Source organism: Ixodes scapularis, unplaced genomic scaffold, assembly GCF_016920785.2.
Source record: "Ixodes scapularis isolate PalLabHiFi unplaced genomic scaffold, ASM1692078v2 PGA_scaffold12__126_contigs__length_90152505, whole genome shotgun sequence".
Lineage (NCBI taxonomy): Eukaryota > Metazoa > Arthropoda > Arachnida > Ixodida > Ixodidae > Ixodes > Ixodes scapularis.
The window spans coordinates 44,459,309-44,603,487 of NW_024609838.1; the positions used below are offsets into that span (position 1 = coordinate 44,459,309).

At 46.8% G+C, this 144,179-nt stretch overlaps 3 protein-coding genes across 4 annotated transcripts in view; 2 read left to right on the forward strand and 1 right to left on the reverse strand.

The window, feature by feature from the left end:
- Positions 1 to 7,737: 7,737 nt before the first annotated feature.
- LOC8034745 (probable RNA-dependent RNA polymerase SHL2) lies at positions 7,738 to 53,754 on the forward strand. Its single transcript, XM_029968705.4, has 10 exons — positions 7,738 to 8,092; positions 14,562 to 16,113; positions 17,660 to 17,911; positions 21,263 to 21,446; positions 24,716 to 24,973; positions 31,380 to 31,556; positions 35,862 to 36,008; positions 39,756 to 39,880; positions 41,094 to 42,440; positions 51,769 to 53,754. The coding sequence occupies exons 1-10, from the start codon at positions 8,064 to 8,066 to the stop codon at positions 52,015 to 52,017; spliced, it is 4,320 nt and encodes a 1,439-aa protein (XP_029824565.2). The 5' UTR covers positions 7,738 to 8,063; the 3' UTR covers positions 52,018 to 53,754.
- A 2,377-nt stretch (positions 53,755 to 56,131) lies between these two features.
- On the forward strand, positions 56,132 to 104,696 carry LOC8034846 (probable RNA-dependent RNA polymerase SHL2). 2 transcript variants are annotated; one of them, XM_040217889.2, is made up of 10 exons: positions 56,132 to 56,405; positions 58,149 to 59,714; positions 64,879 to 65,130; positions 68,754 to 68,937; positions 73,507 to 73,764; positions 80,207 to 80,389; positions 85,607 to 85,753; positions 92,609 to 92,733; positions 93,403 to 94,740; positions 103,841 to 104,696. In XM_040217889.2, exons 2-10 carry the CDS (start codon positions 58,179 to 58,181, stop codon positions 104,090 to 104,092), a joined length of 4,275 nt encoding a protein of 1,424 aa, XP_040073823.1. In that variant the 5' UTR covers positions 56,132 to 56,405; positions 58,149 to 58,178; the 3' UTR covers positions 104,093 to 104,696. The 2 variants fall into 2 exon arrangements, with proteins under 2 accessions (XP_040073823.1, XP_040073824.1); XM_040217890.3 differs by lacking the exon at positions 73,507 to 73,764 and having other exon boundaries at positions 56,294 to 56,405.
- Positions 104,697 to 130,378: 25,682 nt separating this feature from the next.
- LOC115328488 (glucoside xylosyltransferase 1-like) overlaps positions 130,379 to 144,179 on the reverse strand; it is a 21,629-nt gene continuing 7,828 nt past the window's right edge. Inside the window, exons 4-6 of the mRNA XM_029989692.2 lie at positions 142,150 to 142,342; positions 140,178 to 140,494; positions 130,379 to 130,564 (exon numbers count right to left, since the gene is read on the reverse strand). Coding sequence (XP_029845552.2) covers positions 130,379 to 130,564; positions 140,178 to 140,494; positions 142,150 to 142,342 — 696 coding nt within the window. The remainder of the gene's footprint in view (positions 130,565 to 140,177; positions 140,495 to 142,149; positions 142,343 to 144,179) is intronic.

Consider the following 144,179-nt stretch of genomic DNA (forward strand, 5'->3'; position numbering starts at 1 on the left):
GCTTACTATAAGAAAGGTCGAATCCAAGCCCACTCTTCTCTAGTCTATCCTCCAATCCTCTCAGATACAACATAAACAACAAAGGCGATAACGGGCACCCCTGCCTAAGGCCTCGTCTTATCTCTATTTTCCCTGTCGCCTTTCCTTCTTTTCAGAGCTCAGTGCGCCTCCTGGGAGCGGCGTCGCGAACCAGATTGCAGACGGCAAACGGGCATGGCCCATAGAAAATGCAGCAATGGTGAGGGTGCAGGCTAGCTGGTGTAAATTGAGCATAGTTGTAACCCGAGACTGGATATACGGACAAGGGACAAAACAAAAGACTTCGTCCCTGTCGTTCTGTGTTTTGTCCCTTGTCCGTATCCCCAGTCTCGGGTTACAACTATGCTCAAGGAAATGCACGTCTGCCATTTTTGTAATCTTTCTAATAATTCGCTACTCACGAGTTGACGTCTGAAAAAATAAGCAAAAAACTTTGGAATAAACGAAGGTCGTGTACCCAATTTCAGGTATGTACGTTTGAAATTCGATTTTTGCTAGGCGTGCCAAATCTGAAAGTTTTTACGACCGCACCCTGTAGGTTCAGGGGTCTCTGGCATCGTGCAAGAGATCGCGATTCAGGAAATCCGTTAGAACAAACTTTTCGACAATTTCCAGCCACATCCGGCTGCGGAAATGAGCCTTCAACGATGTGCTGCAGATGATAAAATCGAGTCACTGTCACAACTTCAAAATATAAATATTAAGATAAATTCAGTTACGAAAAGTTCAAGCTGAAACAGCAATTATCGTGAGAAAATTTGCACGCACCTTGCGAGCGTACCCCATGTTCATTGGCTGTACTGCGTTCGGTGCGCGCTCCATTCACAAAATATTCCGAGCACAATCGAGACGATATGGCGTTGGAGAAAAGTATTTTCGGTTTACGGACGCAACCCACTGCCGCCGGAGATCGGGGTCGTGTGGAAAGCCAGATTCCATGTAAGCTACATAGGTCGTCGGGCAGTATTCGACGTTTTCTGTTGTTATTCGTGTACGATGCACCCTTTAACCGAGCAATGGTGTCATGATGACCGGGGAATTTTCGCCATCCAAGCCCGTGGCTCTAATGAAGTTTGGGAGTCTAAAACAGAGAATAAAGCACGAACGAAGTTCGGGCAATGCATAAGCCCAACACCGGCGAAGCCTCTCATCGGCTTTCACTCTTTCTACCGCTGCAGCAAGGGGGAAAGCGCCGGTAGCCCTTTCCCCTTTTTTCTCTCGCACACAAAATGGTGCTACTATCTTGGAGCGATCCAGGCGGCGTTACTGTCGGCGCCCGGAGCATGGTGGCACGAAATGAGTTCTGGGTACAAGGCACCCTACTGGGTACCAGTTGGCCACTTAGTTTTGGTTTCAGTTTCAGATTTTGTCATTTTGTCAGAAAAGACGAAGAAGCACACGGGACAAGCGCTAACTATCAACTGAAGTTTATTGAATGCTTCCACTTTGTTATCGCCGTGCACGAGCGTAATCTCGTCTCAACAAAAACGTGGCGTACCGCCAAATCAGTAGATATAGCCCGCCCATCGCCTGTTCAGAAAGTTAGCAAAACAGCTACGTCACCCCGGCGCACAAACCGAACGAGAAAAGGAAAAAGCGCCGTGTTAATATTTACAAGCTAGATAGTGTTAATCAAGCTGTGCTGTTTCGCTTGCATATACACCGATGCGACACTGATGCTAATGTCTTTGTCGCAAGCGTGTATATTCGCCGCCTCTAGCAACTCTCTTTGTAACCTTCCTTTGCAGCTTCATCAACACTATCTAGCTTGTAAATATTATCACGGCGCTTTTCCCTTTCTTCGTTTCGTTCGCGTGGCGGGGGGATGTAGCTGTTTTGCTAACTTTTTGAGCAGAGGAGATGGGCGGGCTGTATCTACTGATTTGGTGGTACGCCGTGTTTTTGTTAAGTCGAGATTACGCGTGCACGGCGATAGCAAAGTTGGAAGCATTCAATAAACTTTAGTTGCCAGTTAGCGTTTGTCCTGTGTGCTTCTTCGTCTTTTTGTCCCGTCTTTTTTGCGCTATTTATAATATGAATGTCAATTACCAACTTGGCCAGCTAACCAAGCTTTTACAATGGAAAGACATTTACAGATCGTGTAACGCGAAACTAGAGCGCAGCTCTTGAAAAGGAGGAGGGGAAGGTACGGAGGGGAGGGCATGCCCTTTTCCTCCTTACCCTCCGTTCCCAACACCACCGAGGCCCCTCCTCTTCTACTCTTCCTCCTTCCTTCCTCCTTTCCTCTCCTCCTCCCGCTGAATTTGTTCATGGGTAACGTGGCACAAAGTCACGTGAAGGTCATTTTTCCCGCTAAACTTAACGGGAAAATTGACGTCACATGACTTCGTGTCACGTCACCCATGAACAAATTCAGTTCCTCCGCTATATCTAGCGGGAAAATTGACGTCACGTGACCTCAACACCAATTCAGTTTCCTGCTAAATTTAGCCGGGCGGTTACGTCGATGGCGACGGTGACGCCACGAAACGCGGAAACGGGCGCCTAAAGGCGCATTCACACTGAGCAAAAAACGCGAGTTGCGGTCGACGTCGACGCCGGCGTCGTAAAATACGAAGCAGTCACACAGGTCCACCCGACGGCGGCGTCGTCTCGCCCGGGGAATCTCACGTTTGTCGAGAGAACACGGAATTTTTTATTCGTCTGCTTCGCACGATTGTTGTTGCCTTGCCTTCGCGATTGCATATGCGGTGGGAGACAACCGTCTTCACTGAATGGACAACGGTGATGATTATATATACGTTTACACTCCGGTTATATGCAGCATTGGCGAAAAGCACGGACTCGAACGGGCAGCTTCAGGTGCTCTTTTGCCGCGTTTTTGTGCAAACAAAGCACGGTGCTACGCCGGCGCGTCCCAGAGCCTTCGCGTCCCAGCCCGTGCGAAAGTGTTTCCGATGGAGGACTGTTGTATTCCGTAGTGATGGGTGTACACAAAATTACACAACACATTGGGAGTGATCGCTCCCGCACAGTCGGAGGTCGGAACACACTGCGAACTTCGGTGGCAGCTTTCGCGGCAGCTTTGCGCAAACGATGAAGAGTAGCTTCACAGCGTCGTACGCGCACATAAAACACTGCTCACAGTCAGATGTTCCAATCGGCTTGCTTCTTTCCACGCTGGAATACTTCCAGCCACGTTTGGCGAGTGCAGGAATCCCCCGAGCTCTCTGCCTTTTTGCCTTCGTTGTGAGTCGAAAATTAAAAAAAAAAAACAGCGAAAACATGTCCTAACCGGAAAAGGGCGATACGTCACGTCCGGAAGCTCGCTGATTGGCTCAAGCGCGTGCGTCGAGGGAGAAATTGGGTTCCGAGGCGTCGTCTCCCTGCGTCGTCCTCCTTGGCGCGCGACTTTTTTCAATACAAAAATAAGCAAAAAATTCCCCCCACGACGCGCGTCTTTCCGCTGTGTGAATGCGCCTTAAAGGGGCCCTGCAGTCATATTTAAGCGTCTACCTTTTTTGCGGTTTCCACGTCTCTTGGGGTTGGGGCAAGCCAGCGGGCACGGAGAGAGTAACTAAATATCAGCGCGTCATATTTTAACCGGACGACGCGGAAACCTCCTCCACCGACGAGGGCGACCCGCGGTACCGAAAGCGCGCAAAATGTGACGTCTTTGGTCCTGGGCTTGCCACTGGTCAAAGCCGCTAAGAGCTTTTTCTTAGTCGAGATACAAAATATAAGTGTCGCGAACTGTTTCAATTTTTATGAAAGTAGTTTTTGTTCACTATTTTAGATCAGAAAAGAAACAAATGCAGTTTAGAAAGTACGGAAACGAGAAATGACCCGTCGACATACCCGCCACCAAGCGACGGGAAAAAACGGCGCATACTAGAAAAGGCTAGTGGGATGAGGCTACGGCAAACGAGGAGCGTAGAAAGGTCCCGGATGTGCGCGGCGGCGCTGTGGTCGTATACCGGCTCAAGAATCCGACCGGTTCCGAGCGTTCCGAAGGCCTTCGGCGCGGGCCCTGCTGGCGATTTGGCCATTTGGCGGTGCGTCAGCGCGAAGTGGCTCCCGTTCTGAACTGATCTTTACCCCGTGTTTGCTGTCGTTTGTGGCCAATGAAATGTTATGCCAAATTAGTGTTTACTCGCGCTGCAAATGCAATGCGAGCTGCCCTGGCCGCCCGATTCGTATAGCCTATCCAACACGTGCTTTAGTGGCGCCCTCTCGAGCCGTCGACACGGGGTGCGGCAGCCGTGTGCGCTCGATGAGCTCACTACTCCTCCTCTAGTTCAAGGCCACTCAAACCAGGACCTACGACGTCATGAAGGAGGTTATTTTTTGCTTGTTTTTGTAATTCTAATTTGCCTATAACTTTTAAAATAAAGCGAAATTTGAGAAAAGAAAAGTTGGATTAGGTTACTACGTTCAGTATGCTCAGGTTCAGTGCAAATTAAAAACCAGTCAAAAAGTCATTGCAGGGCCCCTTTTAAAGGGGTAGGGAAACGAAATTTCAGCGCTCATTTTTTAGCTTTAAAGGAATCATGAAACGCTTTTTTATCTTTTTTCTGTTTAGCTTTCCTCCTCAACTCATAAATCGCGCATTGTACCAAACAGTTCAAGAAGTCAGAAAGGGGGGAGTCCCCTCTTGCTCGGAATCTCGCTTGTGTAGCCCGGACACAGCCATTGTCCCCCTAGAAGATTAGCCCGCCGCTCAAAATTCCGACTAGTTGCTTTCCCCACCCTGTTCACCCCGGAGCTGACAGTGCTGTGGAAGCTACGTGCTCGTTGGGCCAGCCACACATTTTCCACGTGATCACGCTCTCCCGCGCATACCGACCCGCAGATAATGAGGCCAGGTGATGAAAGGGAGGCGGCTGATTGGTCCGGCAAGCGCGTAGCTTCCACCGCAATGTCAGCTTAGGGGTAAAGGGATTGAGTGAGGTTCGGTGTCGTGTGACGTGCGCTTGGGCCCTGGTGACGCGCTGCGGGGGCCCGGTTATGGTGGCTAGTAGCCCGGTGACGCGCTGCGGGGTCCGCGGATGTATCACAGTGAAAATGCGGAGAGTTTACGAAGGGAAGGAGGTACGAAATAGTCCGCTATGTTTTGCAAATTTTTGTAGCGAAAGTCAGGCTTCTGACTTTCTACCTTTGTTCTTTTGGCCCACTGAACGATGTGCTATTAGTAAAATCCCAATATAAATTGATTTACTCCAGCCCAAAATTCGTTTCATGGGTCCTTTAATGTGTTGCATGCTGCACCCTAACCTCAAAAACACCAGTCTTCCGTTGAAAAGCAAAAGAAAACTAAATTTAAAGCTAAATAAACGATCTCTCAATGTGCACCTGGTGGATGCATGCAAAGCCTATTTGGGAGCTAGTCTAGCAACGTGGAATCTGCTACGTAGTCGTGACGTAGCAGATTCCTTCGGAGCAGCGCCACCCTTTGGCATTTCAACGTTTTCCTTCTTAGCTTTCCTCCTAGCTCAACTCACAAATCGCGCATTGTACCAAACGGTTCAAGAAGACGGAAAGAAAGGACTCTCCTCTTTCTCGGACCCTCGTTCGTGCAACCGGAAACAGCCATTCTCCCCCTAGAAGATTATCCCGTCGCTCAAAACTCGAACAAAAGTTGCTTTCCCCACCCCGTTCAGCCCTAAGTTGACGGTGTTGTGGAAGCTACGTGCTCCCTGGGCCAGCCGCACGCTCGTCACCCCACGGGTACTTCGAACGGCTCGGTTGTAACGCGCGCGCTGACGTTATTCGCTGACAACGCCACCAAGTGCAAAGCTCATAAGCACGCCTGCCTTGCTACTTCACGAACGCGGGGAATCTTCTCTTTCTGTTTTTGTTTGCGCCGGACATCCCATGACGCATCGCGCTCTCCGCTCGCTTCCAAACGGTGCGAGTGCACCGTTTGGAACGAAAAATATAGCCAACCGTTCAAAATACAAACGTGCGATTATCATTTACGGTTATTATCCGTCATGCTTGACTCATTTCCGAAAGAAATTTGAATATTTCAATTTTTGTTTCCGTACCCCTTTAAGAACTGCGTTCTAAAAACACTATGCATTGTTTTTGTGGTTCCCGAAGTGGCCGGATTTTAGGCAAGGGTAGGCAAATGTAGAATGATGGATTGCAACGTCCGTGCTGGTGCCCATGTCGTGGAAGTACATTCTCATGCGCTTGAAGAAAGATTATGCTGGCTTGGAAGTTCACGTGCTTGGCTGCAGGAGTACGGACAGCAGCTCTGTCATCGAAACCGAAACCATGCCGCTCCGCTCCGTGGTCAACTGGTTCCCAGCATGCAATGCGCGAAGTGTTGCATGGACTGGAGTGGTGATTTGTGCTAGTTGGTCATTCAACATGATAAAACTAGGGGTGTCGCGAACTTTTTTCGAACCAGATTTTTAGGTAGAACTTTCGGGGTTCGACTGGGTCGAACCGGTTCGACGAAGCTTCGACCTTTTCTTTCACCAGATTCGAACGGTTCGACTTTGTGGACATTGTGGCCAGACCTTGATACAAGCATGTCTAGGTTTGGAGAACTTTTTTTGTTTGCAATGGGTTATTTTATTTTATGAACAGTTGCAATTAAAAGAAATCAATTTTTATCACTGAAGAAGTTAATAACTTAATTTTTGTACTGAATTAACTGAAAGAACCAATCAAAGCTGCCCTTGATTCATCATGTAGCCATCACCATCCAATCCGAAGCCAACTGGTCAGCCTATCGCGCATGCGCACACGAGTCGAACCTCAATGCAAGGTTCGCCGAACTTTTCACTAAAAGTTCGAAAAAGTCGAACCTGGTCGAACTCGAACCGCGGCCGGTTCGGGACACCCCTAGATAAAACAGCGCACATAACTCGGACGAAGAGAAGAGGACAGTGCTCTTTCGTTCTACCTGTCCTTTTCTCTTCCTCTGTGTTCTGTGCTCTGTTTTATCATGTTGCATGTATGGATTTCTGAAAGTATCCTATTTGCCTCCCGGAAATTGCATAGACTCTAGCGCCAGTTGGACCTCTAGCGTACATAACTAAGTTCTCGTAGCAAAGCGCTTTGGATAAACAATAGTTCACACAGAAATAATAAAAGCACCGAAATAATCGAGGGACAGACACTCACAGTTCTTTCAACGAGCAACGACTTGTAAATAAATATAAATGTGTCGTTAATCGTTGAAAGAATTGCGGGTGTCTGTCGCTCGTTCATATCAGTATTTTTATTCGTCCTGTGTGAACTGAAGTACATCAGAAAAAAACGACATGTTGCGTCTTTTATACGAAGTAATTCTGTATTATTTAACGTATTCGCATAAAAGCATGTTTTCTAATAACAATCTAAACAAGAGTAACGCTGAAAACTGTAAACGAAAACATCAGGATCGCCATACTGCCCAACGTAACGTTCGTATCGCACTTCGCCCCCATGTGTAATAGAACCATTGAGATCAGTCAGATTAAGTCAGATCAGTGAATAAACCTATTTAAATTCCGTCCCTTCGTGACCTCTGGTGTCAAGCAACGCTGGCGCGCGCGATAGAGTCATCCTGGTGATATCCCACACTGCCTGGTGATAGTTAGGGGGAGAAAAATTGGTCTTAAAAGGGGCGGGAGGAATCACTTTTTTGTCTTTTTAGACTTAGGCTAGGTGGCGCAAGCTACCACCCATTACGAAGGGAATAGCCATTAACATCCATCCATTCATTTATCGTTGATACGCCGCGCGAAGTAGTTTTTTACGAGATTTGGTTGTCGGACTCAGAAACGATGCTCTTGGCGTTTAAAACGTATGCGTCTTGACGAGCTAACATATATATAATTAAAGAAAGAAATTAGTAATGCTCCGCGTGAAGCCGTACTTGTTTTACTGCGGTTCTTGAGATGAAAACGAGGAGGCGGGCCGGGGGTGGCCGGCTACGGCCGGCTTGCCGCGCATAGTTTCGTTTTTCGTGATGAACCCGGCCACAACGGTGTGCTGTTGCCAAAGCAGCCAAAGTCTGACAGCGTTGTCGGGTCCTCGGAAAGTGGCGCCTGCTGCATACTTCTCCGATGGAATCGGGACAACAGAGTTTTCGAACGTAAGTACGATTAGTTTTCGGTGACACCACGAAAGCACATGAAGGCGCTCGCTTTCGTGGGGGCGGTCACTGCGCCGCGTGACACAATGTTTTGCTTAGCGCTGTCGAAGCGCTTGGCATTCGGGAATATTAGCACGATTTACACGGTCGGGTATCGCTAGTGTCTCGTATCTGGTTGTGTGCGCTGGAGTCGTTGCCGTGCCGTTCGATATAAGCGAGAACAGACTTGTAATAACTGGGGCTCTTTCGAGCCTGCTGTGTTTTACAGCTCATGACTGGTCGCCAACTTGCTAGCTAGAGGGGGTACACTGGTTTTGGAAGAGCGAAAATTGAAGAAAGCATTGAAATAATTCGAAGTCAGAACGCAAGCGAGCTGGTGAAGCACACCACCATCTCAAGACCAGCAAAGCACTGCACTGGCTACATTGCTCATCTACAGGAAGTGACTCGTCGCAGCTTTGAAATGGCTGACCAACTACACGCTGTATATATATCCACACAACCCCAATTAACCAGCGCAGCATACAGCTGTCAGTTACTTCCACAGCAGTCTTCTTCATCTTCCATTCATTTTTTTTAAAATTCTTTTTCCTCTTGTCGTATTTTAATGAATACATGCCCTAATGGCAGGCACACACAGGCCAATACATGCGACTCAAGTCAGCTACAAATTACCATTAGATCCAATTGGAATTCCAACTGGTTTAAATTGGAATCGATTGGGTTCCAATAGACCGATCTCATCAGGAGTTGCACGAGGCAACCGCTGTCGCGGTGCATGAAACCCGAAGTTTTCCCTAGTTTTCCGGCCGCATCGTTTGAAAGTTTTCGGGTTAGCACGAGACTTTTAGCCGGGTGTTTACTCGTGGTTTTCAATCGGTGGCTTCACCTGTTGTATGCCACGGAGCTATAGCAATAGCGTGAGGCAAAAAGGCCTCGGATCAGGCACGAAGCCAGGGGGGGGGGGGCTGGCCCATGGGGCTTGGGCTCCCCCCCCCCCCCCCCCCCCCTCGAAATCTTTCATTTTTGCTGGGACATCCTCTCCCCCCTCCCCCTCATACAGCATTTCGTCATGGGCGGGCCCCCCTGAAACAAAATCCTGGCTACGTGCCTGCCTCGTATATTATATCTTCCCAAAAGAAAGAAGCATGGCAAAGACTGTTAAACAGAGCCGGACAGAGCTGCAGAAAAAATAGTGTTTCGCGATTTGCTTCATAATTTATACCCATCCTATGGCATGTCAGCTGAAATGTGTAAGATTACAGGGGACGAGACATAGAGTGCTCCGAAGTGTTCCATATGTTGGAATCTCCCTGATCATACGCTCCGTAGCAAGCTATCCCTTAGTTTATCTCAAATAGGACCTCCGCACTTCTTTGCGCGGTGGCCGTTTTTAATACACTTTTTGCTCAATGTATTTTGGTGGTTATAACTGTTATTGCGACGACATGTTTCAAGCACAGCTGTGCTTCAAAAGAGGACAACCACTTAAACAAAGAGCAGCGATTCGCAATGTGCATCACTTGAAATAAATAAACTTTTTTGAGAAGCAGCCTTCGCTTTTTTTTTCATACAGACGTGAAAACGCTATATAATGCAATTTAGAAGTGCAAAACTTGCCGCCAAAAATGTAGCAAACGAACCTCTACCATTTTGTAGTGGTCTATTGGGCTGGCGTTACTGGTCCAATCAAGACCGCAGAGGTCTGCAGAAAAGAGCTTTCCCCCTCAGGCAACTGTTACATTCGGAACTTGCGCAAACAAAATAAAACCAAATACGCTGGCTGTCAACCAGAATGAAACAACTTTTAGAAAACTATAGCTCACGGAGAAAGTCTATTTAGCTCCTCTTACTTCATTGTTGATTAACTTGACAAGTTCGAGCACTACCCAACTCAGTTTTTCACAAACACATTTGATGCTGTTCCGCGGTGCTACACCGAGCCGATGGTCCCTCGAATTTTCTTGTTCTTTGCCATTGCACTAGATGTTCACTTGTTTCCAAGTTAATTGAGACGTCCTAGCAGCTGGAATGCTAGAGTAGTGGCGGCGGCGTTCTTTCCCTGCGGCCACAGTGGGACCACTGCGTGAATGGCAGTGGGCTCACGCATTGACGAAGGAGCAGACAAAGAGATTCTAAAGCGGTAAGACAACTGGAACTGCTTTTCTGCGCTTGCTGACAAACTAAGGCATCATAAACAACACAATCTTGTGAAGTACAGACATGCAGAGGAATCAAGCTGATACCGGGGCGTCTTAAACGGTAATCTACGATGATGTACGCGCAGCCCTATGTAGCCGGGCAGCTGTAAAGGGATGACAAGTAGGTGGCAGCAACACCTCTTCCGGAATGCACGCGCCTGCGCAGTTTGCTTGGTAACATCGGTCTATTGGAAACACTGGCCAATGGGTCTCGCCAATTGGGATTTTCTTTAGTTGAAACCTGAATGGCTTTCAAATAGGTTTCATTGGTTCCCATTGGCAGTGACCAATTGGTTGTCCGAAAACCGAACTGGTACCAATGGGAAATTCCACTTGGAATCCAGTGCAAATTTTCAACTGGGAAAGTTTTTTTTTTTTAATTGTGACTGGCAAAAAAAATTTTGTTCTTTTTTTTTTTTGTGTGTGGAAAGCTTTGTGTCTAGATGAAACTGTGCCCTGGGCAATATTTTCCAGGCATTGCAAAGAGCTTAAATTGGTTTCAGATAGCATTGACCTCAAGCACAGTTGACGAATGTTGCAATATTAATGAAGATTTGTTGAACCCTGGCAGAATGACTGCATTGACTTTCTCAAAACTACCGCCACTTCTTAGCACTAAACAAAATTTTTAGCTCGGCTGCGACAATAAAAAAAAAAAAAGGAGTTTGTGAACGAAGTTGGCACTGCCCGTGTTGCTCCACTCGACGTCCGCAACATAAGTTTTTGCCGCCGCCAACATCGAAGTTTTAGCTACTGCGATGAACCTAAGTCGAAAGCCACGTTCGATTAAATAGAACGTGGCATTCTACAAAAAAAGACTAGGGATGTCGCGAACCACCCGAGGTTCGATTTTGAAAGGTTTCGATATTTGCGAAGCGAACGGAGCTTCGATTTCGAAAAATTTCTATATTTTTGTACCAACCGAGGTTCGAATTAGAAAAATTCGCACCTTTCGATCACAGTGGAGTTTCGAATTCGAAGAGTTCGAAGCTTTCACGGTTTCTAAAATTTCGGATTCGAATATTTCAAATATTTTTTTACTTCAGGTTTGATAAATTCGAAGATTTCGAAATTCTTTGGAAATGAAATTCGAAAACTTCGAACGCTTCGAATTTTCATAGACATGAAGTTCGAAGATTTTGAATTTCTTTCTGCATAAAGTTTGAAAAGTTCAAAGGTTTCGATTCTCTTTTAACGCTAAATTCGGAAAAAAAAACAAAAAAACTTTGAAGATTTTGAATTTCTTTTTAGTCCAAGTTTTCAAAGTTCGAAATCCGGTTTTCAAGTTCCTCCACAGTTTGTTTCAAATAACGTTTTCACGACTCACTGGTTTTTACAAAATCAAGTTTAGAAAAGTTAGGGTGTGCTATCTAGATTCTGCGAAGTTGGTCAGGCAATTAAATGAGACGACGAGTGTCCCGGATGTGCTGGAATATTTGCCAGTGCAGATTGACGTGTGACCATAGATGCATCACGCAGTAGTGATCACACGAACGCACTGTTTTACGAGGCTCATCCAATTCGAAACGGCCACGGGCGAGCAGGAAGTTGAGGCTCAGGAAAACCTTGAAGAGACCTGGCAAACTACCTGGCCACCCCTTGCACGCTGGTAGTAATCTGATTGAATGCCGCCCGGGTGACGCTGGCATATAGTAAGTTAAGTTTGTAATTGTCCTAGAGGTTTATTTTCTGGGACGGAGGAATCGTCGCGCAAAAAGCCGACACAACTCGAGGTCGAGGAGCGTTCTACCATACAAGTGGCTTCGGAAGAGGAAAAACGGGGGGGAAAGAGGGTAGCGGGGGTGGGGGGGGGCTTCAGTTCCCTTCCCCCCCTTCCAGGTATTTCGGACTGTTAAAGAAAAAAATACGGGGAAAGAGGGCGTGGTCGAGCTTATTTTAATCTGAAATTATTTATCCATATGTATAGCTACTGTCGCTCTTCACTTCATAAAAGATTGCGTAGATGGTCATTGTTAGAAACTCGTTGTCAGAAAGCACTACTCGTCACATGCTTAGTGGTTCGGAAGTTCAAAGCTATGTCTTTTCAACTTAAATACCTGCGTCAAAAGTAAAAAATAAAAAAATAAATGCGAGGATAAAAAGCTGGAGAAAAAAAACTATCAAGAATGCGCCGGAAGTGTTGTATTCTTGCATATTCAGAGGTTCAGAACTTCGAAACAAGTTTCTTTTACCAAAATGTGTACAGGCTAAAAGAAACACGTCCCAGGAACGTGAAGCGAAAAAAAAATGTCTTAATGACGTGCTGAACTTGAACACAATTAGAAATCTTCTCCAATGAGTTAATTTATTCCTTAACGTGAAAAAGCAATAAATACATTATTTTGTATTCTTCACATGGCAATGATATGTACTGTCTGTGGTGATAATTTAAATGCGATACCTCAAACAACTTAGACGAAAATAAATATCAAGTTTAGGGCGTAATTGCATGTAGATACATGTTTAAACATTTTTTCGACACTCACGTCGAATAACAATAATCACTTCCTAAGACTGCACTTACCTAGGATATACATAGGTCATTCTTAAAAAAGTATAACATCTCTACCATAAATAGCTTTGGCTACAGCGTGCTTCAAATCTAACACAAACGATAATCGTCAAAAACTAGTCGTCCTTCCTCGCCCCTTCGGGAATTAATTTCTTTAAAACTAAGCATGCCAGAACATTTAAACAAACGGCATTGTCTTTTGTAAGGAACGCAGCACTGCGTGTAAAAGTTCGAAAAAAAGAAATTATGAATTTATCTCACTACTTGAATTCAAATGAAATCGTCCGCCGGTCTTTCGAAGTTCGACGAACATAGAACTTTCACCCTAAAAGTTTGAAGTTCGTCGACCTCCTGACTTTTCAGGATTCGAAAGTTCCAAACTTTTCGAATTCTCTTGATAAATAAGTTCGAAATTCATCGAATTTTTTGGTCAGTTAAGTTTGGAAGTTCGACAAGCATCGAACTTCGCAGCACAATAAGTTCGAAAAGGATCAAATTTTTTAGCGTAATAAGTTTGACGGTTCGAAAAGCGTCGAACTTCTTAGCTTAACAAGTTCGAAAATTCGACTTCTGTCGAATTTTTACGATCTAGACAATTCGAAAAATCGAAATCTTTTCGAACCTTTTGAACCGCTTGATTCGATCATCGAAACTTCGATTCGAAAAAAGTTTGTGGCATCCCTTAAGAAAGACAGCAAAATCCACTCACTGTGAGTGTGTCTGTTTACTCAACACATTTGAGACGGTGGTGTGTATGACCCTCTTGTTTCCTTCTCTCAAGGTTTTAGTTCTTAATTATGAAAGAAAGCATGCTTGGCAATGCTACACATGCAGTTAGATTTGCCACATCTAGGACCGGGCTTTTATTTTTGCTGTTTCCAAATGTGCTTCACTTAGTTGTTGTTTTTTTTTTTGTATTTTTAAGATACATTTTTTTTATCAACATAGCTTTTCCAAGAGTACATGGATGGATCTGAACTAGCTCTCAATTATTCTTACAGATTGATAGCTCGCAAAACTCAGACTGCATCAAGAGCTTGCATATATGCCATTTATCAGGTTTTCTAATTGGCATGAACTAGAATGACTTGTATAACCTGTAAAAGAAGTACATATTAACACAACATGGTGCTAAAATTTTAAATGCACTTGCACATCATGTCATGATCACACAATGGCCATTCCTAATTGTTCTTTGCCAAGAAAAACAAATTAGGTGGTACAAAATATATATTTTGCAGAATGGCAGAAGTGCACAGCAGAAAGGTCTTTCACAATGGCTCCTGGATGTCAGTGCAAGCTATATAACAAACAGTTTTGTTGGACTCTACCTTGATTGCTCGTAAAATATACTTTTTGCCATGCTTTTCTTAGGGGTGCTGCAATTCTTTTAGATCGCAAAGTAGCTAGGAGACAACGAGCTTACAATTGTATGCACAGAAAAGACTGGTTGCAGAAAATGGGTCACTTTTGTGGTTGATGAGTGGTACACTAATTGGGATAGAGCACTCTCAAAAAGTTGCACATATGTTTAGCATTAGGTTTTCTGAAGTACTTTCCTCAAAATCAGGCTCTGTTTTTTTTTTAAATGCAATTTCGATGGTGTGAAAGAAAAATTTTTCTTTAGATGCTTAGAGGTTTCTACGTCCTTCCTTTTGCATCATTACTTCATGCCTACATTTTTCATAAGTGTGTCCCGGTAATATGGACTGGATATGTAAATTTCATTGATCTGGAACAAAACACATTTCTGCAGGATGAGCTCCAAGAACACCTTATCCTTCGTCTTCCTTTGGATCCAAGACCCGCGCAACACCAACGGCACCTACACATCTGCGTGTCGCCAGTTCTTTGAGTCGCTCGAATGCACGTCCGCCGCCCGAATACACGTTTCGGAACCTTCCCCAAAACTCAGCAATGACGCCTACGAAGACCCAGTGTACCAAGCCGTCTGCACAGTCAGCTTCGGCGACGGTCCCCTGCCCGCCAAACTAGAAGACCTTTACGGAGTTATTGCACTTCGATGGTGCTTGGAAGCCAGGAAGGACACATTCCGCGGTCGCCTCCAGTGGCTTGCACCAGACCGCGTGTCGTGTCGCAGCTGGGTGTCCTACGAAAACAACATACAGCTTGCGTCGGTGTCGTTTGGCACCTTCGTTGGTCTGGACGTCTTCGCCGAGACGAGCCTGATCAGCTCACAGTCGAACGCTCCAGGCTACTCCACGAGCTGCATCTTCAAGCATGACGAGAAGACGCTTCACGTCGTGCTGCGTTTGCGGCATACTCCCTCCTGCACACGGCTGGAAGACACGTACCGACTCGAGGTCCCCTACAGCAGCGTTGTTCGCGTCGTCGTGAATGACAGCGAGGGGCTTGCAACCACGACCGACGTCTTTCTACACGTGCGGACCCTACCATTGCTCTATGTGAGGGTGGAGCCAACGAAGTCGGCTGTGGCTCAGCCGACCAACCCGGACCACTTCATCTTCAACAGGGCTCTCGAGCTGGGCTGCCGCTGCCTGCCTCTCTTTGCGTGCTACGACTTCAGGGGCAGCTCCGTCGTCAAACTGAGTGTGCGCAACAAGTTCAAGGCGAGGCAGATCGTGAGACGGCTACGTCAGCGATGCGACAAGGGCACCGAGTTCTTCTTCTCGCCGATGGAGACGTGCGACGTTCACTGCAAGTTGGATGCGGTCCGACGCTACTTCCATGCGAAGTTCGCCCCCCAGCTTCGCTACTCGTGCTGCTATGCCCTGAACGCGCTCCTCTACCCGAGCAACGACGTCTTTGCTCAGATGGCGCTGCTAAAGGGAGGTGCGTTGACGCAGCTTCAGAACAACCTGATCGAGTTTGCGCTCGACAACGAGGCGGCGCTCGAGCAGGCGTTCTTTCGCCTTCGCTCTGCCATCGAGGAACGCAATGTTGTCACCGTGGTGACCGCCATACCGGAGCTGTTCCACAAGTTTCGCGGAGGCTTCGTCGTGCCGAGGGTTCCGCCGGGGTCCTGCATGGTGCGGCGGATCTTTGTGATGCCTTCGGGCCTCGTCTTCCTCCCGCCCATCGTGCACCGCGACAACAGGGTGCTCCGCCGGTTCGACTCCGAGTACGCGCTCCGCGTGGCGTTCCGAGACGATAACATGCAGCACCTCTCGCACTCCCTCGCGTTCCATCAGCAGAAGGATGAGATGTTGGAGAGGATCGTTGCAAAGTTTCTCCGGGACGGAATCCAGTTGGGTGACCGCAAGTTCATGTTCCTGGCAACGTCTTGCAGCCAGCTTCGGGACCATGGTGTCTGGCTCTATGCTAGGGTAAGTTGTTTCCTCATGCTTTTTTTTAAAATTTTTTTATCATCGTTTGTCTTCTACTAAATCGAACCTCCCGAGGAGTTATTTGCATGCATTCGTTGTGGTAAATTTCACAGTATCCTGAAAGATGGCCCGGCCCACCCCTGCAAGATAGTTCACCCCAATCTTTTGTGCGAGTTTCTATTAATGCAAGAGCACAAAAGTCAATCAATCAATCAGTGTTTATTTCAGCTTAAAACACAAACTGAGCGTGGCGAGAAAGAAGCAGTGTCGTCCACTGCTTGACGAGCCTCTCCACCCTTACAAGTCAGCAGTGTAAATGCGGTAAAAATAAAATGTAAAGAAAATGAAAAGTACAGACAAAATGAGAAGTACAAATTATAGAAAAACATTCCTAAGGATAGAACAAGACATATCACTCAAGTGATCACATAGAGGCATATTCAAAAACTTGGCTAAGATATACCGTAACATTGTAAAGCCATAGATCGTTTTACATCTAGGTAAAACAAAGGTGTATTTTTCCCTGGTTACATAAGGTGTATTGTGGGGCACAGTAGAAACAATACGTGAAAGAAAATTATGGTTTTTTGCTATTATAGTTTTGTAATATTGCCAATTTATATTCAAATAAATTATATACAGGCACAATTTTAAACTGCAAGTAGGCCTGCCTGGTTGGCAAACTATATGGAGCTTTTGTAATAGTATGTAACACTTCCTTTTGCAAGATCAGAAGCTTCTGAATATTGGATACTGTGGTATTACCCCAGACAAGGAAACAGTAGCTTAAATACGAATAAAAAAAGCGTAATACAAAGTAAGTTTAGTTTTTTCAGGTTGAACATGCTTATTACGTGGGGTAATTCCAACAACCTTAGAAAGGGCAAGACAAACCTTGTTTATGTGGGCGTCCCATGCCATTGTTGCAGTAAAACTTATATTCAGAGATCTAAGCATATCTACGTACTTGATGGCGGTATCACTCAAAACAAAAGGTGGTGGGTGCATTACAAGTTTTTCTTTAGGACGAAATATTACAGCTTTAGTTTTCTCTTTGTTAATTTTCAATGAGTTAACTAATGACCACCGTGCTAATAATGTCAATACTTAGTTAGCAGTGCCATTTAGTTGTTCAGCATCGGAGGAGGAAAAGAAAAAGCTTGTATCGTCAGTGTAAATAACACTGACGATAGCCCATTTGTAGAAATTGCACTACTTTTTATGCCGCAGCCTCCCTTATTGAAACCAGAAAACAGTTATATGTTATTTCGAGACTTTCCTTGTAACTTTTCCTCAAAGTGAAGTACCCATTCTGTTTGCGCTGAGTTTGGGGTATTCGGCCCGAAATTCCCGGGCAAGCCCTGCAAAAGTAAAAGAACTCCGGTAGGTTTCAGTCGTGGCAGAGACATCTACAATGTTGGATGCTGTTCAGGAGACTTGTAAATGCAAAAAGTGCATTTACAGTTTCCTGAGCATCGTGCACCAACTAGGTCAGCAACAAGTTTTGCTAAACATTGTTGCGTGCGCACATGTGTCATTTTCTAAGGACACTCACGGATGCTCGGCGGAGTCGATCCGCCGCTGGATGGGGGACTTCAGCAACATTCCCAGCGTTGCCAAGAAGATGGCCCGGATGGGACAGTGCTTCTCCTCGACGGAGGAGTCTGTCAAGGTGCCCCTGGACGGAAAGGCAGTGGAGGACAGACCGGACATTGTTGGAGGGAAGCACCCCCGTTCTGGCAGGCCATTTATCTTCTCGGATGGCATCGGGATGATCTCCCAGCCGCTCTTGGAGAAGGTGATTTGATTCACAGTGTCTTTAGTAAGCCTTAGGCCGCGGTCGCACTTCTAATACATCGTCCGAAAGCGAGTCTGCAGAGTCAGAGGTGTGTCTGTTACTTGTATGACTGCCCTGTCGCATTGATCGTACAAAACCACTGTTTGAAGCGTACGTATGTAAACAGCATGCGTGTTTCGATCATGCCCGAGACATGTCCACAGGTGGTTCTGTCATTGTGTCCGTGGCGAACACTGTCTTTTGTATAATTTATGGTCTGTGTGACTGCGGCTTTAGGATACGACCTCATACCTGGGACTTCCGCTGTGGTACGAGGTACTTGCATTGTGGTACCACTTGTGCTATGCTCCAGACTTGCACCGCTCCAGACTTACAACCTTAAAGCAGTAATAACTTCATTATTACTGCTTTATGGTTGGTCAGATGCAGGGCCAGTGGTTTTTCTAGCGGATCAGCTTGAATCCGCTAGAAGCCTCGGGAACGCATCTCCTTAGCTTAAGTCAACGGTCCATGTCTCAAAGAGAATGTGTGGTATGGAACGTGGTTATATATGCATTTGAGCATTTAACCGCAGCGCCCTCTCGTCTATAAATGTTGAGCCAATGCATGCAAAGTTCAACGCAATTATATATGCATTTGACCACAGCGCCCCCTCCTGTATAGACGTTGAGCGGCTACATGCAACGTCTCATCCATGACAGAAACCCCAGCTCATGAGTTACTACAACATCTGGGAGACCCCTACTCGTCCCGCAGTCGTGGCCGAGTGGTTAAAGCGATGGACTAGAAATCCAATGGGGTGTCCCCGCACAAGTTTGAATCCTGTCGACTGTGCAAACATTTTTTCTTTTTATGTGAGCCCGAACGCCGGCCGGACGGACGGACGGACGGACGGGCAAGGCTAGACCCTAAGGAGCTTCTCCCCTAAAAGTGACGAAATTATAATTTTTATACATCAAATAAATCAGTTTTATTTATTAAGTATATCCAATATAAATCAGATGTATATATTATTTTAGTCGCTTTACCAAAAAAGGTAATTTGTTTTTTGCTAGTCTTTATGAACACTGGAAACAGGTTCTTCAATCCCCGCAATCACTGAAAACAGTAAAAGGAGGATTCACTATACATTTAATTATACCGTAAGGTGCAGATTAATTCCAAACTGTTCTCTTGATATAAACCACGCCATACATACTAAAACAAAAAGAGCTAGATTTATTTGATGTCGTATTCCAGCAAAACTAAATAAGAATATCTAGTATATATGAAAAGGCAGAGGAAACAGCTCCTTCCCAACAAATTGTTTTCTATCAGCTTCGTGCACACCGTGCCGCTGTTGCCTTTGTTTCCGAGTCCAGTTCTAAACAAAGTATTAACGCTCTCTCAGCCGCATTAAAAGTGAAAAGCAAAAACACAATATTCAACAATGTAAATGGAGGGTCATTGAACACGAGCACAGTTCGAGGGTTGTTTAACGACCACGACTGTCTTTCGGTTTTAAATTGCGCAAGGTGACTGCATAATTTCATGAAGTGGCAGGCTCGTGTAGGACAGAACGTATATACTCATACTGACCGATGTAAGATCAACCTTACATGTACAATTAGATCTCTCTGTGCCTGTCGCTCTCAGTCAATCCCTTTGTCGGTCTGTGTGTGTGTGCACATGCATACAGATGTTCGTTTGTTTCCCTCGCATTCTGACATGCCTGTATAAGATGCCACGTAACTAAAGAAAGGAGTGGAAGATAGAAACAAAGCTCACCTCTCCGATTAGCACAGAAGGACACTGCATTTTGCTCATGTTCAGTCATGTAGTTCTTATTTGCCCGATTTTTTTTAAATTAAAGACAAAATAAATTAAATGGATGGCATCAAATTACAGGCAAGCAATGATAACATATTTATAGTATTAGCTTTGCAGGAAATTATTTTAGTGTAAAAGCTGTTCTTGTGGAAAGTCATCACGGTGAAATGAATGTTCTTGAAATCACGATTTAAAACATCTTGATTTTAATTTTCCATTCTGAACGGATTCATCTCGTGGTAGATTAACTTCAAGATAACAATGACTCATTGAGTTTGCAAAAAAGTACAGTGGTTGCGCCCTCTAGAAGTCTGGAATGTTTCGTCGGATGCCAGCCTGCAGTGTGATTGATACAAGGTGTTAAATTTATTTCCTGGGGCATATAAGAAGTGGAGAACAGCTAAATGACCTTCTTAGGTCTACCCCAGCCTTCATATAACGTCACCTTCAATGTATCGGCTCGAAGAACCAAAGTTCTGTTCGTGCTCACTTCCGCTGCCATAGCTTCGCATGCGAAAAGGTGCCGCGGGCTGCTAAATTCGTCTCACTGTCGAACACCAGCTCCTCCGCTAGTGGTGCTATTCGCGTTTTTCAAAGCGCCCCCTATAGTTCCCGCACGGAGTGTGTAGTGATAGTGATCTTTACTTTAGATCAGGAGATAGCCTCTTGAGCTAAAGAAAACGAAGCTAACTAGTCTGATGACTGACGAAGAGCCTACCAGACTTCATATTTTTCAACAAGTTGTTTTAACTCTGTTTTTGTCTGTTGAAGACTTAAAGGCCAGTATTGTTTTGGGCCTTGCACAGTACTACATCAAGAAAAAAAACAAAAAAACGCTGAGGCGGTTTTTGAATGGGAGTCTCGTTGAAGTCTCAAGAGTGGCAGGTGACCTTTTGCAAAGAGATTGATGAAGCTAGTTGTCTTAGGAAAGCATTGGCTGCTACAGTCTTCCAGGAGACATTTTTTCGTGTTCCACAGCACGCAGTTGCAAATAGATGAACTTGCTTGTATTTCAGCACATATACTTTCATTCTGAAAGTCTGGTTCTGTTAATTTGTCATCATTATTATTATGTAAAGGTGGGAAGAGGCTATCATATATTCTCATAGGATGTTTGTTTTGTATACGAACAAGGCCTGGCACCTGCATTTCCTCAAACCATACATATATCTGAAGCTCTGTGTTTGTGAAGTTGTGTTTCTATTGGAAGATTCGGAGGGTGTTCCTCGGAACCCATTATTTGCTGAAGATTTTGGAGATTTAGAGCTCTTGCTTGCGTCGACCCAAACTTCTGAGCTGGCATTTTGATGTTTTGTTCTCTAAGCTGGCAAATGTAGCTCACAGCTATTCGACCCCGAGGTAGGCCACATAGTTTTCCAGGTTGCAGCCTCCGGAACCACTGGAACTACAATTTCGTAAGCCACTCTGTTAAGTGGCACCCTCCTGTCTAGTGTATCCCTGCTTCGTTCAGTGGGTAATGGGCTCCCTGGACTTGACAGCTTTTGCACCAACACCTGATTCAATCCCATACGATTCAATCAGGTCTGCAAAAAGCTGGAGATGGCACAGATTCCATCAGCGATCCAGATCCGCTACGCGGGCTACAAGGGCATGCTGTGCGTGAACCCACTGTTGCCAGGAGACAAGCTGGTCCTGCGGGAGAGCATGCGCAAGTTCACCTGTTCCAGCTCAGACAGCCTGGAAGTCATCAAGGTCTCCGCACCACGTAAGGTCTTGGGCGGGGAGATCCATGTCCCCTTCATAGACCGTTTCATCCTCCGTCGCATGGGCACTAGTACCATCTTGGAATCACATGTCGCAACTGCCATAAGGTGGCTTCAACTCGTTGCTCCGTTCGTCCCTCGGCGCCTTGGCAAATGCGTTGTTTCCATGCATTTTGGTCGTGTTTTGCCGTGTTTGTTGCCTTACCCTGTAAAGCTTTGTCTGATGCTCGTCTTTACTATCTAATTACATTATCTGCCCAACTTCTGCAGTTAATTTTGTAACATGTTTTGACTATTTTTCTTGTCGGCGTACCAGGTACATGTGTGGAGGCTAGAGGAAGTCATCGTTATAACTTATGCACATTGATTATGTAGGGGTTGAGAGGTCAGTCATGTATGACAACTCATGTAAGCTCAGGGATAGTGGCGGAATCCTTAAAGGAGCGGTGCAACGATATTCAGTTGGAATGTTTTTCACTTTACACAAGCTTACTGGCACAAGTGGGACTCAAATATACTCGCACGCAATGCCCCACTGGCCAAGAAACTCCTTTGCTCCGGTGTAATTTCAAGGATAAGAGCGATCATCTTCATTCAATCTCTCTGTTGCAAATTTGATGACGTAATGTAAGGATCGCAGTTCACCCCAATGACGATATTTGAATGCGGGTCATAGATTGGACCCGAGCATTGCGTGAGCACTCGGTTTAGGCTCGTGATAGTTACTAGCTCGAGAAGCATTCGGGTAGTGGCCCATGTCCAATCACTGCAACGACGACAATAGCCAAGCCATAACAATGTCTGGAACTCAGCGCGTGTCCTGTGCTTTGCCAACACCAGCGCGTGGCTTTGATCAACATTGGCGGCATATAATCGGCTCCAGATCAAGTGGCCGCTTGTTCTGGCTGCGAGTTGAGGGGGTGAACGCTGCTCGTTTTTCTTTTCTTTTTTTCTAGGACTTCTATCGCGTGGGGTGAAAAACGAACGCGTGTTTCTTAGGTCATTAACGTCAGGGATCCGTTCTAAGCGGTATTTGCGCAAGGTACAAAAATTGTTGCATCGCCCCTTTAAACAAGTATTGCAAGGTATATTTATGGTCATGCATTTAGGATCTAAGGAAATTGACAAAAATTAGTTGCGTGTTTTCTGAAAGTATCATGCTTTGCTTTATAATAAATTGAAAACAGTTTCTTTTGATCGTATGTGGGATCTTGTGGAGGTAGGTGATGAATGTTTAACTTGCATTTTATCTGATCCTGGGAATGATGATGACGTCAACACCAGGCAGATTGTTCATGATACTAATCCTAAACTTGTTAGACATTCTTAATCGATTCTACAATAAAAACATTCGCTTGATCGTTCAAGTACTTCATTGACTATTTTTTATTTAAAATCCAGTTAATTATTCTCAATTATTTCACAACAACAGTTTTGACTTCGTGGCTGAAAAAAACTGTCCCAGACAGCTTTAGGGTGCCTGAGGCCATCAATATGTGTGCCAAAAGGCAGCCATTTGAATGGAAATCACCCAAGTGCAGCATTGTTGATGCTGGATAGGGATTTACTTGCTTGGATTTACTTAAGCGGCTGGCGACAACAAAATGTACAATGCACATTTGTTTTAACAAATAAAGGTCTGTCTACACACGTTCATGAAGTGGTACCTGACCTTCGACTTGAGCCAAACTTGCTATAGATCACTTTTCTGGTACTCCTCGATTTAATTCATTTGCAAATTTTGTGGAACTAAGATGTCAGAATTCACTTGATGGACCTGTCACTTACCTTTTATTCCGAGTATTTCAGAAGCAAATGTCTGTATAACAAGTGGTTTATTTCGTAAGGCCACCATTGTGAAATGTTGTCGACGAGAACTTTAGCGGGGCTAATAGCTAAACAGTTTTCCTACCCAGCATAGGGTGAACTATCAAAATATTTCACAAGTAATTAATTTCTTTAAAGGGAAACTCCGCTTCATTTTTGTTTTTGATATTTAGAAAATTATGCAGCCCTCTTCAGTATCATATTTGAAGACCCCATGTCAAATATTACAATCTAATTCCGTCTATATATTTAATAAACCGGCCAGCAAACTTTTATGAGCCAAGTTGTTGAAATCCGCCAACTCTAGCGTGCGATGTGAGGCGCAATCGTCAGCGCAGTCAATGCGACGGAGTTGGAGCGGCCAACATTGAGCCACTACGTCGGAGGCACGTCTACGTCATTCTGACGTTTTGTTTGTTTTTACTTCTCAGAGTGAAATTGAACAATGACGTCATGAGTTTCTCCTCTTGGTGTTGGCTGAACAGCGTCCACGTGATCACCGTAACACGGATGCGCTATTTCGCGCTGCACTGCGCGCTTATCGGTCTGTTTCTCCGCTCCCCCTCTCCTCTTTCGTGTTCTCCCCTTCCCCCTCTTCCCCGGGCCATTACCGTCCATGCCATGCGAAGCGACCTGCCCACGTCACGTGTCTTGTACCTCGCCCCCACGAATGTCACAAGACCACGTGGTTCGACGTGACGTGGCCATGAGTCTGACGACACGAGGCCAATGTTGCCTGACGCAACCAAAGTTTTGGTTTTGGTATCAGCTGATGTTTAAATTAAGATTACACAAATAATATTCCACATTTCGCGAATCCGAAGACGTAGAGCTGTTTATTGGTGCTTTGTGAAGTGGAATCACATGTAAGCCTAAATTTTTCGGAATTGAGCGGAGTTGCCCTTTAAAAAAAGTAGTCCCAAAACAAAATTACTCTAAAGTCCCGTATGAACGCCCGCCCCCGAGAGATCGCCCATCCCATTTCTTGCGCTGATTCTTCATAACGAAAATTCAGAAACATAGATCACTCCCCGATTCCCACAATGTTTCGATCATGGATTTCGGACGGGAGTTGCATCAACAGCGTGATATGAGGTATCGGTACACAGAAGGGGTCCCGAAGCATCGGTGTTTGTGAGCCACTGCCATAGTCGATGCATGCATTGATAGTTCTAGGTTAGCCTGCTCGCATTGCCATGCCTGCCTGGCATCTCTAGAATAACCCCAGTGCAGTAAATAGGAGGCATCATGACAAACTGCTTTCAGTACAGCTAGTGGCCAAGAAGGGCAACTTTGGCTAAGTACTACTACCATTAGTGTGTTTTTTTTTTTAGAAAGTAACCCCTATTATTGGTGAAACACCCTGTATGTGGACACTACCACTGCTAGGTTTGCATCTGAAAACGGAAAAAAGAACCCCAAACGGCGCCTGTCTTTTCACCAGGCCCGGTGTGCCTGAATCGGCCGCTGATCACCATCCTGGAGCAGCTGGGAGTGCCCAGCCGCGTCTTCCTGTGCCTGCAGCAGAAGATGGTGCTCATGTTTGCTGACGCGCTCGTGTGCGAGAGCACGGCACTGCAGGTGCTCTGCACCTACCTGAGTGGTGCCCTGCCCTTCCGTCGCCTGCGCATGCATGGCCTCTGCCTCACCCGCAACCCGTTTGTGCGTTCCCTGCTCTACACGGTCTACAAGAGCACCATGGGTGAGTGGCACTGACGGGCAAAGTCTGGATCCTCGTGCCCCAAGACCGGGCTGCAAGGGGGATCAATTTTCATTCTTTCTTCATTTTTTTCTTGGTGCCCTAGCAAAAATTCCCATAGAGAAAGCCAATAGCCTATCGGTGTATTGACACCTATGGGTGTATCGGCCTATAGGTGTATCGTCCTATAGGTGTATCGGCTTATAGGTGTATGAACCTATTGGTGTATCTGCTTATAGGTGTATCACACGGTGTGGTGGTGCCTTTATACATTTTGTTATCCAAAAAAGGGTCTTGGGGGTACACTTGCTTACTATGTTATGAAGGCATCTGGATGCTGAACACTAGCTGTCTTTTTTGTGTGCTGTTCCCAATTTCTTAAAACACTGTCACAAACTGAGTCTTGACTGTGCCACGGCATAATGGTATACTTCTTGCTTGAAATCCTGAAATGAGCAACAGAACAAACAAAAAGAGTTAATCGGTGGCATGGCAAAGGTGGAAGATGATGTCACCACAGAAAGTGATTAAGGCTAAAACCATTTGGTAGATGACTGGAGCATGCTGGAAATTTCAGACTGAAGAAAATAAAATTAAGAGGCTGGACTTCCTTTGTTTTCTGTCTTCATCATGAGCCTAACTGCCTTAAAAACTTATCAAGCATCAACCTCTCGAAGAGCCTTGAAATTAAATATTGTCAAATTAATATCAGCTTTATGTTTGTGGGATTGCTAACAATGCTTCATTTAGTTCGGTCAACTAATACATAAGTATGTAAACCCAAATCAATTCAGGAAGGTCAGGCGATCGAAGTTTGCCCTGTTTGCCTTAACAGTACCATCCAGTCCTCTTCCACAACTTCAAAACTAGTCGCATGCTGTCACGCACTTCAAAAGATGGCTATCCTTTTGAACCATTTTGACTGCAAAGGCATAGTATAGTGGCTCTGCATGAACCGAATACTATGGAAGTGTAACTTCTCCAATGAAATTAAGTATGATCAATGTAATCAATTTATAGTGGGACCACCTCAGTCCACTGCTCGACTGGTAAGACATTTTCTAAAGAAACTGATTTAAGGTAGCATTAAGGAGTTCAATAAGTGTGCTCTGTTAACATAAGCTACAGATTCTCAGACCAGACCCGGAATGAGTGGCAACTTTTCTCTGTGCTACGCACAGTTCCAAACATACAAACAAAACAAACACAACTAGATACAAAAAAAAAAGTGTAACAAGCAAAAGTGTGTTGAGAAAATGGGGAGTTTTAGAATAACGGCCGCTACTTCATTTCGCGTTATGGATGGCAAAAGCGTTTCTCTACCGGGGACCCAAAATGCAAGCATCTCGCACTTAAGGTGCCACCAAGATGTTGCGATAGCTTTCATTTTGAACTTAGAATGTTATATCTTCAAAACAAGCTTTTCGTCTGGAATAACATTTGTATAGTTGTTTTATACTCAATGCTGCATGTTTCTGTCACTGCCAAGCTGCTCTGTTGTACTTCCAAGGTCACGTTTCACTACCCCGGCATGTTTACATTTCTGCCACGATCGTAAGTACACGCGTTTGGATAGCTTTGAGCTCTGAATTCAGCGGTATCTGACATTTTCAATACGGTCTGACATTTCCAACCGCGGTCGCCAAGTGTGACTCGCGCAGTCCCGAGCGGGTGGTGGGCGTCGAAGACGCGATCAACGGGGACGTCGTGGGCGCTGCCATTTGCAGTACCCACACTATTTCCGAGAAATAACGGGCCCCAAAGCCCAAGCCTCGATGCTCGTTTTGGGTCTGCGCATTCGCAGTAGCGACGTTATTTATTTGAGGTTGCGGGTGTTATTTCAAATAACTTCTACGCATCTACAGTGCAAACAAAGATCAAAAGAAGCATGCTTACCAACTGTGTTGAGCTACTCGTTAGACTGTCGCGTCGTGGTTCTTCCACACTCTTCTTGAACATAATCAACATAAGAGGAAACTTCACAGATAGATAAACTTGAATAAATTAGCACATTTCCATGCCTAAAAGCATTTCTGTCCTGCGACAGAAACGCACCCGACGCACGACAGAACAATGTCGGGGAAAAAAATGTATGGTGTCACTAACGATTAGGATCTGTAACTGGTATGAGCTCGATAGGGATAGATAACTGGGCAAGTTCGTCTTTTTTTCCTCGTCCCAGCTGTGCTGTTTTTCAAGAATATGAGCTCCTTACAAAAACCAAACCGAAACTGACGGAATCGCGGTAGAGGGGTGCCGTAAAAATGTCTTTACAAACTTAGGAATGAAAGTGGGTGAATACAACTATTGTTATAAGCTCAGGAAATAAATGTGTAAATCATGAATAGTACCGACTTGCCTTTTGTTTTGGGTGAAATGGAGTAGGAAGTAGATTTCTTGTTTCAACCCATCAAGATATTTTCTTTATTTTTTATGCAGATTCCCTTTATTACACTTTCCTTATAGTATTTTATTAGTAAATTATTTGAAGGCATGAGGCTCCTAAGTTTTATTTAGTGTATTGCCCTAAAATTTAATCGGAAAAGCAAGCATTTCAGTATGCTATTTTCCTCTAAATTGTGACTGTATGTGAGTCTCTTATTCTAGCATTAATTTCGAGCTACAAAACTATATGAATTCTTATAACCCATTGATGTACTCCGACGGTGTGTTATGTAACCTGGGCTTAAACCATTTTTACCATTCAAAAATACTGAGAAAAGAAAAGTGTAACATTATCGCATAATTAACTTGGCTAATGTATACTATACATGCTGTTCTAGTGTGGACACATCCTTTGGACGTGGAATAGATATTTGCATGACACAGCCCAGGTTACATAACACATGCATCAGATGGGCCGGTGTATTTCTGACACAGACTATTCTGACAGACATAGGTATGTCTAATTGATTCCTATTGCTCAAATAGACATGCACAATTGGTTTAGACATTGAATGATTCGAGGTTTCCACTAGTCAAGGAGGCATTCCTATTTGGCCAACAAAACTTTTTGTTTGACTGATAAAGATTCCTAATGGTCCAATAGAGTCCCAATGGGACCAGTCTAAGTTCCTATGGGACCAATTAGAAATTCCTATAGGCCCAATAGGCAATCCTATGGCACCGGTACACGCTCCTATGGGACCTATACACGCTCCTATGAGACCGATACACGCTCCTATGGGACCGATACACGCTCCTATGGGACCGATACACACTCCTATGGAACTGGTACACATTCCTATGGGACTAATAGAACTTCCTATGGGACCGATACAGATTCCTATGGGATTAATAGAAATTCCTATCGGACCTATAGAAATCTCTATTGGTTTGATACAAATCACTATTGATCTGGTACAAATCTCTATCGGAATTTTTTCTAGGGGCCTGTGCTGATATCGAGAGGCCTCTCAGGGAATCTCACCACTCTCTGCCTTTAATCTAGAAAAGGGTTTCTCAAATCTTTCGATCTCAAGGATCCCATATCTGCGTCGAACGGGAGCCAAGGAACCTTGCTCTGTCTAGGCATTGGTACACCGAAGCTTTGCAGATGCCTGCAGACCTTGTAAACAGTAATGTACAAACTAGGGAGTCATTGGCTTTTAATTATTATTAAGGGGGGGCTCAGATTTGTTGAGATGGTGCTTGAACTGGAAAGACACTTGGTGGCAGGTGTGCTTGAGGTAATTAAGGAGCTTGGGAAACCCATAAATGTACTTTAGGGCAGGGGTTCTCAAACGTTTTCATCTTAGGGAACCCCAGCAAGCCTCATAAAGTCCCAAGGACCCCCCCCTGCCCCCTTGTTGTTGACCGATAATACTGGGCAATAAAGGCATTTAGATAGTGAACAAGAGTTATTGCACTGACAAAACAAGACAAAATGAAGGACCTGGGGGACACAGATTTTATGGCAGCTGGATTGAGACACACAGATCGATAACAAACTTCACATTATTAAGCCCGCCAACTTCGAAGTATGGGAGAGTTGCCCCCATAAAGACCACCGTTAGGGAGTTCTTTTGTGCCGCTTGAGATTTGGTCTTTCTCGATTGACTCACCTACACTTGCTTTGCGGTGAAGATGTAAAGCTCTGTGAAAAGTGTGGGAAAAGGTTAACTGTCCTTCACATCCTGTGGAATTGTAGATTTTTTGATCATCAACGTCGAAGATATTTTCCTGAACTTTTCAGAAACCACCTCCCATTTCATCCTTATTTCTTGCTTGGCGATAGACTTTTGGTACCATTTGCTCGCGTTTTAAGTTTCCCACATGCAATTGGCTTTTTGCACCTGATATAGATAGATAAGTAAGTTTAGACGTAACTGCATGCTAGGCTCTTTAAATTAACTTTCTTGGCACAATATGGCCATAGTCGCTCTTGCGGCATTAAACCCCAATCATCATCAACCTGGTGGACAATGTGAAATGTATAGAATGTATACATACTGTCGAGACCGGTTATAATGAAGTCAACGGGAATCGGAAATCACTTCGCTATATCCGCTATTTTGTTATAACCGACTTCGGTTAACAAGGTGCAAAAGGGAATGGGAAATTGTGATCGCTTCGCTGTAGCCGCTTTTTCGTTATAACTGGCTTCGACAGTATTGGTACGAAGGGTGAGGTTGCTTTGCCCGCAACACCAACTCAATCCATGGCTGAGTCCGTGGAAGGTTTAACTAAGGAGAGGGGGACTGAAATTTGGGTGCTCACGGAACCCATGAGACCACTTGCAGAACCCCTGTGTTTCGCAGAACCTAGTTTAAGAACTTCTGCCCTGGGGAACCCTTAGTTATCCAGAGTACACTATCTGTAGTTATGGTACTTATATGTCTGTACACTTTGGTACTCGAGTACCCGTGGGTACTTAAGGTACTGAGTACAGTGCTCAACAAAACGAAATGGACCAGTCTCTAGCGAGACCACGTGCTGAGTTGGTTCATTCTGTTTCGCTGAGCAGTGTACCTTGGGTACCAAGGTACAGTGCTAATCACACTTGTATATAACGCCCGAGCGTGCGGCTTTCTCTGGGGAGCGCTAGACTGGTGGCATTCGTGGAAACTAAGCTAGTCACGTGGTGCAACATGGAACGGCCCGCTCGAGGGGTGTCCTGCCCACTCTATCAGCTGGCGGCGAACGCGGAAGGCTGCTCGCAGCACGCTTCGTGCTCGCCTCTGACCGCTTATCTGACCGTTCATTGCTTGCGCGCTGTTGTGAGCATATCAACAGTGTTCTTTTTTCCGCATGTGGTATTTTTTTTTCAATTCCAATTTTTCCCATTTTTGATGACGACATCGTTGATACGCCTTTATCGTTTGTTTATTGTTCGAGCAATGATGTTTGTAAAAAGCGTGCGAGCAGCCTTCCGCATTCGCCGCCAGCTGATAGATTGGGCAGGACACCCCTCGAGCGGGCCGTTCCAAGTTGCGCCACGTGACTAGCTTAGTTTCCGCGAATACCACCAGTCTAGCGCTCCCCAGAGAAAGCCATACGCTCGCGCGTTATAGACAAGTGTGATTAGCACTGTACCCTTGGGTTCCTAGGAACTCAGTTTTAGGACCCATGATCTAGAACAAAGTTTTTTGGATTACTGTGCTTTGTTTGGGTTAAAGATTGCTGCGCAGCAAAAGCTACAAGAGAGCTCCGGGTTTTTAGCATCCCTGCAGAGCATGTGTGCTCGTGCAGCACATGCGTCGTTCGGGACAATGTGTTTGGGACAACATCGAGCAATCGTGGCGAGCAGAGAGTGTGTGGAAGAGCCTTGTCCTGCTTCCTGCAACGAATTGTAGGCAACAAAATGGCGGCACCCTCAAGACTCGGGTTGGGGAGTGTCAATATACTCTTCACTGGCTCTTGTCGCCCCAAGGATCGAGAGGTCACTCCAGTTTCGTTTCTAGCCTCGACATGATTTTTAACAGTAAAGGATTATCGCCAAAATTTTTTCCTTTCCAGAACAGATCAATGTTGCTGTATTTCTGGGCCACGAAACAATGTGATCTTTGCCTGTGCTTTGTGCAAACCAGTTTTTTTTTTTTTTTTTTTGTTTTAACATAGAGGAGTCAGCATTGTTTTATAATGGCGGAAAATTTGAATGGAGGCTGTGTTCTGTCAAGTGGAGACAGCCACAAAAATACTTATTACCTGCTCATTCACTGCACTTGAATGCATTATGATATGCTGTAACCTACTTTGGGCAGAGAAAATTCCTGCTGACTTAGACTTGCATAATGCAACATAAATATTTTGCTAAAAAGGATTTTTGGGGAACGTTCATGTTGCAATTCTACTCATGCACATAAAAAAAGAAAAAAAAAGATTTGTTTTTGGAGTTGAGCGTTTTTTTTTTAACTGCCCGTGGCCATTGCGGCATTGCCAGAGGTCTGTCTCTCGCCCCGTTTTGCAGACGGCCTGCACACCAAGAGCCGCATTGCTGTGCCACTGAACAAGGGCCGCAACATGCTGGGCGTTCTGGACGAGACCGACACCCTGAAGTACGGGCAGGTGTTTGTGCAGTACACCGCACTGGGGCCGGACACCGAGGGGCAGGACGACGGGCTTCCCAAGACCCGCATTGTCAGAGGTGCGTCGCCCAAATGGCCGACCTGCTCGCTTTACTACGCGGTGTTCCCCTACAATCTTTACGAGGCCTTTGTTGCCACAAAAATAAACTATGAGTCCCAAACACTCATTCTCGGCCCAAACATAGCGCTAGTGGTCCAAACCAAATGCCAAAGTTTCAGGACTAACTCTTATCTTAATAAAAAATCTTAATCAAAAGTTACAAGTGATTTTCTGAAATTTTCAATGGGAAAATTATCAACATTGTAAAACCCGAGACGTAGGGCAAAAGGAGAAGAAAAAAGGGGACAACATAGACACAGGTCTCAAACTCAGCTGAACATTTATTCCCCCAGCCTCGCTTATAAGGACAACAAACCATCATTCCTCGGCGCATAAAAACTCTACTTTTTAGCAATAAGAGCTTTATTTAAATTGAAAAATAAATATCTAGCCCCATTCCTCATTAAATTTCAGTTCAGAAGCATCCACAGCAAAGAATACATTCAGTGATTCATTGAAATGATAGATTTCCTAAAACAAAAGTTGCTGCAAAAAAGTGAAACTGAGAAAAACCTGTTCGCAGTTTCCACACCACTACATTTGCTTTTACTGGTGGTGGTGGCAACCAAAAGCCACCAGTAGCATAGATGGTGCCTTCTGCTTACACCCGGTCTCCAACATGGCTTTGCTAAGAGAGTCCGAGCTTAAGATGCTTTCTTTGAGTGTTATTTTGTTGTCGGCATGTGAACATTGATTGTGGATTGTGTAAGGAATTGGGTATGCTTGCAGTACACGAACCAACATCAGCTAGCATAGGCGGGGCAAGCATTATCGAAATACGAAGCAGACAAACCTACGTGACTTTGTATAAGCGAATGCTGGTTTTAGTCAGTTTTGTGTTCAATCAGGGTGGGCTTTTCAATTCTTGGCCGTATGCATGGCCTCTTCTGCGTGAAAGCTGGACTTCTATGGTGTTCTTGCCCGAATAGAGTTTACTCTCGAACAAAGATATTTAATGTACTGAAACTGTGAAGAAATGCTCTTTCTAACGAGAGTATGATCATCATTCTAGGGCGTACCGGTGCAAAGCTACAGCAGTTTGAAACTAGGAAGCAGAAGTTTCACATTTCCAAAACGTGGTTTTGCATCGTTGGCTTACTGAAAATGTTTGATTTCTCTGTAAATACTTCAGATATCGTAATAATAATTTGCAGGAGTGTACAGCATTAGTGCATGTGGAACCACAATACTTAAAAATAGGAAAATTGTTTTTTTTCTCAAAAGTTTGGACTTTAACGTGCCTAAATTAAGCATTCAAACGTCGCAAAATGAGTATAAAGTGGCGGAATAAAAAAACTTAGTATACTTGCATTATTTATTTATCTAGTTTAACCCTAAAGGCCCTTTTGGGCATTATATAAGGACGATATGATACAAAGACTGCTATAACTACTGGCTTGTCCAAGTATGCATGTTGTTACGATTAAAACGTGCTTGCAAAAGAAAGGATTGGACAAACTTTCCTTTTTTGCACATGCTTCATGTAAAGTTGGCTCCTGTCGATCAATAAATACTCCGAAAACACCGTTAAAGGAAGTAAAACAAAGTCCCGGCCTATCTTTTGTGTTAAATATGCTTGTCTGACTACAACGAATTCCTGGTTAGCAAACATTTCTGTTTAACAAAGCAATTTTGTGGCCCTAAAAAGCAGAAATGGCTGGTATTACGATTTTTCTAGGTGAAAAATAATTGATTTTATGTAAATTCGTCACTCTCGGGTGAAGTACTGTAGAGAAGAAAAATACCGTGGCAACGGCGATGGTTGAAACTGCTGCCTCCTTTGGAGGCATTAGATGAATTCTCAGTTTTAAGTTTAAATAATTTCTCAGTGTGCAACCTTATATCCAGATGGCGCTACATGACTGTGTTTGTGCGTAGGAAACCTTTACGCAGCAGCGTAGTCGCGTAGTGCCATCTAGACGTGGGGTACGCTCACTACCAAATTATTTGGACCCAAAATCGAGAACATGCCGCATGGAGGCAATGGAAGCAGCGTGACGGAGACTGCACTGTGTCTTTATCATACTTTTGTGTAGTTTTGTTTTGTTCACGTCATTATATATGCACCACTCCGCTCCAAGGTGAGTTCTTATCTTTGCTCCGTCCAGGCCATACTCCCTTGTTTTGTTATTTTGCATGTACGTCGGCAGATCTGAAAGGACCTGCGGAAACAGTACATTATAGTCGGTTGCAAGCTAAAAAAAAAAACCGGAAATGCCTCTCAGAAGAAAATGTAATCCTACGCCGAGAAACGCCAGCCAATCGTTTTCATGACGTCGTGGACCAATCGCGATCCTTTTGAAAAAAAAAAGCTCAACATGGCTGCTGGCCTTAGCAACGCGACGCTAGTTTCTCGTGACAATTATTCTGCTTTTTTGCACAGTGTTTTACGTGCCCGAGGTTACGCCACGAAATCTTAATGGTATCGGCTTGCGTTTGCAGCAGTTTTTGCGCGACAACGTGAGAATCCAGCGACGCCATAGCCAACGAAAATTTTGAAGCGGGCGTGAGGCTTAGCACAGCTGAGAGGTGAGAAGCTACGCCGGACGTCGTCTGCTTCGTTGGATTTCCGTCGACACCAAGCAACCGGCTGACAGTTTTACAGACCTCGTTGACTGTGAAGTCTGGCTCGGTATGTCGCGTCTGAACGTAAGCGTTCAGGATCAGCTCCCGCTGGGCGCTGTTCAAAACCCGACCTCACTTGTGCTTCTTGAAGAACCGCTTTGGTGTCGCCGGTAAGGCTGCACCAGGCTGTTTCGTCCAAAAAGAATCGGGGGAATCGCTTTCCGATGTCACCTCAGTGGGATCCATGACGGAAGACAAAGAGAGCGGGGCGCGGTGGTGGTGTCGATGACTTGGGAGGGTGCCGATTTGTCAAAACCCGAAAAGTATAATTATTCTTGTTTTCTATTTATCCAACAAAATAAAGGCACACATTTCGTGCGCAAAGCCCACAAAACTAAGTAAATCACTAAATATTTATTATTTGAAGGAACAACAAGTGCTTCGCTTTCCCTCAATCGAAGGCGCTGGAAGACGGTATGTTAGACAGTATCTTGGACAGAAAATGAATTGGGAAGAAAATGAATTGGACATGACTTTCTTTCTTTACTAAACAGCTATTTCGTTGACAAAAACTTATTCCAACTTATTTAAATGTCCTGAATGAAATAAATAAATATTGTAGTAGTTTAAGACACGTTTCCTGGAGGAAGAAAAAGCAACGTTGCTAGCGAACTACTTTCTTGACGGCGGAGGCACTTCAGATGGGCGCAATGTGCTTGTGAGCTAAAAGATTGTTTTTAGGTTGCATCCGACTATAGTATATAAAAAAGTGTTTTCGTCGGCAGTTGCAACTTTTTTATGCTGTCTTGGCATTTGTTCGACCGACACCCCCATCTTCACCAGGATCCAAGATTCCCAATCTTGTTCGATCGAGGGGAGGGAGGGGGGTCCCTTATGAGGGATCCGCGAGCCGCACTTGGACCAGCAAAGAGCCGCATGCGGCTCGCGAGCCGCGGTTTGGCCACCCCTAGTATATGGTAACTTATCACAAAATTTTTCTTTGCTATATTCGTGGGAGCCGCTCAATTTCTTTCACTAAAAACACAGAAATACATTGAAGAAGTGCAAACGGGAATGGGAAATCACGATTGCTTCGCTATAGCCGCTATTTCGTTACGACGGACTTTGTTATAGGCGGATGCGACGGTATACTTTGTTTCATTATCACTCGGCAAAGATCAAGTGCTACAGCTCCTTTGATCCAGTCAAGGAGGTGGAGCAAAGCACATAACGGTTCTCGACGGGAGTGCACTCCATTGATACATTTTCGGGGGCTTCACTCTGACGTTCTGATTGGCCCACTGGGACCAGAGGCTCCATTTTTTACGGTACGGTGAACTGGGGTATATATAGTTACTTCAAATTCAACGGTTGACTTCTTAAATATTCGTCTTAGCCGGCAGATTGCACTCGTATTTGTAGCCCGTCGTCCAAATGGGCCATAGCATCATGGTGCTGGTGCGCATCTCTGGACTGATGCTAAAGCGCATCCTTGCAAGCCGTCGTTCGACTTCCACCCGAGAACGTCGTAAAAGTGTCACGCCGTTGCCTGCTGCGACCTCGGCGGTGGCACAGGAACACAGGTGGATACCTGATCCTGCGACGTCATTTGTTGTCACTTTGGGATTGCTCTTGATGCATGGGCGGGACGGGACGCTAAAACGCTCCGCCCAGACGTCACGTGAGATTTTCTGCGCAGGTGCCGTCCTGGTGACCAAGTGTCCCTGCCTGCATCCCGGCGACGTGCGCAAGTTCACGGCGGTGGACGTTCCGGCGCTGCACCACGTCAAGGACTGCGTCGTGTTCCCTGCCAGGGGTCCCAGGCCGCACCCAAACGAGATGGCCGGTGAGTCAGATGCATCGGGAGAAGCAGCGGGTCGAGCCAACTGCCGCGTAAGTCCAGCGAATGTGGGGCCCTGCGTTGGTCGGCGCTTGCCTCCAAGGTTGACGTCGGTCGCTCTTAAGTCTTTGAACTGGTGGGGTTGTTTTTGCCTGTGGGACGTGGGATGAAACCCCGTGCCGGGGCTTCGTCCCACATGCCAAATACAAACTTCGGTCCGAGTAATGCGGTAGCCCGCTTTATAAAATATATGGTGCGACATCGTCTGCATCTATGGGCACATCATTAATAATGCCTACCGTAAAGTTCTGAAAGAATGCCCACCCCATATGAAGAGAAAAATTGTGATGCCAACCAAAACTTTATAAAATATTAATGATAAACACCCTGGTGTTGCATACAAATCACGTGACGCTGGAACTGATACCGCAGATCGCGGATACTGCAAATTCGCGTTTCACAGTGCGATAAACACACGGAAATTCGCTACAAATTACTGTGTTACGGGAAAGGATACCGCAGGTTGCGGACGTAGCAGATTTCACGGTGTGAAAGATCTGCGGAAACCCTGCCGAGAACTTGCATCTCACGGGGACGAATATTGCAGATGCAGCAGATTCAACTTTTATGGTGCAATAAACACGCGGGAACCCGCTACACACTTGCCAGTCATGGGAACAGATATTGCGCGTGCAGATCATAGACAAAAATGTGGGAATCCGCTACAAACTTGTACCGTATATACACGATTGTAAGTCGACTTAATTGTAAGTAGACCCCCCCCCCCCCCCCCCTTACATAAAAAAAAAAAAAAAAAAAAAACTTTAGATGCGCATTTTATTGCGAACATGTGAGAACGGTAAAGTATCTCGTTTCGAAAACCCAGCCTCCAACACGCGATCAATGCCTTTTGGCATACTTTGGCTGCGCATGCGCGCGTGAGGTGCATGAGATGGCCAGGCGGTATCGAAACTAGGAAGTTCATGCTGGAGGCGGGACAGCTGAAACTGCTCCGTGTCATTCTCACTCTGTCCATGATTAGACCACGATTGGTCTGCACTGGTGATGTCAGTCCCGTTGTCATCACTGCTACATTCTCAAAGCACGTCGTCGGTGTCGTCCAACGAAATCTCCCACTTTGCAAATCCGCGCTTGCTCGGTGATCGCGTTGCACGCCCCGGGTAGAGATTGATTGCGCGCTTTTGTGGCGTACGTTGCAAGTCTGACCTCCAACTCCAATAGGCATCCCCACCTATTCAGACTTTGGCCTGTGGAAGCCTCTTAGTTTGCCGTCACGATTTAAGATCCTGCGCCATTGCAGACTCCACTGGACATCACCCGCTCTGACGGGTCGAACTTGGACCCAACAGCGCAGTTGTTGGTTGCTTCTGGATGAAAAATGGCCATAAACGAGCACGAAAAACCTGAACTGCCCTGATCACGAATGACAATACAAAAAAACATAGTTAGCGCTCCAGCATGATCTCGACACTCGATCAAACGAAATGCGATCGTGAATCGTGCGAGAAACAGCGAAAAGAAGCCGCTGGGAGTGAGGTGAGCCGGTTCCAGTGGCTTTTGGAGTGGCTTAGACAAACAGAGATGTCCAGCTATTTACAATTCTTGCTGTATGCAGATAATCTTTCTTTATTCCGAAAAAGAAAAAAAATTGTGAATGATGAGTGCAGGTTGTCAGGGCATCTCTGCCTAACCTGTTCTCTTGCATAACAGCCACAGTTTAATTTTTAAAATTTTACTGAAATGTAGATATCAGCATTCACAGTTACCTTTGTTTTAAATACAGCGGGCGCATGCATGCACCATCCTGCTTTGAAAGCGTGCTTTTCTCCTAAGCATGCGATTGCGACGTTCGCGCTTTGTCAAGTGTTGATCGCCGCGGGTTACCCCGTTGAGTGCACTTTTTATCGAGCATTGGTGCACTGCGGAAAAGCAACACCCACGGAGCTCGCTTCCGCGGGTGTTGCTTCCTTGCAGTGCACCCATGCTCGGTAAGAAGTGCGCTCAACAAGGCTAATCTTCCGCAATCAACACTTGGAAGAATATGAATATCGAACTTCATCGGAAGCTAATATCAAATGGTGTATTATTAGAGTGCAGCTCTTAGGCGCCCTTCTCCGGGTTTCGCGGCGTCGCTGTCGGCGTAACTTCGCTAAATTTAGCGGGGAAAAATGACGTCGCACGACTTGGTGTCATGTCACCTATGAACAAATTCAACTTCTCCGCTAGATTTAGTGAGAAAATTGACGTCACGTGACCTCAAGAGCATTTCAATTCCCCGCTAAATTTAGCAGGGAACATGACATCACATTACTTGGTGTCATGTCACCTAGGAACAAGTTCGTTTCTCCGCTAGATTTAGCGAGAAAATTGACGTTACGTGACCTCAACAGCAACTCAATTCCCCGCTAAATTTTGCGTGGAACTGAATTGCTGTTGAGGTCATGTGGCATCAGTTTTTCAGCTAAATTTAGTAGAGAAACTGGGGGAGGAGGGAGGGTATGGAGGAAGAGGAGGGGAGGGTATAGAGGAAGAGGAGGGGAGGAATGGAGGGGGAGGATGGGAGGGTATGCAGGAGAAGGGGAGGGTATAGAGGAGGAGGAGGAGGTATGGAGGAGGAGGAAAAGCATACCCTCCCCTCCTCCTCAAGAGCTGCGCTCTAATTTTGCATTGGAATATTTGCACAAAACTAGTGAATTTGTTTTGCTGAAATCGAAGAATTGTCTAGCAAGAAAGATTTATATCAGGTTGAACATGAGCAGAAAGCAGCTTTCTTTCTCCCTTCCACTTCGTTGGCCAGTTATGCAAGGTGACAGGTCTTAATGCAAGCATAAGAGAAAAAGAACTAGAAAATTAATCTTTTATTGCAAGCGAATCTGAACAGAAAAGGAAATCGAATGAACCTTTTTAGCTAATTAAAAGATGAAGCTGTTTTCGTTCTATTATGGTCAGGGTTACATCAATAAACAGTTTTTAATTAAATTGTACTTTAAATCTACAGTAATTCTTTTGTCCGCATAGTTTTCGGTGATTAGACAGATTGATTGATTTACCATGTTCAAAAATACATGTAGTAATGTTTTTTTCTAACTACAGTGACTTCAATCAAAATTTAAATCAAAATAATCTGATTTAGTGAATGTAAAAAAAAAAAAAAAAATTTGATTTTTTTTCTGGCATGCTGATTTCCTTGACTGTCCCTGACCCTAATCAGTGTTTCCCCAGTAAATTAATTATATTTTGCAAGCTCTGTGTGCACCTCAACTGCTTTACTGTATCAATGTCGAGACCGCGGGATTAGTTTCTCGCGCATAATTCAGAGAATGCAAGCATTCCTCGATATTCACACGTTTATGAACCCCTGTACATTCTGAGTGAGGAGCATGCTATGAATTTTCACTAGATGAAACTGACCACTGAAATGCAGATTCTACAAAAAGTGCACCTAAATGGCGATTTTTCTGGCTGTATTAATGCCACCATATACGTGGCTTGCGTTGATGTTACATCGGCAACCACTCTGCTGGCCTTGCTGCCAAGCATGTGGTGTTTTCTGCAGCACACATTTCGCACCACTTCATTTGTTTCTCTCCGCAGTAACCAGCAGGAATGACCACCAGCGTGGTGCGACGATGTTGCCTGCAAGCCACATGTAGAATTGTTCACGACACTTCGTGCCTTGTTTGCCATAGGTGGGAACTAGCGGTGTGCTCGTCTTGGCAAACCTCTGTGCAGGCTCCGACCTTGACGGCGACGAGTATGTGGTCATCTGGAAGAAGGACCTCCTTTTCCCGGGGCCAAACAGGAAAGCGATGGTCTTCAGCGACCACTCTGCAACGTGTGATGCCAACAAGTCCCTGGTGCGTTCTCACTTACCTTGCACCAGATTTTCCAGAGAATCTAAAATTTTCTAGAAAAACCTGTGAAAGCTACGTTCATGCGGCCCGTGCAGGCGAGTTATATGGCCAGGGAGGCATAACAACAGGAGGCTAATCATCGCAATAAGTAGGATAATTGACCAGAATTTGTTAATTAACTTTTTATTTATTGAAAATAAACATATAGGTATGGTTCCAATTAGAAGCTTGCTTGGCATCATTGAAAATCACTAAATCGGTAAAAGTTACAAGGACTCGAAGAGTATGTGGGAGGCGCAGGGGTACGCTTAAGTCACCGCTCGTGGAGCAGGCTATGAATTTGGCGGTGCAAAAACGTGGAACATAATCCTCTACTAAAGAAGAAAGAGTGGAGGGCTTTGGATGGTTACAGATGGTCACCGATTTTTCGGACGCCGATAATTTGGAATTGTTCAATATTTCGGACCTAAAGGAGGAGCCATGAACTACCCAAAAGAAATAGTGCATATTCGCGACCAATGTTTCGGACAGCTTGAGGTCGGAAAGTTTGATTTTTCGGACAAAGTTGTCACGAGCGATCAGCAAGAAACACTACCGAGAAGCCGCCATTTTAGATTCTATGTTGGCTGCACATGGATTGGCTTGGTTCGGCAGCGCTACTTGAGTACTGCAAAGTCCTACCGCTAGGCGACGCTATGCTACAGCTTCTTTTTCTCTAGCTGTGCCTCATTATTATCGTCATTGTTACCGTTTTGCTTTGTTCGTTCGCCATTCTGCACTTGTGGACTTGCGCCTCTCATCTTGTCTCGGTGAATCGTGTTTTCAGACTATGCTGGCTTGGGGACGTCATGACCCCATCTGATCTTCCATTGCTGCAAAGAGTCGCTAAGAGGCGCGGAAAGTACTTGACCATAACGCTAGAAAAGAAAGCAGCGATTCCTGAGCTAATAGAAAGTGGCCGAACGCAAGCAGAGGCGTAACCTGAAGCAACGCACTATTGACAGCTTTTTTAAGCCCGCTTAGACATAATAGAGGCAAGTTTTTTAGCTTGCAGATTTTTTCGACTGCTCTATTACTAAGACTTTTTTTCGGTCGCTGCGAAGTTCGAAAAATCGGTCGGCGAATGTATAGTTTATTAACAAGCTTATTAATCACTTTGCTTGCCACTATATTTACGTTCGTCGGGATTGACTACTCGACCATTCATTAACTGCAGCTGGAAGGCATGATCCAGTTCGTCTGCAACTACATCAAGAACGACAATGTCGGCATCATGTCCAACGCCCATCTGGCATGGGCAGACAGCCTGGAGGATGGCATCTTCTCGAAACAGTGCCTGCAGATTGCCCGGAAGATCTCGACCTGCCTGGACTTCGCCAAGACCGGCGAGACCTCGTACCTCAACAAGGATGAGAAGCCCATTCAGTACCCGGACTTCATGGAGAAGGGAAGCTCTAAGGACACGTACCGCTCGAAGCGTGTCCTTGGCCACCTGTACCGTCTACATCGGTCGCTTGAAGCCGTCGTGGGCACCGACTTTCAGACGTGCGTCAAGGACGGAGACGCCGACTGCTCGCTGTTTGCACTCCCTGGCTGGGAGGAGTACGCTGCAGCTGCTGAGAGCGTCCGTGCAAACTATGCGTCGCAGATGGCGCGAATACGACGCCAGTACGGCATCAAGAGCGAGGGCGAAGTGGTCGCGGGACTCATCAACAGCACGTCCAGGTACAACACGAGCAATAAGGACAAGACAAACGTCGAGATCTGCGTGGAGAAGCAGTACCGCGCCCTGGTGAGAGCGACGCAAGAACGCTTCTACAGGGACGTCAGCGCCGCCTGCTACTGCAGGAACGGACACTCCGGCGGCGTTGCCGTGGACGTTGGGAACACCGTGGCCCTGCGGATGGCGTCCGCCTGGTACATGGTGACGTTTTCCGGAGCGCGCCTGGACAAGAACTGCCAGAGCTTTCCGTGGGCCATCGCGGATGTGCTCGTGCTGGTTTTGAAGGAACGGAGCGCGTCGGGTGCTGATGAAAAGATAGTGCCGCGGAACCTTCTGATCACGAAACTGAATCGCGTGATTGCTGGGGAGGGACGAGAGGGCGAGCTTGCCCTCAACGTCATCAGGAAATGGGCGACCAAGGAGGAACTGACGAAGCGGACGGCAACGAGGGGACCGGGCATCTGCGAACCTTGTCTCGTCGCGCTGTTTGAGAGTTTCATCTCTCGCGCTTTGTATCCGGCGACGCCGGTGGACGAAGAGAGCCCGGGGAGCGCGGCTCTTCAGCACACGGCGCAAGACTGGTTCTTTGGGGGTCAGCTGCCGACCGTCGGCGGCTACGTGGTCGGATTTCTCCGGTACCTGAGCAGCGCGATGGTGAGGTTCCCGGAGTGCGACGTCTGCAACTTGTCCGCGTCGCACACGCACACGGCGACGATGGCGGCACTGAGGACTTACAGCATGCTTGCGCTCTCACGGGACCCCTGCCACTTGGGACTGCCCTGCGTCCAGAGCCACGAGCCGTTGCAAGAAATCCTCGAGGGAAACCCGGTTCGGATACAGGTGAGACTTGAACACTCATCTCGCTGCAAGGGTGAGACCGGAGCACATGTCAGGCTGTGTTCCATCTCACCCAAATGGATCCGAGTTACTCTGGCGGGTTGTGTCACGTGACAACACGAAAAAAAAAACGCTGGACGCGGGTAGGTTCTTGAATGCCAAGGCGCAAAACCTTTGCCCTGGAGTAAGATTGAGTAAATTTTGGAAGACCGTTTTAGAGAATAAGTGCTACCACATTTGTTTTGTGTGGTGCCCCAAATGAGACTATGTCCAGTGTCATCTAGGTTTTAGCTAGTGCTTTCTATATTGCGGGGGTTCTCAAACTGGGTTCCCCGGAACACCGGGGTTCTGCAAGCTGGCCTCCTGGGTTCCGCGAGCACCCGAATTGCAGTGCCCCCCCCCCCCCCCCCCCCCCTTCCATAGACTGAGATTGAGTTGGTGTTGTCAGTGATGTGATTGCTGCGCCAATTGCGCCAAACTGCGCCAAGGGGCTAACCCTGCTACATCTTGCTACATTTTGTCAATATATGGCTAATCTGCGCCAAGCCTGCGCCAAAGGTCCAATTTCGGTCGCCTTTCAAAACCGAAACTAAACTGAGAACCGTAATTGAGCATGCGTGAGCTATAGGTGGCGCAAGCGGCCGTCCGACACAAAGTACCCGGCATCAATCCTCCATCCGGTCTTGCATGGTTTTTGCCGCCGTCTCGCGTTTCGCGCCCTCGCCGCCATCGCCGTCACGGGAATCTTATCTCGCGTCTTCTTTTTACATTTTTTTTCGCGGGAATGTGCGGACTCTCCGTCGCTAGTGTGCCGGGTGCCAGCTATGCCATCATGCTGTGAAACAAAACCACGTTTTTGCACGGCGAGAGTTACTTTGTGAGCTGAAACGCTCGCGCGACCACTGGGTCACCGTGGTCGTGCGACGTCGGGTGTTGCCGTCCCCACGTCGCTACAGATATGGCGCTTTCTAAACTTGTTCATCGACATTCCTCTTCTTCTAAAAAATCCATCTTTGACTCAAAGACTGCTCGTCAAAATATTTATTACCTAGATTTCTCTCGGCGGGCTATCTTTCGAGAGGGACCCCGCTACGTGAAAAATCTGCCGCCAAAAAAACGTTGGCGAGGAGAAGTAAGCTGAAGCAAAGAAGGCAATGTCTCCTCGCTGAAACCACACAGCGCGCTTGTTTGTCTCGAGTTCAGTCCTTGCTCAGAGCGCTCCAAAACACTTTTGGCCCTGGCTCACGATGTCATGCATCGATGCGCTTAGGTTCTGTTTTTCTTTCTATTTAGCTTGTACCTCGTTTGCCGGCCTGGCAAGCACGCGCCGCTGGACTGTTTTATTTTTTTTTTTTTTTGTTGAATGCTGGACAGTTGTATTTTGCATACTATCTTGGGATTCAGTTGGCGACGGAGCGGAGTGGCATTGTTTCGGTTTCGAATGAACAGCCGTTGTCTCTGCTCGCGCCACAAAGCACGTGCCACTGCAAGCTTGCTGAAGTTGCCCTCAAGTGCATGTGAACATGACGGCACGACAGAGCACCAGCCGGGGCGCTTGCGATCCATTGTTTTGTGTTCGCTTACTTTTAACGAAAATCTGGCACGTCGGGAACCAGGAACCAGTAAAACGGTGGCGAGCGTTCTTTCGAAATTTCTCGGCAACGCCTACAACACTGTACACTTGTGGGATGTCTCGGCAGTAAAAACAGAAACAGCGAGTTCCGTCATAACACAGCACAAAGTGCCCTTCGTTTGTCCAGCACTTAAAACAAATATTTTTATTTTTGTAAGAATATTTCCTCCAAAAGCCACTTTTTCTGCTCCGAAACACTGTTTTGGCTGCTCCAAAAGCCACTTTTGCTGCTCCAAAACACTATTCTGGCTGCTCCAAAGGCCACTTTTGCTGCTCCAAAACACTGTTTTGGCTGCTCCAAAAGGTGCTCCAAAATGGCTTAGGCCAATCACATCACTGTGTTGTGGAAAAAGCAACCGCACCCTTCGCACTAATATGTATATACAGTGTAGACCGCATATAACGTATGTCGGGGGAGTCGCGAAAATCCGCACTATAAGCGGTAGTGCGCTATAACCAAAACATCAATTTTTCAGGCCAAAATGCATGCCATCAGACAACTTACCTTTGTAAAAGAATTTATTTTATGTTAGATGCAAAATAAAGCTTAGTTTGAGGAAAAGTCTTTATTTCACATGACTAGTACACTTCTCTCTCAAGTGTGTCACACATTTTGAAAAAAATGAGCGACTTGTGCCTGGCGCAGCCTTTTAACGGCGTCGCGGGTTGCGGACGGACGTCGCGAGCGTTCAGGATTGCTAACTCTAATCACTTTTCTCCGGCGATGAAAACGCGTGAAAATTCGCATCCTTTATACGGTGCGCGCCAGTAATACCTTCAACTTGAGCACAGGCATGAAATGCTCCAAATAAGAAATCCGGGCGATGTTCGAAAACACAAATGCTTAGAAAGCACCACTGTAGTCGAAGTAAACAAACACAACGACACGGGCGTTTCTGCTGTCTTGAGAGTGCCACCACAACATCGCCGCACGAGTAGGTGGATCTTCCCTTCTAGTACGTGCTGGGTTATCATAGCGACACATAACGAAAATTCACAGTCAAGGATAGCGCTTTTACGCGGAACGATGAACTTCCACCACGCCGCCTACGTCGACGATCAAAACCGATGCCATGTTTGCGGATAGAAGCAGCTGGCCGGCCGGCCCGCGACCGGAAAGCAACGCGCGCGAACACTTTTCCTCAACCTGCGATTGGTCTGTCGTTGCGGAGAAACGCAGCGGAGGCATGCACGCGCGTGAACGACACGTGCGTGCGTCCCTCTGTCGCTATGGCAACTGAAGCCTCTCTCTTCGCTTCTCCCCGCTCCTTCGAGCAACCTCCTTGCCCCGCGAGTGCCGCTTGCGACTAGCGCCGTTATCTAGTGTCGCACAGGGAAGCGTGCTCGCTGCGCCGGTCGGTCGGCGCGGTCGGCGGGCTGTTCCAGAAATCGCACTATAACCGGTATTTCCCTTCGCGCACCTGCATTTTAAGTGGTATATAATTACATGGAGCTCTTTGGGAGGCGAACCGGTGGTTTAAAAAAGCCGCGTTATACCCGGTCCTGCACTATAAGCGGTTATGTTGTAAGTGGTCTATACTGTATACACTGTATTTGCACGAATATAACGCAACCACGAATATAACACGAGGGAAAATTTTGATGCCCTCAAAAAATAAAAGACTATTATAACGCGAGCCGAGGCCGCATCAATTTCTCGCACTCGGAGGCATAGCAGAAGTGAAAGGTCAATGGAAATAGAAGAAATATCAGTTTATGTTTTGACTGCACTCATCCTGACTGCTCAGGTCCGTCCTATTACAATCCACTTGGCCACTACACAGATAAGCAGCAGCACGGCACCACTTGTCTGGTAGTTCCATTTTCTTCCGTGTGAGCTCCTTGGCAGCCTACAATCCAAGCAAGGCAGGAAGCAGAAGCACCAACACACAAACACCAGAGCACTCTGGAGCGTTAACTAAAAAATGCGCAGGCAGAAAATATACTGCTGAACCCGATACACGACCACACTTCTTGTTCTGGTCCCGCTGCATAAACAAACACGTCGTGTTGCACGATTGCGGAAACGCGGTCGGTGGTCTTGGCTTGGCTTGTGTTGACTTGACTTGGCCTGGCTTGGCTCCGATTGGCCAGTGCCCGCATGGCGCATGCGCCGAGTTTCTGTGGCATGCCCGCGTTGTACAAACACAAAAGCAATAAAAAATTTTTTTTTTAATGTTTTCTATTCGCCCCTTTACGTGGCCCAGTAGCTAATAAATTCCCTTCCACATCCCCACTTCTTTTCCCACCAGATCTCCTGCATTAAGCAGGAGGGATGGCCACCGATCTCTATTGTAGTAGGCTCGATCGCGAATTGAGAGCCCGTTGGTGTCGCCACCGGCGGCCATCACTCGACACCAGGCAATACACTCAAATCTATGGGAGAAACGCATAAAAGTAAGAATATTGAATCATGTTCGCTGTGCTCGCAGGCGAGTATTTTACGGTGTGCTGCGATCCTTATGTCGGGTGTTTGGAGATCGAATCGGTATTTGTCAAACGTTCGAACGCTGATTAAAAAATTCTAACGTACCGGAGCGCCTACACCCGAGCTGGCAAGCTTGCTCTCGTGGTGGAGTAAACGAAGGAACTTGCTGTCTATGAGACCGTCCTCGGGGTAGCCCAGAAGTTGATGAATGACGAAGAAATTCCATCTCGACAGAGGCTTTCCGCGAGTGAGCAAATTCTGCGTAGCAAAGCCTTCGAGCTTGTCGTCTGCTAAACCCAACTCAACAAAACTGCCACCGACTCTGCGGTAACTCTACGTAAGTCTTGCCTCACTGAGCTGCACTACAGTGGAGTCACTCTCGACCACAAAATATTTATTTATAAGAGCTGCGAGGGCTGTCACTTTTAATGTTTGTATGCAAGCTATTTGACGGGCTTATCGAAAAGCAGTCAAAACGTTTCACTGCCGACAACACCTTAGGAACGGGGGAAACGGCACTTTTTCTCGTTTTTCCCATGGAGTCTCATTCATTGGTTGGTTTCAATCAATCGGGGGTAGAACGGCTGCGCCATTTGCGCCATTTTGCGCCAGACGCATGTGTCTGCGCCATCCTGCACCATGTTGCAGAAACTGTGCCACAGCCAATACCTCGCGCCATTATGCGCCAAATAGCAAAACATAAGCCAAAAAACTTTACTTTGTCTTGGTTTTGGTTTTATTGACTCAATTGGCAACAATGAGCGCGTTTAGCCTGGTCGGCCTTGCAATCCTTTGTTCTGTATATTCTCCCTGTGTATCCCAAGTCGTAAGTGCCCGAAAAAACTCTGATTCTAAGCGCCACACCACCTGCGACTGAATTGTTATTCTTCAACCATAAGCGGTTAAGCAAGTCGGCTGAGGTGAGGTCGAGTCGTTAAGCGTCAGATTGCCTGAGGCTCTGCGGCCTGGGATTCGGACGTCAGCCAGTTGAAAACATGAGAAAAATATTCCTTTTAGTGCTTCATCATTAGATGTTGGAACCGCATTCTCGCAAGATAAATCGCGATTTAATAGAACAGAAACGCGGTCCGATTTGAAACCTTGCCGGCCAGCAGCTCTTACGCGAGTGGTAGATCTACTTGGCGTACATTAACCTTGCTCCTGCTTATCGCTTCAAATACGATAACTTCGTTAATCATAGTCTGCTGCTTCAATATTGAGTTGCACAATAGGATAAACTCGAAATTCGTTGCCCTGTTCCTCCGTGCAACTGCACTTCCGTTGCTTATGCACGACACGTGGTTCGCACATATAATTACTATGTCGAGCACGTGTGGGTTGTGCGATAAGCAGTGCTGGTTTGCATTTTGAGCAGCTGGAAGCCACTCGGAAGATATCAAGGACGCTATCTTCAGAAACATAGGGTACTTGCTTTTTAATTCTCATTAAGGCTCTCAAAGTTTCAAGTTTTTGCATCTTTTACACTGTTATCCCATCTACCTAGGTCCCTAACCACTCATGTTCATCTGTGCTGCTAAGCACGATTGAAATTGCTCCCGTGCTTGTCTAAGACACAGGCTGAAGTGCAATGAAAACTGATCTGAGCTGCTTCTAGCCTGCTCCAGAACGTAGTTTTAGCTGCTCCCAACCTGCTCCACAACAGCTGTTTCAGCTGCTCCCGTGGCTGCTCCCAAGTGCATTTCATGAGTTCCACCCCTGATCAATGGCGACCGGTGGCGACACTCGGCCCCAGCTGCCGAGGACGCGGTCCGCGATCCAACCTACTACAATAGAGATCAGTGGGGATGGCTTTCTCCAGACTTGCGCGCCTCGTGGCTGAACTCGATTTGAAATATAACGCGAGGTGCGTTTTGGAGCACATAGTCTCTGCCTTATTCTGTCTGTCCCTCTGCCTTCTTATTGTCTGTAGCCCTCCATTTTGTCTTATTCTGTCAGTGCAATTAACTCTTGTTCACTATATAGACGCCTTAAAGGGCAACTAGGCTCAATTCCGAAAAATTTAGGCTTCCATGTGATTCACATTCACAAAGCACTACTAAACAACTCTACGTCTTCGGATTCGCGAAATGTGGAATATTATTTGTGTAATCCTAATTTAAACATCAGCAGATACCGAAACCGAAACTTCGGTTGCGTCAGGCAACATTGGTCTCGGGTCGTCAGAGTCATGGCACGTCACGTCGAACCACGTGGTCTTGTGACGTTCGGGAGGGAGCAAGAAACCAAGCAAGGTCTTTATTTTTTTTATTTTTTTTATTGGACGCGGGCAGGTTAGTTTGCATGGCGTGGACGGTGATGGCCCGGGGGCGAGGGGGAAGGGGAGAAGACGAAAGAGGAGAAAAGGAGCGGAGAAACAGACCGATAAGCGCGCAGGGCAGCGCATCCCAGGCGCATCCGCGTTACGGTGATCACGTGAACGCCCGGTCAGCCAACACCGGGAGGAGAAACTCATGACGTCATCATTCAATTTCGCTCTGAGAAGTAAAAACAAACAAAACGTGAGAATGACGTGTGCATGCCTCTGACGTAGTGGCTCAACGTTGGCCGCTCCATCTCCGTGGCATTGACTGCGCTGGTGATTGCACCTCGCGCCGCACGCTAGAGTTGGCAGATTTCGGCGACTTGGCTCGCTTGAAGGTTTGCTGGCCAGTTTATTCAATATATAAACGGAATTAGATCGTAATATTTGACATGGGGTCTTCCTATATGATACTGAAGAGGGCTACATACGGTAGTTTTCTAAATATCAAAAATGAAGCGGAGTTGCCCTTTAATTGCCCAGTATTATCAGTTGGCAACAAAGCAGAGCTGGGGAGGCTCCTTAAAGGTACACTGACAGGGTATTTATGCTCGCCGAGGTTTTTAGTTGTACGTGACATATGAGAGCTCAACTACCCAGAACAGAATTTGCGGCTCGAAATTCGGTTTCTTTCCGCCCGAAAACCGCCGATCAAGAACTGGCCGGTTCGAGTCTCGCTCACTCTCTTTTCCGCGGTCACGGGCCGTTTTGTAAGGTATCGATGCGACCACCAAATTTAATCGAAGTCGTGGGTCACTGAAGACACACACTCAATATTAAAAATAGAAAAAAATATGAAACCCATTTTTGGTGGCTTCTAAAAAGCTGTAGATACGTTGATTGAAAAAAAAAAAAAAATGTTCCACAAACAACCGGAAGCATTCTGTGCGTGCGTCGCTTCGCGTATCGTGGGACTCGCGGGGACGGCGATGGCAGCGGACGACGGGCGTGGGACCTCTATTTCAGAACTGTCGTTCGCGGTACCGGAGAATTTTGTCTGCCTTTAAAAGAGAAATTTGGGACTGATCAAAAGAATTGGTCTTCATCCCGTACGACACGCCCGACCACCAAGCCGATTTGCACGAAGACGTCGCCGAGCCGTCGCTCCCTTCTCGTGGCTGAAGACATCGCTCGCGCAAACGTCAAGCACGACGTGTCTACTTCGAGTTGAATATGCACGCGTACGATTTCTTTACAAGGTGAGAATGTCGCCAATGCGGGGTGCATCCCGACTTCGACCCGGGGGCCGGGAGTGCTTTTGCTAAAGGAAGATCGGTAGCAAACTTTCCAACCTACAGTTTATCGGCTGAATTGTTACTAAGGAAAGAGATCCCCTAGTTTTGATATGCTCCAGTAGCTTAGTGGGAAAGACGTCCGCTTTACATGCCGTAGGATCGAGTTCGATCCCCCGTGAAACTTTTTTTTTTTTTTTCATATGTTTTTCTATGTCTACATTTCTTCTTTTTTTACAATTATCACTGAAGAAACAAAAAAAAAAAATAAGAAACAAATGTTGTGGACGACACGTCACTCAATTAAATGGTATGGGATTTCCTTTTTGACACCTGCGAACTCAATGTAATCACTTTCCACAAAATGCAAGGAGCATATAAATCAGGTAGCGTCCGCTTTCCGAGGTGCCCGTAAATGGTCTACAGGAATTGCAGCCAGCCATTGGTCCCGATCCCGTTGATCTTTCGGAAACTCTGTCGCACAATGCCACTTCTGTTTCGGACGCAGGACATGTGAGCCAGCTCTTCACGCAACATCTTGGGTGTATTCTTTTCGGAGCCGATCAAAATTCACCACGGGCACTCACTACTCATCTCCAACTCTTCAATATACAAAACAACTCATCTTGGAGTACAGAACAACGAGCGGAACATACATAACTGCAAAAGAATCCCACGGCGAACAGTTCCCGTACGTCGCATGTCGTCTGCTACCGGGAAGGAGAAAAAAAAAAAAAAAAACACGGTCGGGTGTAGCCACGTGACTTCCGCCACTCGCTCTCTTCTCTCCACTTCTCCGACCTCCGTCGGGTTTCGGTTTCGAGCAGTTGCGTCTTTTGGCTTTATTAAAAAAATACGCTACTCTGTTGCAAAATATTAATTGGGTAGTCCTCCGACATCATAATGAAGCGCCTAGCAAAAAATTTTAAAAAAATTTGGGGGGTGTCAGTGTCCCTTTAGAACTTTTTGAGGCTTGCTGGGAATCCCTGGGACAAAAAAGTTTGAGAACCCCTTAGTGTATTGAATAGTCAAAAATAAATTTGTCTGCAACAGGACAATGCTGGCCTATTTTCCTGCTGGTCATACCTCGGTGAAGCGCGATCATGAATAGGCTTGCTCACCTCTCTCACACCTCTCTCTCTCTCACATGAGGCTAGGGTGAGTGGCTTTGCGAGCCTCGAAAGCTCATGAGTGAGGGGTATGAGGTTGATGAATGAGGGTTGTGAGGTTGACGAGTTTGCTGACCTCAATGAGTGGTACAAGCTCAAGGGGTTTGGTGAGAAGAATGAGTTTGGCAAGTTCAATGAGTTTGGGAGTTTAAAGTTTGATAAGTTTCTTGAGTATGAGTTCAGTGAGTTGATGTTTGGTGGGTTCATTAGTCTGGTGATTTCATTAGTGTTGAGTTCATGAGTCTGGTGAGTTCTTTGAGCAAGATATTGAACTTGAGGGCAGCATTGAGGGTCGATTAGCTTCTAGTTTGTTTTTCGTATGAGACTGAGGGAGTGGCTATCTTTTAACTTTTGTTTTCGAGAACCTCAAACTCCAGCCTCCGCTGTGGTAAGCAGGCTCTCCCAGGTTTGTCCACCCTGATTTGATTGCGCAGGGTCATTGACACGAAGCCACCGATTGCAGCACTCTACTGCAGCTTTGAAAGAAGGCTTTGGATTTCGGCACTCTGGGTACGTTCAGTGTCCCTGTACTGGACCTCTTGCTCGCAGGTCACCAGACAAGGATTCATGGAGATGCTGCGCTACAGCGTAGAAGACGTGCAGAAGCTGCTGGCCAGCTGGTCTGGCGTGCAAGAGGTGCACATCAGGGGCAACAGCAACCGGGACGGCAGCTACTATATTCTGGTGTCGGCCATTGGCCGCGACTGGCAGCGCTGGTATCTGGAAGAAGTCCTTCTGCAGCCATGGTTGGCCGAGGCTGTGGAAAGACAAGATCTCGCACCTTATCTCCAGGCTTGAGAGTGCCTCTGTTGCGATCGGCAAGCTGTTTGCCGATTGGTCTCCGATTAGTATTCGGTCCATCATATTTTCGGCACGCTGCGTGTCCTCGTTGTGACAAAGCCATAGTGCCACCGTTTGACCACTCTTAAAGTGCCTTACTTCGTGTTTGTCTTGTGACGTTTAGCTTCGGAGCAATGCGGCACTTTGCTCTAGTGTTCTTTCTGAAAGGCCCGTGGTTCATCCTTTATGTTGGGTGAGCCTTTTGCCGATCGGTCTCGTTGTTCGGCGTCCTTGCTGTGGTAAAGCCATCACGCTGCCTTTTGAAAACTCTCTAAGTGCCTTATTTCATTGTTTGCTTTGCGGTGGTCAGGTTGGCATTAAAGAACTACAGCACTCTATACTCGGTGACAAGTTCAAAATGCAGTAAATGCGCTGCCTGCAGCGCAAACTTTCGGTCTTCGACGGCACTTTGGCACATGCGCCGCCAAAACCCAGTAGAAGGCGCATGAGGCAGAGCCTTTACTGCATTCTTAACCTGTTTCATCTTTTAATAGTGCTCTTTACAAAAGCCTGTGGTTCAGAAAGCAACCCGGGGAGCAATATGCCTTTGTGTACATTCCTTGCAAGTGCCTTGATCTTTCTAAGTCATTCCCTAGCTGTTCCTAAAATGTTACCTTACAAGGGAGGCAAACCTTGCCAAGTCAATATACAAGAAGATCATGAGAGATCTCTATGCTTAAAATAAACTGCGTGAGTCGGAGGTTTAGCTGTCGCCCAGATGGGAGTATATTGTGGGCTGGAAAGTTATTTTCTTCTTTATGCGCAAGTTTCATATTGTTACTCAACCTCAAACTATTTCAGAGTTTGCAATTCATTCCTGGTGCCATGCCAGAACAGGTGCTGAGCTTTGGCTCAAGCTATTTCCGCTTCAATCCTCCCTTTTTGCCTTTTTTATTTTAGCAGCTCAGCATACTCCAAGCATCTCTTTTATTTCTTTGGTGGCAATAGTCTTGTTGAGACAATTTTATAGCTCCACTTGTGACCTTTAAATAGTTTTTAAAAGCAAATGCAAGTGGCTTCTTAAAAGTTTTAACCTATATACGAAGAAATATGCTATTTGCGGCACATAGCCAGGGAGGGTCCCATGGGGCCTGGGCCCCATGGGACCCCCCCTGGCTATGTGCCTGCAGCAAAGATCACATTAGTCTGTAATGCTTGTTTTTACTACCTTGGAGACCATTTGCAGTCATTTTGGGTTTCAAAGTGCCATTCGCCCCTTTTTTAGCGTATGATACTGCATTAATTTTTGAAGTGTCACTCAAGCCATATCAGCTATAGCACATATCACCAGTGTAATGCTGTGCATTAGAGGTTGCACTCTTTATACTACAGTGTGCCAAGTCATAAATCAAAAGATCTGAACGTGCCGTCTTGAAATATTCAAGTCCGCATATTGCCTTGCAACCCAAAACAGCTCATGCCGCCTGTGCAGGTGTCCACTGGAGCATTGTTTACCGAGCCTATTGTCGTCACGGTGGATGATGTTGGCTTTTAATGGGAGCTTTTCTCTGTGCTCAAACTTTATTAACCTAGTTGTCAAGGTGCCTAGATATTTTAAGTATTTTTGCACTTGTGGCCATACTATATTTTGCAGTAGTATTGTTTTAGATTTCTATGATATTTTTATGTTTGGCTGTGACGTGTGCCTTGGATTTTTTGTACTCCTATGGAATTAAATCATTTTAGTTATTTACAGATTTACTGCTTGTCCTGTTTGTCAAACATTTGCTGATTGCATTGAATGCAGGCTTCAACACAATTCCATGGTTGGGTACTTGTGATGCTATATGAATAACTTTTTAACCCTGTCGTATTGCTAGAAATTCCACAGCTAACGCTACATAATAGACCAACCTCGCCAAGCGTTGGGCAGATCCGTGACGCCGCCATAACTTTAGTTCACAAGGCAGATGGTAGTTCTCGAGACGCTTCGTGCCGTCTCGCGCTCTGCACGCTCAGTGCATCAGCGAGGTTGTCTCACATGAAGAAAGACTAAAGTTCCCTCAATGCATTGCGGCAGCGGCGGCATAACTAAACTGGCTGGTGGTATCGGTCTGTTGATCAGCCAGATTTTATGAGAAACCTGTCGCCAAGGACAGTAATGATGGGCTGTGGCATACCGCGATAGTGACGTCGCGTGATGCCATAACGACGTGTGATGTCAGTCGTGACGTCACACATAGCATGTGCTCATCTTGTTCACAACACTTTTTGTGTTCCCTGGTCTGTCAGCATATGCTCAAACTTGTGTATGGTAGTTATTTTTCTCTTCAAAAATTTGGCAGCTCTGTTAACACTGAACAATATGGAGAGCAAGTTGTCTGCTTCTTTTCTTACGCGAGAGTTGCGGTGACATTAGAACAATGCAGAGTTCTGATTGGCTTCAATTGAAGGCAAAGTGGGTAGATATTAATGCTAGATGCCTTGAGGTCTACCCACTATTTTTTCCAGTCGGCCAGTAAAAGCTCAACATTCTAACATTGTTGCAACTCCTGTGAAAGAAGCAGACAAACTTGTGTTCCGCATAGACTATTCCGTAACTCGAACCGGCATTATCACGGCCAGGGTCGGATTCAGAGGGGGGGGTCCAGATGTTCTGACCCCCCCCCCCCCCCCCCTCTTGAATTCTGCATCTGTAAAAATTTAGGGTGTGGAAAGGGGGGGGGGGTGGTCTTAAACATGATATGCTGACCAACACCTGACCCCTCCCCCCGCCCCCTCAAGAAATACCTGCGTCCGCCCCCGATCTCGGCACAATGCCACATATGCATTGTGAAAATCGGTGGGAAGCAAAATCTACACGCTCCACTCCTGGCCCACAGGTTCCCAGAATGTAACATGCGCGATGGATTTATGAATGTACGTAGTCTATTGAGCTGCACTTTGTATGACAAAAAGCATTTTGACTAGCAGAATTTTAAAAAGAAGAGTTAAATTTTGGTTTCTGAACACTGCAACTCACTGTGAGAGAGGTGAGGGGGTGATGCTCGACAGTTTCTTTTCCAGTATTTTAGGACAATGTACTTAGCTTCACAAGTAGCAGAAAAAAGAACGTGCACACTGCCGAAACTGAAACTACCACTAATTTGATACTGATATTCTATCTCAGAAAAACCGCGGCGCCGCAGAAAGGCAAGTCACCCATAATATGAAGACACTTCCCTGACTTCACTAGTTTCCCCTTTTTGGATACTTAGGAATTCATACCTGGTTCACACCGTCCACAGCTGGTATCACCCCATCAATTTGAATCTACAGGGTGTCACAAAATAAAATTTACACGGTTTTTTTCACCGCAAAAATAAACTAGGCATCGCCGAACGCTCATTCTCCGCCCAAAGGTAGAGCCAGAGGTCACAACCAGATGCCAAAGTTTCAGCCCGATCCGTTAACATATCAAAAGTTACGAGTGATTTTCTGAAAGTTTCAATAGGAAAATGGCGGCCGACGGAGTTTTCAAACACATGGGGCTCTATGGCACCAGAATCCGAAAATGGGCAAAAATAGGCGCCATTTTCCCATTGAAATTTTCAGAAAATCACTTATAACTTTTGATGAAGTTATCGGATCGGGCTGAAACTTTGGCAGATCTGGTTGTGACCTCTAGCTCTACTTTTGGGGGGAGAATGAGCGTTCGGCGATGCCTAGTTTATTTTTGCGGTAACAAATATCTTGTAAATTTTCTTTTGTGACACCCTGTACTTGAATCGCCCTTCATGCAGCATGGTTCGTGCCGTTCGTGCCCACGCCTCCGCGTCACTTGAGTCTATTTGACTCCACACAGTGCCAAACAAAATCGGACTCTTTATTTTTGTGCCCTTTGCCGTCGTAAGCACATCGTCATACGATATGCCGACGGCGGTGAACGTGAACTTTGGTCGAATAGCCGGAGCCTTCTCTACTCCCTCCCCCATTTCGTCCCAAAACTGTCAAAATAAATAGGCCCAGAGTGACCAAATGCAGCGCGCCGCCACCTTGCGCCAGCATCGTCGCTAGCGCATCTTGCGCGGCGCCGCGACGCGCGACGCTAGCACGCGTGCGGCAATGCCAAGACGGATGCGTCTGCCGCTTTGCGGCTCTGCGGCGGCTCTCGTCGAGTGCGTTTGCCGCTTGAGCCAACGTTGGCTTGAGCGGCTTGAGAGGATTGGAGGCCAACCAACGATGACGTCATGGGTAGGCCTTGTCTTCACAACCATCCGAAGTTCCGAACTCATCGGTTGCTTGTGTCAGCACGTGGATCGCCTGTAGAGTTTCGCTTTTCCCCTTGACGATTGTTCGAGATGGAAGCTGACCGGGAAGATCAAGCACCGTGCGCCGACCGTACTTCAGCCCGCTGATTTCACTGCGTAAGTAGGCGTCATGTCGCTCCGGTGCTCTTACGTCGTCTTTTCGAGATCTCCTAAAGCAAGTAGCAGGGAAGAACGAAGCGTTCCGAACTGCCTGGGAAATGGAGCGCGCGCTTGTTCGAAGGTGCGCTTCGTTTCGAACGCTTCTTCAATGCCTCTACAACGGCACGTTTGAAGAAGCTGTATCGTTGGGTGGAAAGGTGTGCTATCAAAATCTATCGTAAATGTATATATAATATCCGCGACTAAAATATCTTACCCCGAATGGAGCCGACCAAGTGACTTTTGTTTAGGGCGACCGCGACCGCGACCGGTTCGTGCGTTGACAGATCTCGATAGATTTCCGAATATTTGTAACATGGCTGAAATATATATAATCAGTGCTTGAAATCCATTTAAAACTTAAATTTGTGACCCATTATTATATGTATATATAAAAAAGAAAGGTGAGAGAAAAAGTGAAAGCCGTTTACAAATCCCTGTAACGCCGAATTGGAGCGCAGCTCTTGAGGAGGAGGAGTGAAGGGTACTGAGGGGAGGGTAGACCCCTCCCCCTTCTCCTCCTCCTCCCCTCATTCTTTAATATGCTCCGGGGGGGGGTGTCACGTGACTTCGGGGAGGGGGTCACGTGACCTCGGGGAGGCGTGACCTGGGGGTGACCTCAAGGCCACGTGACCCCAAAGGTGACCCCCACGTGACCTTGGGGGTCACGTGACCTGGAGGGGTCACGTGACCTCAGAGGGGTCACGTGACCTGGGGGTCACGTGACCTTGAGATGACCTTGGAAGGGGTCACGTGACCTTGGGGGTCACGTGACCTCGGGGGTCACGTGACCTTGGGGAGGCGACCACGTGACTTGGGGGTCACGTGACCTTCAAAGGGTCACGTGGGGTCCTTGGGGTCACGTGACCTTGAGATGACCTTGGAAGGGGTCACGTGACCTCGAGGGGTCACGTGATCTTCAGGGGGTCACGTGGGGTCACGTGACCTTGAGATGACCTTGGGAGGGGTCACGTGACCTTGGGGGTCACGTGACCTTGGGATGACCTTGGTTACGCCGACGCCGACGGCGACGCCGACGGCGACGGCGACGCCGCTCAAGCCGGGAACGGGCCGCTAAGAGCTGCGCTCTAAAACAAAAGGGTAGACTAGCTGCGCACATCGCAGCACAAACAAACCCCCGCCCTCCGTCCCTCCCCCTTACGCGCACTAAAGAAAAAAAAAAAAGAGAAGGTTTTGCGTGATGTCATGGCAGTGGCGTAGCATTTAAGGGGGGGGGGGGGGGGGCTGGACTGAAGCCCCATAAGCATTGATCCCTCCTGGCTACGCCACTGCGTCTGTCACAATGACGTGACGTCGGTGTGATTTTACATTATGATGTCACAATTTATGTTACGTGACATCATATATGACATCATAATGTCTTGCACATGGTGTCATGTATAACGTCATGAAGTCGTGTGGCACCATCACATGCATGCGAATCTGACATCACGTGACTTTGTGAATCACATCATTAAGTTGCATGACTGATGAAGTCACGTGATGCCATGTTATGTGATATCATGTGACACTGACAAAATTGAGGCAACATGCTATGGACACAAAATTTCTGAGGCTATTATTATACTATGCTTTAAAAAAAAAAAAAAAAAAAAAAAACCGTCTAGTACACATGCTAATGCGAAATTGCACTTTTTTTCGATCCCATAATGACATCCATTTTTTACCGTGTTCTCCCAGGGTTTTGAAACTGCCACACTGTGACAAGACATGGCTCATTCGAAGCCCCTCACTTTCTCCCTCCACTGGAACCAGGAAGGGTGGGAGAACCCAAACACCTACACTTCGGCATGCCAGCGCGTCTTTCGCATGCTCGAGCGGGCACACAACCTAAGAGTCCAAACCTCCGAGCCCCTGCGGAAACTGAACAACGGCGTCTACAATGACCAGACATGTCAGGTCTTGTGCACGATCCAGACGAGCCCATTCCCAGATCTGGAGGCGTACGACGTGATACGGCGGCACTGGTGCCTGGCTGGCAAGATGCCCGCCTTCCAGGGACGTCTGCAGTGGCTCGTGCCAGACCGCAACAGGGGCTTTCGGCGTGGAGGCACTCTCTATGAAAGCATCCAGTTGTCTTCCATGTCTTTCGGCACTTTCGTCGGCTTCGGCATCTTTGCCGAGAGCCACAAAATTGACACCATTACGACATTCCCCGGGTACACGCTGACCTGCACTTTCAAGCATGGCGAAAGGATGCTCCAAGTCCTGCTTGAACTGAGGCACAAGTGTCACAGGCCGACAACCTTGTACCGACTGACTGTTCCGTATGGGAGCATCCTTCGCGTCATCATCGACGACTGCGTGGACAGGTCAGCCACTACCGACATCTTCCTTCATCTCCAGACTTTCCCACTGCTCTGCAAGAAGGTGGAGCCGCCGAAGACCTGGCGCATACAGCCGACGAACCCTGAGCACTTCTTTTTTGATAGGGTCCTGGAGCTTGGCTGCTCTTGCGTCTCTCTGTTCGAGAGTCAGGACCTTGGCGGCAACTCGGTTATGAAGCTGAGCTTCCGGCATGGTCAGGTCGAGCGGAAGGTCGTCGACCGGCTCAGTCGTCGCTGCAAGAGAGGCACCACGTTTGCCTATGCTCCGATGCAGACTCGCGAAGTCGGATCCCAGCTGAAACAGGCTAGGCATTGGTTCAATGTGACGCTGATGCCTCACTTGAGCTTTTCCTGCTGCTATGCCCTAAACGCCGTGCTCCAGCAAGGCAATGACGCGGTGGCGCAGATGGTCCTGTTGCAACAGCAGGCATTCCACAACTTTGTGAACAACCTGGTCGATTTCGCGAGGGCCAACGAAGGTGCGCTCGAGCAGGCGCTTTTCTGCATCCGTTCTGCCATTGAGGCGCGGAGCATCGTTAATGTCCACGTGACCTTGCCGGAGCTGTTCCGCAAGTTCTGTCTGGCGTACGTTCCGCCCAAGGTTCCGCGGGGGTCTTGCCTGGTCCGACGCGTCTTCGTGACGCCTTCATGCGTCTTCTTCCTGCCGCCCAACGTCCACTCGGAGAACCGGGTACTCCGTTGCTTTGACGCCGAGTATGCGCTCCGAGTGTCCTTCCGCGACGACAACTTGCAGCATCTGTCGCATTCGCTCATGTTCCACCGGCAGAAGGAAGAGATGGTCGATACCATCGTGGCCAAATTCCTTCGCACCGGCATCGAGGTTGGTGGCAGGCAGTTTAAGTTCCTGGCGTCCTCCTGCAGCCAATTGCGGGACCACGGAGTGTGGCTCTATGCAATGGTAAGTCAGATTAATTTTTGTTTTTCATCTGTGCAACGCCATCTAGAAAACGTGGCCTGCACCTTTACCCCTAAACGTCGTTGGTTCTTTGCAGCGCCGCCTAGCTTGCGTCAGCGTTGCCGCCAGCGCATTTTGCGGCATTTCGCGACGCCAGCATGCGACGACGCAAAAACAAACGCGTCTGCTGTCTTGCATCGACTGTTGACGAGCTTCGGCGTATTTGTGCCGCTTGGGGCGGGTGGGGGGGCCACTTTTGATGACATCAAGACCTTGTCTCCTAGGTGGTATATTGATCCGTGATCTACAGACATTTCTTTAGTTCTTTTTTTTGATGTTCGATTACCTTTCAAAGTTTTCACAGAAATTCACAAAAAGAAAGGTTTAGCGACTCTACTTCATGCGACTCGGTTGTGTGAAAGACCCTTCTCGTGCCTTTTCCTCCTTGCACCTCTATGGCATACTACTTTGTTTTCACCACAAAGATCTGTTATTAGGTCATGAGTTTTGAGTGGAGAACACGTTGCCACATCCTGTAATTCTTAGTCTGTTTTTCTTCCACTAGCCTAATGCTTACCCTCTTTTCTTAAAATAAGAGAGTAAAAACAAACGCTGTGTATGCAACGCCACAAAAGGTATCGGCACGAGCTCGTACAGTTTTAACTAACGTTTTGTTTCCACGACAACCTATGCATGTGAGGTGGTAGCTGATGCTATATGCTTATGCCAGTATGTTGGCAAGTTATATCTGTGGAATACAGTTTCATACAGTGCTGGCAAACTGGAATAATGAGTCGCTTCTCCTTTAAGGGGGACATAGCCTCGGAATTCAAATTTTTCAGAAAAAAAAACATTTTTTCAAAAATAATATGTTTATATTTATTAACTTCCAAAGAATGGTTTCAGAAACTTTCATCTATATAAACATGCACGATATATCTCACAATAAATTATTTTCGACATGTCGGCAGCCCTCCGAGTCAGCAGGGAGCAAGTTTTTTACGTGTTTTATTTAGCGCTGCTTCATACTCATTTAACATAGCCAGAACATCTTGCCCTTATTGGAAGCACCATTTACTCTAGATTTAGCTTGTAGAAGCTTTCAAAGTCTACACGTATCAATGACCAGGAGGATGCGATACATCCAAACAGAAATAATTCTGAAAATTTGGTATGAGCAATATTATTAGTTGAGACCTGAAACAGGGTTTACAATTGGTCCTTCTTGGTGATGTGATATTATATCATCTTCAGTAACACCCTTTCACAGTATCTTCAACTTCAGATCCTATTTCTGCTTTGCTGCTCTTCCTTAGTGTGATTTACCTTATAGTTCTTGCCAGTTTATCTGTCGGAGAATGCCTGCTACAAAAGCTAGCATGCCTACAAACAATGCAAACTGGTAGCTATTGCCAGGGGAACAACGAAGTCTCAAAGAGGAAGGTGCTAACAATGCGCCAGGTGAATTTTGCCTGCCTCGGATTCATAGAAAATAAAGAAACCTAAGGTTGAAGCTTCAAATGCATTTTTCTCAGTTTCACTTTTTGACAGGAAATGTGGTATGAGGAAATGTATCATTGGACATTTTGAAAGTGTGAAGATTTCATTCAGTGGTGTCCTCAACTGAAATTTCCCGAGGAACAAGTTAAGGTACTCATAATCTGAAAAAGCTAAATTCTTCATGACAAAAACTGAATATTTTAAAACGCAGAAAGTTGTTAAAATTGTTTGCTCTTTTTGGGTGTTATTGTTTTTCTCTAGAATTACATTTTCTACAATTAATTTTTACCTTAACTTGCACTATGGGTATTCTACTTCCCATTAAACTAAACATTTTGTGGTTTTCAATTATTATTCTTATATACATTTCCTAATAAAGTAACTTTTTTCTGGAGCTTGTTATAGTATGTTGTAGAATTGGCCTATAAGGCTGAAACTTTAGATGTCATCAATCCTAGTGGGTTTCAATTCACCCTGAAAGTTTCAATCACTTTGAGACAATGGTTCAAAAGTTGACCCTCTCAGGCCATGTCTCCCCTTAACATACTTGTCGATATTGTTGGTGGTCACTTCATTCCTTGGTCGTCTCGCGGGCTCCACTGTCTTGGTGCCAGTGCAGAGTGGGTGCAATGGACCCTTTTGAAAAGTGTTTGCCATTAATATCTCCAATCAATCATTCCCTTAACTGGTCCCAGTTTAGCCCTACCTGTTTCCCAACTGGGAGTGGTCAAATGAGTTACTCCCAATCGGGAATGATTCCAGCCAGATGGTCCTAGCTGGTCCCTTTGCTGGTCCCAATGGGACTTCATTTGGTTCCAGCTGATTTACTGTTGGGACCAGTTAGTCCCAGCTGAAGCCAGTTAAGATTTCAACTGGTCCCAGCTAGAAATTTTTGCCTGGTGTACATAAAGTGACCAGACGTCCCGATTTAGGCAAGACAGGTCCCGTTTTTCCGGTTATGGTCTCGCTGTCCCCCCAGCGTGCTTGCGCCGGGCCGCCAGCGCCGGCATTTTCTCCCGCTTCGGCTGCCCCGAATCCGGAATAGATAAAAACACAGTTACCGTAGGATACCGCGCATTTGCCCATACCACACTAAGCGCCCATACCCAAATTTGTAAGATCTGAGAAAATATGCGCAGTACATTGATATGTATAATTGATGACCGGACAAGCACCCATCCCCTAATTTTTCGCGATTATCTGTACATTTTGAGTGGGCGCTTTCCCCATATTTTACGGTAAACGAAAGTATCACACCAGTGAGAGGTTTCTTTTCCTGGTTACCGTAAAATACCGGGCAAGCGCCCACTCAAAATATAGAGATAATAACAATAAAATGGGAGATTGGCGCCTATCCGGTCATCAATTTTATATATATAGATGTTCTGTGCATATTTTCTCAGATCTTAAAAATTTGGATATGGGCGCTTAATTTTGGAATGGGCGGATGTGCGGTATTCTACTGTAAGGAACAAAATATGCTTGGCAAAGAAGATGCTGATGTTGAAGGTTAATTTGCATATGACATCTGAACAGTACTATGGACATAGTATCTACGAAAATGAATACTAAAGAAATATTCCAACTAAATGTATTAGATGTGCATACCAAACAGTATGCAAATAGCAAGGAAGAGAAATGTGTACGGTGTATACGAAATAATAAAAAAGTGTGATTTGTAACCGCAATATAAACTTTTCAAGTCTTGCAACACAATAATCCCCCCCCCCCCCCCCCTCTTGATACGCGTCTTGCTTTGGGGCCCGAGAAAAATGGTCACTTTAGGTATGCAGATAAAGAAAAGTAGGACAACCTCCTTTTACAAAGCCCTCTACTCTTTCTACTTAGCAGAGAGAATGCTGGAGAGGATGCAGGTGGAGCATCTATTCTGTTTAAATGAAGAGCGGACGGCTCTGGGGGAATAGTTTGTCCTGCTTTTTTTTCACCAGCAACTGCATGTCTGTAGTAGCTGCTGTGCCAAGTATCCAATTCCACCATTGTTTGATCATGTGCCCTGAGCATGCATTGGACATGTGGGGTGCATCAGTCAGCGTTCGGCGTGAGCTCGGCTCAGCTCGCATAAAAAACTAAATCCTGCGTTGGCGTTCGGCGAGGACTCGGGGGGTGGAGGGGGGGGGGGGGGTCGTTTCTATCGTGAATGCGTTTCCTGGAAACATGTTTCAAACAACTTTTTTGTTGATAACATTTCATTGACACAGTTTGTCGACGCTCTATGTTTCGTGGAAGCTCGTTTCGTGAGCACATGCTCCTGCGAAGTTTTGTTTACAACATGTCTTTTTACTGAGCAGCGAAAAGCTACCGCGTGATTCACTGAGGCATGTTTACCCAAGCCTTGCCCCCCCCCTCCCCCCCCTTTCCCCCCCTTTCCCTTCCCTCCTTTCTCTCCCCCAAAAACCAGGCAAGATATGCAAGACGTTTCTTGCGATAATAGCAGGCTTGTGTTCGACAAAGCGTCGCAAGGTCTGTCGATGAAATGAACGTGGGAAGCCTTTTGATGAAACGAACCATCAATGAAACGTCGCATGTTGTCAACACAATGTGTTGGTGAGACGTCGTTTCATGAACTGATTGCCGCCAAAGGACTCGGATCCAAGCACATGCATGCTCCGTGTCCGAGAAATGGCGTCTGCCAATGTTGTGTGATGGGGTTTTGAAAAGGGTTTATTGACGATTGTTTAGAGTAGACAATGCGACTTCTCTAGCTTTAGATACAACCTCGGGAAGCTCGTGCAATATCTTGTTCTTGCACTGTCACAGACTGTTTTCACTGTTAACTGGCCACAGGAAAAGCAGCGATTTTCAAAGGGTCCATGCATACGCTTTTATTTTCCTAACCAATTTCCATATGGAGCTATATGACAGATCAAAATGTGGCCAATTAGTTGTTCTTTCAAAGGAAACCGAGGTATAGTATAATGTATGTGGGACAAAAATTTTAAAATTTTTGTTCTTGAAACTAATGTAGATGTGGAAGGCGTATAAATGCCGAAACCTCTACAACTGTGTGAAATTAAACAACAAAAACAGAAAAATTCACAATACACAAAATGTGCCCCATAACCACACCTATATCACTTCAGAAAGTCACTGTACTCTAACTGACATTCTTTATTTTTACAAAAAGCAGAAATCACAAAGTCTCTTGTCTAGAAAAACTAAAACCACATAACCAACCACTGCTGCTTATTGCTTCTTTTTCTTAAAACATAATCTTCTTGGACCCTCCCCTCTCCCCGACCCCTCCTCCCTGCGTTGGCCCTCAACGTTTCAGGGGTGGGCTATCTGACCCTACACCCGAAGGAGTTTGAGGCCCATGCACTCTGTGAATAACAGGCGTGTTTACCAAGCCTTGCACCTCTTCCTCTCTCTCCCTCCATAAACCAGGCGAGGCGCAAAAAAGTATGTCAGGAAAAGGGAGAGTTGTGCTCGACGAAATGTTGCAAGGTGTGTCGATAAAACAAACGTACATACAAAGTCTTCGACGAAAGAAATTGTCGATGAAACTTCGCACGTCGACGAAACGTGTTGATGAACCGTCGTTTGCCCAACTGATTGCTCTTGTTTCTCCAGTGTAACATTCCCAATTTTTTCCACAGCTTTTGAAATTTGCGGGATGTGTTGAGCTTGTCTTGCCCCCTGCGTCCAGGACCGACAAGGCTTTACGGCAGAGTCGATCCGCCGCTGGATGGGGGACTTCAGTGCCATCCCCAACGTGGCCAAGAAGATGGCGCGGATGGGCCAGTGCTTCTCCTCAACGGAGGAGTCTGTCAAGGTACCGCTCCACGGAGGCAACATGGAGGAAGTTCCGGACGTCGTCGGTGGGGTGCACCCTGTCTCCGGGAAGGAGTTCACCTTCTCCGACGGCATTGGCATGATCTCCACATCGCTTATGCAGAAGGTGAATTTGATCAGCCTTATTTGTGGCATTATCTTGCTCAATCGAGCTGTAAAATAAAGCCCTTCCATTTAATACGAAGCTCCGAGACACAGATATGTATATCTTAACTACAGTAGATCTTGCGCTGTAAAACAATTTGGAAAATGCGACGCCTGCACATAAAAAGTTCAAACTTCCATCGAATGTGCACTGAGGCAGTGTATTTTAGCTGATTTCCCTTTCTATAAAAAAATGAGACTGACAAACTTGCCACGGTCAACGGTGGATGGGTTGGCAGACGACCTGAGTCATCGATGCTTGTAACAGTGGCTCCATCTGCTGATAGATGCAGCAAGGAGACGACAGTCGTGTCGTCTGCCCGCTGTGCCTATGTTTAGGGGTTAAAAGCGCTAAAAACGACGGACGAGTAGGATCTTACTCTTACACCATGCGTGGTGTAAGAGTAAGAATTGTGATAAGTGACGGTTGGAACTGAATCGGATGTGTGTCTTGTTGGTTTTACGTACGTATGGTTTTTCCAATAATAAACCAGTTGCAAGTAGCGCTCTGTGGTGTGTGTCTCTCCTACTCGTCCGTCGTTTTTAGCGCTTTTAACCCCTAAACATGTTCAACCAACTAGCCCAAATCCAAACCCTTCTGCCGCTGTGCCTATCGGGAGATGGCGTGCCACGTGTTCCAAGCATCGTTAACTTATATTTGTCTGCGAACCCATGTGATATTGACCGGGAAAGGTTTGCTGGTCTCATGTTTTACGAAAGGAAAGCTATATCTTTTAAAACATTATCAGCTAAAATACACCACCTCAATGCAAATTCAATGAAAGTTTGAGCTTTCTATGGGCAGCATAGATTTTTCCGGCTCGTTTCACAGTGTAAGATCCACTCTAGCCACGCTATATTTGCGGAATAATGTTTATGAATCCAGCAGTAAAATGAAGCATTTCTGTTTAATACAAAACTGTGAGGGTGCTTTTTTCGATGCCGTTCTTGCGCTCCAGCCATCTTGAATCGTCATCTTTCTTTTCTTTTCGCGACACACTGAGATGCACGGAGAAACTACCTTGTTCTGCAACACAGACTTCATCTGCAAGTTGGTGTGCAGAGGGGGCAGTTGTCTGTTCTATAGAGTCACCCTACGCTTCAGGGTACACTTTGGCCACTTTTGCCATTTGTTGTTGCCAGTTATCTGAAGCTTTTTCTGAAACAGCATGAAACGCTTTTCCACCCTCCAGAAATGTTAAAGAAGTCTGCGACAGAGCAAGCAAGCCGGAGTCTCCTTGAAACTGTAGCTATACAGTCTAAGCTCATTACAACAGACCTGGTTACAACAGACATTTGGATATAACATATGGATTTGTGAAGTTCGGTTGGTTTTCCTCTACATACCATTGACCAAACATCATATCTGCATACAACATACTCCTTTTACAACAGACCAAAATCTTGGTCAAAATCAAGGTCTGTTATAACGAGCTTAGACTGTACTAGCTTCGGCAGTCGCAGTTTCGAACCGTAACTATTTCTCACTGCACTTAGTGCAGTGATGCGATTGCTGCACCCCTGAAAGATGACTTACCCTTAATTTCGACATGATTTCCTACTTTTTCAAAAACACCAAAAGATATCCATCCCTCTTTTGGTTGAAGGGCCCTGGCCAATGGTGACCTCGGTGGAAATGGTGTTACCTATGATGGGAGACAAGCGAACATTGCTGTCATCTTTGCCCCACTGCCCCTAGCTGCGATCACAAGTTTCACAGGCCACAAAATCTAAAATCATGTTGTTTAACACCTAAGACTGTGGTGCAGAAAAGAACACAAAAGCTTTTTGTCTAAGGAAGAGACACAGAAGGGAACGTCTCAAACTCGGCCAACTGGTTTATTTCTCAAGCATCCTATATAAACCCACACAGCCACTCTCAACCACCTTCTCTGCAGAGATCTCCTTTGTTGAAAGCATTTTCAAATACAAAGAACATACACATACGCAAGAAACCAAACGGTCTAACCCACAATACCATCGTCGTCAACCACCTTCGACTAAAAGTTTTTTTTTCTTTTCTGCGCCACAGTTTCAGGTGTTAAAAGACATGATTAACTACCACCAGCTTACTTGCGCACTTAGTCTTTTCGCAAAAGCTGCCATCTTTAATTTTATTGCCCAACGGAGTTGGGCAAAAAATAAACCTCACCCTATCTTGATTGGATAATCTCCTAATTAGGAGGGGGGGGCACTTGCTCGGTATTTTACGGTAGCATTCTACTTTTTTTTATCAACACCGAAAGTTAGATTACTCCTCACTTTCATCTTAGTACAGTCGAACCTCGATATAACGAACTTCAATGTAACGAAATCCTCGATTTAACGAAGTATTTTATTTTTCATAATTTCTTGCCCATAGGTTCCATGTATTTTTAGTCCCTATATAACGAAGTCTATTTTGCTGCTATTTCAATATAACGAAGCGCCATTGCCATAGAAGGCAATAAATAAATCAACTCTAAAAAACAACTTCGCAAAAAAATTGTGGTTAAAAAAAAAAATTATGCGCAAACGCGAGCGCTTGATAGGTTACTTCACGGGGACAGGCCTTCCAACGTTCCTAGGCTGCCCGAGGATGCGGCGCCGGTAGCGCCGGCGAGGCATGCGGCAAGCGGATTCCGCGGGGCTGGCCAGAAAATGCCGAGCAAAAAGTTAACACGGCATAACAGCATCACCACTGACATTCACTGATCATCATAGTCCACTGTACCGCGGGAGCCAACTTCAGCGGGGGAGCGACGTGATGGCGCGACCGCGCGATAGGGAGCCTCCCTATCGCGCGACGCGACCGCACGGGCAGTGCCATCTAGGAGAAGACCGAAAAGACCGATTATCGTCTTGCGACCGTGATGTAAAGCAAAGGCGCAAGCACACTGTGGGCGCAAGGGGGCAAGTAAACTGTGCGGTCAAGAGTACTGTGTAGGTTGGAAACATTGGCACCGCTTAAACCGCCTAAACTAAACAGCTTTATTTGTTAACCGGGCGGTTCACTTACGTGCTTGCTGCCATAAGGAAACGTAAAGTTCTTTCTTTGGATGAGAAAGCAAACGTTTTGGACGCCATCCTGAAGAAACTGCCGAGATCACGAGCACTCGGGAAGCGCTCGACGCAATGGACGTACTGAGGAGGTACACGGCGTCGCATGGGCAGCAAGATGCCGTGCAAGCGCTCTGGGCGCTCGAACGCCGTATTGGCCGTATGACGCCGCCGACGCCGCTGCTACTGTCGGACAAGGCGCAAGCAAAACTCGCGGACTACTTTGCCCCTAAATAAATGTCATTTTCGGTGAGTTTTCATACCCGTAAAATGTTTCGGAATTTTTTTTTCGCATGCTAAAGCCAAATTTCGATTTAGCGAAATTTCAATGTAACGAAGTAAATTGCGAATTTTACCGACTTCGTTACATCGAGGTTCAACTGTAGTTGCTTTCGATTTTAGGTCGGCTATCTCTTCAGACAATGTGTAGACATGCCAGGTGGCATGTCTAGAGTTTTTTTTATTGCTTGTAAACCTTATCGTCTATCATTAGTCCGACAGTGAAGTGATGAGTGAGCCGGATTTTGTTGGCTTCCCGGTCTGCAGGTGTGCAAAAAGCTGGATTTGTCCGAAGTACCTTCGGCCATCCAGATCCGCTATGCGGGCTACAAGGGCATGCTCTGCGTCAACCCAGAACTGCGGGGCGACAAGCTGGTGTTGCGGGACAGCATGCGCAAGTTCAGCTGCTCAAACTCCGACAGCCTCGAAGTCATCAAAGTGTCTGCCCCACGTGCGTCTCCACTTCTTCTACTGCCTTGTTTGGTATAATAGGTGGTACCTATGACACAATGCAGGCAGAGTTTAGTAGAATGGCAGGCACCATATACAATACGAGGATATGCTACAGACACGTTTCAAGGGGGGGGGCATGGGGTGCGGCCCCTTCAGTTTTGCTGGGGCCTCCTCCCCCCCCTTCCCCTTCCTTGGAATCAAAATCCTGGCTACATGCCTCATATGCTATACAATATTTCATCTTGTTATAAATGTTTGAATTTTCGAATTGTGGTATAGAAGAATATGCTATTCGGTATTTGCTTTGAGATTAGCTGCAATAGTCATGCCTTTCAAACTGTTGATTGCAGCGGGTTAGCCGCGTTGGCTGCGCTTCTCTGAGCACCTGTGCACTGCAAGGAAGCAATACCCACGAAGCTTGCGGGCTTCATGGGTATTGCTTGCCTGCAGTGCACAGGTGCTTGATGAAAAATGCACTCGACGGGCCTAACCTGCCGCCATTATGCAAGAGTATCGTATTTTCTGGTGTATAAGACGCACCCCTCCCCCTTTCTGCAAGTTTTTAAGTAAAAATTAGTATATAAGACGCACCTCTGTATAAGACGCACCTATATTCACGCACTTGCTGCGAAGAAACTTCATGACGTGTGCTTGCGCAAATATCGTGAAATGCCATACTTACCAATTAACGTCTCAGAGCACTAGTAACTTGAGAACTCGCAAACTTCGTGTTTTCTTTTTTTCTTTTCTTCGTTTTGTTGACTTTCTTTTTTTGTTTGTTTTATTATGGAACTCTAGTTTTGGAAGGTTGACTTGCATTTGACACATCATTTGCATTGAGCTGTCATAGTAGTTAAAAAAAGACTAATCGGCATCAGCAGAAGTTCTTTCAGAGTTTGCGAGAAAGAAAAAAAATATGCACATAATACGCACCGTTGTACAAGACGCACCGCCGAAAATTTTATAAAAAATGTGCATCTTATACACCGGAAAATATGGTATGCGTTTTGCAGTGATGCCTTGACAACCAGCATTCGTCCTTCATGTTTTTTTTTGTCAAACCTAAAATGGAAGGAAATTATGTTTATATAACAAGCAGATTTATTAATCCCAACAAATGGGTTAGCTGCAAAAAATTTGTTGTTTACATGCCACAGTTCACATAGTAATATTAAAATTAACTGAGCTTAGAAGTGGTGGACAAGTGGATGGTTAGAAGCAACCTTCATGAATTTAGCTCGTTCATTTAAAAGCAACACGGCCTAGAAAATTAAATTTTTTGCAATAAAATGTTTTTTTGCAAACTGCTTTATTTGGGTTCACAACTTCTGAAGAGCATTTGCTTGAAATTTCGTTCATGTCCACTGCATAGTAATCTTGTTATAGATTATTTTCTGTTCGCCGGTGGTGCAAGAAACAGTGGAACGACGGAGTGCGCGCGAAAGAAATTGCAATGTTTATCTTTATCTCGGTAGGGCTCCGCGCATGCTAAGCCTAGCAAGGAGATTGCATCCTCGTTTGAAAGCCTGTTTCTCGTATTTTTGGCGCTGATGCATCTCTTCGTTTGATGAACTAAGAGCACTGTGTTGACGATTAGGCTAGTTGGTCATTCATATTAGCGGAAAACAAGCAGCGCAAGGACAAGGCCAGAGTAGAAGGCGGTAGACACACACAGCGCTGCTTTCAAGTTGTAAACGTCGACTTGAGGTAAAAGGTGCTGTGTGCTGTGTGTGTCTACCGCTGTGTGTGTCTACCGCGCTGTGTGTGTCTACCGCCTTCTACTCTGTCCTTGTCCTTGCGCTGTTTGTTTTCCGCTAAAGAGCACTGAAAAACGCTTAAGAGCCCAAGTTGAAATTGGCACGTTTTTGCGAGAAAATACGTTACACGCCCCTATAGGCAGAAATAATGAAACCTAAGCTCCTATTGGCACCCACAGATCGAAAGCTTGCTTGTAGAATCCGGTCGCAATCATGTATTGCTTCTTGTTTTGGAACCTGCGTCGCCTCTTTTTTTGCTTTGATTTTATTTAGTTTTCATCGTTGATCTTCAGTTTTCATCGTGAATTTTTTGGTGAAGGATATGCCTGTGGTGAAGCCATGAGAGCGACAAGGCTTTAGCTGCCGCTCGCGATTCACGAAGCCGCAAGGACTGAGCAATGGAAACCGCGCGACTGCCACCGATGAAAATGCTTCACTGCCACAGACACCTTCACACGGTGTCGACAACGGAAAGTGGTATTGATGGCGTTCGAGTGGAAAGATGAGCTTTTTATGAGACTGGCGAAGGCAGTGGGGACGCAGAAAATGATGAAGACGCCGAAAAGTCTTCCGGCGACAGTGCGGCTGGCTACCTTTTAGTGAGCATATCATCTTTGCGAAGCTTGATAGAAGTGCTTCTCTGTCCTACATGCCGTGCCGTGCCGTGCTTGCGATTTGAAACTACAGGAAAGCGTTGTCAGTACGCATCTGACGTTCTCTGTCGTGTGCCCGGGTGGCACTCAGTTTGTCGAACAACTTCTTGGCGAGTACCGACTTTTCATCGAAAGACACTTTAGCAAATGGTCAGCCGCCGTGAAGCGGCGTTCACGGGTGGGCCAGGTGGATTAACATTCTTGTAATGAGCCGCCGCAAAGCAGCATAAATGCAGGCCGGGGGGGGGGGGGGGGAAGAAGGAGGGAGGAGGAGGAGGAGGAGGAGGAGGAGGAGGAGGAGGAGGAGGAGGAGGAGGAGGAGGAGGGGGGGGGGGAGGGAGGGAGGGAGGGAGGGAGGGAGGGAGGGAGGGAGGGAGAGAGAGAGAGAGAGAGAGAGAGAGAGAGAGAGAGAGAGAGAGAGGAGGAGGAGGAGGAGGAGGGGGAGGGAAGGAGGAAGGGAGAAAGGGCCTGAACATGACGTTTGCCAACAAACGTCATGTTCAGGCCCCGCCTCCACTTATCCCCTGTGCACGCACACACCCACACGCACACACTGCAGCTGCGGCCTGACTTTACATTCCGGTGCCGAGGCACTCTCGCCCCGAAAGCCGCGCCGAGGAGGTGACAACAAAGGGTCCACTGTCAGCCCGGTAGACAACGTTGGCCAAGGTAGTGCTGATCCGTCCATTAGACGGCGTTGTGACACGAGAAAGGGTTTGGCTGGATCATCCTCAAGTGGCGTCCGAGGATAATCTAAACCGAACGCGCCCTCACGGAAATCCCGCAGCTGGCGCGCCGTCACCCGGAATCCTCGCCCGGTAATCCCCCCGGTTCCCGCGTCGGCTGACCCCGTTTCGGGCCAGCGTAATCGCAGCCAGAAAGAAGGGTCCGGCTAAGCCTCGCGCCAAGGTGTGGCGACGTCAACACGGTGGTCCTCCGTAGAAAACCGCGGCATCCCCTTGTCGCCTTTAGCTTCGTTTCCGGGCACAGCTGACCGGAGCCACGTGGCGACGATACTCAAGGCGTCCACGGTGCCGGTCGGATTAAATAGAGATGGTCTGGTCCGGGGGCCTTTCACAACAAGATTTCAACCAATTTCACCCAGCGGTTCAAAAGTTGACCCTCCTTTATGGTGCAGGGTAGTGAAAGACTGAAAGAAACTATTTGATATTCGATTAGAAAATATTCGGCCCAAAATCACTATTCACATCGAATTCGCTTCGAATTTGCTTTAAACTTACTTTGAACTCAAAATGTACTATTTGAACATGCCCAATAATCTTAAAGTCACTGACCGAATAAAAAGGGCAGGATGTGTCTTTCAAACGCCAGGCCTCCAGCATGCACCCCATGCCTTCCTCTGTGCCTTGGCTGCGCATGCGTACTTGAGGTGGAAGAGATGCCGAAGCATAGTTGAGGGTAGGAATCTTGCGCTCGACGTGGGAGACCCGAAGCTCTTTCCTGCCATTCTCGCCTCTTCAGTGGCTATAGCGTCGTAAAGGCTTACGGGGGGCCAAACCCTCTTGCTCGTTGCACTTGCTGTAATTTGGACATTGTTCCTCGCTGCAAAACAATTTTCGTACTCCTCGTGGAACCCAACTAGTACTGGTAAACACTACAGTTTATTGCGGGTTGAGAGCAGCGAGACAGGCCTCCCACGAAACCCCTCTCTTTTTACTTTATCACTGCGAACACTGGAGAGGAGGAAATCGCCGACCATGGCAAGTGGACAGCTATGTGGGAGGGGCTTGTCCTGCCATTCCAGAGCTGCAACAGGACGTAGTACTTCCCTAAGGCTGCGGTCCCACCGCCGATGCATCGTGCAAAAGACGCGGCGTTTGCTCCAGATAGGATGACATAAGTATATGAGGATACGCCGCAAGCAATTCAATTCAATTTAATTTTTATTTTCAGATCAAGTCATACAAAATAAAGAGCATTGTTTGCTTTTTACGCATGTATGCTTTGAAGCTAGGTGTCCGCAAACTGGTTTTGTATCACCAATGTGATAGGTTTGTTATAAGAGGAAGAAACATTCCTCAGACTGTGTCTGCAGACTGACTTTTGCGTGACGCATCAGCAGCTGTTACTGCAGCTTAACGGGAATGTCGGAAGTTTCCATCCGTTCTAACTCTATGTGCCCTTAACTGTATCCAGGCACGGTGTACCTAAATCGCTTCCTGATCACCATCCTGGAGCAACTTGGCGTCCCCAGCCGCGTCTTCCTCTGCCTGCAGCAGAAGATGATGCTGACCTTTGCAGACGCCCTCGTCTGCGAGAGCACGGCGCTGCGCGTGCTGTGCACCTATGTTGGCGGCACTCTCCCTTTCCTGCGTCTCCAGCAGAACGGGTTCTGCCTCACCCGCGACCCGTTTGTGCGTCTGTTGCTCTACACCGTCTACAGGAGCACCATGGGTGAGCGGCGGTGTCGCCTGCAACTATTTTGGCCGGGCTGATGCTGATACTGGGTGTGGGCTTCAAACATTCTGGTTTAAAACAGCACGACAAGACAAGGACAAAGTAGAGACGATACAGACGCTGCCGCCGTCTTGTCGCGCCGTTTTAAACCAAAATGCTCATCAAACTAGTCGAACATACCTTTTAGCGAGCTTCAAGGCAGATTTTGAGCAAATATTTTGTTCTTCTGAACAAAAATAGATTGTATGCATGCCCAATAAATCTTTAGCGATCACTTGCCTTCCATATTCTCTGCACTGCAATCCGTGGAGTACTCGTTTGTTTAAAGCCACGGTCATACCGTTAACGCATCGTAAAGAAGACACACTGCAAACGTTGTTTAAGGCATATATTTTGCTCCTTGTATGACGGTCCTGTCATGTTGGTCATGCAAGAGCTGTCCACAGACATGCTCAAAGCAAGTGTATGTACGAAGCAAACGTGACTCGAACATGCTTGAGGCAGTGTCTGCAGACGACTCTGTCATTGTGTCTACAGTGAACACTGCACCTTTTGTATGATGTACGAGCGGTGTGATCGCCTGTGGCTTAAAGGTTTTTCGCAGAGTGTGCTACAGTCACCGACTGAATGAAAACAGTGGGGTGTCTATTTTGATTGAATGCCCGGCCTCCGGCACGCGCTTGTGGGAGATTCTGCTGTGCCGTGGATGCTCGTGCACGTCCAAGGCTCATGACACTGAAGTGTTGCCGAAGGTGGGGAGACCATGCTGGAAGGGGTACAACTGAAAGACCTCCCTGCCGTTTTTGCACTCTCCAGGACTTTGCGGAGTGCAAGTTCGTCTGCTTCTTGCCCAGGGGTTGCGATGATGTCGGAACGCCAAACTCTTATTGGCTGATTGAAAAGAACAGTGGGTAGATCTCGAGGCGTAGCTATCATTGAGGTCTACCCGCTTTCATTCAAAGCCAATCAAAGCTCGGTGTTGTCCCGATGTTGCCGCTACTCGTGTGCAAGAAACAGACAACTAACTCTCTGTGTAGCTACAGGTGTAAAGTCCACAATCGACTCGATTGAAAGTCGACCTACCCACATTGCACATCAGCAAAAAAAAGAAAAAAAGAAAAAAAATCTTTAGAGGCACATTTTGTGGCAAACACGTGAGAATGGCAGGGTATCTCTTTTCAAAGCCCAGCCTTCAGCACGCAATCGATGCCTTCTGGCATATGCTTTGGCTGCGCATGCATATGCAGCACATGAGATGCCCAGGCATTATCGAAACTGGGATGCTTATGTGGGAGCTGGGACAACTGAAGCTGCTCCCTTTCGTTCTCCCTCTGTCCCCAACTAGAGACTATGATTTGGCCGCACTGGGTATGTCAGTCCCGTCGTCATTACTGCTACATTCTCAAAGCACATCGGCGGCGTCGTCCAACGAAATCTCGCACTTCGCAAATGACAGCATCAAGCGCATCTTCCATGCTCGCTCGGTGATCGCGTTGCACGTCATGGGTAGGGACTGATTGTGCACTTTTGTGGCGTACGTTGCAAGCCAGACCTCTAACTCTGCAAGGCATCCCCACCTATCCAGACTTTGGCCCTGTGGAAGCCTTTTTGTTTTCCATCACAGTTAAGATCCCATGCCATTGGAGACTCCACTGGAGCACCACCCGCTCTGACTGGTCAAACTTGCATCCAGCAGTGCAGTTGTTGGTTGCTTCTGGATGAAGAATGGCCATGAACAAGCACCGAGAACCTAAACTGCCCGGATCAAGCGTGTCATTACAAGAAAATGTAGTTGGAGCTCCAGCATGGTTTCAACACTCGATCGAACGAGGTGCGACCGTGAATCGTGCGAAAAACTGCGAAAAGAAGCTCCTGGGAGTGAGGTGCGAGGCTGTTCCAGGGCCTATTCTGGAATGGCTTTTACAAAGAGTGCCGCCACCCCCGGGAGTCGTATGCACCATGCGCTGGTCACCGCCATACATCCACCAATGTTTGTTCGCGCAAACAAAAAAAGAAAACTTGTAAAATGAGCGCTCAGAATAGTGCATTGCTACAGGTACAGCTGGATGAACCGGTATTAACAAGTCGAGGTGTTCTCGATATTGCGATTGTTTGGTGATTGTAGGCGGTGGAATTCTTTGGTTCGATTGTAAGTCAACCCCCCATTTCAGATTTTCAAAAATTGAAAGATGGGTCGACCTACATTTGTGTAAATACGGTATTGGTGGGGACAAACAGCATGGTGAACGCTGCAACATGGTCGACAAGATAAAATCCTATTGGTGCCCCCCCCCCCCCCAAGTAGCCTCAGCCAACAACGTCTTGCTGTCGGCTGAGACTGAAGAACTAAAGAAAAATAAATTTAAAAAAGTGTCTCATTTATATGGCACCGGGGCATGCTCTCTTTCTGCTTGGAGCGTCTGCTCTGACCTTGAGGGACGCTGGCTCGAACACTACGCCACAGTTCTCTCTGCTTCAACGCATTAATGAGACTGCAATCGTCGTTGAGGCGCGAAACTAGGGTCAGTGACGAAGCGGCGTCTAAGCAACAAGCGTAGCGCAAGTGTCTTGTTTTACGTGACATGGAGCACTCAGAAAACAAGCACATCTACCATGGAGAGGCATGAGAAACCGGGCCTGCGACGTTAGCCGCATATTGAAGTGTCATCTGGTGGCACCGCGTGCAACCAATGCGAGGAGAGGTCTTTATTTGGCAGCTGCGATATGCGCGGTGACCACACTTACCGTAGTTTTCCGAGAGATGCCCACACCGAAGCAGTGATGTGATTGCTGCGCCAGTTGCGCTAAACTGCGCCAAGGGGCTAACCCTGCTACATCCTGCTACATTTCGCCGAAATATGGGTAATCTGCACCAAGCCTGCGCCAAAGGACCAATTTCGGTCGTCTTTCAAAACCGAAACTAAACTGAGTACTGTAATTGAGCATGCGTGAGCTAGGTGGCGCAAGCGACCGCCCGACAGAAAGTATGCTGCATCAATCGTCCATCCGGTCTCGCATGGTTTTTTCCGCCGTTCCTCATTTCACGCTCTCGTGGGTCTCGTCTCGCATCCTCTTGAAAATATTTTAACGATAGATGCAAGCGTATATGGACGCCCCGACGCTAATTTGCCGGGTACCAGCCATGCCGTCATGTTGTGAAACGAAACCATGTCTTTGCGCATTGGGAGTTACTTGCGATCTGAAGCACTCGCTTCTGAAAGAAACGGCCGTGGCAAAACTATTTTTGGTCCCTGCCTACCAGTCACCGTGGTTATGATGTCAGGTGTTCCCGTCCACACATTGCTGCAGATATGGCGCTTTCTAAAATGAAATGTAGGGACCGCTGCAGGGTAATCAGCAATCCTGTCCTTGTTTAAATTAAACGCTACTACAAAAATTCCTCTAGCTCAAAGACTGTTGTGTCGAAGTACTGTTTACCTAGGTTTCTCTCGGTGGGATTTCCTTTGAGAGGGATCCCAGTACGTGAAAAGTCTGTCGCAAAAGAAAGTTTAAGACAAGCTAGCTAAAGTTAAAAAAGGCAATGTCTGCACGCTGAACCCGCACAGCGCGCTTGTTTATCTTGAGTTCAGTTGTTGCGCAAAGCGCTCCAAGAACTTTTTGACCCTGTCTCGCGATGTCTTGCATTGATGCGCTCAGGTTCTTTTTTTTATTAGCTTAATTGTCCTTGTTTTGTTTGCGCTTTTTAACCTTTTAAATTAGCTTGCGCCTCGCATATTGGCCTGGCAAGCACGCGCCGCTGGACTGTTTTTCTTTATTTTTTTATGCTGGATTGTTACATTTTGCATACAATTTTGGGGACCAGATGGCGACGGAGCGGAGTGGCAGAGTTTCGGTTTCGATCGAACAGCCGTCTCCGCTCCCATAACGAAGCGCGTGCAACTGCAAGCTGCCGAAGTTGCCCTCACGTGCATGCGAACATGATTGCACGACAGAGGTACCAGCCGGGACCTTGCAGTCCATTGCTTTACATTTGCTTGCTTCTGACGAAAATCTGGCATGCCGGGAACCGGTAAAACGGTGGGAGACGTTTTGGAATTGCTCGGCAACGCCTACAGCACTGTACACTTGTGGGATGTCTCAACGTCTCTTTGGAGACATTGAAAGTGGACATTCATTACTTGCCGAAAGCTAAGCGAGGCTTGCAGCAGCCTTGCAGAAAGTTTCAACAAGCGAAAGGAAAAGCACCCACCAGTCGTACTGCACCTTTTTCATATGTACAGTTTCGTATTGCATTGCAGTAGTTACGTGTTTCATCAGTTGGATACTGCTTCAATTTATTATATTATATAACTAGTGAAGTTTATGCTTTCATATTTACTGCTAAGCTGGTCATTTTCCAATAAATTTAATATGTGCACTTAGGTTCTTATTTATCTATAGCGGGTACATATATATGTCATTTAACTGAAGCATTGCAAAATATGTTGTGTCATTTTCATTTCAGTTAACAACTTGAAAGACTCCCAGGTCATCTAACTTGACCATAATTTGTTTATTGTGGCGAGCAATGTGCCCTTCATTTGTCCAGAACTTAAAACAAATATTTTTATTTTTGTAAAAAAAATCTGCTCCAAAAGCCACTTTTGCTGCTCCAAAACACTGTTTTGGCTGCTCCAAAGGCCACTTTTGCTGCTCCAAAACACTGTTTTGGCTGCTCCAAAAGGTGTTCCAAAACGGCTTAGGCCAATCACATCACTGCCGAAGAGATAAGTTGCCCCCCTATTTTTGGCACGATTTGCTATTTTTTCGAAAACACCTTAAAGGGACACTGACAGGGTGTTTATGCTTGCCGAGGTTTATAGTTGTACATGACATATGAGAGCCCAACCACCCAGAACACAATTTGCAACTCGAAATTCAGTTTCTTTCCGCCTGAAAACCTCCGATCAAGAACTGGCCGGTTCAAGTCTCGCTCATTTCATTTCTTTTTTTACAATTATCACTGAAGATACAAACCAAAAAAGAAAATAACAAACAAATGTTGTGGACGACACGTCGCTGAACTAAATGGTATGGGATTTCCTTTTTGACACCTGCGATCTCAATATAATCACTTTCCGCAAAATGCAAGGAGCATATAAATCAGGTAGCGTCCGTTTTCCGAGGTGCCCTTAAATGTTCTACAGGAATTGCAGCCAGCCATTGGTCCCGATCCCGTTGATCTTTCGGAAACTCTGTTGCACAATGCCACTTTTTCTCGGACGCAGGACATGTGAGCCAGCTCTTCACGCAACATCTTGGGTATATTCTTTTCGGAGCCGATCATGGAAATTCACCACGGGCACTTACTACTCATCTCCAACTCCTCAATGTATAAAACAAATCATCTTGGAGTACAGAACAGCGAGCGGAACAAACATAACAGGAAAAGAATCGCACGGCAAACAGTTCCCGCTACGCCGCGTGTCGTCTGCTACGCAGAGGAGAAAAAAACAAAACAAAAAAAAACACGCAGTTGGGTGTAGCCACGTCACTTCTGCCACTCACTCTCTTCTCTCCACTTTTCTGACCTCCATGCGCGGGTTTCAATTCCAGCAGTTGCGTCTTTCGGCTTTATTAAAAAAATACGCTACTCTTTTGCAAAATATTAATTGGGTAGTCCCCCGACACCATAATGAAGCGCCTGGCAAAAATTTAAAAAAATTTCTGGGGGGTGTCAGTGTCCCTTTAAGATGGCCCACTTCTAGTAATTGCATGCAGGACCCTGGCCAATGGCGACCTTGGCAGAAATGGTGTTACTTAGCCAAGGCGGGTGATAAGTGAACGTTGCTGACTGGGAAGGACAGTCGTCTCTGGTTCATCAATCACAAGTTTTGCAGTTTACAGAATCTAAAACTTGCATTTTTCCATTTTTTTTTTTTTTATCACACTCCAAAAGTTGGTTCACTCCTTTTTTTCAACCGATTTGCTTTCAATTTTAGGCAGGCTACCTCTCGTGATATTACGGTATACATAGTATCTTTCACTGTGCTATAGCTACAGGTGTAGAAAATGTATGTGAAGAATTTTTACCAAGATTGCTTTATCTGACAGCAGGCCCTGTGCAGTTGTTGGGGTGCAGTGATGAGACATACAGGGTTCAGTGCATTAGGTGGTCCAAAGCGGACCACGAGCTTCATCGAGCCTTACGTTGCAGAAAAGCGCCGGTATTGGACAATGAAGGGGGTCATAAACACTCCCGGACATCACTGCTACTAATAAGGGTGTTCCTACGGACAGCTGGGGATCGGTGACTGTGATGTCGACGGTACACTGGGTGCAGCCTATTGAAGAAGAAGAGACCCTTATGGAACCAAACTTTGCGTCAGCAAGCTGTACACTACTTGCAGATTAACTACAGTAGTTAGAAAAGTATGGTATGTCACTTTCCAAGATCGATCCTGACACCTCTGCCCGCTGGTGGCTGGTTTTGGTGCAGACGGACTACGGACAAAGGCCCGTATTGCGGTGCCGCAGAACAAGGGACGGAACATGCTGGGAGTCTTGGATGAAACCGCCACCCTCGAGTACGGAGAAGTCTTTGTGCAGTACACACATCTGGGACTCCATGCCGAACAAAACGGCAGGATCGATTCGGACCCCGAGACCCACATCATCACAGGTACCCTGGACAACCTTCCAAACCGTTTTGAACGAGAGCATTTTCTTGTTTGTTGAGAAATGGTGTTTACTTTAACGCAGAATATGCACATGCTGTAGGGTTTCTGCGTAATTTTCATAGGAGTGAAAGCTACAATCATAGGAGGAAGGATGGCAGCGAAAGGTTCTATCTTGCCACTCCACCCCGGTATAGCCGTAGGGTGGAGAGGTGGAATGGGGGATGAGAATCAGCTTTCCAGAGACTGCACCGGGGATTTTAGGAATTTTAAAGTATCGACATTTATTAAAGCAGCACTTGGTTGCAACTTTCGTTGTGGAACAGCTAGTACTATACTCTGTTTCGCCTAGTGTTGTACCGCAGGAAAGGCTACACGCACGAGCTCTTTGCTCTAGGGCACGTCTCGGTGGCACAAGCTCTCGTGCACCAAGGGCAGCTGCCAACGCTATGAGCTCGCGCTTCTATCCTTCGCTGCGGTACAACATAAGGTGAAACGGAGTATACCGATGGCAAAGGCGCAAATTGCTGATTTAACTGGTGAAATATCATTCAAGTGAGTTCTTAAGAAATTGAAGCTTGTTTTTTGATAATATTTGTTTTTGTTATCGTTGTGTGAATATTAAAAATTTTGAAGTCGTTCCAAATAAAAAGGCTATTCAATATTCGATTTGAGGTTCTTGCCGAGCACCGGTGCACTGCAGAGAAGCAACACCCGCAAAGCAACACCCGCGAAGCTTGCTTTTGCAGGTGTGGCTTCTTTGCGGTGCACCGGTGCCGAGTAAGAAGCACACTCAATGGGCCTAAAGCACTGCAATCAACCTTTGGCAAAGTACAAATATTGCAGCTGCGTGCTTGGAAGGAAAGCAAACTTTCAAAGCGGGATTGTGCACACACGTGCTCGGTGTATTTTATAAGTAATGGAAAGTTTGAAAATGTTAATATTGCATGAAATTTTCAAAATTGAACTGGCTATTATGCGTGAGTATAGTTAAGTAGATGGCCCTGACAACCTGCATTAATTGTTTGTGACTGAAGAAAGGATATTTTCATATAGCAAGAATATTTATGAACACCCTCGATTAGGTATAGCCGGGCATTTTTATAGGTTTAATTATATGTAAAATCTGTAGTTTACTTGCAATCGATTGCAAGTAAACTACACATGTCCAATGCCTACAGTGAGATCTCAATGTGGGCACTGGACTTTCTGAGGCCACAATCAATACGTATAGTTCGATTAAAGTTAAATTAGCTTAGAAACGGACAAGTGGAAGCATGGGGCAACGTTCTTTTCGTTTAAGCATGAGTCGGCATATGAAAGGCTTAGAGAAACAATTCAATATCTAATTTTAAAATATTTGGTCAAAACCATTATTCGCTTCGAGCTCAAATCCACTATTTGCACGATCCTAACTTTTATATTGAATTTTGAAAAATTGGACACACAGCAAAATTAGACTTTGACTTTCGGAGAATCTGGATTCTTTCATAAATAAACTTTGATACTCTGAACTTTTTACAAAACAATAAACTCCAAATGACAATTTCAGAGTTTCACGTGTTATAAATTCCGATAACACTGACGCGTAGACGTGGTTGGCTCCTAGCAGTTAACCAGTAACACACCCCTCTAACCGAAGAGGGTCACAGTAGTGCTGCATCAGTGTTGGGCTGGAACTTACATCCCTGCTGACGTTTATCCTAACTGATGTCCTCACTGATGTTTGTTTGTCCACACTGATGTTTAGAAACTCGTGTCCTCACAGCGCTCGTGTTTTTGCTGATTGAATACGAGCCTCAGTCAAAGGCGGACACAAGACTGGTATCCAGTCAATACTCCTCGCTGACCTCTGGTAGCCGACATAAAATGTTCAGCACTATGGCCTCGTTACCTAGTAGATGTTTTCAGCGAACACGCTCGTGCATATGGTGGGTGAGCGTACAGGAGGCGAGGGAGAAGAGAGCATTCACATGCTTTGGAGGAGACGGGGAGACAAGAAACAGCAACATGTGTGCGACTGCAATACATGCGAATTTCATATTCCACTTCAACTGGAGCACTAACTTTTGAAAGGCTCATTCAGAGATTCTGTGCACGACGACGTTCGCGCCGTAGTGGCACAAAATGCGTGGCAAGTGCGCATCCGTGCAACATCACCACGTAGGAACGCACAGCACATTCTGCATTATTATGGCCTTTGCCTGGATAGGCTGAGAAAGGGTGAGTTTTTAATGCATTAGCATTATGACGCTTGTTGTGATGAAAACCCGGTGGTGTCTTTCGTTTGTCAGCTACAGGGAGAGAGGGAGAAGGAGTGGGAGAGGGTGATATTTACGACGCTGCCATTGGTCCGAACCGCCGACGTCAACAGGCATCTAGCTCTCCCCCTCCCTGTAGCTGACAAACTAAAAGACACTGCCGGGTTTCCGTCAAAATGAGCCCTTTCGTTTTCGTCAAAGTCACGCGCACAGCTGGCGCGGAGCCAGAGAGGGAGAGGAGCCACGCAACACCCCCTAGATAACAAAGCCTTAATGCTGAATGAGATTGCATCATCAGAGAAAGCCAACACTGGACAAAGATTGGAAACGAGTGCCACGTCAGCGCTCAGCTTTGAGTGAAGTTGAACTTTGAGGCGAAGGTTGATGTAATCGTTGTGTCCAATCTGGGCCCAGCATTGGCCTTCTCTGATGACGCCATCTCATTCAGCACTACGGCTTTGTTATCTAGGAGGTGTTGCATCGTGGCCCGTTGCGGTGGAATGCGGGTGCAGTGACATCACTAATGTCGGCGACACCGTCTCCTCCTCTTTCTCCCTTTCACTGGCCAGCTGCACTCCCCTGAGTGCTGTACCCGGGGTGGTCTGCCACCCCCACACCACCCTTGTGCGCCACTGTGCGTGTGTGCACAGTTGTCGCTCTGCCGTTAATGGTCTTTCTTCACCCTGAGTTTCCATAGTAACGGCGCGTGTGCTGTCGTGTGTGTGTAGTTAAAACGATGGATGCAGTTCCCTCCACGAGTTATATGGATCCGGTTCCTTCCACGAGTGGTATGGATGTGGTTCTTTCCCTGAGTGATATGAGACCATATCCAACGGTGTCGACATACTCTGACAGACAGAGAGTATATACAAAGAAGCAGTGAAAAAATGAGAGGAAGAACCATTGGTGGATTCTTAGAGAATCCGTTACCTTGACCCTTGGGAAATGCGCTACACGTTCCCCTTTGGGAAATGCTAGCACTGACCCCAATACGAGGCTGAAAAGAGACAGCAAAAAATAGAGAAAGCAAAAGAGAAAGTCAAAAGAAAAAAGTGAAGAGGTCAGCGTTAGCGCTTCCCAAGGGAGGGACGGTTGTGGCATTTCCAAGGGTCATGCTGAGGCATTTCTTTAAAATCTACCAATGGATCTTCAGCAATTTTTATGTTCCGGGGCATTTGAAAACCCACGTGATGAGCACGCTCCAGGCCTTGTCCAAGGACCCCAGGCGAAAATTTTCAACTGGGACCAATTGGTTCCAGTTGCAACTGGTGTATGGAACAATTCCCAGTTGCAACTGGTCCCAATTGGAGTCGTCCAACTGGTCCCAGTTGGAGTTGGTCCCAGCTGGAATTGGTCCCAGCTGGAATTGGTCCCAGTTACAACTGGTCCCGGTTGGAGTTGGTCCCAGTTACCGCTGGTACCAACTCCAGCAACAATGAAATACGGCACAAAATGGAAGATTGACAAGACTTTATCGTCAAAAACTTGGAGAATGAAACTAAATAGGTGCGGTGACATACACGTTCCGGGTTTATAGGCACTTGCTTGCGACGGTTGAATCGCTTTTCAGAGGTGGTATTCACGAGATGAAGAAAGATTGGCCGCTGGCGTCTGTTAGTGAAGACGTCCTCAGCTTCTCTTTCCATCGCGTGAAGAAAGGTGCTCACCCGTGATCCCGTGTTGCGCAGGTGAAGTCCTGATAAGATGCGGTAGCGCTCCCACCTTGCAATCTCTGTCAAAACAGTCAAACATTTTCGAGGTAGATCTCCCGCCATTTTCGCCATTGTGCTCTTCGCGGCGTTTTCTCTTCCGTCCGGTCTTTCCTGGGTGCCCTCCGATCGCTGAACTGCATCTTTCCATCCTCGAAGTTCAACGCCGCCACCATGGTGTGTGTACAGTTAGGTCCAAAGAAGCGCAGCTGTAGTTTTGACATTTTCATAACGACGCCAACTTGAGCGATGGCGACCCTTCTCTACCGCGTCCGTCCGACTCCGGCATCACTGCGGCGTCATCGTCAGCCTAGGCAGCGCCATCTGTCGACAGTGTGTACCACTAATCCGCACCTGTCCGCACCCGCGTGCCACGGCGGTCGGCTAGCTCTGATTGGCCATAAGATAAATTTATTTATTAAAAGAAAAAAAAGAAAAAAAAATACTGTAGGTATTTAAATAAATGTTTTAATATATTTTAATAATGCACTAAATGTTCATTTAGGTGAACTTATTTTGTTACTAATTATATTTTCCAATTAAAAAAAATATTTAGTTAATTAAAATTTTTGTTATTTTTTATAAATATATAAATGTACCCTAGTAATTAAAAATTTCCCTATTTGTATAAATCTAAAAATGTAAGTGTTTTTAGTTTTCTTCATTAGCAAAGGTCAATACACACCCAACTTGTCAAAATTGTTGCCCCATGTGAACTGGGAACGGGAAAGGCATTTGAAGTCCGACTGGGAATTGTGGGAATCGCTCCAACCAGTTACTTTCCTAACTGGTCCCAGTTCACTCCATTCCTAGCTGGGAGTCAAACCAGTTGACTCCCAACTGGGAATGGTTCAACCCAGTTGACCCCTCAGCTGGTCCCAGTTGGACTCCTATCGGTCCCAGTTGATTCCCAGGATGGACCAGTTAGTCCCAGTTGAAACCAGTTGAGGTGCCAACTGGTCCCAGTTAGAAATTTTCGCCTGGGACGAAAAAAAAGGGCAGCCCTCCCCCCCCCCCCCCCCCCCCCAAAAAAAAAAGAAACGTGTCAAAGTGAACTGAAACTGGAGGAAACTCCTCACCTCCAGTAAAGCAAAGGCTGTGACTGCCGAAAATGTGTCCTGCTTGGACAGCTCTTTACCCGCCTCTGCTTGCACCGTGGGGCTGTGGACGGCTGGATTTATGCGTGCTGCATCCTGCGGTAGTGGTATGTACGACGGGTAGTCCTTGCACCTGGTATGTTGCCTTTGTTCAGGCACCGTTCTGGTGACCAAGTGTCCCTGCCTCCACCCCGGTGACGTGCGCAAGTTCAAGGCAGTGGACGTGCCGGCCTTGCGCCACGTCAAGGACTGCATCGTGTTCCCGGCCAAGGGTCCCAGGCCACACCCGAACGAAATGGCTGGTGAGTGTCTGGCACCAGTCTTTCCATTGCACTGTCACGATAGACCAGGGCGTTTCAAACGCGTCTCTGTCTGGTGCGCTTACGGCCGCCGCCGCCCGTGCGTCGGAGTGTTGTGGGAGCTGCAGGGTAAGGCTTTAAGGGTCGTTGCGATCCCAGTGGTTGGCTGGGTGTAGAAGTACAGTCGAACCTCGATATAACGAACTTCAATGTAACGAAATCCTCGATTTAACGAAGTATTTTATTTTTCATAATTTCTTGCCCATAGACCCCATGTATTTTTAGTCCCTATATAACGAAGTCTATTTTGCTGCTATTTCAATATAACGAAGCGCCATTGCCATAGAAGGCAATAAATAAATCAACTCTAAAAAACAACTTCGCAAAAAAATTGTGGTTAAAAAAAAAAAAAATTATGCGCAAACGCGAGCGCTTGATAGGTTACTTCACGGGGACAGGCCTTCCAACGTTCCTAGGCTGCCCGAGGATGCGGCGCCGGTAGCGCCGGCGAGGCATGCGGCAAAGCGGATTCCGCGAGGCTGGCCAGAAAATGCCGAGCAGAAAGTTAACAAGGCATAACAGCATCACCACTGACATTCATTGATCATCATAGTCCACTGTACCGCGGGTAGCGCGGGAGCCAACTTCAGCGGGGGAGCGACGTGATGGCGCGACCGCGCGACCGCACGGGCAGTGCCGTCTAGGAGAAGACTGAAAAGACCGATTATCGTCTTGCGAGCATGATGTAAAGCAAAGGCGCAAGCACACTGTGGGCGCAAGGGGGCAAGTAAACTGTGCGGTCAAGAGTGCTGTGTAGGTTGGAAACATTGGCACCGCCTAAACTAAACAGCTTTATTTTTTAACCGGGCGGTTCACTTACGTGCTTGCTGCCATAAGGAAACGTAAAGTTCTTTCTTTGGATGAGAAAGCAAACGTTTTGGACGCCATCCTGAAGAAACTGCCGAGATCACGAGCACTCGGGAAGTGCTCGACGCAATGGACGTACTGAGGAGGTACACGGCGTCGCATGGGCAGCAAGATGCCGTGCAAACGCTCTGGGCGCTCGAACGCCGTATGACGCCGCCGACGCCGCTGCTACTGTCGGACAAGGCGCAAGCAAAACTCGCGGACTACTTTGCCCCTAAATAAATGTCATTTTCGGTGAGTTTTCATACCCGTAAAATGTTTCGGAATTTTTTTTTTTTTTTCGCATGCTAAAGCCAAATTTTGATTTAGCGAAATTTCAATGTAACGAAGTAAATTGCGAATTTTACCGACTTCGTTACATCGAGGTTCAACTGTACCAGCAAATGAAATGGAACGTCTGTAGGCATCATGTTCTAAAGCTGTGGTGACACTGCTAACACATCGCACAAAACACAGTCTGCAGATACTGTCTCGGGCATGTTTCTTCCTTGCATGTCGTTCATGTCACATTGGTCGTGCAAAGACTGCCTGAAGACATGTTCGAAGCATGTGTGAAGCAAACATGCGTGTGTCTGCAAGTAATTCTGTCCTGCCTGCAGCAAATGCCATGTCTTTTGCATGACGTATCAGCAGTGTGACCGTGGCCTCACACTCTAGGAGCTTCAACAAAGCAGATATTTGCAGAGTGAGCCGCAGCAGGGCGGGCGTCAGCCGTATGCAGTCCCACTGTTGTGCCACCACCAGGTTCGTGGTGAACCTCAGTAATCGACGGTTGGGGCGTCACCAGGTGGAAACCCGGTGGACAAAGGAAAGCCAGAATAAGCTGTTCGGTCGAAAATACGTTTTAGGCACCATTGTCGTAGATGCAACTCCGAGAAGGGCTTCAACGAAGAAAGGGAAGAAGGGGGACATGTTGAGCTTGTTCGCGGTGCCTACCAAGAAGGAACGATGCAAGGAGGTCGGGGAAATGCGGGTCTTTAAGTGGCTTGTGATGAGCTGTTTCCTGAACAATGTGAATGTGTAAGACTTTGCAGAGTCGCTTGGTGATCCAGCCTGATTCGGATGTCTAGCAGACGGCATATGCAAAGTGGAACTGGCGGCTCGGCGTTCGCACCGATAGGCTAGATTTTTCATAAATGCATCATGTCAATTCCGCTACTTTCAGTTTTGATAATGTGTTATGCTACTGTTGTTGATAGAACAACAATAGCATAACACTGTGAGCAGTCTTAAAGGGACACTGACAGGGTATTTATGCTCGCCAAGGTTTTTAGTTGTCTGTGACATATGAGAGCCCAACTACCCAGAACGGAATTGGGGCTCGAAATTCGGTTTCTTTCCGTCCAATAACCGCCGATCGAGAATTAGCCGGTGTGAGTCGGGCTCACTCTCTTTTTCGTGGTCACAAGTTGTTTTCTAAGGTTTAGACATGACCACCAAATTTAATCAAAGTCATGGGTCATTGAAGGCACACAGTCAATATTAAAAATATAAAAAAATATGGAACTCATTTTTTGTGGCTTCCAAAAAACTGCAAATACGTTGATTGAAAAAAAAAAAAAAGGGTTGCACAGACAATCGGAAGCATTCTGTGCATTCGCTGCATAATTCTCAACAAGGCGTCGTTTCGCGTATCGTGGGACTAGCGGATCGCAGCGGACGACAGGCGTGGGACCTCTAGTTCACGGTACCGGCAAATTCTGTTTTTGAAAGGCAAAAGATAAATTTTGGACCGATCAAAAGAATTGATATTCATCCCGTACGACACGCCCGACCAGCAAGCCGGTTGCACAAAGACGTTGCCGAGCTGTCGTCTCTTTTCGTGGCTGAAGACATTGCTCGCTCAAACTTCAAGCATGACATGCATACTACGAGTTTAATACGCATGCGTATGGTGTCTTTACTAGGTGCGAATATGGCCAAAAAATTCAAAAGTCAAATTGGACGTTTTAGTGATTTATACAGCGTAAGGTCGGTCTGCCAGTAGGGGCGATACTGGTTTACACTGTAGATGAGCAATTTCGCCAGTGCAGTACGACTGCTAACCTGGGGTCTTTAACGTCTCGCGCAGTAGTGATACACGACCGCACGCCGGTACGATGCTCATCCAGATCGAAACGGGCAGGGGTGGGGCTCGAACCCAGGATCCTTGGGTTCTGCAGCGCGAGCTTTCGCTCCACGCGCGCCGGCGAATGTGGCCAATGCGTGGTGCTGCCAGACTTCAAGCCGGGAGTGCATGACTGGTGCGAAATCGGCAACAAACTTTTCGACATACAGTCGACCGGCTGCATTACTACAAACAAAAGAGTTCTTTCAGTAGCTCTGTAGAAAGACGTCCGCTTCACAAGCAGCGTGCACGGGTTGAATCCCTAGTAAGGGCGTACCATTTTCTTTTTTTTTTTTGTCAAACATTTTGCTATGTTTACATTTCTTTTTTTACAATTATCACTGAAAAAAACAATTGTTGCAGACGGTACGTCGCTGAACTAAATGGTATGGGATCCCATTTTTGACACCTGCGAACTCAATGTAGTCACTTTCCACAAAATGCAAGGAGCATATGAATTGGGTAGCGTCCGCCTTCCGAGCTTCGCGTAACTGTTCTACAGGAATTGCAGCCAGCCATTAATCCCGACCCGTTGCTCTTTTGGAAACTTGTGCACTCTGCCGCACAATGCCACTTTCAGATGCAGGATATGTGAGGCAGCTCTTCTTCATGCAACATTTTGGGAGTATTCTTTTCGGAGCCGATCACGGGAATTCACCATAAGCACTCACTACTAATTGCCAACACTTAAATGTACAAAACAACCCATCTTGAAGGACAGAACAGCGAGCGGAACAAACATAACTGCAAAGGAATCGCATGGTGAACGGATCCTGCAACGCATTTTGTCTGCTGCGTGCGGAAAAGCAAACAAACAAACAAAACAATTGCACGGTTGAGTGTGGCCACGTGACTTCCGCCACTCACTCTCTCCTCTCCACTTTACCGTGCGGTGCGGGATTTTTGGTTTCAATTTTGAGCAGTTGCGTTTTTTGGCTTTATTAAAAAAATATGTGACTCTGTAGCAAAATATTAATTGGTTAGTATTCCAACACCATAATAAATTGCCTGGCAAAAAAAGAAAAAAAAAGAAGATTTTGGGGGTGTCGGTGTCTTTTTAAGCATTCTGTTAGCGGCGAAATGTTTTGGTGACACCCTCCTGTGGCTCTCCCTTGTGATGTCATTACCTTGCAAACAACAAGTTCGATGGTGTTCGTAATGAGCATGGTGGAAGCTTGAAATCCATCTGCTCTCAAAGCAGCAGTGCCAACTCCGTCAAAATTAAATTTTTTACATTCTTATTTCCGTCAATGAGAAATCCTTTGCTGAAGTCATAGTCAGCATTCTACCAATCGTAACAGGTCGACCACAGTGACACTCTCGATTGCGCACGTTGCCTTGCTTTGCTTTGAAACATATTTATCCGCACGTCGCCGGTACAGAATGTTTTCTTCTAGGTTTTACAGACAGTTCATAAAAATGTTGTGAAAGGTATACATAAATACGGCTTGTGCAGGTCAGTTATATGGCCAGGGGGAAATAATGGGGGGCTAATCATAAGATTAAGTGGGTTCATTTACTAAAATTTGTTAATTAACTTTCTAATTAGTGGAGATAAACATACGGTTTCAATTAGAAACTTGTTGAGTGTAATCGGAAACCACTAAATCAGTAAATGTTTTAGACTTTGAGTGGTGGGCTAAGTTACCACCCGTGCAGCACGTGCAAAGCTATCTGCAAAAACATACCCATGTGGTACTACTGCGCTTCCCATATGCACTCCAAGTCTCTCAAATTTGCTGATTGAGTGGTATTTGACGACGCCCAGCAAATTTCTATTTGGAACCGTATGTTTATTTCCACTAATTAAAAAGTTAATTAACTAATTCCAGTTAATTAGCCGACTCATTGTGACGGTTTGCCAACTATATTATGACCCCCTGGCCGTGTAACTCGCCTTTACAGACTATTAGTGTACCGTATTTACACGAATGTAGGTCGACCCTTTTTTCAATTTTTGAAAATCTGAAGTGGGGGGGTCGACTTATAATTGAATCAAAGCATTTCACCGCTGGCAAAAACGAAACAATCGCGATATCATGGACACCTCGGCTTGTTACGAGCTCAGCCGGCTGTACCCCTAGCATTACTCTGTTTTGTGCGCTCATTTTACAAATTGATTATTTTTGATTTGCGCTAACGAGTATTATTGGTAGCGATTCGCAAATTAACCCGAATGCACGGCAGTGAACAGAGCACGGAGCGACGGAGTGCCCGACTCCTGGGGGGTGTTGGCACTTCTCGTAAGAGCCACTCCGGCGGCTTCTGGAACAGCCTCACGGCTCGCTTGGCTCAGGCTTGGCTCGCTCGCCCCGCGGCTTCTCTTTGCATTTTTTCGCACGATTCATGGTCGCAGATCGTTTGATCGAGTATGCGATCATGCTGGTGCGCTAACTATATTCATTTGCATTGAATCGCGTGATCCGGGCAGTTTAGGTTTTCGGTGCTCGTTAATGGCCATTCTTCACTCAGAAGCAACCAACAACTGCGCTGTTGGACGCAAGTCCGACCCGTCGGAGTGGGTGATGCTTCAGTGGAGTCTGCGGTGGCGCAGAATCTTAAAGTGTGACGGCAAACGAAGAAGCTTCTGCAGGCCAAAGTCTGGATAGGTGGGGATGCCTTCCAGAGTTGGAGGTCAGGCTTGCAACGTATGCCGCAAACGTGCGCAATCGGTCCCTACCCGTTATGTCCGACGCGATCGCCGAACGAGCGCGGAAGATGCGGTTGATCCTGTTATTTGCGAAGTGCGAGATTTCATTGGACGACGTTGACGACGTGCTTCAAGAACGTAGCAGTGATGACGACGGGACTGACATCACCAGTGCGGACGAGTCGTAGTCGCGGATGGAGAGAGAACGACAGTGAGCAACTTCAGTTGTCCCGCCTCCAGCGTGAACTTCCTAGTTCCGATAACGCCTGGCCATCTCATGCACCTCGCACGTGCATGCGCAGCCAAAGCACATCAGAAGGCATCGATCGCGTGTTGGAGGCTCGGGTTTCGAGACATATACTTTGCCGTTCTCACGTGTTTGCAATAAAATGCGCGTACGAAAAAACAACAATTTTTTTTGTTGATGTGCGATGTGGGGGAGTTGACTTTCAATCGAGTCGACCTACAATCGTGTAAATACGGTAGCTTTCGTGGCTTTTTTAAAACAAATTTGTAAAGCCTGAAAAGAAAACACCCTGTATACTATTGTCTGTTGCAACTCAAAAAGGTAAGGCGAGAGTATGACGGGCCGGGGAGGAGGAAGCAGACGGAACGATAAAGAGAGAAGGAGGTTTCCCCCTCTCTTCTGCAGCGTTCCGTCTGCTTCCTCATCCCCGGCCCGTATTACCTTCGCCCTACCTTTTTGAATTGCAGCGGACTATAGTACCTTATAAATGACCATCATTGTTTATGAAAGATGGTTTAGATGTTGACATAGTCAATAAATGTGCTAAGAGCTTTCACTTTGCTTGTTACAGCCTGGAAGTAACTAATGCAGAGCACTAGTTTGTCTGCTTTGTAAACAGGTTGAGATGATGTCAGAATGCTGAGCTCTTATTGGCTGGCTGTAAGAAATGGTGGGTTAACCTCAAGGCATCCAGCATTGAGGTCTACTCGCTATCCTTCCAACCAAAGTCAATCGGGGCTCGGCGTCATTGTGATGTCACCGCAACTCCTGTGCAAGAAGCAGACGACTTGCTGTCCATATAGTTACAGTAAAACGAAGGTGACTGATATGGTAAACCATATTGACCAGAGCTGTGTGAGCTTCCGGGCTCTGTCCATGTACAGGACCTTTATATGATGAAGTTCAACATCTGCTATGGTTTTCTAGGCTCTGACTTGGATGGAGACGAGTACATAGTCATCTGGGAGCCTGATCTCTTCTTTCCGGGATCGAACAAGACTCCGATGACCTTCAGTGACTCCTCTTCAGTAGGGTCAGCTGATGAGAACCTGGTGCGTCTTCTATTGTTTGCTCACCTTTTGCCAGTGGAGTACTTTGAAGTGGTGTCCAGCATTTGCAACAAGCCTGTGACCTAATAGTGGGACTTCAGGTATGAGATCCATTGGTGTCGAAACAGAGTAATTTGATTGTGAAAGTTTTGTGCAGGGCACGCTAAATTTAGGAACTACAGTTCTTCAGTAAACAGATATCGGACTTGACAATGAAACCTTGTTATCAATTGTTGATGCAAATGACCAGCAGAAAATTTAGAGTTTTGCTGTACACTTAAGAAGAAGAACCTGAAAGGTCAAAGGTTGACCTGCAAAATCATCTGCAGTGCAGAAAATATGTCTAGGGAGTAGTTCTTATTTGTGTTTGGTAACAGGTGGAAGAATACTTATTTGGGGGAAGGAGGAAGTCACAAAGTCAGAAAGTCTAAGCTCATTACAGCATACCTGGTTACAACAGACATTTGGATATAACATACCTATTTGTGAAGTTTAATTGGTTTTCGTCTACATACTCTACTCTTCTTACAACAGACCGAAATCTTGGTCAAAATGAAGGTCTGTTATAACGAGCTTAGGCTGTAGTTGTGGAATGTGCCCAGTGAGAAGTGCTCTTGCACCGATTAACTCTTGCCATATTTACACTCGTGTTATCTCTGTGGCTGCCTGCAGGAGGAGGGCATGATCAAGTTCATATGCAACTACATCATCAATGATAATGTGGGCATCATGTCCAATGCTCACCTTGCATGGTCAGATCAACTCGAGGACGGTATTTTTTCTCCACTCTGCCTGGGGGTCGCAAAGAAGATCTCGACGTGCGTCGACTTCGCAAAGACGGGATTAGCATCATGTCTCGACAGACACGAGAAGCCGCTGTTGTACCCTGACTTCATGGAGAAAGGGGGCTCCAAGGACACATACCGCTCCAAGCGTGTTTTGGGACATCTCTACCGGCTCCACCGTTCGCTACAGGCGGTCATCAATACAGACTTCATGGCCCATACCGGCCAGCTTGCCGAAGGCGACGGTCATTGCACTCTGTTCGAGTACCCTGGCTGGAAAGACCACCAGGAGGTTGCGGAGAAAGCTCTTGCGGCCTACACGGTCCAGATGTCCCGAATCCTTCACCAGTATGGGGTGGGAAGCGAAGGGGAAGTCGTCTCCGGAATCATCGTCAACGTGTCTGACTACAACAAGAGCAACGAAGACAAGAACAGTGTAAAAGCATTGGTCGCAAAGCAATATGCCAGCCTTGTGAAGTCGACGCGAGATACATTTTTCAGCGACGTCACTGCCGCCTGCAACAGCAACGGTGCGTCAACGGACATTGCCAAGAAGACGATTCTCCTGCAGATGGCGTCTGCCTGGTACATGGTGACTTACGCCGGGGTGTGGCACGAACAGAACTGCCAGAGCTTCCCATGGTCAATCGCAGATGTCCTATTGCTCATCCTGGTGGAGGTGAATGCAGCGGAACCGAAGCCCAAGCGGAAACCGAAGAACCTCCTCATTGCCAAGCTGAATGAAGTCCTTGCTGATGCACTATCCACGAAGTCTTCGCAGGACGTCGCTCTAGACGTTGTCTTGCGATGGGCGACAAAGGAGGAGTTGCTGAACCAGACGAGGGCGACGGGGCCACGGATCTGCAGGCGTTGCTTGGTTACGGTCTACGGAAGATTCCTAGGCAGTGTTAACGATTCAGGGCGTAAAGTGTTTGAAGACATCCAGCATTCGGCTTCGGACAAGTATTTCGAAGGGAAGCAGGAGACTGCCGGTGGATATGTCGTGGGGTTCCTGCGTTATGTGAGCAGCGCCGTGGTGGACTTTCCGGAATGCGACGTCTGCAATTGGGCTTCGTCGCAGACGCATGCAGTGACCATGGCTTCGCTGAGGACGTACAGCATGCTCGCCCTTTCTGGGGACCCCTGCCAGCTGGGACTGCCATGCGACGCCAACGCTCACTATCCGGTGCAGAGCTTGCAGGAAGGAAACCCTGTTCGCATCCAGGTAGGCGAGGAAGGTTTGCTTATCTTTAACATAGAATATTTGTATGGGTTGAACTTTGTAAGTTCCTATGAGATATTACGTGGCGGCGAGTTGCACTTGACTATTGGTTTTTTATGCCGGTCTTCGTAACTAAATCTAGCGCTGAAGGAATTTACGCTCGGGCACATTTCTGGATGGTGTTGTATGCAGCGTTGACTGGATGGGATGTCATGTAGAATGGCAGCAAAGCAAACCGGAGCACACACTTCAATCTGCTGTCATTACATGGTACGGTCTAAGGGCATGTAATTTTTTATCACCTTTCAGAATTATATCTTGCTAGCAAAAGAAGCACCACTGAAAAAGGGAGTTCTTGGTTTTTAGGAAAATTTGAAATGTATCAATATTAATTTCACCAGAGTTCTTGGTCTGACATTTTATTTAAAAGGCAGAATGCAAACACTATTGGAAAATTCAGAATCTTAAAAATTGAAACTTCTGAGAATCGGATGAAGAGAAAGAGAGAGAGAGGGGGGAGGAAAGAAGATAAAGAAATAAGACATTTCCCCCCCCTTCCCCCCCCCCCATCCTTCTCCCAATAGTCTCCTGTTAGCACTGGCAGCTAGGGGAAACAAGCACATTGTGTGTGCTTTTGTTTGTTTCTTCCTGTAAAAGACAGCTCCACTGGTATTACTGGCTTAAATTGTTGGACACGCCTCGCCATGCAGCTAGACAACAGGAAAAGGGCAAAAAAGAGGGCGAGGATGACTTTCCGCCAGGCGGAAGAATATTTTTGCAGGTCCCCCTTTAAAGGGATGCTAAACCAAAAATCAAACTTAAAGAAAAAAAAAAAAAAAAAAAAAACGCAGAATCGATAGGCGGGGCGCTACAAATCCCAAAAACGTCCTCATAAAGCGGTATCTCCAACGGATCGTCGTAATCTTGTAAAAGAAAAGCGCGCTCGCACAAAGCCTAAAGGACGCGTGACCTCGCGATTCTCATTTCCTCCTCTTTTCGCTTTGACTCCGCGAGGGCACGGAGAGGAAAGGGAGCGAAACCATTTTCTCCTCCTTCCCAACTTCTCTGCGATAGGATGATGTCAACATTCTCCTTCATTCGCTCCTTATTTTCCAGAAATACAGCCATCTGCTCGACATATGGCTATATGAGTAATGCTTCGTGGTTTATGGTGCCCTGTTGAACACTTCTGCAAGCTTATTTTGTGGAATCCGAATTTTGGTTCAGCACCCCTTAAAAAAAACCTCTGACACGCCCCCACAAAAAAGAATTTTCTTTTTGATGCTAGGCGTTAAAATGGTGTATCAGGACATCACCAAAAGATTGTTTCACTTTAGAGTGCATAGTTTTTTTTAAATAAGAAATAGAAATACGAAGCCCAATTCAAAGTGCCCGCCAGTGCCCTGTGACGTAACAATGTACCGTAAGATGTGCGGGCGGTCAGAAGGGAGGCATCGCCGGAAGTCACATGAGTTTTATCACTCCTCGTGCTTACCACGTCCATGTCTAATATTTTTTTTTCTATTCTTGTTATTTTCCGCACCTCCACGAGCAATCTAAGCAGACAAGGTTTATTTTATTTGCTTTTCATCGCCTAATGTTGCTGTAAAGGTAGAAGAAGAGGAGTCAGGGAACCTAGTAAACAAGTTCTACTCATGCTCTAGACAAAACACATACTTTGTGCTCGACGTTTACTTGTACTTGATGCACTCACCCAGAGGCGGATCCAAAAAAAGGGGGTTGGCGACGGGGGCGGCCACCCCCCCCCCCCCCCCCCCCCTTTTCTGAGAGGGCAATTTGACATAGGTGGACCCCCGGTGCACAAGAAAGAATGGGAGAATGGTATCCTTACAAATCCCCCCTCTCCCCCCCAAACCGGAGTTCTGGATCCGCCCCTGTACTCACCAGTTCGTATTCTTTAGACGGCAGGCATCATCAGCCTGGAGAGTATCCGATGATTCGACGACCTCGGTATCTGAACCTTTAGCAATGCGATCGGGCCTGTGGTAAGCTAGCAATCCTAATCTCTGCGAGCGTTCTAAAATTTACTTTCAAAACCCCGACTCGATAGCTTGTTTTGCGCCCTGTATGGCTCTGTACGATCGGACTGATGGCGTGCACTCGTACACTGGCTTGTACTCGCAAAGCTTTCGTCATTGACCTCCATCACGGCAATCCACCGACTCTTCGTCCTCAACTTTTACAGCATGCAAACTAACCAAGGGTGCAGTGATAGAAAGCTAATGGAGCTGAAACTTCGTTTTCTAAAGCTGCCAATAAAAAAAAAAAAGTCGGGCAGGGTTGTGGAGGGCACGAGGAGTGACACTCGCGTGACTTCCGACGAACCCACTTTTAGTGACGTAGGTCGATGTTTCCCTTTTGACCACCCCGACACCTTGCGGTACATTGTTACGTCACAGGGCACTGGTGGGCACTTTGCATTTTTTTTTAGCGTGCCAGAGGCCGCTTAAGTCAACGCCCGCGATTCTGACGTTGCATCACGACAGGACCAGCCATGCATACTTGCGAAATTTGGAGTGAAGTTTCGTATTGATGTTCATAATTGATTTAACTAATATTGGGGCGTCTCTCTAGGGAATAAATATATTATATGAATATATTTAGGCTTTCTCTCCGTGATGAGCACAAAAACTTGGTAACTTCCGGATATCACCGGACAATCCTAGAACCACTATAGGCTCCTTGCGCATGACGTCATTTCCGATACCCGCCAGAGAAGAGGGGAAGAAGGAGCTCCCCTCTTATCAGGACCCTCCTTTGTGCCTCCTGGATTAGCACAGGCATCGGTATTCTCCTCCCAGAAGATTATAGAAGATTAACCTGTCACTCAAAATTCTTACAAAAACAGCTTCCCTCTCCTCCTTTTACTTGGTGTTCAAAAGTGTGCGATGTGACGTCAGTGCAAGAAGCCTATTCACTTTGAATTAGCTTCAAACCCTAAATTAATTATTTGCAAATGCCTGACGAATAGCTACGATTTTTGTACAGTGCTCACATCGATCGCAATAAATAGCTATTCACTGGGATCGGTTAAAGTGGCTAAATGCTCCGCTTAGCTGCTCTGTGAACGGTAGCAGGTGAAATATGAGCGAGAGCAGCATAATACAAACCCTACAAAGTAGCCGAAAATTATTTTTATGTCAAACACAGACGGAAGACGCCATTGGTACTCGTAACCGTAATTAATTGATACATCAGCAAGATTACCGTCGTGTGATTGTTCAATAAATAAACATCCCTCGCGACCAGGTCCTCTGTAGTCAGGACCCTTTAAATAGACCTCCAAGACTCCATCAACTGCAGTTCTTTCCACAGGCTGACTTTCAAAAAGACTGTAAACATTTTCCGACATGAAAGCTCAATATTGTCTGCTCAAAAAGTGGGAACCCCTGATCCAAAACCCGTTTTTCCTTGCTACAAGAGCTGCTCCAAATTACCACTTGTCAGTTCCACCACTGCCGGTGTCTTATTTTCCCCTGCTTTACCCTACAAGCTTGACTGCTACCAACGTATAGACGCTTTCAGTGCGCGCAAGGTTGAGCCGCCATAGCCGACCTTCTCTTGTCTCCCCGAGATGCCGAGCCACTGAAGCGGGCGTTGACGTGTCCTCACAAAGGCCTATGCTGGGGAGAAGGACACAGTAGCATCTAAAATGGCAATAACCTGTCCTGCTGTGGTAATGAAGAAGTCGAGCGAACGGAATAAGAAAGAACAAAAACTGAAGGTCGGTAATGGTGGCGTCCATGCACAGCTACCTGAAAGCGTCTATAAGCAAGCGCACGTAGAAAAAAAAAGTAAACGGCGCCGTTAGTTGCTTCAAAACGCAAACGAAGATATAAAAAAAAAGAAGAAAAAACTACATCCAACCGCGGATTCTGAGCACGTGGCTCGCAGTGCAGGCTGCGTCGCCTGGAAGTGAGCCTAGTGGCGGGGGTGCGTGGCCTACTCCGATGTGTTTACGCCCTTCGCTCGGCGCTCCCCAAGCTTCGGCAGTGCGCCTCTTAGTGCGCTGAGAGCTCTCACCGCCATCTTTGCTCGCTCGGCGCGTGCGGCGCAAGGAAGCTCGCCGACTAGTAGCAACTAAAGCGCGCTCTCAGCCAGCGCGCGCTTTAGCTGCTACTAGCGGCGCACAAAGAGGCGCTCTGCCGACGCTTGGGAAGCGGCGAAAGAGGGGCGTAAACACGCCGGAGTACGCCACGCACCCTCGGCCCTAGGCTGGCTTGCAGGCGGCGCAGCCTCTATCGAGAGCCACGTGCTCCTCTGTTCGCACTTTATTTTTCCCCAATAGTACCTTGATTTATGCCTGGTGAGGTTCCTGGGTCGCAAGTTGTATTGTAATATAATTAGCAACGTACTGAATTTAAATATAAAGTATATTGTCCACCCCCCGTTGTATTTTTATATTTTTGCTCTAGTTTACATTTATGCATTACACGCGTATTGAGGTTTGTCTAGTTGGGTGTATCCGCATTTATATTGTATTATTTATTTTTCGGCCCTCGGGACTGCAAAATATCCTTAGCCCAAAAGTTTGGAGACCGTTGCTCCAGATTGTACGCATTGTAACAACGTTTTCTTTCGCTGTTTTTTTTTTTTTTTTGCTATTATGTTAGTTTGTTAGTCTATTTTGAAGCCTTAATTGTACACTGCCAAATTTGCTAGTTTGTTAGCCTAATTTATTTTGAAGCCTTAATTGTATACTGCCAAATTTGAGGGTTTTATGTGCCAAACAAACGAAGGGTATCTGGCACGTTAGCATCCTCGATCATCCGCACCGGGGCACCAAGGTGCTCCCCGTCGTCTTCGATCGAGTGCACCGGTGCGCACCGGACGACCTCGATCGACGGAGCGCAGCCTCCCGGTGCGGCTTTTTGTTGCCCCAACGCGCACCATAAAAATTGACGGAGCGCCGGGGTGCAATCCCATCAGGCATTGCGGCCAGGAGTGGCAATAGCAGACGTGCAGTCTATCAAGGTGGCACCCTTCCGAAAACTAACATGCCTCGCAGCTGCACTCGATGAATTCCTCAGCTCTTCTGAGAGCGAGGACGACGAGCTACTGACCATCGCCACGATAACCGGTGATTGCTGCGGTGGTAAGGAGCGCCCGGAAGTTATGAACTTCGTGGAAAGCGTTGTGAGGCGTTTCGATGATACCTAAGGTACGGTTATTATCCGGTGGTAGTCGTTCTCGAACCAGCAATGATGGGCAAAATACACCTGTGTGTCATCCGCTTTGTGAACCCAGCGACAATCACGTCCACAATGTTCCTTTGTGTTTGACCGCTAAATCTGCGAGTAAAAAAACCGGGAGAAAATGAAAGTAGGCTGGCAACGCGGGCGGACGCACGCAAGAAAAAAACGAACAAAACGCGGGGTGACGCATGGCGGCGGTCGCCGCCGCGTTGCACCGGCGCGGCGCAGCTTGTCCTCGATGTTGCACCGACTTCGCGCTGCACGACCGAGGAACGCTGTGCACTGTCCTGTTCCAAGGGCAGTTCCGGTGCCAATTGATCGGAGATGCTTTGTAAAATCGCGACAAAATTACCGATACCAGAAGCGATGACTGTTCGTTAAAACCGCTTCACTGCACTCTTACTGCGTTTGTGGGGAAGCCGCCTTTTTGAGTGAGTGAACGGGTACACCCACCCTCCAAGTATCACGTGCGGAGAAAGCCGCGTTACGTTCGTATTCATAATTATATTACGTGAATTAAAACAAGCAAGTATAACTACAACTTACTGAAATTAAAATCGTCTTTTGCGCCACGCGACCGAACGGTGTCACCTCTGTTAAGGCCCGTTCACACTCTTGCGACCTCTTAAACCTGGGTTCCTTAAAACTTCTTAAACCAAGTGCAGTGATGTGATTGCTGCGCCAATTGCGCCAAACTGCGCCAAGGGGCTAACCCTGCTACATCCTGCTACATTTTGCCAAAATATGGATAATCTGCGCCAAGCCTGCGCCAAAAAAACAATTTCGGTCGCCTTTCAAAACCGAAATTAAACTGACTATACCGTAACTGAGCATACATCTGTTATGTGGCGCAAGCGGCCGCCCGACTCTGGTCTTGCATGGTTTTCCCGTCGTCTCGCGATTCGCGCTCTCGTCGTCTCGTGGGTCTCGTCTCGCGTCTTTTTTAAAAACTATAAACTTTCAAAATATTACACGATAGACACGGGTGTGTGTGGGCGCTCCGACGCTAGCGTGCCGGGTACCAGCCATGCCGTCATGCTGTGAAACGAAACCACATTTTTAGGAGTTACTTTGTGAGCTGAAGCACTCGCTTCTGAAAGCAACGGCCGTGGGAAAAGTATATTTCGTCTCTGCCTTCCAGTCACCGTGGTCGCGCGACGTCGGGTGTTGCAGCCCCACGTCGCTGCAGATATGGCGCTTTCTGAAATAAAACTAGGTACTGCCGCATGCTCATCAACATTCCTGTTCTTGTTTAAATCATACGTTACTGAAAAAATCCCTCTTTAACTCAGAGACTGCTGTGGCGAAGTATTGATTACCTAGGTTTCTCTCGGCGGGCATTTTTTCGAGAGGGACCTCGGTACGTGAAAAATCTGGCGTGATAGAAAGTTGGTGAAGGGAAGTGAGCTAAAGCAAAGAAGGCAATATCTGCACGCTGAACCCGCACTGCACGCTTGTTTGTCCCGAGTTCAGTCGTTGCACAAAGCGGTCCAAAGAACGTTTTGACTCGCGATGTCTTGCATCGACGCGCTCAGGTTATTTTTTTGTGTATGTTTAGCTTGCATTTTGTTGGCCGGCTTGGCAAACACGCGCCGCTGGACCGTTTTTGGTCGTACGCTCGAAAGTTAAATTTTGCCTTTTGATTTCGGGAATCAGTTGGCGACGGAGCGGAGTGGCATGGTTTCGATTTTGATCGAACAGCCGTTGTCTCCGCTTGCGCGATGAAGTACTCGCAACTACAAGCCTGCAGAAGTTGCTGTGCATGCGAACATGATTGCACGATAGACGCACGGACCAGAGCTCTGGCCGGGACGCTTGCAGTCCATTATTTGACGTTTGCTTATTTTTGGCGAATATCTGGCACGTCGGGAACCAGGAAAACGGTAACAAGTGTTTTTTAATTGCTTGGCAACGCCTACAGTACTGTATCCATTTGTCTCTGCAGTAAAAGCACAAGCAGCGAGTTCCGTCACAACACATCACATCAGAACACAACACAAATCCCTTCGTTTCTACAGCACTTAGAACGAATATATATGGGTGATTTCATCTCAAATCGGGCAGGCTAGAAGTGTCTAATTTTTAATTTTCACGAAAAAAAAAAAAATGTTTTTGGGGGTATTTCTCAAATGAAGGAGGGCGCAAACCGCACGTTCTCCCGATTTTTTGTTCTCGAGTTACGAGCCGTAGAAGCCGCAGTGGCAGAAACTAGTGTTTTTGCCTGCCGTCGCAGGTCGCGTGTTTGACACCCTCTGCTGACGCTATTGTTTTCTCTACACCCTTTTAACTTTTCCCCCTCATTTAACAGGTATTATAAAGATACCTTGATGTATTCAAATAGTTTTAGGAATTTGATTGTTTTCTGAAAAAACATGTCAAACTCGTCACTCCGGTCGCTTTTCGGTCAAATTTGACACGTCAATACTTTGTCTGTACTTAAGGTAAATTTTCTTTATTTGGCTCTACAGAAAGCCCAAGGCAAGCCTATTATAGATATAATAATATCATTATTATCTGCCGAGTAGCCGCTCTGCTAACTTCCCGTAAACGTTGTGAAATATAACAAATGTTCACACATTTCACGCGATTACGGCTCAAACAGAGGACATACAACCAAAATATTACATTTCTAAACTGTTTTTTCTTGTATTCGACTAATATGTCTAAAAGAATATAAAAAATAAAAATTTACAAAAATGGGGTTTTTGAGAAAATCGACCTCAAACTTTCAACATTTGTTATTTCTTACAACGTTTACGTGAAGGTAGCGGAGCGGCTAGTCGACAGATCATAATGATATTATTATATCTATAATGGGCTTGCTTTGGGCTTTCTGTAGAGCCAAAGAAAGAAAATTTACTTTAAGTACAAAGTAATGACCTGTCAAATTTGACCGAAAAGCGACCGGAGTGACGAGTTTGACATGTGTTTTAGAAAACAATAAAATTTCTAAAAATATTTGAATACATCAAGGTATCTTTATAATACCTATTAAATTAGGGGTAAATTTAAAAGGGTGTAGAGAAAACAATAGCGTCAGCAGAGGGTGTCAAACACGCGACCTGCGACGGCAGGCAAAAACACTAGTTTCTGCCACTGCGGCTTCTACGGCTCGTAACTCGAGAACAAAAAATCGGGAGAACGTGCGGTTTGCGCCCTCCTTCATTTGAGAAATACCCCAAAAACATATATTTTTTCGTGAAAATGAAAAATTAGACACTTTTAGCCTGCCCGATTTGAGATGAAATCACCCATATATATATTTTTTTGTAAGGATATCTGCTCCAAAGGCCACATTTGCTGCTCCAAAACGCTGTTTTGGCTGCTCCAAGAGGTGCTCCAAAACAGCTTAGGCCAATCACATCACTGCAAGTGTAAACTCGGCGGTCCGGCATATTTTTTTTATTTCTCGCGCATTGTCCTTTCTTTCTTGGCTCGAAAAACTTTTGTCAATGGTATAAACGCGTCTTTCCATGGGTATTACGCACATTTGACCTCGGAAATCCCGCAAAACCTTCGCTCTTGTGAAATGCAGTTCCAGGGTCACGGCATAGATGGCGCCACAATGCCAGTGTGTTCCCTCATTCTAAAAACATTTAAGAAGTTTTAAGAGATCTCGTCTCTCTCAGTCGTACTCGGTCGCAAGAGTGTGAACGGGCCTCTAGCATTTCATCATACACAATCCACTGACGTAAACTAGCGTCGTCAGCGTCCCTCAGCCCGTGTGTGGAGCGTCAGATATGGCTTGGCGCGGGTCGGGGGTCCACTAACGATAGCGTCATGCGCAGGCCTGGTCTTCTAGGTGGTATGAATGGGGCAAGTCGCCCCCCCCCCTCCCCCCCCCCCCCCCCCCCTCTCACATAGCTGCCGGTGCACTTGCTTCCCAGGTGAACAGGCCGGGGTTCAGGTCCATGGTGGAGCAGAACGAGGAGGGTGTTGCTCGGCTCTTCAAGGACTGGTCGGGCGTCCTGGAGGTGTCCATCAGGAAGCAGGTCAACGTTTCCGGGAGGTATCTGCACATCCTCGTGTCGGCCGTTGGCAGGGACTGGCAGCTGTGGTACCTGGAGGAACTGCTGCTCCAGCCCTGGATCGGCGAGGCCGTCGAGAAGGGAGACCTAGAGCCTTTCCTTAGTGCCTAGTCGTGGTCGCTCTGATCTCACTGTTGCCTGTTGAATCACGGCTCGGAGCCTTTGGTGCGAGGCCTCCCGGCTGCCATCTTATAAGTACGAAGATGTCCGTCTTTGATCTTTTTCTGCGTTCGTAGTCTGTTGCCTTAACCTCATTCTTGACTGTTAGATCTCATTTCGGAGCTCTTGGTGCGAGGCTTCTCTGCCGCCATATTTTCAGTACCAGTACGTGAGAAGTTTGTTGTTCATTTGGGTGTGTTGATGGGGCAAGTTCGTAGCTGCCCGTCAGTTCGCAACATAATAATTTGTTAACGAAGAGTCGGGCGAACTAAGATCTTACCAAAGGGATATAAAGTGCCTGGTGTCCTCCTCTCGGAGGGCGGAGACCATCTCTCGTTAATTAAATGTTTTTTAATGGCTTTATTACATATCTAGTCTTTATAGTTGTTGACTCAATTCTCTGTCACTGCCAATTGTACAAGTGCTTTCACACCGCGGTGGCCTCAATTTGCGTCGCTATCACAAAAGATCTGTTGCTTTGCAGTTTTTTTTTTGCTTTTTCAGTGTATCCCGTTGACCAAGTATTTTCATAATAAAAGTGGTTTCTTGTTTGGCATTGTTGGTATATTCACTTCACTGTAAACATTAAGAAAGAAAAAAAAAAGGTTTTACGCATGCGCAGTGGTTACGTCTTATGGACAGGGTGGTGTCTCCGAAACGGTTTTCTAAAGGGTCCTGTCATTGGTGTTATGGTGGGCCCTAATCTGGGAAAATCCCAAACACACACACACAAAATTACTGTTTGTTTATGAATTGCGATACAATTCGTCATGAGACTCACGTAGCAGCTCACTGTCGATATCGCGATGCAAAGTTTGAGTAAACACTCTGTTTTGTGAATGAGTTACAGCGCAATAATTGACGTCAGCTTGACTGCTGCGCGCCACGTCGAAATTGAGTGATTGCTTCGTCTCCGTAATGTTTAATGTTCAAGTTGTTTCCCCACCATCATTGTAGCCGCGCATGTGTCTTCTGTCTTTGTGTAATCGTTTAATGTTCAAGCTGTTTCACCACCATCATTGACCATGTACCAACTAGCTTAACTCAAACCGACAATTGCTTTCGTAGCTTGGGCGCAAATTTGAATGCGTGCCTACTACCACTCCGTGTATGCGCGCCGCAAGTTTATCTGTTCGCTAGGACGACGTTGTGGACGACATCCTAGAGGACTATATCAAAGACGACGTCTAGGATGACCTTTAGGACGATCTCGAGGATGATCTCTAGGACGAGCTATAAGACGACCTGATAGACGGCGTCCTAGAGGACGTGTAGAACTACCTCGAGGGTGATCTCAAGAGCGACCTCTAGGACAACCTCAGGAACGACGCCGCGTGTATGCAAACGTTTTGCGTATGTGCGGCGCAAACGCGCGCCGCGTATACGCACGGCGCATTCGAGGCCAGATCTCGTATCGTGAAAACCGGGTAAAATAAAATATGCTATCGCATAAAAAAAAAAAAAAAGTTGATTACTTTGATAATTCCGAGGCGCACAAGTTCTGTTGTGCGTGCATTGTGCGCGCGTTATGATTTTTTTTTTATGATTGGTTGCCGAGAGCTGTGGGTGGTTATGGACGCGTTGCACGCACGACAGAATCGTGCTGCGTATTTACAAGAATGTTTGAGACAAGTCTATATTTAATCAGGACCCGTGACATGAGATCGCGGGGAGCTAGGCTTCGCCATTAGCGCTCACCGACAGTTGCCGGCAGGCTCCGGTGGGTCATGCTTAGTTCATCTGCTTGCACCCACGTTTGCATTGCCCTCGTGACTCCGAAGAATGACGATGAGCCGCGGAACTCGCTGCGCCGGTTGATAAATTTCAGCAATGGTGATTATGTAGTCCTGCATAAGTATGATGGAGTGTGATTAATTATGCGTACATCTATTTATGTATTATATCCTCCAGGTTAAGAATTAGAGGGGATGTGGGGATTTGGGAATACAAACATAATGAAAAAGTTGTATAGGCTCAAAACAAGAATAACAATGAACTAGTACTGCAAAGGGACCAAGAAAACCAAACTGTGCTTCGAGGGGCGTTCCTATGCCAAACACGAGCGTTCAGTGACATTGGTCTTGAGCGTCGCATAATGGCTACATAGAATTCTAGAGGTAAGACTGACTGAATGAGGTGCGCGTGAGCACCTCTGATCCTCTCAAGCGCGTGATTCTCACTCACTTTGCATGGAACACTCGTAAATCGGTGGGTTGTTCGCATCTTCACAACTCGATGTTAATTCCAACCATTTGGAAGATCGCGCATAGTTGTTGCACGCTCTTGTCGTTTCGGCTTTTCTATTCGTTCAGACCAATGGCGTCATCAAAAATATTAAATGTGTTCAAAATTATAAATTTCTGTCACCTATTGTGTTCAATATACATCAGATTTCTTCTTTAGTTCATTTTTAACTTGTTGCTAAAGTTTCACAACTAGTTCAAGCGCAATTAAAAAGAAAATGGCCAGAAACGTTTTGCAGGGTCCCTTTAACCTCCCGAGACCGTGTCCACCAGTGTGCACATAGGGTTTTGAATTGTTGAAAAAAAAAAAAACGGCGCCGCACACAGGAAAGAACTCCTGTCCACCGTCATGGACATAGTCTGTGCTGCCATCTGGAGGAGTGTTGAGCAAACAGCACTGAAAACAACTGGTTGCTCGCTATTCCCAATGGCGACCTGGAGCACTCGCACGTTCTACGGGTGACGCCAAGATATATAATCAGTTTACGTGATTTACACATACGAAGGCTGTGTTAATTTATATTTCTAGTGTTTTTGAAAGTTCACAGATGGTTAATAATGCTTAATATTGACAAGAGTATTAGTATGGGTTGCGGTAGTCGCTTGTCAAACTGTGTCCTCGTGGGTGGACACTGGGACCCAAAAGTTGTGACATGAATTTCACGATGACCATGTTTTGCTGACCATCAATGTCAAGCATTCGTGAAGTGAAAACAATTGGTTTGATTGATTGTTTTCAATTTTTGTGGACTAACAACAAGTCAGGCGAATGCCATTTTAGACAGGGTGTGCGGTGCCACACGTTCCGTGCAAGAGAGTCAAGCCGCTGCCAAGCTTGCTAGTCAGTGCGGGGCAGGCACCTCACATGGCGAAGAAAGGCGATATCAAGAATGCTGCTAGGAGCAGGTACCCTGGCCGCTCAAAAGAAAACTCCTCACCGTTGCACGTCCTGTGATATCTTCCTCTGCATTGAAACTGACTGGCACTGCTTCTTTGAATTTCATACGAAGAAATGAGCATCATTTTTTTGCCGGAATCACTCCAGACTTGTTATTCTTACGCTCGAAACCTAACTTGCAAAACTTAACTCACAAAATGTTGAATAAAAATGTGTTAATTTTGCTGATTTGAAGTGTAAAGTCCCACTGTCCCTGTGGGTGGACATCCATTTTTACTAAACCTGCAAACTAACACTGCAAAAAAAAGTAAAAAATGCTCAAACTTACCTTTAACCAAGCAACTAAGGGTATTTATTATTAAATACCTATGCCGGATTTTTCTCGGGTCCCACGAGGTTATACCTACCAGAATCTGATTGTCGATATAGAATGGGAAGCGCGGTCCCAACCCCAAAAGATTTTGGAAAAAAAAAGGTGAAGAGGGGTGGTGATTTATGTGAGTTAGTAACAGTTAAACATGAGGAAAAACAGCCTCAGATAAACAGGGACGAAGAGCGGCTAAAGAATACGTCAAGACAACGGCTGACTCGCAACTGAAGTTTATTGAAAGAAAAGTGAACCAAAGGAACATGTTAAACAGATTACAGAGGTACAGATAAAAACACACGCCCACCAGGCGACCAGATGTGCAGATGCATCGCCTCAAAACTTCGCACTTGTGTTTAAATGCAGATACAGTACCCCCCTCTCAGATAACGCCACCGATGGCTCACTGATACATCTGTCTGCCATCGAAGAGATAATGAACGCTTCAATTATCTCGAGTCATTTTTTCCCTGTGTCTGCCCACATCAGTTACGTCACCAAAAAAGGGAAGACAAGAGCAATCTCTGCAATGTAGCAGTAGAAGTCCCCCTACCGTTGCTTTAAGGGAGTACGCGTGCTCTCTCAGCCTGTCGTTCAAACACCTTCCTGTCTGTCCGACTTATACCCCTGTTACACGGGCACACTTAACCGCGGTTAACTCAGCTTTAAGTGCGGTTACGTGGCAGCACAGATGCCGCACTATGCCCTCGGACAGCTATTTCAAAAGAAGCGAAGAGAGCGCGTGCACTGCTTTGATGGGTGCTCAAGATGCTCAAGCGCACGTTCGCCCATAGCTTCGACTGCATAGCCGCAGAATGTAATCGGCAAGTATTGTGCGCTAACTGTGGCTTAGCTTAACTGCAGTTAAGTCCGCCCGTGTAACAAGGGTATTAGTATCTTCCACAAGATAGGGGTATTCAGTACACGACACCCCGTTGTACATGGCACAAACGGTGCTCGGTGCCTCTTTTGTGCACTTAGCTTGCAGACGTTTTTCCGCGCCCCCTGCACTAACCCTCGCGCATACCTGACTCATTTTGTTTTTGTGGCGCTGCAAACGCAACAGGGTTTTTCATCATGTTTAAAAGCAAAAGTGGTTTTACATCTGGGCATTGTCAACCTCACACTTAAGTTAAAGACGTTAAATATATGTAGGCTGGAGCTTTTTGACAGGTTATTGTAAAACATTTTATGAATGATGAGAGATCATACGCCAGATGGAAAGAAGTAATAATGAGAAATTACCTTTGACGAGACACTTGACGGAACATTGCTTGTTGTGGGCTATGTGCGCTTTCCATTGCAACGGTTTTTCGCTGCACGAGTGTAACGCTTTTCGCATGAAATACAGCCATTCAGCACGCTGTGTTACGAAAGTGAGAGACAGAAACGAACGAGATGAACGGGGGGGGGGGGGGGGGGGGGGGGAGGAGAGAGAGGAGGAGGAAAGAATGGAAAAATATCAGTGTTGGGAAGTGCTTTAGTACATTCCACTTAGAGTCAGTGTTGGGTTAAGGTCGTCTAAAAAGTACTTGAAGTATAAAGTAAATGAGAGGGTACGTACGTCAAATAAAGCAAGTACACCGGGCGCAATGTACAGTCGGGGACAAAAGTCTCCAGGACACGCGAGCTGCGACTGAAACGCATTGTTCTGCCATCTGCCGGCGGGTCGCCTGGCTTCGAGATGACAGAAAAGCGCATGCGCGTCCTACTGTGCGTGCCAACATGTGCGCTTTCCCGCTCTTCTGCGGCGCGGCGCCTAACTCGGAATCGGGCGCGGGGGTACCGCCTCGGAGGTAGCGCTTACTGACATGGCACCTATAAAGCAAGAAGTCATGGCAGCTCAACTGAGCAATAAAATCAACTGGTTATAAAGCAAGGTGCGCTGACACGGCGAAATGCAGCGCAATGCCCCAAGCGGTATCTCGAGTTTTGGAATATGTAGCAGGCGCTCGTAAGCCGCCAGCGCTATCTCCGAGGCGGTACCACGCGCCCGATTCCGAGTTAGGCGCCGCGCCGCAGAGGAGCGGGAAAACACACCAGAGTAGGACGCGCATGCGCTTTTGTGTGATCTCGAAACCAGGCGACCCGCCGGCAGATGGCAGAGCAATGCGTCTCAGCCGCAGCTCGCGTGTCCTGGAGACTTTTGTCCCCGACTGTACTTGAAGTAAAGTACTGTAAATCAAATGTACTTTCAAAGTAAAGTATAAGTACTTTTTAACAATCTTTCAGGATGCTCATTCATTCCCCTATAGCAGTAGTTCTCAACCATCGATGTATTGCGGACCCCTTGTGAATGCGGGATGATGATGGAGGACCCCGTTCGTGGGTGAGGAAAGGAAGAAGGTATAGATTAAATATAATGATATAATTAATGGATTTAAGTAAGGGCTAGTGAAAAGTAGACTTCTCTTATTGACATACACAGGAGAAAACTCGTCCGCAAATGAAAAAAAATTCTCGATCTAAAAAAAAAAAAAAAAAATTCAACTTTTTTTGCCGAACTTGATTGATGAGGCGGGGCTCCGCGGACCCCCATTTGAGAGCCACTGCCCTATATTATAGTTTTTTCCTTTTAACATGTATTAATTGTCCGAGGGGTAATCGGGGGTGCATCAGTTATTCTTGGAAATGGCGGGAAATGATGGATAAAGTTAAAAGTTGACAACGCATCATTTTGTGATATAAATTTAACAAGGTCGATTTTGGAGAATGTACTTTAAAGTAGGGACTTGTACTTTCCTCGGAAAGTATTCTAAACCTTCATGAAGTAGTACTTTAACTACAATGTACAGGGTGTCACAAATGAAAATTTACACGGTCTTTTTTACCGCAAAAATAAACTAGGCGTCGCCGAAAGCTCATTCTCCGCCCAAAGGTTGAGCTAGAGGTCACAATCAGATGCCAAAGTTTCAGCCCGATCCGATAATTTAATCAAAAGTTATAAGTGATTTTCTGAAATTTTCAATGGGAAAATGGCGGCCGACGGCGTTTTCAAACACATGGGGCTCTATGGCACCAGAAACCGAAAACGGGCGAAAATGGGCTCCATTTTCCCATTGAAATTTTTAGAAAATCACTTATAACTTTTGATTGAGTTATCGGATCGGGCTGAAACTTTGGCATCTGGTTGTGACCACTAGCTCTACCTTTGGGCGGAGAATGAGCGTTCGGCGATGCCTAGTTTATTTTTGCGGTGAAAAAGACCGTGTAAATTTTCTTTTGTGACACCCTGTACTTAGAGTGCTTTCCAACACTGCTTAAAGTACTACTTTAAGTAGCTTTCTAAAACTTCTACTTGAAGTACATTCTCTAAGTATGTACTTAAAGTATTTCTTCCTGGTTCCTGGTCAAGGAAAGTACAGCTTCCGACTTTGAAGTACATTCCCCAAAGTTGATCTTGTTAAATTTGTATAAAAATGATGCTTTGCCAACTCTGAATCAATACAGGAGAGTATATTCCTTCTCTCTCCAGAAGCGTGAGGAAACGATGCATGGCTCCGTTTGGGGGGTTCTGATGGTGGCCTTCCCGTAGCTTTTTGAACGCTACTTCTGCTCCGTCAGCGCAATCGAGGAGATTAAAAATTATAGCAGAGGACAATTAATCATAATGTAGCACTCCACACTGGGGTCCAGAAAAAAAACAACAAAAACTTTCAAGAGGGGAAAAAAAAAAAGAGAAGGTCACTGTTTTTGAGACATTTCCTTTTGGCTTTTTTTTTTCGACTTCAAAGTTCGTTAATATTTTCGCGCCATACTCTCTGGTGTCACATTATTACTACCACCAGCTCGCCTGCACAATCACTGTTCTTTTCCTTAAGGAGCGTATGCTCCTCTACGAGAGGATTGCTTGCGCAAGCTACGGGACTGACGTCATGCTCTCTCCTAGTACATTTAACCCCCTTAGTTAGAAGTTAGTGCAAGCTGCGCCAAATTCAGAAGTCGGAGAGACTTCTGAATTTGGCGCCAATAGACCTATCGCTAAATTACCCAAGCATCAAGGAGAATGCGGAATTGGTATTCCACGCGACACACGCGCACGCCTTCCCCGTATAAAAGATTCGAAATAAGCGAAATAAAGCTTTGACGAACGCGCGTGCAAAATACAATTTGTTTTAGATGTTTGCTTTAGAAAATTTACTACTGCTGAGGCCAGCCCGTGCGGCGCGTGGAACACCAATCCCTGCATTCTCATTGATGCTTGGGTAATATAGCAATAGGTCTATTAAGGGATTGGTGTTCCACGCGCCGACGTGCTGGCCTCAGGAGTAATAACTTTTCTTAAACAAATGCCTAAAACAAATTACATCTTGTACGCGCGTTCGTTCGTCAACACTTTATTAGGGGGAAGCTCCTTAGGGGCTAGCCATGTCCGTATGTCCGTCCGATGTCCGGCGTCAAGTGCTAGTGTAAAGCAAAAAAAAAACAACAACAACAACAACAACAACAACCGCATCTCCACGTGGTGAGTGATGTTGATTGGGGCGAAGCTCTGGTGGTGCTTGTCTGCGTAGACGGTGAGCCGCAGCATGCCGAGCCTTTCGTTCGTTTTCATCCATGCCAGAAAGAGAATGTGCGGTATGGAATGTGGTTATATACGCATTTGAGCATTTGACCGCAGCTTGACATGGATGAAAACGAACGAAAGGCTCGGCATGCTGCGGCTCAGCGTCTACGCAAACAAGCACCACCAGAGCTTCGCCCCAATCAACATCAGTCACCACGTGTAGATGCGGTTGTTTTTTTTTGCCCTACACGAGCACGGGAGCACGTGCTCACGTGCTCGTGAGCACAAGCAATCGACGCCGGACATTGGACGGACATACGGACATGACTAGCCCCTAAGGCCTTCGCCCCTAATAAAGCGTTGACGAACGAACGCGCGTGCAAGATGTAATTTGTTTTAGGCATTTGCTTAAGAAAAGTTATTACTCCTGAGGCCAGCACGTCGGCGCGTGGAGCACCAATCCCTGCATTCTTCTTGAAAAAAAAAAAATTGGGTTGTGTGTGTGTTTATACAGCCTAGAACTTGGTCTGCCTCACAGGGGCGACGAGTCTCCCAGTTGTAGATGAGAAATTTAGCCAGTGCGGTACATTCTTCTTGATTTTTGGGTAATTAGGCGATATGTCTATTCTGAAAATAACTATGGCTTTATTCAATATTTGCCGCCTTTTCTGAACAACAACAACAACAACGAAGGTCACGCGCTTCCGATCGCCCCTGGGGCAAGGCACTCTAGTAAAAAATAAAAAAAAAATAAAAAAATCACTGTATAGGGGAATGGGAGGGCACTATGAAAGATAATGTGAAAAAAAAGTGAAAGCTGCTTACAACTCCCTGTAACGCCGAATTAGAGCGCAGCTCTTGAGGAGGAGGAGGGAAGGGCACTGGGGGGGGGGTTAAGCTAACCAGGGGGGGGTCACGTGACCTTGGGGGTCACGTGACCTTAGGGGTCACATGACCCCCAATGTCGATGATGTCATCACTGACGTCACGGATGACGTCATCAGTGACGGCGATGCGGGTATCGATGACGTCATTAGTGACGTCACTGATGACTTCACCAGTGATGATGACGATGACGATGCGAATGTCGGTGACGTCATCAGTGACGTCGCTGATGACGTCATCAGTGATGATGACGATGACGATGCGGATGTCGGTAACGTCATCAGTGATGATGACGATGACGATGCGGATGCCGGTGACGTCATCAGTGATGATGACGATGCGGATGCCGGTGACGTCATCAGTGACGATGACGATGTGGATGCCGGTGACGACATCAGTGACGTCACTGATGACGTCATCAGTGATGATGACGATGACGATGCGGATGTCGGTAACGTCATCAGTGACGATGACGATGACAATGCGGATGCCGGTGACGTCATCAGTGATGATGACGATGATGATGTGGATGCCGGTGACGTCATCAGTGATGACGACGATGACGATGTGGATGCCGGTGACGTCATCAGTGACGATGACGTCATTGGGGGTCACGCGACATCGACGGGGGTCACGTGACCTCAGGGGAGTCACGTGACTTCGGGGGTCACGTGCCCCCCCCCCCCCCCGAGGTCACGTGACCCCGGTAGGGGGCTCGCGCGGTGCATTATGGGACATTTCCCATGATGCACCGGGGTCACGTGACCTCGGGGGGGTCACGTGCCCCCACGAGGTCACGTGACCCCGGTGGGGGGCTCGCGCGGTGCATTATGGGACATTTCCCATGATGCACCGCGCGGTTACGCCGACGCCGACGGCGACGCCGACGCCGCTCAAGCCGGAAACGGGCCCCTAAGAGCTGCGCTCTAAAATGAAAGCCGTTTACAATTCTCTGTAACGCCGGTTAGAGCGCAGCTCTTGAGGAGGAAGATGGAAGCGTACTGAGGGATAGGTGACTCCTTGAGGTCACGTGACCTCAAGGGGTCACGTGACTTCAGGGGGTCACGTGACTTCAGGGGGTCACGTGACCTCAGGGGGTCACGTGACCTAGAGGTGTCACGTGACTTCGGGGGGGTGACGTGACCTCGCGGTTACGCCGACGGCGACGGCGACGCCGCTCAAGCCGGAAACGGGCCCCTAAGAGCTGCGCTCTAAAAAGACGTACTTTGGAAGTACATCGTATTTGCAGTATTTTACTTAGAGTACGTTGCACCCAGTGTACTTACTACTTGAAGTACATCACCTCTCATTTACTTTGTACTTCAAGTACTTTTTATTTGTCCTTTACCCAACACTGAAAAATACCAAACACGAAAATTAATATATATATATTTTTTTTTATAGTAAAGCGGTACGGTGGTACCCTGCAGATAGGATTCCGTGTTTTCGCAATTTATTTCTCGGGAAATTCAGAGTGTGTTTTTCGGCGTTAATTTTTGTGCTGAATGTTCGGAGTTTGTTCTTGTTGTATTCCTAATTTTTCCAAAGTAGGGTGTTAAGTAACGAAGGATTTTGTTAGAAATAAGTTAAGATTTGTTTTAGAAAAGTCCATCTTTCTACAGTTGCGTCGGCATCGTTTTCAGAGCGCAGCTCTTAGGGGCCCGTTCCCGGCTTGAGTGGCGTCGGCGTCGCCGTCGGCGTAACCAAGGTCACCCCAAGGTCATGCGACCCCCCAAGGTCACCCCAAGGTCACGTGACCCCCAGAGGTCACGTGACCCCTCCCCCAGGATCACGTGACCCCCAAGGTCACGTGACCCCCTGAGTTCACGTGACCCCCCGAAGTCATGTGACACCCCACCGAGGTCACGTGACCCCTACCGAGGTCACGTGACCTCTCCGATAACGTCATCGTCACTGATGACGTCACTGGCATCCGCATCGTCATCATCACTGATGACGTCATCAGTGACGTCACTAATGACCTTACCGGCATCCGCATCGTCATCATCATCATCACTGATGATGTCATCAGTGACGTCACTGAAAACCTCACCGGCATCCGCATCGTCATCGTCATCATCACGGTTGACGTCATCAGTGCGTCACTGATGACGTCACCGACATCCGCATCGTCATCGTCATCATCGCTGATGACGTCATCGGAGGCCGCATCGTCATTGTCACTGATGACGTCATCATCGGCATCGTCACGTGACCTCCCAAGGTCACGTGACCCCCCAGGTCACTTCACCCCTCCGCCCCAGTACCCTTCCTTCCTCCTCCTCAAGAGCTGCGCTTTAATTCGGTGTTACAGGGAGCTGTAAACGGTTTTCACTTTTTTATGTGCTTATGTTTGTATCCACATTTTTGGGCGTTTACTCGCAGACCCGCGGCAGGGGGTGAGAGCGTGAACGGGGAGACGTCTTGTTCTCTCAAGCGCGGGGGGCTTCGAGCAGCCGCGGGGCTCGGTAGAGTAGAGTCGGGCCCCGGTCGTTAACAAACGAATTGTGTTTCAGTTGGGGCGCCGGAACACCCCTGTCTCGGGCTCCTTTCCGCACTTGTGGCTTTTAAGCAGGTGTGCTTGTGTCCGGCGTATTTCGCCGCTTAGTGTAGAAACCTTCGCATTTAGTCGACGCAATAACTTAACTTGGTGGCGCCAGCCAGACGGCTGAGAAATCATGTGGTTACTTTACAGAGAATTTGGGATTGACCGTTGAAGTGTCGGAGGGGGGTCACGTTGACAGCTTGCTGGTCATTGGGTTAGAGTGTACCACGTGACAATGGGCAAATTCGAAGCGATTGACCCGTCTCTGGAGGGAAAGGAGGCCCCTACGAGTCTATAAAAGGTGTGCCGAGAGGATTCTCGAGGATTTGGCTTTTTAGATCAGGCAGATTCGGCTCTTCAGACTGGGGAACTGAAGTATGGGTTTTAATTTTGGGAGTTCTGTAAATTATTGTTGACTTGTTGTCGTTTTGTTTTCAAATAAACGTGGCCACACTGGCCATCGTAAACCAACCACGTCGTAATGTGTCCAGCCAGCGGGATCGAACAGCTTTTAGTTTTTGTTTTCTTATTCGACTTCCCGGGGGACTACCATCGGGCGAACATCATCATCGGTCGTCACCATCCTGACCGGCCCCCTTTGCCCTAATCCTGGAACGTTGACTGGCGCAGTCGATAGGATCCTGCTGACTTCCAACGACGGGCGGTGAGCGAAAACGACGGCATCAACGGAGGTCGGCGGAGCGTACCTGGGCTCTATGCGACAAGTGTTTCGTCTGCTGGATTGCGGGCAAGGGTCGCGTCTGCTGGACTGCGGACGAGGGTCCCGTCTGCTGGACTGCGGACGAGAGTCGCTCCTGCCGGAGCGCGGACCGTGGCAATATCCACGTGAGAAGCCCGGGGGGGTACAGTTACCCAAAAGAAGTCGTCGTCTGCTGGACTGCGGACAAGGGTCGCTCCTGCCGGAGTGAGGACCGTGGCAATATCCACGTGAGAAGCCCGGGGGGGGGGGGGGGGTACAATTACCCAAAAGGAGTGGTGGCAGCTGACTGGTGGTCCTGGGCGTCATCTACGTCAGAGAACAGGACGACCTGTGGCTTCACCTGTGGACCGGCGAAGCATCTTCAACGAGCGGCGACAGAATATCGGGGCAAGCCTCAAGAGGAGAGACGAGATCGTCGCTGCAGTGCTGAACTTCGTTGTGGTGCCGGAAAATTGTGCGTTTTTTTTTTTTGTGTGATTTTTTTTTTCTTTTCGGTGAACGGAGAAGGAACTGAGGCTTCCAGACGACGGGCACGATCGCCAGGCCGAGTGGGGACACTGCGGCAAGTGGGTGGCGGCGACTGGAGGAGCAGCTAATTGGATGTCGCCAGACAACAGTAGTTTGAGTCCCTTTCCCGTTTTCTCCGAGGTTCACCATGACCAGAGAGAGCGTTGGCTCGCGGACCTGCTGCAGGGTTTGCGAGCTCTTTGGAACGCGCAGGTCTGCAGAAACAGATTCAAGTATAAATTAGGTAAAGCATTTCTTTCTTCTGCTGGCTTTTTGGATTTGCTTGCCTGTAGCCACAGTTAATATTTTTTTTTTCTGCTTTTGTATGAATACTGGTCATGGTGGAATCTGGAACGTGCGGCTTTTTTTCACCGGGCTTTGTTTTTTGTTTTTTTTCTATGTCGCCCAACAGGTCTTTTCGCGAGGGGAATAGCCCCTTCGTTGTAGCTTTTGTTTTTGTATGCCACGCGTCTGTCTCGGAAAGGGGGACAGATGTTGCGCGAACAGCAAGTGTACTTGCAACATTCTTGGTGGGGAGGTGTTAAGTAACGAAGGATTTTGTTAGAAATAAGTTAAGATTTGTTTTAGAAAAGTCTATCTTTCTACAGTTGCGTCGGCACCGTTTTTTTATCTGCCTATGTTTGTGTCCACATTTTTGGGCATCTGCTCGCAGACCCACGGCAGGGGGTGAGAGCGTGAACGGGGAGTCGTCTTGTTCTCTCAAGCGTCTGGGGCTTCGAGCAGCCGCGGGGCTCGGTAGAGAAGAGTCGGGCCCCGGTCGTTAACAAACGGATTGTGTTTCAGTTGGGGCGCTGGAACACCCCTGTCTTGGGCTTCTGTCCGCACTTCTGGCTTTTAAGCGGGTGTGCTTGTGTCCAGCGTAGTTCGCCGCTTAGTGTAGAAAATTTCGCATTTAGTCGACGCAATAACTTGGTGGCGCCAGCCAGACGGCTGAGAAAGCATGTGGTTACTCTGCAGAGAATTTGGGATTGACCGTTGAAGTGTCGGAGGGGGGTCACGTTGACAGCTCGCTGGTCATTGGGTTAGAGTGTACCACGTGACAATGGGCAAATTTGAAGTGATTGGCCCGTCTCTGGAGGGAAAGGAGGCCCCTATGAGTCTATAAAAGGGCTGCCGAGAGGATTCTCGAGGATTCGGCTTTTGAGGTCAGGCAGATTCGGCTCTTGAGACTGGGGAACTAAAGTATGGGTTTTAATTTTGGGAGTTCTGTAAATTATTGTTGACTTGTTGTCGTTTTGTTTAAAAAAAAAACGTGGCCACACTGGTCATCGTAAACCAACCACGTCGTAATGTGTCCAGCGGGATCGAACAACTTTTAGTTTTTTTTTCTTATTCGACTTCCCGGGGGACTGCCATCGGGCGAACTCCATCATCGGTCGTCACCATCCTGACCGGGCCCCTCTACCCTCTTTCCACGGAAAGTTGATTTAGAGAGGAGTTTTTTTTTGTTGATTCTAATGTTTAAGATTTAACCTAAGTATACTAACCCGTGGGCTTAACCCTGCCCTAGATTTATATGAATGCACGTATACCACATGCCATTGGCGCCCTTGCCATGAGTAATACCAAATGTCCCCCCACGAAACTTGAAAAAGACATTAAAATCACTGAACTCCTTAACGCAGTCGCTGCAAGAGTTGTATTCTCTTCCTCCTATTCTACCACTTCGCCCTGCGGCTGCGCGAGGTAGAGTCGTGACATGAAGGCCTCAACTGTCCCCCCTATTGAAGGTAAGAGTTCATAACTTTCACGGTTATCAAATCACAACCCTACCATTATCTAAGAAGTTCTGTCTGGAAACCGAAACAGTGGTTTGTGTCATGACCCAGAATTACAATTCCCTGTTGTCCTGAACGAATTCCGACGGGATAAACGGTGAACCTTCTTTGGTCAATACTACGAGATTTTGAAGAAATCTGGGGAGGGTTCTCTTGATGACTGCTGAACTTGTAATCTGACCAAACTTTTTTTTGTTTTTTTGTAGAATGCTGCATTTTTCTTTTGTTTCTTTTTGGTCATCGTGACGTCCGAATTGGTGGATAAATCTGAATTGAAAAATGTTTTAGCGGCGAGCGTTTTTTGGATTATGTTGGATTCATCCAAAACACCAAACCTGTAGACCAACGCGCTGTTAACAAACACGTCTGTGTTTGCCCACAGTGGATGCAGTGCGTGTGTTCAGAAACGCAATTCGCTTAAAGTAAATCATCAGCGCATTCGCCTTCCCGAGAGCATCACCGCTGCAGCGTGACGTCAGAGCCGTGTGTGTGTGTGTGAGAGTGTGTAAGGGTAGGAACCAATGATGCTCATTTATGCGGGTACCTCGAAGACGCCACTCGGATCTTCCTGTGGATATGTTGCATCCCCAGTGCCCGATTAAACGGATTGTCTATCTGTAGGAAAGAAATGTTTCGTTCGAGTAGTGGCCCTGATCAAGAAAGTGGACGACATAGCCCTTCTCTGACGCGCACAAATGTTTTGATCTTATTGTTTGCTTTCTTGCATTCGTCCACCATCGTGCAGGGTTGCCCCATGATAGCAGATGGCATTTCAACGCTTGGTGCAATCGCATAAAGGGCTGTCCATACAGGACACAGCAAGTGCCGTGCACGGCATAAAATGCGCGCACGCCTCTCGCCGAAGAAACGTGAAAGTTTCCAGGCGCGCGTACCTTTTCAGTGAATACATCGACCACGCAAACGGCACGGCATTCCTTCTCGACTCCTCATTGTCGTCTCCTCCCCTTTTAAAGGAAAGGCATTAACTGTCACATGGAGCGTACCGACGTCATCGGGTTCGAAGCCGCGCCTTGTATATAGGTATAGGTGACGATGGTGATAGTAAAAACCAGTTGAGAGTTAAGCGCCTGTCACGTCGTCCGTGTTCCTTCATTGTCTCCGTTTGTTCGCTCTTTTTAACCTTTTATTCAATATTTGTACGTCAGCTTTCGCAGCTTTTTCTTTGTTTCTTTTTTTTTTTGTTATGCCAGGTGAGCGGATTCCTGCCAACATTTTGTAAAGTCACCGTCGGCGCTACGCACTTCGCCAGTTGGGATACTCTGACTTCATACGTACTGTGCCTGCTGCCCCTCTAAGTTCTGTAGAGATGCTGCGACATGCCCCGTAATTTGCACAACTTGACAGAATTCCCCGGGTTATAGCAGTGTTGCGGAGGCCCCGCTCCGAAGTTGGAACGATTCCGGAATCATTCCGCACTTTCGCAGTCCCGGAATGGAATGGGAATGGAATGGGGCGGCAGCGCTGGGAGGAATGGAATGGGAATGGGAATTAGATGCCTTTTGCTCGGAATGGAGTTGAATTGGAATGGGTCTTGGTTCTTACCCGAGCGTTGCTGATTTTGATATAGGGTCTACGGCATAGGCGCCGACTACGGGACGGGGGGGGGGGGGGGGGGGGGGGGGGGGGGGGAGGGAGGGAGGGAGGGAGGGAGGGAGGGAGGGAGGGGGGGGGGCGGGCGGGGCGAGGAAGAGGAGGCTTGAGGGGCCGAGTCTTCTACCCCTCCCCTCTTCCGAGCTCTTCGGAAAAGCAAGCACCATCGCCTCCGGAGCCTCTGGGTGTACCTCATTAATTTCATATCTGCACCTTGGTGCCCCCAAAATATCAATAGCAGGCGCCCAGTGTATCAATACAAATTGATCTGTGCGCCCTGGTGCCTGCACATATCGATAGCTAGCGCCCAGTGGATAAATAAAAATTTCTCCACACACCATCTCTGGTCACTGAGTTACCAGAGCTGGTTGAGTGGATAAATTTTTCTAACTATTCGCGCAGTCCTGTTCGAAGACCCTACGTAGTAACAGCAAATGCGATAAAGGCTAGTGCTGGAAATTCCTTCGAAAGCCATTGGAAGTAGTCGCGAATGAAGACATTAGCATTTCTAGCGGACCCGCACTCAATGGAAGGAGACGTCATAACACGTTTTGTAAGCCCCATTTTGTTTTCCCAAACGTCGAAACAATTCATTCCGGTCTGTGCGTTTGAACCACGGAATTCACTGATCACAACTGCAATGACAGCTAAATTATAGGGTCACAAAAGCAGACATTCGTTTAGGCATCATGCTGTCAGCATGCTTATCCTACGTTATCCAGGGGATATTGCACACGTTTGGGACGCCTCTTTCAAGCGGAAAAAAAAATTTAAGCGTTTTAAACGCCAGTTCAGAAGGTTTCTCTTGATGTTCTCGGCACAACGCGATAATCTTGTCATGATATCTTGGCTGAATGCGAATATCGCCGGTTGTCAAGAGGCTGTCCAGCGGCTGCATGCCAGTAGCTTAACGAAAGTCGAAGTAACGAGAAAAATGAACGTGCAATCAATTCGCAAAACAAAAGGCGTTTTCGGAGTGTCAATTCTAGACAAAAATAAAAAGAATTATATCAATAAGAAAATTGCACATGATAGAAAATACGCAGGAAAAGACTCCCTCGGCGCCGGCAATCGTTGGTGTAGTCTCGCAAAACAAAATGAACAGAAAAAGGAGCTCGGGCACCTCACATTAGAAGGTGGTGGTCGGGTATGATGCAGAAAGACAGGAAAAGCAAAACTAAGGCAATAATAATAATAAAAAAAGAGCTCCACTAACTTGACGTGCCCATTACACTGTATTTATTTATCTGTTTTCTTCGGTCGATGCTCTGCTCCCTGTCGTGTTTCAAATTGACGACACCCGTCTGCGATTTGTTTGTGTGTTTCAAAGGCTGTCTATTTGATTGGCTCTAAGAAGCCCTTTCTTGATTGGTGAAACGCGTGGTCTCTAGACTTTTCGGGCTCCGTTAATGCCGTACAAATTCATATAAGGAAGCGTTCCCGCTTCCTTTCCGTTCGGAGCCCACTGACCGACTTCCTCGGCGAGTCCGCGCCGCGGGCCATCGGGAGACCGCTCTACGCCGTCGGAAAGTGCTCGCTATCCAACTGGGCCACCACCGGCTGGTAGGACAGCGTTGTTTCTTATGTTAAGTACTCGGATTCATTATTCGCAAGTTTAATCGTGATAACCTTAGTTAGGTGCCCTTCCTCTATGGGTTCATAATATATACGCGGATGACATTTTAGCGAATGACACTTTACGGAATAGAAGACATTCCAGTGAAGGGACGTTTTCGCGAATGACAGTTTAGCGAATAGGCTGTTTGTAGGCGGCGGCCCGCTGTAGGGCGTTTCGTCAGGCGTGTATCACTGGTACGCGTGTTAACCCGTGCGAAACACCCGTTCAAGCCGCTTGGCGGTGACAGGCAAGGCGGCTCATTACAAAAAGAAGCTAAAACGAGCTGTGAACAGTCAAAGTAACTGCTGTTTGTAGGTGGTGGCACGCTGTAGGGACGTTTCGTTGCGCGCGTATCACTGAGATGCGTGTTAACACATTAGGACCAGCCGTTCACGCCGCTTTGCGACTACAGACAAGACGTCTCATTACAAAAAGAAGCTAATCCGAGCTGTCAATTTTACTAAACCATTCGCTAATATGAACGCCGCCACTGCGGCGTTCATATTAGTGGCGTGCAAATTTGCAGAGAGCAGTAAGTGGAGGTCTACAGTGCAGAGGAACAGTGAATGCGACTTATATAGCAGGCTGCATAAACGTGGTAAGCAAAGAAAACTAACGCGTTTAGGTAGCTGTCGTTCTAACTCGTGCAACGCTTCGACGGATAAATGTCAGTTAGAACAAAACTACCGTAAACGAAAATCTATACATTCACGGCTCAGGCAATTAAAACTAAATAGGCCTTATTTCACGATGCGCTTCCTTATTTCACGACGCCTAACAACCGCAAGTATTTAAGTGAGCTTCCTCCCTGACGAAACTTTTAACGAAAATACCTGTCAAAAAATGAAAGACGTTTACAACTCCCTGTAATGCCGAATTAGAACGCAGCTCTTGAGGAGGAGGAGGGTATTCCCCTCCTCTTCCTTCGTACCCTCTCCTCCTCTCCTTTTCCCCCACCTCCTCTCCTTCTCCTTCCCTCCCCTCCTTCGGCTTCATACAAAGGTTACGTGAAGGAGTACCTTGATCAGAGGTTGCAGTTGTTCGGCGTTGTGTTTTTTGACGACTTTGAATTCAGGTTTCTTTTCTGAGCAGAAGAGTCCTTTGTCCCGTGCAAAGTAAAAGCTTTTTGTTTGCTTGATTTTGCACATCTTAATGACTTCGGACAACGTAACAACATGTTCAGTGGGGCTAATAAAGTATTGGATTTAGCTCTTTCAAATGACCAGTGCCCCAAAGTCAATGCTGCTTGTGCTCTGTTGGTAAGAGTGGACAATACCACCCTCCTTTTGAAGCCTTCGTTTCATTGAGATTTCCCAGGTCTCAAACGAATAGCTGTCTTTATTTTCGGATTAATATGGGTAATTATGTTGTACAGATATCACAATAATCTAGATTGGTACGGGACAACAAAATTAAATTATGTTAACACTGCGACAGAGCGCTTCGCAAAAAAACTGTTTTGGGTGGAATGTGTATGTTCATTCTCATGGGTACAGTAAAATCTTCAAAGATTGCTTTTTGGTTTTCACCGAAACTGAGACGGAATTGTTTCAGAAAACGTCATTACCAAAGGCAGTACCAGTTGACTGGCTTAAAGTATTGGTGTGACAGATACTACATATGTTGACCTTTAGGGAAGAAGATTGATCTGCAATATAATATGAGTAACAAAAGGAGAGTTGAAGGAAACCTAAGAACGCATCCCAGATATGTTGGCAATTCACAAAGAAATAAAATTAAAAAAAAAAAACACGTCAAAATTATTTTGAATAGGGAAGGCTGTAATTATAACTCCCCGCCAGATGTCGCTAAGAACTTTTGTAAGATTTTAGTTCATCAGTTTTATCTTAACCATTCGATATTGACACACTCTTTGAAGTTGCAAGGATGGGGTGGTAGTGGATGAAGTCGAGATTTCCGAAAAATTAAGCGCAGTGGGGAAACTCAAGCCAAAGCTATCGACGGGACTCGACGGCGTTCCCAGTTTTATTCTAAAAGGTTGTTGTAGCATATTCACACCCGTTTTATAACATTTTTGTATTTGTCTTCAAGGTTAGGGTCGTTTTCTACCGTGTGGAATGGTGCTGTGATTGTATATGTCTTTAAATCGGGAGACCCAACCGATTAAAAAAAAATTATATGCTGGTTTCATTGCTGTTTAATGTAGTCAAATTTTTTGAGATGGTTGTCTGCACACGATCGTTTCTCTTTTTGAACACAAAATTAAACCCTGCTCAGCGTGGTTTTATGAAGGGCAGATCGGCAGCAGCAAACCTTAGTCAGTTTATGCAGTTTTGCTCTTTAACTAATGAAAAACAAAGGACAAGTTGATGTAATTTGTATAGATATGACGAAAGCTTTCAGTATGTTCATTCACGAATTGCTTTTGGTTAAGATGTCTGAATATAGAGTAACCGAGAGGTAGAGAAGGTGGTTCTTAAGTTATTTTTCGGGGGGCGAGAACTTTGTACGCATTCAAGGAGTCATGTCTGCCCCACACGTCGCTGCTTCTGGGGTGCCTCAGGAATCAAATCTTGGTCCCCTTTTGTACATTCTTTTTTCAGTTATATTTTTGACTGCATGAAAGTTTCTCAGATGCTGCGCTAAGCATACGAGAAAAAATATTCCACAAAATCGAAACCCCTGTAGATTGCTTGAATTTTTAAGAGATATTAACGCGGTCGGTATGTGGTGTTCAAATAATTGTCTTATGTTAAATTTTTAGAAAGTTTGCATCATTACGTTTAGCCGAAAGAATGTAGTACATACGAATTCTTACATGCTGAACATGCGTGAAACAGAGCGGAAGTATGAAATTTGAGATGTCGGTCTGTTATGGGATTCCGCCCTTTGAATGGAAGCACAGGTGAATGCTGTGGTTGCGTCATCATTAGAATGCGTATCATAATGTCCAGAATTGCACAGAAATTTAAAACTCGAAAGCTGTAATATAACTATATAACTGTTTCGTCCGCTCGAAATTAGAATTTGCATCAACTGCGTAGAATTCATTGACTTTGTCTAGATTAAAAACAAACATTTAAGAAGCTCGTTAGGGTATGACCGATAATTAGGTAAGAAATATTATGTTTATAACTGGCTACTTTGTAGATTGCAAATGACCACACTTGCAGTGAAAAGAGATATTAGGGATTTGTTTATTCTGCACAAACTATCGAGCGGCGGAGTAGCTTGTCCAGGCTTGCTAACAGACGCAAGCAGGCATGTACGATCTCGCTTCCTTGAGGCATAATAGACTTTTATATGTTCTTAGACATTCAAACTTCTCGCCTCTCAGAGGAATGGTGTATTTGTACAACAATCTTACGTCACCTGCAAAAGATGTCTTTATGAGTTTTAGCGATTTTAAAAATGTAGCGGTAGCGGAAATTACATAGAACATCTGCATTTGGATGTTGTCTTTGTACTTGCGTTATTCCAGTGTTCACATCGCAAGTTTCCTTTTGAATGCAATAAGGTGTACGGTGTACCACCGGTAAGGCGTTTAACTGTTGGTAGACATCTTCAGCTCAAGAATAAATAAATAAATAAAAAAGCGTTGAGTGATATCAGCTGCATATGGCAGTGTTTCTTTTGTAAATGCGTGTGAAACTTTAGTCGGCGTAGGTGGAGTGCCTGGAAACGGTATTCAATTCTTCGGGTAAGGGCATCATGGCTTGATCGAAGAGTGTTGGAGAAAGAATTGAGCCATGTGGTGTGCCCCTGTTGATGGAAATGTCATCTTCTGCAAGCGGTCCCAGTGTTAGTTGAGCTGAGTCGTCCTTCCAGAAGCTTCTGACGCAGTTGTAAGTCCTGCTTCAGCAGTTTGTGCTTTCTAGGTCTCGGAAGATGGCGTCATGTGTGACGTTATCAAAAGTTTTAGCGAGATCAAGCTCGAGCACTACCCGTATTCGGAGTTTGCTAGGTTCGTCCAGGATTTCTTTGAGTTTTAGGTGACAGTCCTTGGTGAAGCTCCGCCGCCTGTAGCCAAGGAGGGTATTGTCAAGTGCTTTTGTGTCATGCAGGCATTTGTTGAGTCTTGTCGGGGCTACTTTTTAAAGGAGCTGTGCAACAATATTTGTACTGTGCACAAATACCGCTTAAAACGGATCCCTAACGTTAATGACCTATGAAACACGCGTTCGTTTTTCACCCCACGCAATAGAAGTCCCAGAAAAAAAATTGAATAAAAACGAGCAGCCTTCACCCCCTCAACTCGCAGCCAGAACAAGCGGCCACGTGATCTGGACCCGATTATATGCCGCCAGTGTTGATCATAGCCACGCGCTGGGGTTGGCAAAGCGCAGGACACGCGCTGAGTTCCAGACATTGTTATGGCTCGGCTGTTGTCGTCGTTGCAGCGATTGGACACGGGTCAATACCCGAATGCTTCTCGAGCTAGCAATTGTCACGAGCCCAAGTCGAGTGCCCACGCAATGCTCGGGTCCAATCTATGAACCGCATTCAAATATCGTCACTTGGGTGTACTGCGATCCCCGAGTTACGTCATCAAATTTTGCAAAGGAGAGATTGAATGAAAAGGGTCGCTTTTGTCCTTGAAATTACACCGCAACAAAGGAGTTTCTTGGCCAATGGCGTTGCGTGTGAGTATCCTTGAGTCCCAGGTGTGCCAGTAAGCTCGTGTAGAGAGAAAAACATTCCAATTGATTATCGTTGCACAGCTCCTTTAAGTTTGCCAAGGCGGGATGTTAGGAAATTGCGTCTTAGATTATCCAAGTTGAGTTGAGTTGAGTCCAATCTATCAGAGTTAGTCTCGGTTACAACGCTATCGGGAAATCAGGGATCGACAAAATACATGCAAATATATATCGAAATACAAATGCAAAATACTTCGTCAAAATTTTATTTAATTACAAATCTAATTACATTTCGAAAGAAACATTTAAGGGCACGATACAAATACAACCAAATGTATTTGGTCTCCTCCAAATACTTTTCCAAATACATTACTCAAAGTTTGCCAACTTCAGGGCACCTGCAACGGGTTTCTGGGTATCTCGTTTTAATTTTGCATCGCACGCTCGGGAGTTAGTGTGCGAGGCTCTAGTAACGTAATAGAAATATAATCAAAAAAAAATGCAATCAGCTTGGACATAATAGGGGAAAAAAGTACAGAGCTTCCCGTACGAAAATGTCAGATATGGCCCTGATATATTTTATATACGGCGAGATATGATAATATAAGCAGTCAAATATGGCTGTATTCCGCCATATATGGGAGCAAATACGGCCGTATTTCGCCATATAGGTGGGCAAATACTGCCAGATGTGCATTATGGCCACCGTTGCCGCTGCGCCATTAAAATCTTAACCTTACTTATTACTGCCAGATGTGGCCGTATAAGTGCGTAAATAAGACCATATATCACCATATATGCGTGCAAATATAGCCCCTGATAATGATATATGGGCCCGTTTCGGTCGTACAAGCAACAAGTTATATGTACTCGCTAAGACACTAGTTCATTGATCTATATTGCATGAGTGTCATGTAATCGGTTAACTATTGTCAACATCCTTAAAGTGAAGGAATTCCAGGTATTGGACCAATTAATCAATTGCGTATTTTGAGTATTGAAAGACAAACGAAATTTGGTTGTATGTTTGACTGTGACAATATGACGAAGTGCGATCGGAGCGTGAGTTAATCAAATAATGGATTTTAGTCGCAGCTCTTAGGCACCCGTTTCCGAGTTAAGCGGTGTCGGCATCGCCATCGGTGTAACCGCCCCGCTAAATTTAGCGAGAAATCGAATTGGTACGTATGTCACGTGACGTCAATTTTCCTGTGAAATCTGGCAGTGAAACTAATTTTGTTAATGTTTCCCCGCTAAATTGAGCGGGCAAACACGAACCGTTAGCTTACTCAAGATGCAAGACGCTACTTCGTCGTCCCGAATCCTTTTCCCTTCGAACGGCTGCGAAGCCGTTGCGCCCGGAGTACAATACGCAGCTCTTTCAAAAACCGTTCGCGCAGCATCGCATCCGTTCGTCTGCGAGCGTCGGCGATTCATCGTGTATTGAAAGTCGGAAGATGTGCTGTCCGTGGTGTCTTTTATGTGTAACTCGTTCGTAAAAAAATTTTAAATTTAAAAACGCGAACCTAACAGTGTACACATGATTTTAAATAAATTGGTAAAAAAATATATATAATATTTATTTATCTATTTATTTGTCGACATCATGCACAAAAATAGTCGCGTTTATTTTTTCATTTAAAATTATAATGTGGGTTATACACCGTAAAACATAGTATCTTCAAACTCGCATTAATGTCGAGAGTTGGGCTAGTTGGTATTCGTTGATCATAATGTAAAAACAGCGCAAAGAAACACGGACGAAGGAGAAGAAACACGCAGACGGGACAAGCGCTGACTCGCAACTGATACTTTATTACTTGAAAAAGAAGAAAATAAGATAAGCACACACACACCAGGAAGACCCCAAATCAGCACTCTCACTCAGACATGTACGTGTCAGCCCCTTTCCCTATCAGCACCATCACATCACTGCGTTGCCAAAACCTCTCGCGCATAAATTCAAATTCTTTTTGTGAAAGCGTTATTGAGGCCTCACTCACACACCGATCCCCCAGAGTGACAATGTGAAAGGCCTCGAGCACTTCTCTGGCCAATCTATCTTTGTTTCGTCCTAATACTGCAGGGTCAGGGAAGGACGTTTTACACCTGCATACGTTGCAGTGCAACGAGAGGTGCCTTCCAACCGTGGCACTAAGGGAGTAGTTATGCTCTCTAAGCCGATCGTTTAAACAACGTCCTGTCTGCCCGACGTAACACTTATTACACGAGAGGGGGATCTTATAAACAACCCCCTCACAGCATCTCACGAACGGTTTCGCATGTTTCTTTCTGCACTCTCGTTTTGGGTGCCCTTCCGCTCTTGCTTCAATCCTAGAGCAGACCTGTTTAAGTCTGAGGGGGTATGAAAACACCACCGGTATGTTATATCGGCTTCCGACCTTCTTTAGACTATGGGAGATGTTGTGGATATACGGGATCACCACAGGCCTTTTCTTTTCCCAGCGTAGAAAAGAAAGGCCTGTGGGGATCACGTACATCTAGCAGACGCAAACCTAAACCGCGACAACGCTTGCTCTCGTTGCTGCAGCCGACAACGGAACAGCGTTGGGGCACGTCGGAGAACTTGGAAACGCGCGACCGCCGCTGCCTCCCGCAGTCCCGAGCCAGACGCACCACGCCACCAAAAATGGCGGACTCCAGTCTGCTGCTGCTGCGAATGCGCCATGGAAACTTCGCAAAAGGGTCATTGGCCGCCGACATGTTGCACATTTTTGGCCACTAGAAACCGACCGTCTGAAGTTTTACGTCTCGGTTTTAACGGAGTACCGCGCACAGATAGCGGCTTATTGACATTTTATAACAATACTGACGAGATAAGTTATGTTTCGCTTGTTTTAAGTCCAAAATGAGCTTTTACTACAAAAACTCGGGCAGCTTCGCAATGCCTCCGCCAGATGCCGTCAGCCGTGGTGCTGTATTTTGGGCTTTTATCGGAGCTAGACACTGATGTCTGGGGCTAACAGTACTGGAAAAATAGTTTATCATGTATTTTGCAGCGATTAAAATACAAATCTCGGCTCAATTTGCGTAAAAGCCTCAGGTTTTGCTACAGTAACGTGTCTACTGGTCAAAATTGTGCAACATAACGGCGGCCAATTGGGGGTCACTTTCAGCCGAGGAGGATAGAAGGGTAGGAGAAGGCATGACGTGAGCCGCGTAGCCTCCACAAGCCATGCTCCCCTGACGCTTCGTCTCATTTTCCTCCTTACTCTCTTCACTTATCAGCCCAACAAGTGACCGCAGCTAGCCTTCGTCTAGCCTTCGATCTGATAAAGCCTACCGGACGGAGCGCGTGCAAGCCTGGAAGGAATCCTTCTACAATCAACCATCCATCTCGCACGTGACATGTCACGCGCACCAATCGCCAGAGAGATCTGCGGTCACGTTGGGCACAATATCGTTGAAACTCTTTATGACTAGGCTTCATCAATATTGCAACGTGCCCCCTCTTAGTACTTATAACCTCCTTGCTTTCAGCTGCCAGTTTATCGCTCTAAAACCCTGTACCTATTTGGTTTGCCGCGTCCAAAACAAGTGGTCCCTCGATTTCCGCCTGATGACGTCAGAAAAGTGTCATGCTGTCGCCTGCTGCAATCCTGGCGTCGGCACAACAGCGGTGGTGGATGTGGCAGACGCCTGTTCTGCTTTAGGTCGCTCTCCAGCTTGGCTGTCCATGTAAACTTCGGCAGCCACGTGTTGGGATGCTTCGACGACAACGACGCTCTCATTCTCTCCTGCTTCTGTTTTCAGAAATTCTACACCCAACCGCCAGGATCGCGACATCCGAAAACATAATATTCCGGCGTTGGTGACATCATTTGTTGCCATTTCGAGACCGCTTTAGATGCACGGGTGGAATAGAAGGCAAAACACGCTAGTCGCAGGCGTGTTCAAGGCACCGTTCCTATATGCTGATCAAGATGCCGTCGCATCGTTGGCGCCGTCATTCAAGCCTCGTTCGTTGTCCAGCTGTCGCGCCAGAATCCGCCACTGCTTGGAGTGCAGCAGGAACTCGTCGACGCACTCGTGTTGCCGGACTCGGCGCAGCTCGCGTTCCAGTGGATCGATGAAGTTCCGCTCCAGGCTCGTGCCGAGCTCGTACTGCGAAGAAGACACGAGAGAAATCGTATGCCTGTTGTCCGTGTTGCTCGGGGTTTCCACTGGAGGAACACCCAGAAGAACTCTCTTTGATATGGACGACCATAAGTGTCCTATAGTCGACGAACGCTCATAGTGTCTGAAGGTCTATGGACAAGCATATGTGTCTTACGGTGTACGGACAACCCCGTGCGTCTTACGGTCTATAAACGATTTTATGTGTCTTATGATCTGTGGACGATCACAATTGTCTTACAGTTTACGAACACATATCTTACGGTCTAAGGACCGCAAGACACGGTCCGTAGTATTTTGGACGAACATAAGAAATGTATGGTTGTCCATAATACTATCTTTTGTTTGGATTTTGATGGTTGTCAATCCGCCAATGCCCCCGGGTTCGAGGTGTTGCGCCTACCTGATAGCACGGACACACGAGCAACAAATGACCCAGACTGATGTACCTTTCACGCGGGAAAGTTAATAGAGGGTTTTATTATAGGGGGCACCAGCACTATTTGTCACCGAACTAGCTTGGGATGTCGTAATGCACGTGAGCAGAAGGTCTGCGCTTGCGCAGTGCGAGACCCCAAGCACTTTGGGGAACCTCGAGCATTGGTGCTAATCGTATTTACAGCTAACGAGGTTTCTATTACGAATGATATTCCTCTCGAAGACTGTCCACACGCAACGTTTTATCGACATTAAACGCCACGATGATGATTATGCTCATTCAATATTTTTTAGAGCGCAGCTCTTAGGGGCCCGTTTCCGGCTTGAGCGGCGTCGGCGTAACCGCGAGGTCACGTGACCCCCTTGAGGTCACGTGACCCACCCAGGTCACGTGACAGCCCTAGGTCACGTGACCCACGGAGGTCACGTGACCCCCAGAAGTCACGTGACCCACCCAGGTCACGTGATACCCCTAGGTCACGTGACCCCCAGAAGTCACGTGACCCCTGAGGTCACGTGACACCCCTGAAGTCACGTGACCCCTTTGAGGTCACGCGACCCCCCCTAAGGTCACGTGACCCACCCAGGTCACGTGACCCACCCAGGTCACGTGACACCCCTAGGTCACGTGACCCCCTGAAGTCACGTGACCCCCTAAGGTCATGTGACCCCTTCAGGTCACGGTCACGTGACCCCCTTGAGGTCACGTGGCCTCAAGGAGTCACCTGTCCCTCAGTACACTTCCATCTTCCTCCTCAAGAGCTGCGCTCTAACCGGCGTTACAGGGAATTGTAAACGGCTTTCATTTTTTACCGTATTAAAAGAAAATAAATAAAAAAAATAGTTTTCCAGTTGAAAGAGTCTTAATTTGTATTTGAACGTAAAGGGACGCAGATGTTAGATGGCAGTTGTTGCTTCTATACTCCGTTGACCCCAGAGCAATCAACTGTCTCCCTCTCATCACGCGATTCCGTTCTCTGCTGCTTGGGTATGGGACATACTTGGGTAGTAATTCAATTACAGTAATTAAATTACTGTAATTTAATTACTTTTCCTAGTAATTTGTAATTGTAATAATTACTTTTGGCTGAAAGGAATTGTAATTGTAATTTAATTACTTTCTAGCATCAGTAATTGCTAAATTTCAGGCACAATTACAATTACTTTTGCAAGATTTTGCGGCGGTGGCGCTTTTCCCCCCTGGCCACGGCGACGAGAGCACAACCGAAGCAATAAAAGAGAGAGTCTCCCAACCTGCTCAAAAAAAGGGAAAAGGGAGGCTGGGATAGAACGGAATGAAGGATTTTGTAGACTGCAAAACGATTTAATGAAGAATTTCAGAAATAATTTGATAAATGAGGGCTTCATTCGCGTCCGTTTTCGTTCCTGTCGTAGTTGAATCTGACTCTTCGTCTCGTTCGCTTCCTGTTGCTCCTGTTTCTAGGGGTCTTTCTTATTTCTCATTCCCACACGGGGGTATGGGGGTCGAAGTCGAGCTGGTTGGCTCCGATCACATCATCCGGTCGAGGCGGGGAGGTTCGAAGTTTTCCTTACGCGTCTTCGCCGCTAGCATATTCGCTTACATATTTCAGTCAAGTTTGGGGACTTTTTTGTTCATGTAATTATTCTCTTTTCTTTATGAGTTTTCACGTCTTTCTCCTCTATCTCGTATGTTGGTACCACTAACAGAGGGTCGTGCTACTCTAATATCGAGGCGAAGAAGCGCAGTTTAGCAACAACAGTTGGAAGTAAGGCAGGGTGAGTCGTGTTAATTAGACCTGCTGCTTCTTTGCTTCTTCGCCTGACATGACGATCCTAAATTTATTATATATCTCAGGAGCTTTTTTTTTCTTTTGGTGTTACCGTGCACTGAATTAACCCAGAATCCCTGGCAAGAGAGTTGCTGCTATTGTGACACTAGTTTTGTGGAAGCGACCGCAGTTCGCGTGCTACGGTTACCCACATCCGACATGTTACAAGTCCACAGACAGGGAGAGGCAGCGAATCACCGAGTTTTATGATACCAGTACTGTCGCATATTTGTTTCCTTGTATTATTTTTAAGTTTATTTTTTGTTGGTTTGACTTGGATACCATTTGCACAAGCTCTAAAGAGATTCACCTCGCACCTGTGAATTTTGTCGCCATTTATTTTTATTTTTTGAGAATATAAGAAATCAGAAGTTCATTACTCCAAACTATTAAGTTCTATAATCCATTTAACAAATTTCATAAAAGAAAAGTACAATGCGTGACATTTATACAGCGGCCATATAACTCGTTTACAGTTATATGGCCCAAGGTGGGTAACTCTCAGAAATAAGTAATTGTAAAGTAATTGCATTACTTTTAAAAAGTAATTTGTAATTGCAATGAACTACTTTCGCGTAGTAGTAATTGTAATTGTAGTTAAACTACTTTGGGGGCTAAGTAATTGTAATTGTAATTAAATTACATTTTGAAAGTAATTTACCCATGTGTGGTATGGGATCATGTGACGAAAAATGCGCGTAAGACTCGTCGAACGATCATCATTCTCCTAACGCGGTGTCAGCTTAGGGGTGAACACAGAATAATAAAGCCGTCTTCGCCAGATTCCACGCGTCGAATTCGACGTGAAATGCCATCTGCGGCATTTTCTGTGGTATCAAATCTGAATAAAAACCTGGCAGGTACTAGAGTGCCCTTTCCTTGTTATTACTGTTAGTCGTAGTTTTAGAGCGCAGCTCTTAGGCGCCCGTTTCCGACCTGAGCGGCGTCACCGTCGGCGTCGCCGTCGGCGTAACCGCGCGGTGTATTATGGGTAAATTTCCCCGCTAAATCTAGCGGAAAAATTATTCCGCTAAATCTAGCGGAACATTTCTCTGGGGGTCACGTGAACTGTGGGTCACGTGACCCCCTCAGGTCACATGACCCCCCGAGGTTCTGTGACACCCCCCAGTTCAAGTGACTCCCGAGGTCACGTGACCCCCCCAAAAAAACACGTGACCCTCAGTACCCTTCCCTCCTCCTCCTCAAGAGTTGCGCTCTAATTCGGTGTTACAGGGAGTTGTAAACGGCTTTCATTTTTCTTTAATTCTGAGATGAAACACCTTTTAATGGAAGAAAGACAAATGAATATGTAGTAACGCATGCAAATGCCGACCATGTGTTTGCACATCTTAGTTATTAAAATTTTTGTATTCCTGGGAGGGATCGATGTCCGATTCTGTTAACGGACATCTGCTCAGAGCACTTGGAGCGAACGCTCCTGGTGCAAAACCAAGAAATCCTGGGTGGAATTCTCGGAATTAGGGTGGCAATGTCCGTTTTCATCTGGATAAGCATGCAACGTACCGCCGTGCTATCTTGTATGACTACAGCGTGACGCAAGTTAGAGACCCCAGGCTGGCACTCACAGGCCACTGGCTAAATGTTTTACCTACTGTGAAGATACTCGGATCAACACCACCTAAACTAAGGCCACTTCAATACCTATTCTCCACATAGCGTAACGTCAACCGATGTGCTCGGCTTTTCCAGTCATCCCGATTAGACGAAGCCAAGCCGAGCCCCCAAGCAAGTTCTAGCCCGTTTGTCCCGGCAGTTTGATACTTTAGCCCCATGTTCCGGATAAAAAAAACAGGACGCGGGATGGCCAAAAAAACATGCTTTTCGTGCAAGGCTCGTCAAATTATGAGGCGCTGGAGAAATGCAGCCTTGTGCGTTAAGTCCTTATTTCGAACTCTTTTTGTTCGCCTTCCGCCCATTGAAAAGCATGCGGGAAGGGTCTTAGAACGCACCTGGTGTCGCTGCGCCGCAGCGTTCTTCCGCATCAAAAAGTTCGTCTGCTTTCCTTGCCGTCACCATGGCAACGAACGCCGAATGAATAGAAGCACGCATAGTACCGCCGCGTGAAGCTAGCAACAGCTGACGCCATTTTACGAACGCCGTCTGCTAGCCAAAGCCGAACGCGGCGTGTCAGATCAACCGCCTCCGCCGGTGCGCCGCTAGCAAAGACGACGAAGCTGAGACACGCCGACGGCGATCGAGCAAGCAACAACATTGCGGGACGACTGCAACGGCGGCATTTATTCGGATCAAAGGCCGGCTTCGCCGGTGCGTGGGTATTGATGTCGCTGGCCTGTAATAAGGCGGAGCCTCCGGGGCAATAACGGGGGCGCGCGTTAACCCATCCGCCGCGCTGCGCTTTACGCCGCTTCGCGGCGACAGTCTGAGGCGGCTCATTACAAAAAATGTGAACCCACATGTGTATGTGTATTGGCCCACACGTGAACGCCGCTTCGCGGCGCCCAACTATTCGCTAAAGTATCATTCGGTGAACCGCCCCCTCAGGAGGCTCCGCCTTATTACAGGCCAGCGACATCAACACCGCCGGTGCGCCGCTAGCAAAGACGACGAAGCTGAGGCACGCTGACGGCGAATGGGCGAGCAACAGCACCGCGGGACGACTGGACTGCAACTGCGGCACTTATTTTGATCACAGGCGCGAAATAAGCAAGAACAATTTTTATTTGAATCATAACACTCGATATCCAAGTTGGGGACCACATACCTTTGCTGGGTCTTTCCTGTGAACTTTTTACAGAGACACGGGGTGCCGCATTAAAAACACAGCTCCGTTTGCAAAATATGGGGGCCCTGAAAAGGACCGTTTAGACCGCTACCAGAACCTATAACTGACGTAACGAGCACTTGACGAGCGGTTGGCGCATAAGTCGTCTTTATGCATGCAGGCGGGTGACGGGCTCAGCGCAGCGGATCCCTCGAAGTCACCGGGGCCGTCAGAATCCTCGCCCTGTCTGCGTCGGGGCTTTAGATTTTGGCGGCCGCGGCGACGAACGACTGGAATCTATCAGTGTTTCCGCGCGCCTTGTCTCTCCTCCAAAACATGAACTTTGCAAGGTGACCAGTGAAATGGTGGCTCTCGCGCCGTCCAGATGGAAGAGAGTTTTTGACGTGGGCCCAGGTGCAATCCACCGTATTGGTGTGCGCACCAGTGTTCGCGTCGACAAAGTTAAGCTTATGGTTGACGGTGAGGTGCGTGAAGCGAGCGTCATCTGCAAGCTTGCGATAGCCAGCCCGACAATCAGTGATTATTCTTGTTTCGGGGCGGACCCGCTCGGCTATTAGCCCTTGCAGGGTTTTAGCGGCACGGGTCTCCACGGGAAGAAGAAAGCAGCACCCGCTGCAACGGGCCACACCGCCGAAAACCCACTGGCCAGGCCTTAAATACCCGCGATGGTACTTGTGCCGACCGAACGTACTCTCGTCTAGTTCTACAGTCACGCCGTCGCCACCAATCATGTCTGAATGCTTAAAGACGGCATTTACCACAACCTCCCGACAAAGGCTCGCCCAATCAGTTATTGTCTTACTTGCGATATCAGCCTCCCGCTGAATGACGGCGCACGGTAGGTTCTGGCATCCTGAGGATGATTTTCATGAGTTGGAGAAGCGTCAGGTGCGTGCGATCCTTCGAAAAGGGAACCGCTTCGTATCGAGACTTCGCCCCGGCACTGAACTTTGACCGACTCCCTCTTGGGCACCTCACGAATCATCCACACACCGCACCACACCCCCGCACCCCCCCCCCCCCCCCCCCCCCCCCCCCCCCCCCCCCCCCGTGTAGCCATCCGCAGATCTAGCGCGGACTTGCAGCTTGTGATCGCAGCTTCGCACTCTGGACACGCACGAAAACCCAGGAGCCAGGAGCAGGCCAACGCGCTGAAGCAAATTAATTGCTTCAAGAGGGTCTTTCATGGCGCCAAGAAGACGGCACAAGTTGAACGCCATGGCACTGCGATGCTCGCCTCTGGAAGAATAAAGCGCCGAAGGGGAACTGCGCGCTTCTTTGCATTTATTATATTTATTTCATCCGCCATTTTATACCTCGTGACACAATTCTAACAAACTCATTGGTTGATCGGTCGGACCACACCATCGCGTGACAAAAAAAAAACAAAAAAAAAAAAACGCCCAACGTATGTTTACGGACGGCATCGTCACAGAGAAGGGAGCAGTCGAACCCAACAACAAAATGAAGTAACAAAGTGAATAAAAATAAAAAAATAAGAAGGGAGCCGTTGGAGTTTCGGACGGCGTCTTCTTTGATGAGAGGAGCTGCTCTGGCCAGAGCAGCCGTGCTGCTCTGGCTGCTCGGAATATTCCTTTTTTACTCTTTTTCTTACTCTACTCGGTGCCACGACCCTTATTTGAAGCTGATTTGTTAAAATAATAACAAACAACCCGTTGGAACGGAGGAGGTAGAGAGTCTTGGCGTCAGAATTTGACGTGGTAGAAAAGAAAAGAAAATAACGAATGCACAATACATACCGTATGCCGAGACCGTTATACTCCGCACTTGGCGAGGCCTTATGACGCAGCCGACGACCGTTAGGCTATTTATTTTGTTTCTTTAGATTTTTTATCGTGACGACTACTCCACTGTGCCTCGGAGTCTCCAGCGGAGATCCGGCAGTTTTTAATTATTATTATTCTTGTCGTTTGAAGGGTACTCTTTCTATGCTGCTTCGTTCCTGACGCCATAAAAATATGGGGCGGGATTACTTTGCACCACGTATAAAAAAAAAAAAAATGCATAAAGACGACTTATGCGCCAACCGCTCGTCAAGTGCTCGTTACGTCAGTTATAGGTTCTGGTCGCGGTCTAAACGGTCCTTTTCAGGGCCCCCATATTTTGCAAACGGAGCTGTGTTTTGAATGCGGCACCCCGTGTCTCTGTAAAAAGTTCACAGGAAAGACCCAGCAAAGGTATGTGGTCCCCAACTTGGATATCGGGTGTTATGATTCAAATAAAAATTGTTCTTGCTTGTTTCGCGCCTTTGATCCGAATAAATGCCGCAGTTGCAGTCGTCCCGCGGTGCTGTTGCTCGCCCATTCGCCGTCGGCGTGCCTCAGCTTCGTCGTCTTTGCTAGCGGCGCACCGGCAAAGGCGGCCTTTGATCCGAATAAATGCCGCCGTTGCAGTCGTCCCGCGGTGTTGTTGCTTGCTCGATCGCCGTCGGCGTGTCTCAGCTTCGTCGTCTTTGCTAGCGGCGCACCGGCGGAGGCGGTTGATCTGACACACCGTTCGGCTTTGGCTAGCAGACGGCGTTCGTAAAATGGCGTCAGCTGTTGCTGGCTTCACGCGGCGGTACCGTTCGTGCTTCTATTCATTCGGCGTTCGTTGCCATGGTGACGGCGAGGAAAGCAGACGAACTTTTTGATGCGGAAGAACGCTGCGGCGCAGCAATACCAGGTGCGTTCTAAGGCACTTGCCGCATGCTTTTCAATGGGCGGAAGGCGAACAAAAAGAGTTCGAAATAAGGACTTAACGCAGAAGGCTGCATTTCTCCAGCGCCTCATAATTTGACGAGCCTTGCACGAAAAGCATGTTTTTAGACCGGAGTTTGGAGATAGTTTTTTTTACAACAACATGGGTCTAAAGTATCAATGTGCCTCGGTATGCAAACTGTCTTCTGTATGATGTATTGGCGACGTGAGCAATCGAAAACGTTGCTGTCGTCTGCTTTCCACGATTGGCCGAATGCTGACTGTGATGTCAGCAAAGGATTTCTCATTGACGAAAATAAGAGAAAAGAGACAAACTTCTATTTCGAAAATGTTGGCAGGGTTGCTTTCACAGCGCGATAATTTCGAGCTTCCACCATGCTAAATACAAACACAATCGAACTTGTTGTTCGCAACGTAATGACGTCACGAGAGGGAGCCATAGGAGTGCGCCACAAAAACAACTCGTTGCCAATGCCGAGTGTGACCCTGACTTTAATGAGCGCTCGTGCTCAGCAGGATTCTAAAAGTAGACCTAACCAGTTAAGGTTTAGTCATTTATAAAAGGCACGTAGAAATATCGACACAGATAAAACTACCTAGAACTAAAACAGTAGCGTAACTGTCAAGAAAAAGTATCGGCAGTAAGTAAATAAAAAAAAAAAAACGATTTCCAATTGAAATGGTTTCCTACTTATTCCTCAAAATGCTTTTCCGGAAAATATGGAGGAGTCAGGTTTTTTGCACTTTTTCACAACCAAATAATCATGACGACCTACAGTGTCACGATTGGATCATCCCGAGTTCGGTGAGAAATCACTTCAAACTGGGAAATAAATTCTACGAAACGCATTACGCCATAATCTCCACCACCATTGCCGGACGACTGAAAAATAGAGAATATGTCAGTCGGCTCAACACCACCTGGCGGCCGGGCCCATAGTGCGACATCATAGGAAGAGCAGATATGCCTTAAAGTCTAACAGGTGTTGGTGAGACGCCCACTTTCGCTGATTAACCTTCAGCTGCCCAAGCATATACACCACACAATTGTTTTAATTTTAAATTCCTCTTCTTTACCGCGTTTCAATTGTGCCAAAAGCAACTACGAGTCAGTTTCGCCGAACTCATTAAGGAAGTGAGTGTAGTGTCATTATAACCGGACGTCATTAAATGTGACCGCGTCCCAGCTCGCAAATAACATTCGGGCCGAATCTCATTCGGTAGGTACGACATTAATTGTAACACATAATCTTTTTATGCACTTATTTACATCACAAACTGTAACGCTCGACTGTAACACTCGACCGTCACACGTAGGTTAAATGTATGTGAGGTCCATAGGGACCAGTATGAAAACACAAAGTCAAGAATAATCCCCACTGGCGGTGAACTTGAGACCAAGTGACTTCCAACCAGATAATATACCGGTTGAGCTGAGCAGAGCAGGCGTGTGGTGAAAGCTAAAGGTTTTCTTGAAACGTCAATCATTTACACCAGCTCAATTACCGGTGACAAAGACCGGTGGACAAGCAATGTGTTGAGTAATTAACAGTTGAAGAACCGCATCGCTTATTACGTTACCACTTCATCCCTCGTGATCAGTTTTCGGAGTTATTATCGAGTAACGCCGCAAGCGATAATAATGTGCTCAGTTTCTTAGGCTGTCACCGACTATGTCATGCGCATGACGTGTGTTGTTGCGCTAGCCTCGCACAGATAAGCACCAACCCACATCTCACACACAGAGCATGTGCCCAGTCCCAGTCCATACACTTCAGCCATACGACAGCTCAACATATTGCATATCGTGTTTGTTTTGTCTGTTTCTCTGTCTGTTTGTCGGTTTGAAAACAGCATGGCCCGCGTACCTTCCGCATGACCCGGTGGATGGTAGAGAAGGCGGGTGCCCTGTCCGGGGTGATGAAGCACTTCCGGTTCCCGTGCAATAAGGCGGGCGCTTCTCCCGAGCACGACTCGTGGAACCTGCAGTTGTCCTGGCGGTAGCCCCACCTGCACGTCAACATGAGCAGCTTGTCCGGGTGGACGCTGAAGAGGATGTTTATCAAGTCATTGTCAGCCCACGGGATCCGACCAGCGTACTCTTCCATCAAGGGCGCCATGCGCGACACCCAGTCAAAGCTGCGCATGCGCGTGAGGTTCATGGGCATTACGCCGGCGTTCGCTCCTGTGACAGGAAGAAAAATCTCGGTTACTCACGGTGCCTTGCACCTGCACGCTCTGCTGCGCACAGACCACACAGAACCACACTGACCACAACATCATGTTACGTCACAGAGTCCGTGACATAATGGTGTCACGTGAGCTAACAGAGTTACGTCATGGTACCATGTAATGTCGCATGACAGCATGACGTTTAGCGGAGAAATAGTCCCGCTATATTGAGAGGAAAATTGTTCCCGCTACATTTAGCGAAGAAATTACACCGGAGCTCAGAGCACATGGAGCGAAAGCTCGCACATGCAGTACCCAGGCATCCTTGGTCCAATCCCCACCTCTGCCCGTTTCGATTTGGACGTGCATCGTTTCAGCGTGTGGTCGAGTACCACTACTGCGTGATGTATCTTCAAGACCCGAGGCTGGCAGCCGCACTGCACTGGCTAAATGTTTTATCTACAGCGTAAACAACTGTCGTCATATCTCAGAGGCAGACCGACCTTACGCTGTCCAAACACGAACCTGTAATTTGATTTTTGACCGGCTTTTCGACATTGTAGCCTCTTCGTAAGCGGCATTATTAGGGGCGAAGCTCCTTAAGGTCTAGCCTTGTCCGGCGTCCGTGCTCACATCGATTGCCATCCCATCTGTCTTCTTCAAAAAGAAAAAAAATGTTTGCGCAGTCCACAGGATTCGAACCTGTGCGGGGAGACCCTAATGGATTTCTAGTCCATCGCCTTAACCACTCGGCCACGACTGCGGAACGAGTAGGGGGCACTGAGATGTGGTAGTAACTCAAGAGCTGGGGTTTCTGTCATGGACGAAAAGCCGCTCAACGTCTATACAGGAGAGGGCGCTGCGGTCAAATGCGTATATACTCGCGTTAAACTTTGCATGCATTGGCTCAACGTTTATAGACGAGAGGGCGCTGCGGTCAAATGCTCAACTGCGTATATAACCACGATCCATACCACACATTCTCTTTCTGACATGGACCGTTGACTTAAGCGGTGGAGATGCGTTCCCACGGCTTCTAGCGGATCCAAGCTGATCCGGTAGAAGAACCACTGGCTCTGCATTTTACCGACCACAAAGCAGTAATAATGAAGTCGAAACGCAACCCGGAACTCAGCACTACCCATGAGCAATAAAAAAAATATCAGCACCATCAGCACTATCTATGAACAAAATGAGTATCATCAGCACCACTAGAGCTTCGCCCTAACCAACATCATTCACCACATGGAGATGCGGTCATTTTTTTGTTTATTTTTTTCTGAAAAGCGAAAAAAAAAAAAACGAGATTGTAGACATTTTTTTTTATGAAACAAGACTGTACACTGCGTGACATTGTTATATCGAACGAGCGATGTATGACTGGATGAATAAAACATCCTTCGAAAATGTTTGAGGCGTGTCCCTAGATAATTCAGTCATTAAGTCTGCAGCAGACGCCGCATATTTTCTATGATATAGCGGCAGTGTGATCTTGGGTTATGGGCTATCATCAACAAAACTACTACAGTGGTCGAAAGCATTGGTCTGGTATTTGAACTTAATTGGTAAAGTTTATTGCCCGCCAATACCCTTTTGGTGTAAAATGAGAAAAAGCGGCGATGTCATGATCGTGCCATCAGTGTCGCGCAGTGTTATGTACATACATACCGAAAGGTGGAGGGTAAGGGTGCTTGCCATACTGATGGTACCAGCTGGTACCCACGTCTTCAACCTCGTAAGTTAGGGCCATGAGATGTCTCTCGTTCATCATCTCAAAGACGCTCCAGAGTTCCTCGACAGGGTTCAAAAAGAGGGTGTCAGCGTCCACGTACAAGACCGCATCCTCGTTAGGTAGCATGTCCTGCAGATAACGCCGGGCTCAAATTGTCATCAAATATAACATTGCACGTGTCCTTTCTTTTGGATAGGATAGTCGTTTTTGGGTGTGGCGGTTCGAGGATCTACCCATGATGACGTCATGGGCAGGCGTTGCCGTCTAGGTGGTAATGGTTACAGTCCGCAAAAAACGGTTCTGTGCTATTGACGTTAAGCAATTGAGCCTGGAACGCGTCTTCGCCCGGAGGGTTTACCGTCCAATCGGACCAAGGCATCAAAGACAGCAACATCAAACAGCAACAAGTTATGTCGCGGGAGCTAGCGTGTGACGGAGCTGGCCTGTATTACAGAGAGTTTCCAGCTGCCTGATCGGAGTCACGTGGCTTATGAGCGGCATTTGTATGACGGGCTGCGAGGAGGGCCCGAAAGCGTTGATCGCCCTCAAACCTCTCCGCCTTTCTCTTTGCTTCGTTCTCGGCACGCGAAAACGCAGCACATGCGCAGTTGCTACCAATCTACGCAGGAGGCGTCCGCAATTAAATTGCAAACGCTCCCCATGGTCTGAGATCAACCCTTCTGTCGAATGAAGTGATCCTGGTAGGTGATCGCAGAAATGCTGGCGAAAAAGGCGAGCGGACGCAAGAATCGCTATCGTCGCGACGTCCCATATCGCGTTCGGTTGGGTTTCCGTCCACTGTCTGGCTGTAGAGTGACCTGCAGACGAACAGGCGTCTGCCACATCCAGCTCCACTGCTCTGCCACCGCCAGGATCGCCACAGGCAACAACCAAACACTTTCATGACGTCATCGGCCGAAATTCGAGGGACCTCTTCCGAGAACGCGGTAAACACGCCATTTGGAGACGCGCTACAGGCACGATAATTAAGCTTTCCTCAACGACGTGCTGCTATGGTTGATTGTTGCGAAAACAAAAGGCTGTCTCGAGTAAGAAATGAAAACGGTGCAGACGATCTGGTGTGTAATATTCATGATGTTTAGACTTTGAGACTGGGAAGGCTACTTGAAGACTTGATTCTTGAAACCTGAAGCGCCTGTAGAAATAAACTAAGATTGCTTTGCGCATTATAATTATGAGCGTGGAGATTATTATCAACCATAAATTTCACGAGAGGGTGAAAATCATTTCATGACATCATACATGAGCCGAGACACAAGTATTACGCATGTTTGTTTTGAACATGCGACAAACAGGTGTTGTCTGACCAATGTGACAGAAACAAGATACTTGGCTGAGACAGCGTCCGGAGACTGTCTTTTGTATGATATATTTGCAATGTGGCCACGGCTGTCTGGGAAAAGGTTTTCGAGACAAATAAAGGTGCTGCTACAGAGTTCGGCAATGTGAGATGGACGTTCATGACGATTCAGCTCAAAAGTCATGATAGGAACCCCAGGCAATGAACTGTCGCCTTTCGTCGGTTTTATGACGGCATGCAGAGGCAGCCGATGCGGCATTTGGCTCTTTCAGTCAGCCCTGAAGTGGGCCCGCTTATATTGCCCGTAAGTTGACGTCGCACTGAGCATCCCTTGGTGTTAGGAAAAAAGAAAGAAAAAAGAAACGGTAATGATGATTGTCATATAAAGCGCCTCGCGGTCTGGTATGCGTGTGGTGAGAAAAAGAAGACGTGTGTGCATGAGCGAGGGATAAACCCGACGGTGTTCTAGTTCCTCTAGCCTCGGCTCTTCTTTACATACCACTCAGTAACACAACATGGTGGCAGCGGTGAAATTCGGCAACCGGACAATATCGTCTCAGAGGAAGCTAGAAGCACCACGGTTGGAGGAGGCCTAACGAGAACAGCGAAACCTTCCACGTGGCCGTCTCCATGGACGGGAACAGT

Coding starts and splice junctions, on each gene's coding strand:
- LOC8034745 (XM_029968705.4), top strand. CDS start 8,064: ATGGAATCGGGACAACAGAGTTTTCGAAC. Junction 24,974..31,379: donor GGTCTACAAGAGCACCATGG/GTGAGTGGCACT, acceptor CCCGTTTTGCAG/ACGGCCTGCACACCAAGAGC. Junction 42,441..51,768: donor GAAACCCGGTTCGGATACAG/GTGAGACTTGAA, acceptor TCTTGCTCGCAG/GTCACCAGACAAGGATTCAT.
- LOC8034846 (XM_040217889.2), top strand. CDS start 58,179: ATGGCTCATTCGAAGCCCCTCACTTTCTCCCTCCACTGGAACCAGGAA. Junction 59,715..64,878: donor GAGTGTGGCTCTATGCAATG/GTAAGTCAGATT, acceptor CCCTGCGTCCAG/GACCGACAAGGCTTTACGGC. Junction 65,131..68,753: donor CCACATCGCTTATGCAGAAG/GTGAATTTGATC, acceptor CCCGGTCTGCAG/GTGTGCAAAAAGCTGGATTT.